Source organism: Acomys russatus, chromosome 19 (assembly GCF_903995435.1).
Source record: "Acomys russatus chromosome 19, mAcoRus1.1, whole genome shotgun sequence".
Lineage (NCBI taxonomy): Eukaryota > Metazoa > Chordata > Mammalia > Rodentia > Muridae > Acomys > Acomys russatus.
Genome location: NC_067155.1, coordinates 16,297,654 through 16,437,364, shown reverse-complemented (window position 1 = coordinate 16,437,364; position 139,711 = coordinate 16,297,654). Strand labels below are relative to the sequence as shown.

Genomic DNA, 139,711 nt, shown 5'->3' with positions numbered 1-139,711 from the left:
AACCATCAATAAAGCGCTGTTTAGCCAATCAGCTGGTCAGAAGGACAGGAAGTGGAAGGCGGGACTTCCTGGAAGAGAGGAGAAAAGTTTGACCGTTGGAGAGGGAAAGGTTTTTTGACAGTTGGAGGAGGACGGTGGGAACTGGATGCGGACCCGGCCTAAGGGGTCATGGTGGCAAGTGTTTGGAATCTATGTATGTTATGAGGTTTAGAGTAGTTTGTTTAGTTTATGAGTAGATTAAAATCAATTCAGACTCTGCCCAGCAAAGGCCTGGCAGCTTTAAAGTACATTTCGGTCTCCCTGTGTCAGTTATTTGCTTTGTAGGCCAAACGGATACAAAATACTGTAACAGACCTCTGACTTCCATATGTGTGTGTGGTACCCATCGACGCACACATAAATGTATGCATACACATGTAAACACAATGTAACTTTTCATTTGCTTTGGTGGTGATGGGAGTTGGACACAGGGCCTCAAGCTTGCTAGGCTCAGACCCCAGCCTTGTATTTTGAGGCAAAATCTCTTAGAATAGCCCAGGCAGCTTTGAACCTGAGCTCCTCCTGCCTCAGCCTCCCAGCTAGCCAGGCTTGCCTTCTTTTCTTTTGTGAATATCCAAAATAGTAATTGACATCTGTGTCCCGGTTAGGATTCTGTTACTGTGTCAAACATAATAACCAAAAGCATCTTGGGAGAAAAGGCCTTATTTCAGCTTACCCATCACAGAGGGACGCAGGGACAGGAGCTCAAGGCAGGAACCCGGGGGCAGGGACTGAAACAGAGCCATGGAACACTGCTTACTGACCTGCTTTCCAAGGCTTCTTAGCTGGCTTTTTTATATGATCCCAGACCATTACCCAGGGGTGGCCACATCCACAGTGGGCTGGGCCCTCCCAGGTGAACATTAATCAAGAAAATGACCCGGAAGCCTTGCCTACAGGCCACTTAAGGTTCCTTTTTCCCAAATGACTCTAGTTTTTGTCAAGCGGATCAAAACTAACCAGCACAGGTCCCTCCCGGTGGTGCAGGACTATAATACTTGGGAGGTGGAGGCAGGAGGATCAGGAGTTCAAAACCAAAAAATAAAATAATTTTTTAAAAAATTTTTTTAATAAAAGTAGTTCAAGATCATCCCCAGGTCTATAGCAAGTTGGAGGCTGGCTTGCCACCTGAGATGGTGACACACGCCTTATAATCCCAGCACTCAGGAGGCAGAGGCAGGTGAGTCTCTGTGAATTAGAAGCCATCATGATTAACATAGTTCCAGTACAGGCAGGAGAAAATAGACCCCATCTGAAGGGAAAAAAAAAAAGTGGGCTCCTTAACACCTAATAAAAAGGCCTCTGGAGTGCTCTTGAGTGTCATCCACGGACTTGGTCGCCGAGTTTTACAGCTGCCAGAATCTAGGTATGAAACTTTCCCAAGTGCTTCAAACACTAAACAAATGAAGACCACAGAAGTCGTTGGGAAAAATGAAATGTAATCACAGGCTACTTCCCGGCCCGGGTGAGGACTGCCTTAAATAAAAGTAACAGAGTAAACACGCAATATTGACTTCGTTAGGAACAGAGATAAGGCCGACTCGGGGACTGGCGGGAAGGGCGAGAGTGAGGCCTGAGGGGTTCTCCACCAGGCCTGGCAGGATTTGGTTTCTGGGGGAATCTATGGGAGGCTTGAGATGCTGGGCCTCCTCTGTCTGGTAAGTCAGACTAGAAACACCGAGCCAAAACCAGGCAGCAAAAGCAACGGAAGGAAGGAAGGAAGGATGGATGGAAGGAAGGCTGGCTCGCTCTCACTTCAGGGTACTGTTCGCCACGATGGAAATGTCATGGTGACTATAGGGCGGCCGGTCGCATTGTGTCCCCAGTTAGGGGAGATGGATGCTAGCATTTGCCCCATTTACCTGTTTCCGTTCAGCCCGTGTGGAAATGCCTCTTACACTCAGCCGTGTTTCTCCCGCCTCCCTGGAAACGCCCTCCCGTACACTCCGAGGTTTGGCTCCTTGCCGATTCTAAAGCCGGTGAAGTTGGTAAGATTAACCCGAAGGACCGCTCCCTGTGGCTCGGAATCTGTGGCTGGCAAAGGCGTCTGTCTGCGCAGAGGGTGAGATGCGGGATTCTCCTCGACCAGTGGTCTCAGCCTTCCTAACATTGTGACCTCTTACTACAGTCCCTCATGTCACCGCCCCCTCCCCGTCCCCGCAACCATACAGTTATTTTCATTGCTACTTAATCATTTTGCTCCTGTTGTGCATTTTAATGTAAATATCTATTTTTTTTCTGGTCGTCTTAGGCGACCCCTGTGAAAGGGGTCATCCGATAACCCCACACAGGCTGAGAGCTGCTGTCCTAGACTTTCCCTGGTAGCCGAATCTGATCGCAAAGTTCTAACACCGTGGAGGCAGAAACCAGGAATTGATGTGATTTTTTTTTTTTTTTTTTTTAAATCCCGGAGCCAGCAGCAGGAAATTAGCAACCTCCAGATGCCCATAGAGGCAAGGAGCAGATCCGCTCTCGGAGCCTCCAGGAGGAACCAACCCTGCGGCCACCCCATTCGAGCTTCTAGGATTCAGATCATAGTGACTTCCGGAAGCATGTGAGACCAAACTTGTGTTGACGTATACTCCCAAGGCTGGAGCAGAGAAGAGAAAGCAAATACAGTGGCGTACTGAGCCCCTTTAAAGTGGAAGAAAGAGGGGAGGCCCGCTGCGTGAATTTCCTAGGCGGGGCAGTGGGGAGGGGGCGCGGTCATAAAACAAACAGCGGCTTCCAGACAGCAATAACAGCTCAATAAATGACTCGTGAGAGTCTGGCTCTCCAGGACTGATGAGATGGCTCAGCAATTAGGAGTACTGGCTGATAGTCCAGAGGACCTGGTTCAATTACCAGGGCCCAAATGGCAGTGCAAAGTAACTCCGGTCCCAGAGGGATCAGACACCCTCTGCTGGCCTCCTTGGGACCAGGCACTCACATGCGTGCAGTCGCGCATGCAAGACAAGACACCCATACACACAAAATTTTTAATTGTTTTAAAATTGTTTTAAAGTTCATATATATATATATGTGTGCTTGCCAAGTAATTAAATTGCATTTGGGATCAATTACAGCATAGTAACTCTTGGGGCATAATTCCTAGGCAGACGCTCGCAGAGGGCCTGTGTGATGGTTTGAGTAGGAATGGCCCTCATGGGCTCATAGATTTCAATGCTTAGTCATTAGAGAATATGTCGCTTCTTGGAAGGATTAGGAGGTGTGGCTTTGTTGAAATAGGTGTGGCCTTGTTGGAGGAAATGTGTCACTAGGAGTGGACTTTGGGATTTCAAATGCTAAAGCCAGGCCCAGTCTCTCCCTCTCCCTCTCCCTCCCCCTCTCCTCTCCCTCCCCTCCCCCTTCCTCCTCCTCCTTCACTTCCCCCTCCCTCTCACTCTCCTCCTCTCCTTCCACCTACCTCTACCTCCCCCTCCCTCTCCTTCTCCCTCTCTCTCTTTCCCTGCTGCATGCTGATCCAGATGCAGAACTCTCAGCTTACCCCTCCAGTACCATCTCTGTTTATGTGCCACCATGTTTCCCACCATGATAATAATGGAATAAACCTCAAAAACTGTAAGCCAGCAGCAATTAAATGGTTTCCTTTATAAGACCTGCTGGGCAGGGGGTCGAGGGGGTAAAAAAAAATTGCTGTGGTCATGGTGTCTCTTCACAGCAATAGAACGGTGTGGTCGCTATCCCACTGCAGCTGTTATCATCCCACTGTAGTCTTTACCCAACTGTAGGCGCTATCTCACTGCAGTCATTATCCCACTGCAGTCGTTATCCCACTGCAGTCATTATCTCACTGCAGTCATTATCCCACTGCAGTCATTATCCCACTGCAGTCATTATCTCACTGCAGTCATTATCCCACTGCAGTCATTATCCCACTGCAGTCATTATCCCACTGCAGTCATTATCCCACTGCAGTCATTATCCCACTGCAGTCATTATCTCACTGCAGTCATTATCTCACTGCAGTCATTATCCCACTGCAGTCATTATCCCACTCAGTCATTATCCCACTGCGGTCATTATCCCACTGTGGTCATTATCCCACTGCGGTCATTATCCCACTGCAGTCATTATTCCACTCAGTCATTATCTCACTGCAGTCATTATCCCACTGCAGTCATTATCCCACTGCAGTCATTATCCCACTGCAGTCATTATCCCACTCGGTCATTATCCCACTGCAGTCATTATCTCACTGCAGTCATTATCCCACTCGGTCATTATCCCACTGCAGTCATTATCCCACTGCAGTCATTATCCCACTCAGTCATTATCCCACTGCAGTCATTATCTCACTGCGGTCATTATCCCACTGCGGTCACTATCTCACTGCGGTCATTATCCCACTGCGGTCATTATCCCACTGCGGTCATTATCCCACTGCGGTCATTATCCCACTGCGGTCATTATCCCACTGCGGTCATTATCCCGCTCAGTCATTATCCCACTGCAGTCGTTATCCCACTCAGTCGTTATCCCACTCAGTCATTATCTCACTGCAGTCATTATCCCACTGCAGTCATTATCCCACTCAGTCATTATCCCACTCAGTCATTATCCCACTGCAGTCATTATCCCACTGCAGTCTTTTATCCCACTGTAGTCGTTGTCCAATTGTAATCAATATCCCATTGTAGTCATTAGCTCACTCCAATCACTACTCCACTGTAGTCGTTATCCCAATAGTGTGAAGTTGTTTTCTTTATGTTCTTGTCTGGGCTATGGACATGAGGTCTCCACCAATCTGCCCCAAAATAATGATAGTACTGTCAAAGCCAGAGGACCAATTTTCCCATAAGGCCCGATGCCTGCATGTCCCGCTCACCTCGTCTTTATGCCCTTTGGTGCCCTTTCCCCCACCTGGTGACTACGATTTGGGGAGTCCCTCTAGCTAAAACTCATAGCCCTCTCTTCCAACACCTATTATCTCCCCATTGGTCTCTGCATGAGTTTGCTCTCCTCTTCTGTGGCTGGGTTTAGGGTTCACCAAGGTCAAAAATTAGGATTGGGCTATCAAGATAAATAAGCAGGAATAGGTGCCTGATGCCAAGCCTGAAAATCTGGGTTCAATGCCCAGGACTCATGCTGTGGATGAAAAGAACTGACTGCCTCCTGCAAATTGTCCCCATGGCACCTGAGTGCGCGCGCGCGTGCGCGCGCACACACACACACAGGAGTACACATGCATGCATGTACACACACACAAAAAAAAAATTTTTTTTTTAAACTTAGGATGAGTTTCCAAAGCCTGAGTGAGCATTCAGTCCGTATCCAGGAACGACATTCAGTTTGCTTTTTTTTTTTTTTAACTTGTTTTTTAATCCTACCCCCACCCATCCCCACCGATCCCCCATCCCCACTCTCCCTTCCCCACCCTACACTGTTTGTTTTGAGACAAGACCTGGGTTTCTAGCCAGGCTTGCCTGAAATTCATGATACCTAGCTTCAGCCACCCAATTCCTGGTATTACAAACAGGAGCCACCACACTCAGCCAGAATTCTTATTTTTCGTTCTCTTTCTTTATCTGCTAGTGCTGTGAGATTGCCCCAGTGTAGCTCAGTGAAGCCATGGCAGCGAGTCCAAGCTGTCATGCCACCTGGTTTGGGTTTCTCCAAGGTAATCTCAGCTGTGTCTTCTAGAAAATTCTGCAGCAGGGGTTGGTGGATCATGACTGTCATGGGAGGCTGAGACAGGAAGAGGTGATGCTCAGGACCAGCATAGGCCACCCTGGGCAACTTAGGGAGGCACTGACTCAAGAACATGGGGCCAAGCATGAGGGTTCAGCAAGTACAGGTGATTGCTACCAAGCCTGATGACTTGAGTTTGAGCCCCAGAACCCCCATGGTGGAGGCTGATTTCCCCGAAGCATGCTCCTGACTTGCACACATGCAGTGTGGCATGTGCACACCCACCCATCCACACACATGCACATAGACAAAAATATAATTTAAGATGTAAAATTTTAATAGTAAAAATTAAAAATGTGGCCAGGCGGTGGTGGCGCACACCTTTAATCCCAACACTCGGGAGGCAGAGGCAGGTGGATCACTGTGAGTTCGAGGCCAGCCTGGACTACAAAGTGAGTCCAGGACAGCCAGGGCTACACAGAGAAAACCTGTCTTGAAAAAAAAATTAAAAATGAAGAAAGAAGGCTAGAACTAGAGGCCGGTGGTAGAGTGCTTTGTCAAACACATGTGAAGCCAAAGAGAGGGAGTGTGGGGATGGGGTTCAGGGGAGCTCAGAAACTCACTCAGCTTGTTACCCTGAGCACTTGCTGGCTTCAAACGAACATGTGCCCAACTCAAGTATCAGAGTTCTTAGCCCCAGGTCCAGCTTCTCCCGTTCCCCCTATATCCCCAGCAGAAGTAGAAGATCTTGTTCAAGTGTTTCTTGACTCTAGCCAAGCACGATTCTTTGTAAAACCATGAGCAGAGGATGGGGGAATTCTCTGGATTAAGATTCCGTAGTTTTGCCAGAAAGTAATGGCACACACCGTTAATCCCAGCATTCAGGAAGCAGAAGCAGGTGGGTCTCAGAGTTCGAGGCCAGCCTGGTCTACAGAGTGAGTTCCAGGAAAGCCAGGGCTACACAGTGTCTTGTCTGTCTGTCTGTCTTTTCTCTCTCTCTCTCTCTCTCTCTCTCTCTCTCTCTCTCTCTCTCTCTCTCTCTCTCTCACACACACACACACACACACACACACACACACACACACACACACACACACCAAAACAAAGAAAAACAACAACAAAGAAAGATTCTGCGGTTCTGAGAGTCTCCAGTCTCCAGTCTGCAGGCAGTGTGCCATGTGTTCCTGTTCGAATGGGCCTGGGTTCAAGCCCCAGCCTGAGAGTTATTTATTGAAAAGCTTTGGGTGAGGCTTCCAACCCTCCGTTCCTTAGCCTGTAAAATGGGAATTAAATAAGGTCCTGAATTCAATTCCCAGCAACCACATGGTGGCTCACAACCATCTATAATGTGATCTGGCGCCCTCTTCTGGCCTGCAGGTGTCCATGCAGGCAGAGCACTGTATACATAATAAATAAATAAATAAATAATAAGGCAATGCTTCTCATGTTCTCAGCATGGTGCCTGGTGACACAAGCCATCTCTGTTGAACTGTAATGGTTATGAATCCTTAGGTAGGCCTGTGCTGACAATGGACATTAGAACTAAGCATCTGATAGGACACAAGCCTACACACACACGCACGCGCGCACACACGCGCAAACACACACACACGCACACACACACAAGAATGTGCAATGAAATACTATGAAGATATAAATGGATTATTTTGGGGCCATAACAGCAGAGAGTGAACAAAAGCAAGAACCATGACCCTTTCCAGGTCATGACTAGACATTAGTCCGGCACGTGTTTCCCAGAGATCTGTGAAGCTTTTCCTGGGGAGAGACAGATGCAGGAATGAACTAAGGGAGTGAACACCCGGGCCTTCGTTTCCAAGTGAGCTGTTCTGGTGTGTGTTTATTTTCTCCCGCTACTCGGGAGGATGAGGCAAAGGACCACAAGTCCAGAGTTGGGCGACATAGCTGGACCTCCCTCTCAATAGTAATAGTAGTGATGATGGTGATGATGACGACCATAATAATACACAGCAACATGAATGAGAATTCTCTGGAAAGAACTAATTGAGAATGGCTTGCTCTTTCTCTGTAGGGAGTGTGTGTGTGTGTGTGTGTGAGAGAGAGAGAGAGAGAGAGAGAGAGAGAGAGAGAGAGAGATATTTTGCTTTTGAAAAAAAAATAAACCAGGGATATATCCCAGTTGTAGAATCACAGCCTAATATATATGAGACCTTGGGTTTAATCCCTGGTACCACAGAAAGACCAGAAAGTCAACCTCACCACACTGCTGTCCTCAGCTTATGCTGTCATTGCAGAATACTGGTGAACAAAAAAAGAAATGGTTAGAACATTAATATTGCCCACGGCTGAGCTGGAGAGATGGTCAAGGCGTCACAGTGCTTGCTCTCTGGACCCATGTGGCTGACGTAGAGACCTAACTCCCACAAGTTGTCCTCTGGCCTTCCCACATACCCACGTATGGGTATACAAATTAAGTGATGGGATTTCTGAAGTGGCAGGTGTCCTCAGCATACTAAATTGATGGCTGGTGGCTGATGCCCCTAGGTAGCTTTGAGTGAAGGGTTTGTCCACTGCAGAGGCCAAGGAATGGTTAGAAGGTTGAGGCTTACATCCAATTCCCTGGCCAAGAGTGTGAACAGAGAGACAAAGGTTGCGTTCATCATTGTGGCCCACGATGTACTCAAACAGCCCTAAATAAACTAGGCGTCACCAAAATGAAAAGGGGACGAGGGCTGAGGATACAGTTGTGTTGGTAGAGGTCTTGCCTAGCGCACACACAGGTCCTGGCTCCACCCTCAACCACCACATAAACCGAACATGGTGCCACAAGCCTGTGGTCCCAGCACAAGGCAGGAGGATCGGTTCAAGATTGTCCTTGGCAATATAGTGGTTTCCAGAATTCCAGAACAGCCTGGGCTGCAAGAGGAAAAGAAAGTAAAAGAACGTGATCACCAGCTTGCTTCTTATACCAAGAAGAGACTTGATACCCTATGAGCTTATACAGGGGGAAGAGGTCCCCCTCAGTCACAGTCATAGGGGAGGGGAGTAAGGGGAAAATGGGAGGGAGGGAGGAATGGGAGGATACAAGGGATGGGCTAACAACTGAGATGTAATATGAATAAATCAATAAAATATATTTAAAAATGAACGTGATCAAAGAGCTTTCAGATAGCTGGATACATGGTAAAAGTGTCAGGAGTGGTAGGTATAGTGCCTAGGGCATGAGGGGCCATGCCAAACGTTCCAGAACTGGGCGCACTAAAGCTGGAGATAAAGAGCCCCTCCTCCCATACTTTAACACATCTCTTCCATCTGGCCTTTATAATAACTCAGAGACACGTGGAGGCACAAACACTAGGACAAGGGCTCACTGGCCAGACAGTTTAGTTTAATTGGTGAGCCCTGGACACCTGAGAGAGCCTGCCTTAACTGTGTGTGTGTGTGTGTGTGTGTGTGTGTGTATACAGTGTGTGGATGTCAACTGAGAAACACCACCTAAAATTGTCCTCTACATGCACTAGCCTGCATATTCTCTCCCTCTCTCTCTCTCTCTCTCTCTCTCTCTCACATACACACACATACACACACACACACACATACACACACACACACATACACACACACACATACACACACATACACATACACAAAGTCACACGCACAAAACTGAAGTCTGTAATTATTAAATGCCTACCCTCATGTCACTGACAACTCTTTTATTTTATTTTATTTTATTAATTTATTCAGATTACATCTCAATGGTTATCCCATCCTTTGTATCCTCCCATTCCTCCCTCCCTCCCATTTTCCCCTTACTCCCCTCCCCTATGACTGTGACTGAGGGGGACCTCCTCCCCCTGCATATGCTCACATGGTATGAAGTCTCTTCTTGGTGACCTGTTATCCTTCCTCTGAGTGCCACCAGGCCTCCCCAGCAAGGGGACGTGGTCAAAAATGGGGCACCAGGGTTTGTATGAAAGTCAGACCTCACTCTCCACTCAACGGTGGAGAATCCCTGTCCATCGGCTAGTCTGGGTAGGGGTTCGAAGTTTACTGCCTATATTTTCCTTGGCTGGTGCCATAGTTTGAGCAGGACCCCAGGACCCAGATCCGCCCATCATAATGTTCTTCTTGTGGGTTTCCAGGACCCTCACTGACAACTCTTTAAAGGAGAAATATAGCATTGTCATTATACAAATTCTCATGGGATGAGGAGGTCAAAGTACTCTGAGTTCTCCCCCCGCCCCACCCACTCCACCCCACCCCGCCGTTGATATATTTCAAACTGATCACCTAGACAAACTGTGGACTAATCTATCTCCCCTGGTCTCTGCTGGACTATGAGGCCGTGAGTCAAGACTGTCTGCTTCCAAGTCCTCAGGATACCCAGAGTGTGGCCTGAGCGTGGGGCTGACTCACTGAGGTGGGACCTCTTCAGACCTTTGATAGGAGGCATCTTCCGCATCCTCGCCTTCTGGATCCTCGTCAGCCACTCTTTATTCTGGAAGCCTGGGCATGCTGAAATCTTTGAAAAAGAGAAAGAGATGGCATTTTCTTTCTCTTTGGAGATGTGAGTGTGTCGGGAGAACCGTGACTCCCGGGAAGGAATGCTCAGAAGCTGGTGACCTTCTCCCTACTCTGTGAGGGTGGGTGTTTCTTTCTGGAAGGGTAGTAACAGGCGAGCCCAGGCTGGTTCGGGCAAAGAAAGTTAAACATTAGTAACTGCAAGAGTTGCCTAATTGCAAACGGGGTGTGGCCGAGATAGCCAGTAGCCTGGGAGGGAGTGTACAGGAGAAAAGAAATCCTTTTCATGTAGTCTTTTGTAATTTTAGCAAACCTGTTTTTACAAGTTACTGCAACTGGAGGAATGGACTTTCTGTGAAAAGCTATAGCGGAGTAAATCAAGAGAGCCACTCTTGGGTGACGGTGACACTTGGGGTCCACTCCCAGCACAAAACAAGCACCTGGAACTTTCTTTGCCTGACTGACCCAGGATTTGCCAAGATGTAATAGAGACATTAATCCTAGGATTCCTGTAATCTTCTGAGAGAGTTATTGATGCACTGCCTAGACTTGCTGGGTGAGGCGCATGAGGAAGGGCTCCCTGCCCAGCGTCACACACAAGGCCAGAGCGGGGGTTTGAACCCAACAAAGAAACAGGAAGGGAGGAAGGAAAAGATGATGCTCTTCCTTCAGTCTCTCCAGGGATCATCTTCCTCCTGGGCTGCTCCGGCCCCCCAAATGCAACACCTTCTAAAACCCAGCAGCTCAAGAGCATGCTCTGTCGGACGCTGTGCGCACGCAACGGAGTGAGCCAGCCAGGAGCACGCCAGCTCACAAGAGGAGCACAGTACCATTGGGCGGAGGGTCCCAGAAGGATCCAAACAGATGGGAAGTCAAAGTGGAAGTCACAGACCCCCCCTCACTTATTTCTTCATCGAGAGGTCCCCCCAAGGGTCCCCAAGGGGGACCACTCTGTACTGGACAAGGGGACACACAACAAAAAGAAGGGAGATGTGGGAAGACAGGTGGGGTACCCTAAAAACCAGACACTGGGGAAATAGCCTACCACCCTTCAGCTCCAAGTTCCTCAGCACAAGATGGAAAGGACAGACCAGTCCCCAGTGTAAAGAAGTCATGGGGAAGGGCTGGAGAGACGGCTCAGTGGCTAAAGAGCACTGTCTGCTCTTCCAGAGGACCCAGGTTCAATTCCCAGGACCTACGTGGTAGCTCACAACTATCTGGGAACTCCAGTTCTAGGGGATATGTCACCCACTGCTGTCCCCTGTGGATATTTCACACGTGACGCACGGACATACATGCAGGCAAAACACTCACGCACATGAAAATAAATTGCAAAAAAAAAAAATCTTCAAAGAGGAGTTAATGGAACCTGGGAGTTGAACAGCTTAGTCAAAGTCACACAAAGAGGCAGCAGCTGCGACTGGGTAAACTGCCAAAAGTTTTAAAAAAAAAAAAAAAAAAAACACACCAAAGTCCTGCCAGGCTTGGTGGCGCACACCTTTACTCCCAGCACTCAGAAGGCAGAGGCAGGTGGATCACTGTGAGTTTGAGGCCAGCCAGGTCTACATATCGAGTCCAGGACAGCCAAGGCTACACAGAGAAATCCTGTCTAGAAAAAAACAAAAATGAAAATATAATCCCCTCCTGGCTCCTCCCACTTACCCCATCCACTTGACCCAACCAGCGGATCACATGAGCATATCCCACTCAGAGAATCTCCACACCGTTGGTTTGCTTGAGGTTTTGTGGTCTGGCTGGTTGTTGAGTCTGATGTTGGTGTCGTTTTGGTTTTTTTGAGACAGGGTCTCACTGTGGAGCCCACACTGGCCTGGAACTTGCAAATCTTCCTTTCCCAGTCTCCCTGCTCAAGGATGGGGATTGCCGGCTCGAGCCACCGAGGCTCAGAAACCAGTTGTTGAAATTTGTAGGGTGCCCAGGAGTGAGACCCCTCTGGTCTAGGCAGAGATGTCAAAGCTTGACAGATAACCCAGTGCATCTGGCTGGGGGCTGGAGGGGGTTCAGGGGAGGCCTGGAAGCCAGCTCAGGAGGGAACTGTCCCCACGGAGAAGGGCTTAGAGGGCAGATCAAAAAGAAAGGCGCATGCAGAAGGAAACAGACTTCCTCTGACTCTGCCTGTCTGAAATTCAATTCTCAGCCAGAAAAAAGATGCAGAACCGATTTTAAAAGGAAAGGCCTGGAAACAATCAGAGATCAGCTATGTCTCTGGGGGCAACAGATGGAGACAGACGTCAAAGTCATTTTGTGAAATACCTCCCAGGAGTTGAAAATCAAACGAACCAGAGACAAGCGCATGGATAAAGACAAGTGGGGGGGGGGGGGAGGCAGGAAAGTAAGCCTGCAGTTGCAAAAGCATTTGGGTGTGGGAGCTGGGGAGGTGCCTCACTGGGCAAAGCCCCATGCCTTGCAAATGTAAGGTCAGAGGTCAAAACCACAGAAGCCGCATGGAGCTGTTGTAAGCGCATCCCTAATCCTGGCGCTGTGAGAAGACAGGAGAAGGAGACAGAAGGACAGAAGGACAGAAGGACAAAGCGAGAACAACAGAGACCCTGTCTCCAACCCTGTGGAAGGCACAGTACCTGAGGTTGTCCTTTGACTTCCATACATTTGCCATGGCAGCGTCACACACACACACACACACACACACACACACACACTTGAAAGCATAGGTGCAAAATGTTTGCCAAACTAATGAGTCTGCTCAGGCTAGCCTCCTTTGTCAGTTTTCCAAGTGCCTGTACTTTCACCCTAGGCTTTTTTTTGTAATGTATTTTATTTACGTGTGTGTGTGTGTGTGTGTGTGTGTGTGCCTGTGTGAATTTGTACCACGTGCATGTAGAGGCCAGAAGAGCCTCCCCTGGAGCTGGAATTAGATGCCGTTGTGAGCATCCCTGGAGGAACTGAGAACCAAACTTAGTTCCTCTGCACAAGCCCCACAGGTTTTTGTCTGCTGGGCAAGCACTCTTGTCACTCACGTACACTTCAAGGCTCATATATAAAGTTTTGTTTGTTTGTTTGTTTGTTTTTGTTTTTGTTTTGTTTATTTTGGGGGTGGTGTGAAGAGGGAAGTTAAAACACAAGTTATGAAAGAGTGAGGTGATGGAGTGAGGGACGAAGAAAGTTTTCGTGTTTAGAAGAGGAGTGGGCGGACCAAGGCAAAGTCCAAATGTCTCCGAGTCAATGCTAATCCAGAGCCACTGTTTCCGTCCCCCTCCTTCATTCTTTCACCCCATCTGCCCCCCTTTCCTCTTCCCCCTCTCCAAAGCTTCTATTTCTTTCTGTGTCTGCTGGATGGTAAAATAAACTCTATACAGGCTTTCTCGGTGGGGGGTCTCTTATTTTGTGTGTCTTTATATGCTCATGCATATAGCAAAAATGGGGTTTCTCCTGTTGATTCTCTTTGTCTCTGTGTGTGGCTGTAAGGAGGGGTGAACCCAAAGCTTCAAACACGCCAGGCAAGTGCGCTACCACTGCCTGTAGCCATAGTCCTCTTTGCACTCTGAGACAGAGACTCAGTAAATTGGTCAGGGTAGTCTTGCAGTCTGTAGCCAAGGCTATGACCCTTCTGCCGCAGCCTTCAGAATAGCTTGAATTCCAGGCCTGTTCCAAACAAATCTAGCCAGCCAGCTCGCTGTTTCTCTTTCTGTCTGCCTTCATTTTCCTCGCCCTTCCTTCCTTCCTGCTTCCTTCTTTCCCTTCCTCCTTCCTTTCTTCCTTCTGTCTTTCTTTCTTCCTTCCTCCTTGCTTCCTTCCTTGCCTGCTTCTTTCCTTCCTTCTTCCTTCCTTCCTTCCAGCCTTCCTTCCTTCCTCCTTGCTTGCTTCCTTGCTTCTTGAGAAAGAGTCTCCATATGTAGCCCAGGCTAGCTTAGAACTTACTATGTGACTCAGGCTGGCCATGAGCTCTTCCTGTCTTGGCCTCTGTAATGCTCAGATTACAGGTACAGGCCACAAAACGGTGCTAAGACAAGATCCATTTCTACAAAGCTAAGTGGGCCTGAGGGGGAAATCTCTACTTGCATCTGACAGTCCCCTTGGCCCCCAGTCAGTAGGCGAGAACGTCATACTGTAAAGTGTGCTGCTCTGAGTCCACCACACACCTGCATCCATCCCTCCTCCCATTGTGATGGCTAAAGTTATGTTTTAAGTTTAAATTACTGTGCTTTACGAGACCTGTAAAACAAAAATACCTCTAAACTGTAAGTCTCACTTGGCCAAGGACAGATGGCTTCCTGTAATGCTGCTGGGGACTGTTGTCCATGTACAATAACAAAGCATGTGTTTTCACTTCGGTAAACAAGTGTGGTTGCCCCAGCTGCACAGGATGGTGCTTGATCACATGTGGGGGGTGGGGGGAGCACAGGTGGGGGTGGGGGGAGCACGGGGGGGGGCAGGGGGAGCACGGGGGGGCAGGGGGAGCACGGGTGGGGGCGGGGGAGCACCGTGGGGGGGGTGGGGGGAGCACGGGTGGGGGGCGGGGGAGCACAGGTGGGGGTGGGGGGAGCACGGTGGGGGGCAGGGGGACCACGGGGGGGGGCAGGGGGAGCATGGGTGGGGGCGGGGGAGCACCGTGGGGGGCAGGGGGAGCACGGGTGGGGGGCGGGGGAGCACAGGTGGGGGTGGGGGGAGCACGGTGGGGGTGGGGGAGCACAGGTGGGGGTGGGGGAGCACAGGTGGGGGTGGGGGGAACACAGGTGGGGGTGGGGGGAGCACGGTGAGGGGCGGGGGGGATGTGCATAGGCAGGAAATATGTCAGGATGTATGCTTATTCCCAGTTGGAATAAGGCAGGAAGTAAATCGTCTTGTGAGTTCTGCTCTTCTAAACCTCTGACTAATGTAGTGGAATCCCAGGTACGGATCTGGCCTGCATCCATTGTTCTGCCTAGAGTTTAATAAAGCTTCCTCAAATGTGAGCTCACATTTGGCTCAAAAACTGTGTGATATTGGGCTTATGCTTATTGGGATTAAGACTGTGTTAAATTTCAACACACACACACACACACACACACACACACACACACACACACACACACACACACACACACACACACGCCCCTAAGGTGCCTATTTAACATTTCAAAGCAGACCTGGCCTCCAGGTTCTCCCAGCATCCCTCAGTCCTCACCTGTACCTGGGGTAAGGCTGGCACACCCCACCTTCTACCTTGAGCTTTCTAGGCTAGGGGCCAGCTGCCCTTCTCCCAGTGGCTAGTCCCTATATAATCCAGATATTTTGGTTACCTGCCTCTTTCTTCCTTTTTCTTTCTTTCTTCCTTCCTTCCTTCCTTTCTTTTTCTCCTTCTGTCCCTTTGGCCTCCTGGATGCTGTACTTGGTCCCCTCTCTCCCTTCCCCTCCCCCTCTCCCCACATGGGTCAGGGTCATGACGACTCCAGACTCTCCCAGGTGTGCCTGCCTCCGCCTCTGCTCTCCCACACATCTACAATAAATTTTCTCCTCCACCACTTAGCAACAGTCATGTCCTTCCTTTCCTTTTTATTTCTTCCCCCACCCCTCCCACCCTGTTCACACTGTCCCCGAATTACATAATTCCATCCTGTGTCCTTGTTTCTTCTAACACCCTGTAGGCACCCCTTCTTGTAGGTGGGTGAAGGTATGAGTTGGGGGGCGAGGGAAGCAACACAGTGTCTTTACCAACTCATCCCAGCCATAGGCTAAGGAAAATAAAACCGTAGTTCTTTCTTCTCAGGGAGGGCACTTGCTCCCCGATCCATTTCCAATCCATTTCTCTCAACCCTACTCTCATGAGGCTCCACTGTCAAACAGATTTTTAAAAAAAAAATATTTGACCAGGCATGGGCGGCATAACTGTAATCTCAGGACTCAGAAGGCATAAGTGTGAGAATCAAAGCAAGTTTAAAGCCCGCCAGCCTGGTTTGACAAAGGAGATCCAGGCTAGCCCAGGCTACATAGTGAGCCCCTGTCTCAAAAAGCCTTTAAAAAGCAGATAATATGAAGCGATAATAACTTTTCAAATGTTTCCTGAAATATGACGGACTGAGGGATGACTCAGTGGGTAAGTGTTTGAGTGAAAACCTGAGGACTGGCAAGCAAGTGAAAGCTTGAAATGGTGGTGCTTTCCTGACCCCAGAGCTGGGGAGGGGCCATCTGGGAGCAGAGACAAGTGGATTATGGGGTTTCAGGGCCAGTCAGTGTAGTTGAAACATAGGGCTCCAGGTTTAGTGAGAGACCTTGCCTCAAAAAATAAGGTAGGTGGTAGAGGTAGGCACGCGATGCTGTCTTCCAGTGTCTATATGTGTGTATGTGGGCAAGCAGATCTCTATACACAACACAACACACACACACACACACACACACACAGTAAAAATAAATAAATAACTGTTTCAGCCAGGCGGCGGCGGTGGTGGCGGCACATGGGTTTAATCCCAGCACTCTGGAGACAGAAGCAGGTGGATCTCTGAGTTCAAGGACAGCTTGGCTACACAGAGAAACCCTGTCTCAAAAAAAAAAAAACAAAAAAAAAAAAAAATTAAAAAAAAAAAAAAAAAAAAAAGCTGTGTCAAATATAGAAACAAGAACTAGAATGGACCATTACTTTGAACTCGTTTCCTGGACTGTGTCCTCTTAGACCAGACTAAAAATCACAAAACAGAGTCACTCGTGCTAAGTTCTGTTGCCAAACTGAAACTTAAGCTGTCATGTGACCCTTCCAGGAAACAGAGAGCTACAAGGCAACCTTCTTAGATAAGCTGGTGTCAGGTGTTGCAGTCAGGTTCTTCCTGCCTTTTTTTTTTTTTTTTTTTTTAACAGCTCTTACTAATTTTTTTTTCATTTATTTTATGTGTTTGGGTGGTTTTGTCTACATGCGCATACATGCCTGCTGCCCAAGGAGCCCAGTAGAGGATGTTGGCTCGTCTGGGACGGTATAAAGTGCTGGGATTAAAGGTGTGCACCACTACGTCTTACTTTTTTTTTTTTTAAAGACAAGGTTTCTCTGTGTGTATAGCCCTGGCTGCCCTGAGCCAATGGTTTTGTGGCTCTCATCTCTCAGATTCAGAGAAGGAAATTCATGGACCAAAGAGAATGAGTTTTAGAGAAAACTTTGTTATAGATTTGTAGGTGGGAACTTAAAAGGGAGGGAAGGAGAGAAGGAGGGAGAGAGCACAAAAAAACTAAAGCTGAGCTCCTGGATAGCAGGAGCGGTTCCAGGAAACAAAGAACCATCTAACTGTTTCTCTAGGGCCTTTTAAAAGGCCAGGCAGGACGTCGTACACCTTTAATCCTAGTTTTCATTAGGCAGAAGCAGAAGGATCTCTTAAGTTCAAGGTCTGCCTAGTCTTCGCGTAGTGAATTCTGGGACATCAAGGACTACCTAGGAAGCACCAACCGAGGCCCTTGCATAGACAGTACCTGTGCTCCCTACAAGATGTAGCTGATGGCCAGCTCAGGCTTCATGTGGGCCCCCTAGTAAGGGGAGTGGGGTCTCTCTCTGACATGGACTCTCTTACCAGCTTTTCAATCACTTTCCCCTGGCAGGACTGCCACTGGGCAAGAAGATACACTCAGTCCTGATATGACTTGAGGAGCTGGGGTGGATGAGAATTGGGGGGGGCCTCACCATTTCTGAGGAATAGGGGAGGGGGACGTGGAAAAGGGAGGAAGGGTGGGACTGAGAGATGAGGAGGGGATGGGACTACAACCAGGATGTAAAGTGCATACAAATTAATTTTTTAAAAAGGGTTATTTCTCAGTAAATAAATAAATAAATAAATTATGCCAGAAACTAGAGTGTAGTATGGGGGGGGCAGAGGGGTGAGTTGGTCAGCCCAGTTAACCCAAGCCTTCAGCCCTAAGTGCAGCCCAAAGTGGGGGAAAACAAAGAGGGAGTTAGAGCACAGAGAACTGGGCCTCTCATCTGGCTGCCCTGGCCTCATCCAGGACAGAGGAGGAACGGATGCCTCGGGGTCCCAGGCCTGTGTGAGCAGTTTCTGCTGCCTAAGTCCCAACACACCCCCCTTCTAAAGAAGTAGGCCCTAAAGTCTTTAGGAACCAGAGCACCAAACACTTTTATCCTCTAGCCAAGGCAGGGCCAGAGTCAAGCTTGGCTTACGGCTGAGGATATGAATGGAGAGAAAGATCCTTCCCCGGTCTGACCAGGTATCTATCTCCTGAGCTCCCTCATTCATTTCTGACACATCGACGACTTTGTCATTTCTTTTCTCAGCTGCTTCTAAATCCCAACTGATGTAGGCTCCCAGTTCATCATCTCTCCTTTGACTACCTAAGATTCTAGCTCAGATGCAGGCACACCAAATGTTCCGCCATCAAGGAAAGCACGAGGCCCAGTTATCTCTAGCTCAGTCTCCACATGCTCCCAAATGTTTACAAGTCATCCTAACCATCAAACAAAACCGTCTGGTAGACCAGATGGCAGTTTTTGTTCAATGTTTTCTCCTCCCTTTACACTTTGTGTTTTGTTTGGTTTGGGTTTTTGAGACAGGCTCTCAAGTAAAGCCCCAGACTGGCCCTGCACACACCGTTCATGAATGTCCTTGGACTCTGGTCGCCTTGTCTCCCAAGTGCTATATTGCAGTAGACATGTCATCCTCGGACTTTGTGTGCCCCACTTTGGTGGCCGTTTTCTCCTGAAAACTGGCAGCCTTCTGTGTTAACTGAAGGGTCAGGCTTTGGACGTATGGCCTCATGGGAGTTGTTCACTGAGGTTTTACCAGGGCCAGTTCTTCCCACTGGGTTTGGTATTCATGCTGCTGATTCATGGAAATGCAAGGAGACTCCAGGCACGGGGTAGTCACCCCTCATGTGTGCCTTTCTAGGTCAGCCAGGAAAGGAACTCCTGACCCGAGAACAAGGTATTTTGTTTCCGTTTTTAATTTTTCTTCACATTCATTTGTGTCAGGGGGATGAGATATACACATGCCCTGCCATTTGTTTGGAGCTCAGAGCATAAATTAGAGGAGTCAGTTTTCTCCTCCACTTCCCCAGGATTGAACTCAGGTCATCAGGCTTGGCGGCAAGAACCTTTACCTGCTGAGCCGTTTGCCAGCCCGAAGGTATGTTTTTTTTTTTGGGGGGGGGGGCCTCAGTAGGAGGCCACCACATGTTTCAGAGTGTTCTTTTTGTTTGTTTGTTTGTTTATTTGTTTGTTTTTCGTGACAGGGTTTCTCTGTGTAGCCTTGGATGTCCTGGACTCACTTTGTAGACTTGGCTGTCCTGGACTCACTTTGTAGACCAGGCTGGCCTCAAACTCACAGCGATACACCTGCCTCTGCCTCCCGAGTGCTGGGATTAAAGGCGTGCGCCACCACGCCTGGCTCAGGGTGTTCTTTCTGACACCTCTACCTGCTAAATTAATTAGAAGGAACTCACAAGCTTTTATCATCAGCCTCTTTGCAACGGTCCTAAACTAAATGGGACAAGGTGGCAATGAAAATGAGCAAGAGACAGGAAGACGAAGTTGAAGGAGAGATAAACCTGTTTTTTTATGATCCCAAGTGCAGGATCGGGCGGGTCTTGTGAGAACAGGTGAGGTTAATCCACTAGAAGACAAACCACCTCGTGCGGGAGCTTGATTGTTGTCAGCTGAAAAGATCCCGTGAGCAGACTCTGGGAGGAGATCTATAAATGAGCCCAGAACTGGAGGTGAGGCCTTTGGAGACTTGGGACCGTTTTTGGCTGTTGTTCATCGCTCCACTTTGGGACACTGCTAGAGAGAACCGCTTGAGGGAAGGCTTCGGGGCTCCGGCTCCTGCTGAGGTTCTGGGGTTCTGGTTACTCCAGGTTCCAGCAGAAGAAATCCTGCTGATTACGCCAGGAGAATCGTTCCTCGGAACTGGTATCTTTACGGTTTTGTTATTCTTTAATCCTCTTTTCCTATTGTTTCGGTTAGTCGGGTTATAAGTGGCGTACGCACGGTTAATAAGTTTGTAATAAAATATATTGGTTAACAACCAAGGGCAATACATGCAGTAAACATCGAACCCCTACCCAGATCTAGCCAATGGACAGGACATTCTCCACAGGTGAGTGGAGAGTGAGGTCTGACTTTTACATGAACTCTGGTGCCCCATATTTGACCACATCCCCTGGATGGGGAGGCCCGGTGGCACTCAGAGGAAGGATAGCAGGCTACCAAGAAGAGACTTGATACCCTATGAGCATATACAGGCGGAGGAGGTCCCCCTCAGTCACAGTCACAGGGGAGGGGAGTAGGGGGAAAATGGGAAGGAGGAAGGAATGGGAGGATAGAAGGGATGGGATAACAATTGAGCTGTAATATGGATAAATTAATAAATAAATTATATATATATATATATATATATATATATATATATATTGGTTAAGAAAACGGAACCTATACAAAGTCAGGTGTTGGAAGAGTGCTAGGAGAAGAAAGGCCAAATGTTAGCAACAAATGTCCTGGAAAAAAAATGTTTGGAAGCCATAATAGGATGCCCAATAGACCAACCAGCTTAGAATAAACCAGAAAGCTTTCAACCAAAACAAAAGACAGGGTGGGGGTGGAGCAGCAGTTTCCTGAAAGGACTAACCATTATCCGCTCTGAGAGGGCAGCAAGGATGATGCCAGCTGGTGCTGGTACCTGGTGCCAATCCTGATGACTCCTCAGGTGAAAACGAATCATCTCTGAGGTCTCACATCACCGTTCTTGGTCCACAGGGATTAAGAGACACTTCTGAGCCAACTATGAGTACCCGTGGCTGGGAGCAGTGATTCGAGCAGTCCCTAGTGGCATGTTCCACTGTGGAGGAGGAGGTGACATACATGTTTTATAGTCACAAAACAAAACCAAGCCCCCAAGTCACTGTATTTACGGAGTGCATCAGCGGGGACATGAGAAAGGAAGAGTTTTAAAGGTTTCAGATGTCATCTTTTGATCTTCTAGGCTTTGGGGTTTGGTGGGAGCGAGTGGCCCCCCCGCCAAGTTTAACGGCACATTCCCAGAGTTGTCCCTAAGAGTCACAAAGATACAAACTCAGATAGAGCTAGTTAAAGACTGTTAAAGGGAACTAAAGATAGCCCAGTGTCACACTGACTCACAATGTGCAACATTCGAATGTCCCTTCACGATGCAAAGTGGCAGTTCAGCCCTTGGCTAGCGGGATGTTCAACCCAGATAGGGCTTCTTCGGGGCACATCTAGAACAGAAAGACAGCACAGCATTTTTTTTTTTTTTCTTCCTGTAATGTAAAGTCTTGCCCCTACAAGAACCACCCCCACGCCCCCAGAGTCCTCACGGTCCTATCTTCTACTCAAACCTTGGTGCGGCAAATATTTACTGAGCGCTTGTATGTGCTGGGCGGGGCTAGGGACGCTGCAATAAACCAAGCTAGCTGCTGTCTGTCATCTGAGGCTGCCTTAACCCTCCCAGGCCTTTTCGACTTCCTGATTATCTGGTCTCACTCTCTTTTGCCTTCAGATGTGAAGAACCCAGTCCCCGGCTAGATTGCTCACACCAGCATCCTCGAATGGAGAAGCAAGTCATGTTTAAAGTGAGAGCTCTCTAACACGAAAGGGGCTTGGGGGGGTGGGGGGTCTGTTAGTTCAGTGGTAGAGCACTTGCCTAGCTCACACAAGACCCTGGATTTGATCCCTAGCGCCACAAACACTTGATAGATGTTAAACGCCCTGTTTCAGATTGTATACCAGTGGGTAGCCGTTAAATGCTGGCAAGTGGCTCGACTGAAGGCAGAGCAAAGGGCTGTGGAGTCAAGGAGGCTGGCGGCCGCTGACAGGTGCGCGAGAAGCCTCTCAGTCAGCAGTTCTCCACCGTCAGTATTTACAATTCACAACAGTAGCAAAATCGCACTTATAAAAGTAGCAACAAGGCCAGGGTATGGTGGCGCAGGCCTTTAATCCCAAGCAGAGGCAGGTGGATCGCTGTGAGTTCGAGGCCAGCCTGGTCCACAAAGTGAGTCCAGGACAGCCAAGGCTACACAGGGAAACCCTGTCTTGAAAAATCCAAAATACATACATGCATACATACATAGTAGCAACAAAATAGTTTTATGTTTGGGGGTCCACCACAACATAAGGAGTCATATTAAAGGGGTCACAGCATTAGGAAGGTTGAGAACCACTTTTCCAAGTGAATCAATGAAAGAGTAGACCCAGGAAAGAGGGGTTCATGAGCCCCCCCAAGTCTCCCTGAGACAATGATGGTCTCTGAAAGAGGCATTCTGTTCCGTGTGGTGGCCTCAGAGTAAGGGGTTAATGCTCCAGTAAACAGCCTCTCAACTGAAACCCTGTAAGCAACCCTAATGAAACTCATCTGGTCATCAAAATCCATTAACTAATTAATTAGTATGGGACAACAGAAGGGCTAGGTAGGAAGAGGAAAGGCCTCAGAGGGGGGAACAAGAGATAGCCACTGGTTGAATATGATAAAAAAAAAAAAAAAAAATACTCTGTGCACAAATGGAAATGCCAGGATGAGACTCATTATGTGTATAATTAACATATGCTAATAAGAAATAAGTGAGGTCTGTGAGGATGGCCCAGTGGAGGCGAACTTCCAGAAAGGACTGGAATTAGAGCCCCAGAACACTTGGAAGGAAGATAGGAGACCCCACCCCCGGGGGGGGGGGGCAAACTTGTCAGCTGGAGGAGGAACTCCAGAGAGAAGCTGCCTAATTAAATACACAGAGGAATTCAGGATGTCAGCCTCCCCTGACTGCCAACGTACATGTAGGAGCACCCGCATACACACGTGAACCCACGCACGGAATAACACGAACATGAAATCAAACACTTAATTTTTTTTTTTAATTTTAAAAGTATGAGTCAACAAACCAGGCTTGGTGAAGTTCGCCTTTAATCCCACCAGTGAGCAGTGGAGGAGGTGGAAGGATTAAGAAATTCAAGGTCATACTTAGCTACCCAGAGAATTCCAGGCCAGCCCAGGCTACTACCTGCGACCCCGTTTCAAAACAAAGCAAAAGAATGTTTCAACAGAAACAGACTGACCTAGGTCGGATAGCTATGTCACGGAGCCTTGTAATCTAGGCACAGAGAATGCCAAGTCCCTCCTAGATGGTGGAGGTAGGGTGCCAGAGGACACTGCCTCCAAGACACCCGCACAGGCACGCACGCACGCACACCAAGATAAGCCCCGGGAGGCAGGAGCCGGGGAGAGCCACGCAGGGTCACCGCCCCGCGAGGTGTGGCCGCTGCTGCTCCCAGGTTCCTCTGTTCGCTTATTACGCCCCACCTAGGGCCCAAGGTACTGTCTCCGCCCTCTGAACCCCGGGAAAACCTAGGTGACCTGGGAGATCCGTTCGTACGTTGGTGTGGGACTTGTGGAGACTGCGGGGCGGGAGACGTAGAAATTGAGGTGCGGGGAGTGACGCCTTGCAGGAGGCTGCCCCGCCCCCCTCCTCCTGATTTCGCTGAGGAGGGAGCCGCCCCGTTCCCGGCCCTAACTGGCCCCCAGGCCGCGAGGAGCTTCCAGGAGGTGGAGACGGAGCCGACCTGCAGAGATGGAGGCGACTAGTACCTGGGCGCTGCTGCTGGCGCTGTTGTCGCTGCTGCTGCTGCTGGCTCTGGCGCTGCCCAGGACACCGGCCAGAGGCCACCTGCCCCCGGGGCCCACGCCGCTGCCGCTGCTCGGGAACCTCCTGCAGCTGCGTCCCGGGGCTCTGTACTCCGGGCTCTTGCGGGTGAGGGGACGCGGGAACATCCTAACCAGGGGATAGGGACTTTGGAGTGGGGGGGGGGGGGCATCTTCTAAGTGCCAGGGCAGATGAGCCTTGGCTATCTTAGGGAGGAGGCAGAAGCAGGGGTTCTCAGGGGAAAAGGACTACGAATGTCTTAAGCCACAGACTCGAACAAGTTGATGTGGGCTGGGCAAGGGAGGGAGGGTACCCAGGTTGGGAAGGGCAGAGCTCACTCAGTCCTGGAAGCTGGACCCCAGGGGGAAGTGATCCTAGAGGGGCAGCGGGGGCAGGTAGTCCTTGGCTAAGAAAGAGAGGGAATGCCCTGGAAAGGGGACTAGAGCTGGTGGGGACACAGTTCACAAAGGTCTAGAAAGAAATGACAGGAGGACCCAGAGAGGAAGCCCCCCCGCCGCCCCCCCCCCCCCCCGTCGCAGGGACCCAGAGAATGCTGGAAAGTTAGTGAGCTGCGACCAGAGCTGCAAAGGACACACTCTCTAGAGGAGAGGTGGGTGAGCTTGTCGTCCCGCACTCCACCCTCGCACCCGTTAGAAAGGGAAGAAGCATCTGGAAGCTGCAGGGGGCTGAACAGAGAGCATCCTGGGCTGAAAGGATCTGCCTCAGAGACTCCCCGAGTGGGGGGGGGGTGTAGCTCAGCTAAGGAGGGAGCTAGGAGTTCTTGCCACCCCGTGGGAGGATGGGGAGGCAGTCCCAACCTGCCGGGTTGGTGGTGGGGGGTAGTGGGGAGTCAAGTTCTCCATTCAAAAATATTCTCGGGAACTTTAAGGACAGAAAAGGGAGGGTGGGCGGTTAAGGGAGAGATAGGAGACGTGCTCCTCAGGCAGCTGAAGTGAGGGTTAAGAGTTTAGCAGAGGTTGAAATGAACAGCCAGATAGTGGGAAGGGGGAGATTATGGGGAACCGAAGCTGTTTGTGGATGACCCCAACCAAGATCAGAGGTTAGAGCCTGGTAGGAAGTGAGAGGGAAGGCAAGAGCATGTATTTAAGACCCATACACTCAGCAGGAATGGTGATGGCGGACCGCCCTTAATCTCAGCGTTCACAGGAGGCAGAGAAATCTCTGTGACTTCCGGGCCAGCCTGGTCTACTGAATTCCAGGCCGGCCAGAGCAACACAGGGAAACCCTGTCTGGAAGGACAAAAACAAACAAAACAAAACAAAAAAGTGCAAAGTGGATCTCCTGCTCCCACGCCACACACTCGCATGCAAAAAGAAAACAGCTTCCCAAACAGATACTTTTGCTTGGGGGTTGGAAAGGGACCAATTCCTGGTATAGTGGGGGAGGGGGGTGCGGGGAGGGGGGGGAGGCCAAAAGAGAGACCACGTGACTTATCTGAGGCCAAGGTTTGGAACTAATAACAGCCAGGCTGGCAGAGGCAGCTCCTTGGGACCGGCCACTACCCTCTTCTCCCTCTCTGTCCCCAGCTAAGTAAGAAATATGGGCCCGTGTTCACCGTACACCTGGGCCCCTGGCGCCAAGTCGTGGTCCTGGTTGGGCACGATGCTGTTCGCGAGGCCTTGGGAGGTCAGGCTGAGGAATTCAGTGGGCGGGGATCGTTGGCAACGCTGGACAAGACTTTTGATGGTCATGGTGAGTCATGAGGGCAAATGGGGGCTGCTGGGTTCTGCCCTCGCTTACAGATACCGAAGAGGTTGGGTTTTTTTTTGTTGTTGTTTTTTTTTTTTTACAGGTGACTTACTTAATGATTCCCTTTCTATGAAATAGGGTGATATTGGCACCTGTTCACTTAGGGCTGTAATAAGGATCAAGTGGAAACTGGGCTGTGTCAAGTGAGTGCTAACTATAGTGATAATCATTACTACTCCCAGGGCTATTAATTGATAGACAGGCACTCACAGCATAGAAACTTGATCGCGTGTGGCGATCCATGTCTGCAACCCCAACATTTGATAGACTCAGGCCAACCTGGGCTGCATAGTGAGTTCAAGGCCAGTTTGGGTTATATATTTTAAGACAAATGTGACCCTGTCTTGAAAAAGCCAGGACGAGGGATACATAGTTTGCTGGTAGGGAATACATAGAACCCACCAGTGACGGTCACAAGTCTTACTCAGTGGAGAGTGCTTGCCTAGAGCCCCTGCCTAGAATCCCCCAGTGAGGGGCTGGGGGCGTGGCTCAGTGGTGGAGCCCCTGCCTAGAATCCCCCAGTGAGGGGCTGGGGGCGTGGCTCAGTGGTGGAGCCCCTGCCTAGAATCCCCCAGTGAGGGGCTGGGGGCGTGGCTCAGTGGTAGAGCCCCTGCCTAGAATCCCCTAGTGAGGAGCCAGGGCTGTGGCTCAGTGATAGAGCCCTGCCTAGAATCCCCTAATGAGGGGGCAGGGGATGAGGCTCAGCAGAGTAATTTCCTAAAATTCACCAATGAAAGGCTAAGGGGCATGTCCTCTACAGCCTGTGTAAGGCCATGGATTCCTTGTCCAAGCCAAAAAAAAAAAAAAAAGAGAGAGAGAGAAGAGGGTTAGGGGGCACAAAACAGCAAAATAATTCTTTATGTTAAAGCATGCACAGCATGTGTGGAGCCCTGGCTTCATTCTTCACCACCACAGAAAAGCCTGGCAGCGTAGTGGTGACTAAGGAGCACACTGCCTACTTCCCCTAGAGCACCCAGACAGACCTGTCATCAGACAGTGGCCTCTCAGAGGAATGGGCCACAGTGGGAGGGGCAAGCTAGCATGGGGGGTGGGGGTGGAGAACCTAGGATTCTAGGAATCCACAGGCTGTGCCTGACTCACCCAATTCGCTGAGGGATGCCCAGGAGGCCTCCAGAGAGAGAAGATGTCCGAGCTGAAGTTCCTCGGCTAGAAGGGAAGTTGTATCCAGGCGATAGGACTCCCAAGGGCAGGCGCATTGAGGAGGAAGGAGAAGAGCGCATTCCTTCAGCCCCCAGTTTCCCTGTGCCTGATGCTTTCTTAGCCACTAAGGACACAGAGGTGAGCGAGGCAGGTGCAGGGTCTTCTCATCGTGAGAGGCCTGTGACACAACGACATAGAGGGGGGTAGAATTCTCAAATAAGCAGTACAGCTTTGAGAACACACACACACACACAATGTGAGGGGAGGTGCTTTCCTGGAGTGTGGGGTAGGGCAGTAGGGCTAGCAGCAGGCTTCTCAGAGGAGGTGACATCTACGCTGATGGAGAGCCTCACGGATGGGGAAGCAGCCGAGAGTGGGTGAGTCAGGGGAATTGCTAGGCGTTCAGGCCAGCCTAGGCTGCATAGCAAGACCATCTCAAAAAAAAAAAAAAAAAAAAAAAGAATCCATGGGGCTGGAGAGATGGCTGAGTTTAAGAGCACCGTCTCCTCTTCCAAAGGCCCTGAGTTCAATTCCCAGCAACCACATGGTGACTCACAACCCATCTATAATGAGATCTGCTGCCCTCTTCTGGTGTGCATGTAGGAAAAACACTGTGTATGTGATAAATAAATAAAATATTTAATAATAATAATAATTCATAAATAATTAAAAATTAAAAGGATGGGGGCAGAAGAGATGGCTCAGCAGTTAAGAACACTTGCTGTTCTCACAGAAGCCCTGAGTTTTGTTCCCAGCACCCACACTAGGTGCCTCACAATAGCCTCTACTCCAGTTTCGAGGGATTTGACATCCTTTCCTGGCCTCTCCAGGTACCTGCACACGTATGAACATACAGAGACACAAACATACACGGAAATAAAAAAAAAAAATAGAGTAAATCTTTTAAAATAAGTAAAATGATGGGCTGCAGCTAAGGATGTACTTAAACATTGTTTTTCGAGACAGGGTTTCTCTGTATAGCCTTGGCTCTCGCTTTGTAGACCAGGCTGGCCTCAAACTCACAGAGATCCACCTGCCTCTGCTTTCCTGAGCACCGGGATTAAAGACGTGCACCACCACACCAGGCTTGGGATGTACTTAGGTAGTAGAGTCCTCACAGAATCCACCAGTGAGGGGCTGGGGGCGTGGCTCAGTGGTACAGTCCCTGCCTAGAATGCCCCAGTGAGGGGCTGGGGATGTGGCTCAGTGGTAGAGCCCCTGCCTAGAATCCCCCAGTGAGGGGCTGGGGGTGTGGCTCAGTGGTAGAGCCCCTTCCTAGGATCCCCCAGTGAGGGGCTGGGAGTGTGGCTCAGTGGTAGAGCCCCTGCCTAGGATCCCCGAGTGAGGGGCTGGGGGTGTGGCTCAGTGGTAGAGCCCCTGCCTAGAATCCCCCAGTGAGGGGCTGGGGGTGTGGCTCAGTGGTAGAGCCCCTGCCTAGAATCCCCCAGTGAGGGGCTGGGGGTGTGGCTCAGTGGTAGAGCCCCTGCCTAGAATCCCCCAGTGAGGGGCTGGGGGTGTGGCTCAGTGGTAGAGCCCCTGCCTAGAATCCCCCAGTGAGGGGCTGGGGATGTGGCTCAGTGGTAGAGCCCCTGCCTAGAATCCCCCAGTGAGGGGCTGGGGGTGTGGCTCAGTGGTAGAGCCCCTTCCTAGGATCCCCCAGTGAGGGGCTGGGGGTGTGGCTCAGTGGTAGAGCCCCTGCCTAGGATCCCCCAGTGAGGGGCTGGGGTTGTGGCTCAGTGGTAGAGCCCCTGCCTAGAATCTCCCAGTGAGGGGCTGGGGGTGTGGCTCAGTGGTAGAGCCCCTGCCTAGAATCCCCCAGTGAGGGGCTGGGGGTGTGGCTCAGTGGTAGAGCCCCTGCCTAGAATCCCCAGTGAGGGGCTGGGGGCGTGGCTCATTGGTAGAGAGCTTAACAAGTGCAAGGTGTAGGTTTATGTCCAACAACTCCTTAAAGAATGCAAGGAGGGCCGGCCGTGGTGGCACACACCTTTAACCCCAGCACTCAGGAAGCCGAGGCAGGCAGATCTCTGTGAGTTCAAGGCATACAAACAGAGGAAATAACAAGGGTGCAGGTGAGGATTGGGGAATCGTGACGCCTTTGAGGAAATGAGAGGAGTTACCGTAGATGGTTACTGTAGCTAAAGTCACTGTGGCTCTGGCATTCACTTAGCAGGCCTGTGAGTCACACCAGAGCAGCTGAGCTCTGGTTTTCTGAGATGTATGCATTTTCAACAGGGAAAAGGCTGTAAGGTGAGTAGACCTAAATGCTAGAAGCCCAGGGAAGGGACCAGCCGGACCAGGACAAGGGCTAAGGATCGAAAGAAATGGTATTTGGAAGAGACAAGACCATAAGACAGGCCTAGGCTTCTGATCTGGGTGGTGGGGCTGAGGTGGGGAGAAAAGCTAGCTTCAGACATGAGGAGGGCTGAGGGCAGCCTCCAACTGCTGAGATAAGCCAGCCTTCAACAAGGGCTGCAGCGCCGCGGAGCTCAGAGGGGGAGATGTGTGCAGAGCAGGGTCTTGGGCAAAGGAAAGGGCCATGTGACGTCAGCCTTCTTTCATTCTGCTCATATTCTCACTCACTGTGGCCTCATGGGGGCCCATGGTGCTCCAGACATGCTGGGATGGACAGACGGGACAAACAGGGATTCGAAGGTGATGACTGCCCCGGCTTAAGTTCAAAGGATAAAGAGCTAATTCAATTATGCACTTACGGAGCACTTACTGAGTTATTGCACACGCGTGCACCCAAGCACCCCGTCACACACATGTACAGGACTTCTGCCTGACTGGTAGAGATTCAGGACAGGGTCCTGGGGACATGTCACTGGGGAGGAAGGGACCGGTCCCTTCTTGAATCCAGCCTTCTACGCAGGGGTTTTCTTTGCCAATGGGGAGCGCTGGAAACAGCTGCGGAAATTCACCCTGCTTGCTCTACGGGACCTGGGCATGGGCAAGCGAGTAGGCGAGGAGCTGATCCAAGGGGAAGTGCAGAATCTGGTGGAGGCGTTCCAGAAGACGGAAGGTCAGTGGGGTGGGGCCAACAAATCCTTCCAAGAGGAAAGGAAACCATCTCCATAGTTCCTGGGTGGTGGTGAATCTGCTGGAGGGGAAACTGGGGTTGGGGTAGGGGATGGCTTTGCTCACCTCCTCACTGACTCAGTCCTCAGCCCTGACTGTCCCTAAGCATGTTTTCTCCCCTCCCCTGTCCTCCCTCTTTATCCCCTACCCCCCCCCCTTTTTCTTTCTTGTTTTGTTTGTAACAATGAAATTTCACTAGTTAAGCCAGGCTGGCCTAGAATGGCTGACGTGAGCTAGCACACCTGGCTCCTTTTGTTGTTGTTGTTGTTGTGTGTGTGTGTGTGTGTGTGTGTGTGTGTGTGTGTGTGAAGTACTGTTTATTTGATATCATACATAAACCACATAAGTGGCTTTATGTAGTAAAAGGCAGCATCCTTGACGCAGGGGATCGTAATTAAATCGGCATCGTCAAGAATAGACGGTTGCTTCCTGACATTTAACCATTGCCTGTAACAGGCCAATGAACACAAACTGAAACACAGGCCTTCTTGTTTCTGAGACTGTGATAGAATGTTCCTCCCCACTCCACCCCTGCCCCACCCCTCCCCCGTGTTTAAACATGCTTATTTTGCCCAATTAAATAAATCTCAAGTATAAAACAAACCAATAGTTCTAAGGGGACAGCCTCATCTTTGTGGAAAGCAGAGCATCACTCATTACGTCCAATCTTAAGAAAGGGAGAGCAGGGCTGCAGAGATGGCTCAGTGGTTTTAAGAGCACTGGCTGCTCTTCCAAAGGACCTGGGTTCAATTCCCAGCACCCACATGGCAGCTCACAACTGTCTGTAACTCCAAGATCTGACACCCTCACACTAATGCACACACTAACTAAAATTAAATAAAATATTTTTTTTTTAATGTCATATCCACTTTACCACAAATTAGTTCACCTAAACCAGGACGGTCCAACAAAAACATAGCTCGCCGTTCACGATCTGAATGTTGGCAAATGAACTGAGTCACGGTACATACTAAAAGCCACAAGCCCTTTGTTTTACAATAAACAAGGAAGTGGAACTGCTCAGTAGCGGCCTTTTTAAGACAAGCTATTAGGTCTGCCCTTTCTCCCTTCTTAATCCAGTAAAGATAGTTTTTGGCCCAGATGTGTACCTGTAGGAATTTTCCAAATACTCGATCTGGGTACCCTCTCCCTGGGTGACGACTTTGTTCTCGTTGGCATCTGTGTTAAGAGAATCCAGTGGCCTGGCCTGGCTTCTGCCCTAAAGGACCATGGTGATCTGGTCCAGCCTTATGCTTGGCCCCCTTCTCCACAGTGTGGCACTGGACACGCCTATTTCTAACTCACTCCCAGCTGGTCGACATCACAGACGCTACAGCCCAAAGACAGACATCCAGTGTGCTCTTCCCCCCCCCCACCCCCCACACCTCTCTCTCTCTCTCTCTCCTTTTGTTTTTGTTTGAGACATGGTCTCACTCCACAGCCCTGGCTGTCCTTGAACTCCCAGCAATTCTCCTGTCTCAGCTTCTCAAGGGTCGGTATGACAAGTGTTGAGCCACCACACCTAAACTCTAATTCTCTTTCTACACCTTTCTTTGTCTACTCCTGATTTCTCTCTCTCTCTCTCTCTCTCTCTCTCTCTCTCTCTCTCCCTCTCTCTCTCTCCCTCTCTCCTTCTCTCCCTCTCTCCCTCTCTCCTTCTCTCCTTCTGCCTTCCATGCCTCCCAGGATGCCCATTTGACCCGTCCCTGCTGCTGGCCCAGGCCACCTCAAATGTCATCTGTTCCCTCATGTTTGGCATCCGTTTGCCCTATGAAGATAAAGAGTTCCAGGCTGTGATCCGGGCAGCAAGTGGTACCTTGGTGGGGATCAGCTCCCCGTGGGGCCAGGTAAGTGGTGGGAGCCTTCTCCAGCCTCGGGGCTCCATGTCAGATGCTCTGGGAATGAGCTGCCTCTTCCTGCACCCACAGGCCTACGAGATGTTCTCCTCGCTGCTGCAGCCCCTCCCAGGCCCACACAGGCAGCTCCAACACCACCTGGGCACCCTGGCTGCCTTCGTTATGCAGCAGGTACAGCGACACCAGGGAAGCTTCCACGCCTCGGTTCCTGCACGTGACGTCGTCGATGCCTTCCTGCTGAAGATGGCACAGGTGTGGAAGCGCGGGAGAAAAAAGGGTCCTTCTTGTTCTTGAGTGTGACTACTGGCCTAGCTAATAGTCCGTCTACTTAGCATCTGCTGAGTCCTTGTCCCTGGGAGGAACTCAGGATGGGACTCTGGAAAGCAGCCTGCTATACGGAGCTTTCTTCAGGGACTCAGAGCTCCTGAGGGTCTCCATTAGTCCCCTCCCTTTTTATTTTTGGTGAGATAGCATCTTAATCTGTAGCTCAGGCTAGCTGGCTGGCCTGGAACTCACCCTGTAGCCTAGGCTGGCCTGAAACTCACCCTAGGACCTAGGCGCTAGCCTGGAACTCACCCTGTAGCCCAGGCTGGCCTGGAACTCACCCTGTAGCATAGGCTAGCCTGAAACTCATCCTGTGACCTAGGCTAGCCTGGAACTCACCCTGTAGTCCAGGCTGGCCTAGAACTCACCCTATAGCCTAGGCTGGCCTGAAACTCATCCTGTGACCTAGGCTAGCCTGGAACTCACCCTGTAGCCCAGGCTGGCCTAGAACTCACCCTATGGCCTAGGCTGGCCTAGAACTCACCCTATGGCCTAGGCTGGCCTGAAACTTACTCTGTAGCCCAGGCTGGCCTGGAACTCATTCTGTAGCCCAAGCTGGGCTGGAACGTGCAGAGATCCCCCTGCATCTGCCTCCCAAGAGCTAAACCACAAGACCTGGTTTTAACTCTTCCTTCTCTACCTACATGTCTCTGTGTGGGAAATGTAGCTTAGTTGGCAGAGTCCTGCCGAGCATGCAGGAAGCCCTGAGTTCCACCACTAGCACCACATGAGCTGGGTGTGGGAGCTCACACCTGTGATCCCAACACCTGGGAGACACATCTTCAGCTATATAGCAAGTTTGAGGCCAACCTGGGCTATAGGTGACCCTGTTTCAAAAAAGGGAGTAATGTCCCAGGGAGTAAAGATGCTTAGCACCAAGTCTGACTATCTGTGTCTAATCCCCGGGATCCACACAGCGGATGGAGAGAACCAACTCCTGCAAGTGCCCTCTGACCCTCACACGCGTGCCACAGCACAGACGTGCCCACACGTGAAATTTTTAAAAGAAGTTTGGTTTTGTTTTTCTTTCTTTCTTCCTTTCTTTCTTTTTTCTTTTTCTTTTCTTTTCTTTTTCTTTCTTTTTTTTTTTTTTAATCTTGAATCTCAGCTGGCGGTTGTGGCACACACCTTTAATCCCAGCACTGCAGAACAGAGGTAGACGGATCTCTGAGTTCCAGGCCAGCCTGGTCTACAGATCGAGTTCCAGGGCCGCCAGAGATACAGAGAGACCCTGTCTGGAAAAACCACACACACACACACACACACACACACACACACACACACACAGAGAAATCATCATCATCATCATTTGTTAATATTGTGAATATATTACATATTGATATATATTAATAATATGCTAATATATAAGTAACGTGTTGCTTATTATATAAATAATCTAGAATCTATACCCCACTTAATTAGCAGTTCCTAATTTCTCAACAATTATTTCAATACTCAGGAGAAACAAAACCCAGGTACAGAATTCACCGAGAAGAACTTGCTGATGACGGTCACGTATCTGCTGTTTGCTGGGACGATGACCGTTGGCGCCACCATCCGCTATGCCCTCCTGCTCCTGCTAAAACACCCTCAAGTCCAACGTAAGAAACTGTCCCTGCCAGGCGGGCCCCCCCCGCACCCCCACACCCCCCAGAACCAGAGTGATGGTGCCAGGGCACAGAAGGTGCAGGGAGATGGAAGTAAGCATGGATTCCCCATTAGGGTTCCCTGAACAACGTGGGCTTCTAGAACTACTGACCACAGTACAAGACATAGTGAGAGGCAAGGCAGGACATGTCACCTGTATACTATGCCTTGTCCCCAGTCATGGGGAGCCATAGAAGGACCTTGAGCAGGGAAGACATGATTCAGTTTGCATTCATTTATGTATTTTTTTTTTTTAATTTGAGATAGGGGCATACTCTTTAGCCCAGGCTAGCCTGCTACTCACTGTGTAGCCCAGGTTAGCCTCTTAACTCAGGGTCCTGGCTTGGCTTCCCAAGTGCTGCGTTTGCTTATGGATGTGAATTAACCCACACTCGGCTTTTTAAAAAAAAAAAAAAAAAAAAGTGCATCTTAGAAGATCTTTGAGCCACCATGAGGGGATGAATTGTAGGAGACCCAGTGGCTGGAGCTCCAGCCTAGAATCTCAGGAGAGGCGGGAGGGGGAGGCTCAGGAGCCACTGGCGAGAGGTGGGGGTGTGACTCAATGGTAGAGTGATGCCTAGCATCCATCAGGCTCTGGGCATCATTCCCAGTTCCCACACCCCAACATGCACACTGGATTGCTGGATTGTACATGATGGGAGGATGCTAAGACCTCAGGAAGGCTGACAAAGCTGAATAATTAAGAAGACAGGCCTAGGCCGGGCGGTGGTGGCACACCCCTTTAATCCCAGCACTCGGGAGGCAGAGGCAGGCGGATCTCTGTGAGTTCGAGGCCAGCCTGGTCTACAAAGTGAGTCCAGGACAACCAAGGCTACACAGAGAAACTCTGTGTCAAAAAAAAAAAAAAAAAAAAGACCGGCCTAGGTCAGGCTATGGAGACATGGTGGGGGTTGGGGGGCGTAGGGGTAGAAAAAGCAGGTTGTGGGGGGCAAGAAAGGGCTTGTCCAGGGGAGGGCTTGAGTTTCTAGCTGGGAAGCTGAGGGCAGTGGCCTCACCCTGAGCTAGGGACAGCAAGGATGAGGACGGAGTTGGTTTCAAAGGGCTGCTGAACAGGGATCGTGGGTGGCTCGTGCCTGTAATCCTAGCACTCAGAAGGCCTGACGCAGGGTGATTGCCACAGACCAGCCTTTTCTACATAGCGAGTGCCAGCCTTGGCTACATAGTAAGGCCCTGTCCCAAGAGAAAGGGGATGGGGGGACATGGAAGGGTGGGGGAGGGTATTAAAGTCACCCCCAGAAGGGCCTAGGCCTACAAAAGAAGAGAAGTCCAAACTCCACAAGGCACTGGATCAGGACCGGAGATTAGAAATGATAATCAGGCCTAGGAAGATGGCTCGGAGGGTAAGAGCACCTGCTGCGCAAGCATGGGGACCTGAGTTCAAATCCCTACCACACATGTAAAAAGCTTAGCATGCCTGTAACCCCAGAGCTAAGGGAGGAGGGGACCGAGATGGGAGAATCCCTGGGATTTGCTGGCTGCCAGCCTGTATAGCTCCAGGTTCAGCGAGGGGCCCTGTCTCAAAGGAATAAACTGGGGAGTGATAGAGCAGGGCACCAATATCCTCCTGGGGTGTGTGTGCAAACATCCCCACCCCCACCCCTACGCACACAAGTAGAGTCATCATCCAGGTGTGGGAGTGCACACCAGTAGCCCCAGCACTTGGCCTGTGAGGCAAGAGCATATAGTGAGTTTGAGTTACACTCGACGCTGTCTCAAAACAAACAAAACCACAGCAAAACCAGTGACAAAGAGTTAAGGGGTCATGGCCAGAGCAGAGGCTGGACCTGAGCCTGCAGCAGTGAAGGAGGAGGAAATGGGTAACAGACCAGGCTGGGAATGAACCGCCCACCTCCACCCCCACCCCCTAAGGAGTTCAATGTTTCCAGCTAAATGCTTGAAGACTAATGCAACAGCCCGGCCCAATAGGCAGCACTTAGAGACCTAGCGATGGTACTGAACTCCGCAATGACCCTGAGTGACTGCCTTGGCTCTAGGAGCCTCCGTGGAGATCATTAATGGTTCTCGGCATGTCGGGTGTGGTAATGCACGCCTTTATTCTCAGCACTTGAAAGGCAGAGAGGCAGATGGATTTCCGTGAGTTCTAAGCCATCCTGGTCTACTAGGTGATTTCCGGAGCAGCCAGGGCAACATAAAGAAATCCTGTCTCAGCCGGGCGCGGTGGTGCACGCCTGTAATCCCAGCGCTCAGGGTGGCAGATGCAGATGGGTCTCTGTGAGTTCGAGGCCAGGCTGATCTATCAAGGGAGTCCAGAACAGCCAAGGCTACACACACATTGCACTCACGCGCACAGAACAAACAGAAAAGCAACTCAATACCAGTTTTAGTTTCCTGGAGTTAAGACAAAGTAGATCCAATACCCCATAAAGGATGAACGAGACCCCAGGCCTACTTGCTCCTCGCCTGCTGCCAGCCCTTACCCCCAAACGACTGCTGCACAAGATGAGGCTCCCAGGAAAAGGGTCGCAGGATGTATCCCACGGTTGACCCGCATTCCTCCCCTTGCGTGCAGAGCGTGTTCGGGAGGAGCTGATCCAGGAGCTGGGTCCCGGCAGGGCTCCGAGTCTGAGCGAGCGCGCTCGGCTCCCTTACACGGATGCAGTTTTACACGAGGCACAGCGGCTCCTGGCATTGGTGCCCATGGGAATGCCTCACACCCTCACGAGGACCACTTGCTTCCGAGGATACACTCTGCCCCAGGTAGGTATATGGCACGGCCAGAGCAGTTATCTCTGAAATCTCTGCCTCTGCCTCTGTCTGCCTCCTCGCCCCAACCGCCACCCCTTTCTCTCTGGCCTCCAAGTGAAAAACAGTTCAGGCCTACAACCACGAGGGGGCGATATATTCCCAATCCTGAGAAAATATCCGCAGCGTGTACTCAAATACTTAGGTTAACTCTGCTGTTTTCTTAGCTGAAACTTGAACAAATCGCTTCATCCACTGAACCTCAACATATTTCTCTTATAAATTAGGAATAATAATAATAATAATAATAATAATAATAATAATAATAATAATAATAATAATAATAATACTCATTTGAACTTGTAAGTTCATGCTTGTAAACACCCACCTCTTAACAGCTTGTATGTAACAGGTGCACACAGGTGCCCTGTGTACGTACACACAAGGACAGCCACAATGTCATAACAACACCTTACGTTGGGCCAGCTATTGTTCCGGACGCTTTCTGTTAGTATTATTTTCTTTCATCTCCAAAACCGTCCTGTGTAATTATCCCACTCGTTTTTACAGAAACTAAGATCTGTATGTATGCACCCAGCCAGAGAGTGGAAAGACAGGATTTGAACCCAGAACCTAAGTATTCGGTTCAACCCAACAGTCCCAGGGTGCTTTGCCTGGAGCTCCTTCGCCTTCACAGCTCATACCCGATGGGCCAGACTCCCTAGCAAAGAACGTCATGCCCCTCTCCCCAGGCTCCCCTACCTGCCCTCACCATCTTAACATAGCAGCCACAAGAATACGCAAGCTCTGCTCTGGCCTGGTGTGGGGGGGGGGTGCAACCCTCCCGGCCTGAGGCCTTCAAGGACGGCCCTCCCACACACACCCTTGACTTGGCCTCCCTGAGACACTGCCCCCAGAGAGCTGGCTTCCTACAGCCACAGCTTACTCTGGATCACAGCATACTCCCAGAATTTCAAAACAGTGTAAAAATAGCCCGCTCTGCCAGCCTTCCCTGGGGACTTCCTTCGGCTATGGCTTGTGTTCTCCTGGCCTTAGTTTCCCCCTTCTCTTTTATAGTCCAATCTCCCCACCATGTGGTACCAAGGCCTCTCACACATTACGCAAGTGTTCTACCATGGACCTACATCCCTAAACATGCACCCTTTTTTTTTTTCCTTTTTGTTTTGTTTTTTGTTTTTCGAGACAGGGTTTCTCTGTGTAGCCTTGGCTGTCCTGGACTCACTCTGTAGACCAGGCTGGCCTCGAACACACAGCGATCCACCTGCCTCCGCCTCCCAAGTGCTGGAATTAAAGGTGTGCGCCACCACTGCCCTGCTTTTCTTTTTCTTTTGAAATAAGATCTTGTTAGGTAGCTTGGGCTCACCTTGAACTTGCTGTCTTGCTGTCTTCCTATCTCAGCCTCTGGGGTGCTGAGATTACAGGCATGTGTCACCACACTCAGGCTCTCTGTCTTTCAATCGGGCGAGCTATTATCTCCTTCCTGGCTTAATCCAGAGAGTCCCGGTAAAAAGGAGCAGCGAGGCCACTGTGTGCACCTGTTATATACAAGGCAGCGAGTGTGCATACCCTGTTAGTCCCAAGCGGTGGCCCGCACCAGCTATACCAGCACTCAGACACTGAGGTAGGAGGATTGCTGCAAGTTCAAGGCTAGCCTGGGCTACATAGTAAGACCCTGTCTTGAAAGAAAGTTGGAGCAAAAGAGAGAAAGGAGAGAGAGTCACAGGCACAGAAGCGTTCTTTTTTTTTTTTTTTTTTTTAAGATTTATTTATTATACATACAGTGTTCTGCTTGCATGTACACGTGCCCACCAGAAGAGGGCACCAAATCTCACTATAGATGGTTGTGAGCCACCATGTGGTTGCTGGGAACTGAACTCAGGGCCCCTGGAAAAGAGCGAACAGAGCTCTTAACCGCTCAGCCATCTCTCCAGACCCCAGAAGCGTTTAATTAAAGAGTGTATAGTGGGGCTGGAAAGATGGCTCAGCGGTTAGGAGCACTGGCTGCTCTTCCCGAGGTCCTGACTCCAGCTCCAGGGTGATCCGATGTTTTTAGCGTCTATGTGTATTTACATACTCGCGCGCACCGACACACACACACACACACACACACACACACACTTTTAAATACTAAAATTAAAAAATATCTAAATACAAATCTTTTTTAAAAGACCTTAAAATTGAATCAAGTTGTATTAACAGTATCAGCATAGGACACTCAGCTGTGTGAGCTTCCACCCTGTCCCCTCAGGGCACGGAGGTCTTCCCTCTGATCGGCTCCGTACTGCGTGACCCTGGGGTTTTCAAGGACCCAGAGGAGTTCCATCCGGGCCGCTTCCTAGACGCCGATGGCCGGCTGAGGAAACACGAAGCTTTCCTGCCCTACTCCTTAGGTATCTACTGGGCTTTGGGGAATAACGAGAGGCTGCGCGTGCCCATCGGGGAGGCATTTCCCTGCACCCCATGGCCTCTGTGGGCTCCCCCCTGTCCTGTGAGCACAGCTGACTCGACCCCTTCCTGCCAGGTAAGCGAGTGTGCCTGGGAGAAGGCCTCGCTCGGGCGGAGTTATGGCTCTTCTTCACCGCCATCTTGCAGGCCTTTTCTCTGGAGACCCCGTGCCCGCTGGGTGACTTGAGCCTGCAGCCAGCGGTCAGCGGACTTTTCAACATCCCCCCAGACTTCCAGCTGCAGGTCTGGCCCACAGGGGACCATTCCAGATGAAGGAAGGGATTTGGAAGGTGGGAGCCACCTGGGGCGGACGAAGTCTGAAGAGTGTGTGAAGCAGCCGTCTCAGAAGCTACACACACGCCATGTATCCAGGCAGCTCTGGAGACCGGGGACCACACCCTCTTATACAACCACAGGGCAACTGATGCAGATGCTTTTTTCTTTTCTTTTCTTTTCTTTTTTTTTTTTTTCTTTTTTCTTTTTTTGGAGAGGGCTGTCTGAACCAGGATCTTGCTAGGTAGCACAAGCTGGTCTCAAACTTGTGATTCTCCTGCCTCCGATTGCTGAGCGCTAGAAACACAGGTATGCACCACCACGAGCCGCGTAGGCTTTCAGCCTGCGTAAATGCAGTGTGGGCCGTCTGGAATCACAAGCACATAGCCACACACCCCACCATCCACCTCACAACCCCAGTCCAGTTACCACCCACACAGCCACACGAAACAGCCTAACCATGTTCAGGACTCTTCCTCCATCTCTGTCCCTCTCAGCACCACTGTTTGCTGGGTCCCCGCCGCCGCTGTAGAAAACAGCATGCCCCAGCTGGGGTCATGTCACAGCCAGAACCATGTTCCTGTCTACTCCCATGGATGACCTCAGCACCGTCCTGCCACATGAGTGCCTCCTTCGGTGGCCACCATCCAGTACCACACAGCCAGCGGGGCCATACGTGACAATGTTTCGTCGGCCCTTCCCAGTTTCTTCCCCGCTGAGACACACACCATGAAGGTAGAACCTCCCAGCCACCTCCACACCCTTGTCCCTCAAACACATTCTGCCCAACAAATTTCCCCCAAATACGGACGTTTCCTGGTCTGTAATTGAGCACACAGACCTTGTACACATGAAAACCATTAACCCAAAGGGGGGGGGGGGGAACTTCCCCGGCTGTGTTTATATAATCTCATTATTGGGACCCTGCTCTCAAACACATCCTGACCTAACTCTGCACATAAACCCCCCTTCCCCTGCCCCCCACCCCAAATCAGGGTAGGCTGGGTATGGAGCTCAGAGTGAGAGTCCTTGCCTAACATTTATGAATCCCAAGAGTTCAGTTCCCCAGCACTGCTCAAAGAAGAAAAATTTAAGCCGGCCGTGGTGGCGCACACCTGTAATCCCAGCACTCGGGAGGCAGAGGCAAGGCGGATCTCTGTGAGTTCGAGGCCAGCCTGGTCTACAAAGGCAGTCCGGCGTAGCCAAGGCTACACAAAGAAGCCCTGTCCCGAAATCCAAAGGGGGAAAAAATCCCCCCATTGAACCATTCCTCAGCTCTTCCCCTGAAAGAACGAGATGACCAAACAGGGGCGGGACTCTACCCCTCTGTATCAGGACAGAGGCCGTATCTGACCTCTTCGTGACTTTTAAAGTCCTTGTTTTGAAATAAAAGTTTGTTTCTGGCCCAGGACTGGACCCCCTCTGCTTGTGTGATGGAGTCCCAGTGACTAAGGGGTGGGTGGGGATGGGAGAGTCCGCCCCTCCCCTGAGGCTGGGAGGGAGCTGAAAAACACGGTCACCGCCCACCTCCCCGTTGACGTCAGTACCAGATGTGATGCAGAGGGGAAGGGACGGGGCTGAGGGGCTGGCTGCTGTCCCGCTTGGCGGGGTGGGGTGGGGGCCGGGAATGGGGGGCGGGTGGATTCGGGATCGCTGAAAAGACTTCAGCCAACAGCAGATCTGGCCCCTGGAAGGACTCCAACTCTGAACGCAGACACTGACACACAGGCGCTAAGGACACAGGCTATTGCCCAGCTCTTGCCTCTGGTACCATCCTTTCTCTCCTGTTTTCCCCCCATTACTCCGTTTTTGTTTTTGTTTTTGTTTTTTGTTTGTTTTTTTAAATAACCATCAACTCTGCTTGGAGGTGTAGCTCAGTGGCGGGCACCTGCTTAGCATGTATACGCGAGTTCCATTCTTCATCACTGACAGAATTAAAAATAAAATCACCACGAACTTTCCGCTGGGTCTAGTTCACTTATCACCCCTTTTAAAGGTTATTTTAAGGAAAATATTTAAAAATAATAATAATTGAGCGTGCGTGTCTTTTAATTTCTTTCAAGGCAGGGTCCTAGGGGAATGATGGTGGCTCATGCCTTTAACCCCAGCACTCTGTGTGAGTTTGAAGCCAGGCTGCTCTACATAGTGTGTTCCAGGAGAGCCAGGTCTAGACAGAGAAATCCTATCTGAAAAAAAAAAAAAAAAAACAAACAACAACACAAAGAATACGGTCTTCGTCGACCAGAATGACTCCTCTGTAAAGCCAACACCAGCCTTGACCTTTTTTTTTTTTTTTTAATATTTATTTATTATGTATACATTGTTTTGCCTGCATGTACCCCTGCATGCCAGAAGAGGGCGCCAGATCTCCTTATAGATGCTTGTGAGCCTCCATGTGGTTGCTGGGAATTGAACTCAAGACCTCGGGAAGAGCAGGTTGGTGCCCTTAACCTCTAAGCCATCTCTCCAGCCCCTAGCCTTGACCTTCTGATCTTCTTTTTTGTTGTTGTTTTTCGAGATAGGGTCTCTCTGTGTAGCCTTGGCTGTCCTGGACTCGCATGGTAGACCAGGCTGGCCTCGAACTCACAGAGATCCACCTGCCTCTGCCTCCCAAGTGCTGGGATTAAAGGCGTGCACTGCCACACCTGGCTCTCTTCTGATTTTCTTACCTTTACCTCCCAAGTTCCAGGATTACAGGTGTGTTCCACTATGCTCTTGTTCTGTTTTGTTTTGTTGAGGCAAGATTTCTCTGTGTAGCCCTGGCCGTCCTGGAACTCGCTCTGTAGAACAGGCTGGCCTCAATCTCAGAGACCCGCCTGCCTCTCCCTCCCAAGTGGCTGGAATTAAAAGAGAGCGCCACCACCACACTTGGCCTCACCATGTCCCACTTTATATGGCACTGGTAATGGAACTCCGGGCCTCCGTCACATCCTAGATGGGCACTCTACCTCTACCAACCAAGCTACGTCCCCAGACCTATATCATCTTTCTAAAAGCTGTCTGGGGGCTGGAGAGATGGCTCAGCAGTTAAAAGCCCTGACTGTCCTTCCAAAGGCCCCCAAGTCTAATCCAAAGCACCCATATGGCAACTCAAAACTCTCTATCAACTCCAATTCCAGGAGGTTGAATGCCCTCCTCTGTCTTCTGAGGACACCAGGCATGTATGTGGCACACACAGATATCCCTGCCTCTGCCTCTCAAGTGCTGGGATTAAAGGCGCCACCACCACCACCCAGCACTTAATAGGTTTCAAAAAAATAAATGTATGGGCTGATATATAGTTCAGTGGTATAGCATCTGCCTAGAATCCCCCAGTGAGGGGCTGGGGGTGTGGCTCAGTGGTAGAGCCCCTGCCTAGAATCCCCCAGTGAGGGGCTGGGGTGTGGCTCAGTGGTAGAGCCCCTGCCTAGAATCCCCCAGTGAGGGACTGGGGGCGTGGCTCAGTGGTAGAGCTCCTGCCTAGAATCCCTCAGTGAGGGGCTGGGGGTGTGGCTCAGTGGTAGAGCATCTGCCTAGAATCCCTCAGTGAGGGGCTGGGGGTGTGGCTCAGTGGTAGAGCATCTGCCTAGAATCCCCCAGTGAGGGGCTGGGGGTGTGGCTCAGTGGTAGAGCCCCTGCCTAGAATCCCCCAGTGAGGGACTGGGGGCGTGGCTCAGTGGTAGAGCTCCTGCCTAGAATCCCTCAGTGAGGGGCTGGGGGTGTGGCTCAGTGGTAGAGTCCCTGCCTAGAATCCCCCAGTGAGGGGCTGGGGATGTGGCTCAGTGGTAGAGCCCCTGCCTAGAATCCCCCAGTGAGGGGCTGGGGGTGTGGCTCAGTGGTAGAGCCCCTGCCTAGAATCCCCCAGTGAGAGGCTAGGGTGTAGCTCAGTGGTAGAGCCCCTGCCTAGAATCCCCCAGTGAGGGGCTGGGGTGTGGCTCAGTGGTAGAGCCCCTGCCTAGAATCCCCCAGTGAGGGGCTGGGGTGTGGCTCAGTGGTAGAGCCCCTGCCTAGAATCCCCCAGTGAGGGACTGGGGGCGTGGCTCAGTGGTAGAGCTCCTGCCTAGAATCCCCCAGTGAGGGGCTGGGGCGTGGCTCAGTGGTAGAGCCCCTGCCTAGAATCCCCCAGTGAGAGGCTAGGGTGTGGCTCAGTGGTAGAGCCCCTGCCTAGAATCCCCCTGTGAGGGGCTGGGGTGTGGCTCAGTGGTAGAGCCCCTGCCTAGAATCCCCCAGTGAGGGGCTGGGGGCGTGGCTCAGTGGTAGAGCTCCTGCCTAGAATCCCCCAGTGAGGGGCTTGGGCGAGGCTCAGTGGTAGAGTCCCTGCCTAGAATCCCTCAGTGAGGGGCTGGGGGTGTGGCTCAGTGGTAGAGCCCCTGCCTAGAATCCCTCAGTGAGGGGCTGGGGGTGTGGCTCAGTGGTAGAGTCCCTGCCTAGAATCCCCCAGTGAGGGGCTGGGGATGTGGCTCAGTGGTAGAGCCCCTGCCTAGAATCCCCCAGTGAGGGGCTGGGGGTGTGGCTCAGTGGTAGAGTCCCTGCCTAGAATCCCCAAGTGAGGGGCTGGGGGTGTGGCTCAGTGGTAGAGCCCCTGCCTAGAATCCCCCAGTGAGGGACTGGGGCGTGGCTCAGTAGTAGAGCCCCTGCCTAGAATCCCCCAGTGAGGGGCTGGGGGTGTGGCTCAGTGGTAGAGCCCCTGCCTAGAATCCCCCAGTGAGGGGCTGGGGCATGGCTCAGTAGTAGAGTGCTGGCTTAGCATGCAGGAGGCATTAGATTCCCCGCCCAAGAAGAGCTCCTCTTGCCTCTGCCTTCCAAATGCTGGGATTAAAGGCGTGCATCACCATGCCTGGCCTGCTTTGCATATTGTTATAACGCTTCAAATGATTTGAAAAGGGATGAGACTTAAGGTTTTTCTCTTTTTTATTTCTTTATTTTTTAAAATTCTGGATACCTGTGAATGGACATTTACACTCAGCACAAACAACACAGCTGCCTCGTTGAGAGTCGAAAAATACTCGCAGGAATTTGTTCTCTCCTTCAACCATGTGAGTCTCAGGGGTCACTCTCAAGTAATCAGATTTGTCCCCAAGTGCCTTTGCATTTTGAGGTGGTGTTGTTGTTGCTTTGGTTTGGTTTTTGTTTCAATCTTTTGGGTTTTTTGTTTGTTTGTTTGTTTGCTTGCTTGCTTGCTTTATTGGGGGGGGTGGTGTTGAGTTATTTTTATAAACCAATGTTTCTCCTAGCTTATGTCTTACCCCGGCTATCACACAAATAATTGAGACTATTCTATAACACAAGGCTTCCCAACACAATCTTGAGCGGTTTACGTCTGTTCTTAGCCCTCTATTCCATATTATCTTGCTTCCAGCAAACATCCCAGCCGTACTTGCTGGGCTCCAGCTCCTTTCTCCTGATCTTCCTTGGACCGCTACCCACAGCTGAATGCCCTGGCTCAATCCCCTGCCTTCCTCTGCTTCCTCTGCTAACGGTTCCTCCCCCCCCCCCCCCCCCCCCCCCCCCCCCGGCTGGCAGGAAGTCAAGCCCTATTTTCCCCCCTGCTGGTCAATTGGCTGTAAGCTGCTTCGTTGACATGTTGGGACAGTAGGAGAGCAGAGTGTACACAACATTTAGACAGTAAATTCTCAGAACAAAGCTTGCAACCAGACACGAGGGGTACAGAAATCAGCACTTAAACTACACAATAACCTTATGCCTACAGGGTTGTTGTTGGTTGGTTGGCTGGGGTGTTGTTGTTGTTTTGTTTTGTTCTGTTCTGTTTTTGGTTTGGTTTGGTTTGGTTTGGTTTTTGGATTTTTGAGACAGGGTTGCTCTGTGTCCTGGAACTCATTCTGTAGGACAGTCTGGCCTTGAACTCAGAGATCTGCCTGCCTCTGCCAGTGCTGTCATTAAAGGCAGTGTGCCTTTACCATCACCACCTGGCTACCCTTTGTGCCATCTTGATGGTCCTTAAAAAATTAGTCAATGACTTGTCTTTGCTTTGCACTCAAAATCACATTCAAGGAAATCTGGAATCTTCCAAATAATGTATTTACAGAGTTGTGGAGCCAACTATGGTGACACATGCCTCTAATCACAGCACCCAAGAGGCTGAGGCAGGAGGATTACCAAGACTCTGAGGCTAGCATCGAGTACGCAGTCAATCTGAGGTAGCCTACGCTATACCTGGAGGCCGCCTCAAAGATAAGTAGCTCAATAACCCTGGACCCTGTACTATGTCAACATAAAAGTTGACAGTACAATGATTTCAAGAATTCCTGGGCATCAAGATAAAACCTATGTAATTAGTGACTGTGGTCAGTGAGCACTGAGTGGGAGACATAGTTCATTGCCAGAGGGTTTGCCTAATTAACACCGTAGAAACACTGAGACAGGCTGGAGAGATGGCTCAGAGGGGAAGAGCACCGTCTGTTCTTCCAGAGGTCCTGTCAATTCCCAGCAACCACATCGACCTGTAATGAGAGCTGGTGCCTTCTTGTGGCGGGCAGGCGCACATGTGGGCAGAATAGAGTATAAATAATAAATAAACCTTTAAAAAGAAAAAAGAAAGGAAGGAAACACTGATACAGCTCAATTGGTCTAGTGCTTGCCTTGCAAACAAGTTCTGTGGTCAAAAGCCCAAAACACACACTCACTCACACTCACACACACTCACACTCACACACCTATACACTCACACACTCACTCACACAAACACACTCACATTCACACATTCACACTCTCACTCAAACACACACATAGTCACACACTCACACACACTCACTCACACTCACACATACACACACTCACACACCTATACACTCACACAAACACACTCACTCACATTCACACATTCACACTCTCACTCACACACACATAGTCACACACTCACACACACACATACTCTCATACACACACACGCTCACACTCCTTTCACACACATTCACACTCACTCACACTCACACACAAACACACACACTCATATACACTACATATTCTTTCCTTTTACCATATGGGTTTCAGGGATCAAAACCTATCAACTCTTTTAGCCAAACGTATATAAACATAATGGCATTAAATAGGTTCTTATTTATTTATTTATTTATTTATTTATTTATTTATTTATTTATTCATTTTGGGTTTTTTGAGACAGGGTTTCTCCGTGTAGCCTTGGCCGTCCTGGACTCACTTTGTAGACCAGGCTGGCCTCGAACTCACAGCGATCCGCCTGCCTCTGCCTCCCGAGTGCTGGGATTAAAGGCATGCGCCACCACGCCCGGCTAGGTTCATATTTATTATTACTACTACTATTATTGTTGCACATGTGTCTGGGTGTGTGTGCACATGTGCGCAGGTGCCTGCTAAGGCAGAACAGGAGGTCGGATCCTTTGAAGCTGGCATTAGTGGGAGTTTGTGAGTCCCCCAACTTGGGTGCTTGGAATTGAGCTCCTGTCTTCCTCAAGAAGAGCAAGCGATCTTAACCACTGAACCATCTCTCTAGCCCCTAATTTATTTTGTTCTGAAACAGAGTCTTACTCTGCAGCCCAGGCTAACCTGGGACTTCCTATGTAGCCCAGGCTACCTTTGACTACAGTCAATGTCCTACATCTATTTCCTGTATGTTAGAACTACAAGCCTGAGCCGCTCCACACAGCTAAAGTTTACTTTTGAAAAGTCAAAAACTATATGACTCACTTTGAAACTCTCATGACCAACAGATTAGTGTTTACATTTCCCTGGTGGCCTCATAAAAAGGATTTTGTTTTGCTCTTTTACATTTATTTGTTTGGTTTTGGTTTTGTTATTGGTTGGTTGGTTGGTTGGTTTTGGTCTTGGTTTTCTCAAGAGTTTCTCTGTGTGGCCTTGGCTGTCCTGGACTCACTTTGTAGACCTGACTGGCTTCGAACTCACAGAGATCCGCCTGCCTCTGCCTCTGCCTCTGCCTCTGCCTCTGCCTCTGCCTCTGCCTCTGCCTCTGCCTCTGCCTCTGCCTCTGCCTCCCTAAGTGCTGGGCTTAAAGGTGTGCACCGTGTCACAGGCCTTATAAATGTTCATACCCCTGTGTGTGTGGTAAAGACTTAACTTTTTTTTTTTTAAAGATTTATTTATTTATTATGTATACAGTGCTCTGCCTGCATGTACCCCATAGGCCAGAAGAGGGCGCCAGATCCCATTATAGACGATTGTGAGCCACCGTGTGGTTACTGGGAATTGAACTCAGGACCTCTGGAAGAGCAGCCAGTGCTCTTAACCTCTGAGCCATCTCTCCAGCCCCAAGATTTAACATCTTCATGCGTATGTGTTTGCCGTATGTGTGTCTGGTGCTAGTGGGGTCCAGAAGAGAGCACTGGATACCCCTGAAACGGAAGATAAGGGTGGTAAGTGCTGAGAACTCAACCCTAGTCTTCTGTAAGAACAGCAAGTGCTCTTAGCCGCTAAGAGATTGCTCTCTCCCAGTGTTTCTCAACCTGTGGGCCACAACTCCTTTGGGGGTCCAGCAACCTTTTCACAGGGGGTCAAATCTTACAGCTACCTTACATATCAAATATTTGCATTACCATCCACAACAGTAGCAAAATTACAGTTATGAAGTAGCAACAACAACAAAAAAATCATTTTACGGCCGGGCGTGGTGGCGCACGCCTTTAATCCCAGCATTCCGAGGGGCAGAGGCTGATGGGTCACTGTGAGTTCGAGGCCAGCCTGGGTCTATAAAGTGAGTCCAGGACAGCTAAGGCTACACAGAGAAACCCTGTCTCCAAAAAAAAATTATTTTATGGTTGAGTGCCATCACAACATGAGGAGTTGGTATTAAAGGGCCGCAACATTAGGAAGGCTGAGAAGCACTGCTCCAGCCTCAGGTAGCTCAGGCTGGCCTCAAACTTACCATGTAGCTGGAGCTGGCCTTGAACCCCTGATCTTCCTGCTTCCGCATCCCAAGTGCTGTGTCACTAGGATTCACTTAGAGTTGTTGAAAGTCAAACTCAGCTGCTTGAGAGAGACCACTCAGCCCTTAAGTGCACTTGCTGCTCTTCCGGAGGACCCAAGTTCGAGTCCCAAAACCCAGCATACAACCATCTCTAATTCTAGACACCCTCTTCTGGTTTCTGTGGGTGCCGCACACACATGACGCACAGACATATATGCGGGCAAAACACCCATACACATAAAAACTGCAAGTAAATAAAGAAAATAGAATTCCAACCTCATTTGATATGTTTCTTAGGCTTTTGAAATCTGTAACCGTCCTTTCATGTATTTTATTCCACTTCATTAAATTTTTTTCTTTATTTTTTTAATTACATTTATTTATTTATTTATTTTTGGGTTTTCCAGACAGGGTCTCTCTGTGTAGCCTTGGCTGTCCTGGACTCGCTTTGTAGACCAGGCTGGCCTCGAACTCACAGAGAGATCTGCCCGCCTCTGCCTCCCGAGTGCTGGGATTAAAGGCGTGTGTGCCGCCGCTGCCGCCGCCCGGAGCTAATTACATTTATTGATTTCCATATGTGGGCATCAGAGTTAGCATTCTCTTTCCACCATGTGAGTCCTGAGGGTAGAACTCCGGCCGCCACTTTAGAGCAGCCTTTACACACTGAGCCGTTTTGCTGGCCCTATTTTCAGTTTTATATTTAATGGCATCTTGCTATGAACCCCAAGCTGGCCCCAGACTCCCCAGATTCCTGTCTCAGCCTTCTGAGTGTTGAGGCCATAGGCATGGGCCACCACATACCACATGTCATTTATATTTTAAACAAACTGGGTCATTTGCCCTGTCCAATTGTTTGTCTTCTGGTTTAGACTGGTGGCTTCTTTGTGGTGTCACTCCATGTCCTTCTCTCCCAAGAGCTGGAAGCTGGACTAGATGCCTGCTTACTCCTCATTCCAGCAAAGAAGGCCTGGCTGGAGAGGCTACACCTGTGGCAGGCCTCCAGGCCTTAGCACAACCGACTCCATGATGGAAGTGCCACTCAGGCTGTAAAACCGAGCGCCACACAGATGGCACCACCTGCCAAAATGAAAACAAAGGCCTAATCCATCGAAGGCCACGGTTCTTGGAAAATCTCTAAACATACTAACCTTGATTTTTATTTTTTATTATTATTTATTTTGCCTCTGTAGTTCTATTTCTGAATAAACGGTCTTGTTAACTGAAGTAAGTCAAGCCAGGACGTGGTTTTTGGGCTCACCCTGAGAAAGAAAGCGGTGGTGGCGCACACACCTTTTAATCCCAGCACTCGGGAAGGCAGAGGCAGGTGGCTCTCTGTGAGTTCGAGGCCAGCCTGGTCTACAGATCGAGTTCCAGGACAGCCAAGGCTACACAGAGAGATGGCTCAGTGGTTAAGAGCATGTCTGGTCTTCCCGAAGGTCCTAAGTTCAATTCCCAGCAGCCACATGGTGGCTCACAACCCTCTCTATACTGGGATCTGATGCCGTCTTCTGGCGTGCAGGTGTTCATGCACACAAAGCACTCATCTCTGTTAAATAAATAAATAAATATTTTTTTTTAAAGAAAGAAAAAGAAAACCAAACCAACAAAAAGAGAAAGGCTCAGGGCCACACTAGGCTCCTGAACACCCATCGTAGTCGCACCGGCCAGCTAATATTGGCCTAAGCCTGTGTTCAAGCAGTCTTCCCTGGTGGATACCCCACAACATCCCCTTCCTTGTCACATCACGTCACAAAAACACATCCCGTGCTTCATATCAGTTAAATCAGGTATGTGTGGGTCCTGGTGTCTGTAAGGAAGTACCCCCATCAACTCTGACTTAATGGCCTTAGCAGATGGATCCTTAAAGCCCAGTGGAGGATCAGGGAAACAGATCATCACATGAAAGGTCCTGCTGCCAAACCTGAAAGCCTGAGATGTCCAATCCTAAGGACCCACATGGTGGGAAGAAGAGAAACTACTCCTGAAAACTGTCCTCTGACTTCCACACAAGTGCAGTGGCATGCCTCATACAAACAAATAAATAAACTACCCAAAATAAGAAATAACCAAAATATAACCCAGGGGAGGGATGGGGGCACAGGTCAGTGATAGAGCACTCACGTGGGATGCATGAGACCCTTCATTCTATTTATTTATTGATAAATTTATCAGCTAGGGTTGGTGCCCCCAACCCTGTAATCCCAACACCCAGGAGTCTAAACAGAAAGATCAATAATAGTTCAAGGCCCTGAGCTATAAAGTTAAATACTGTCTCAGAAACTCCAGGGTTTGGGCTGTGACTCAGTAGTAGAGCCCCTGCCTAGAATCCCCCAGTGAGGGGCTGGGGTGTGGCTCAGTGGTAGAGCCCCTGCCTAGAATCCCCCAGTGAGGGGCTGGGGGCGTGGCTCAGTGGTAGAGCCCCTGCCTAGAATCCCCCAGTGAGGGGCTGGGGTGTGGCTCAGTGGTAGAGCCCCTGCCTAGAATCCCCCAGTGAGGGGCTGGGGGCGTGGCTCAGTGGTAGAGCCCCTGCCTAGAATCCCCCAATGAGGGGCTGGGGTGTGGCTCAGTGGTAGAGCTCCTGCCTAGAATCCCCCAGTGAAGGGTTGGGGGCGTGGCTCAGTGGTAGAGCCCCTGCCTAGAATCCCCCAGTGAGAGGCTGGGGGTGTGGCTCAGTGGTAGAGCCCCTGCCTAGAATCCCCCAGTGAGGGGCTGGGGGCGTGGCTCAGTGGTAGAGCCCCTGCCTAGAATCCCCCAGTGAGGGGCTGGGGGCGTGGCTCAGCCACTCAGCTCATGCCCAATATGGACTTATTAGCATGGCTCCATAAGGCCCCAGGTTCACTTCCCAGCATGAAAGAAACATTAATCAATAAATAAAACCAGATGAAATCCTATCTTTCCAGCCCAAAGCCAACTATGGCCTTCAGAATAAGGAGCAGGGTCTCCACTGGGCCAAGCCTGCCCCTGTCTGCATTTATCCCAGTCACAGATGTGTCTCCCTGAAGCTTTTCATGCCTGCCTCTGAGTCTTTGCAGCGCCTGTTTTCCCTACCTGGACACATGGCTTCCTGGACTCCCCACCTTAACCCTAGAGAGGACTTAGCCTTACTGTTCCCTCCTCTGTGTTGTTCCCTCAAGACCTACTTCCTCATAAATACTTTCATAATTGCTTTTCTGTCTCTTAAGAATGGGAGGTCTCGGGCAGAAGAGACAGCACAGTGGTTAAGGACACTTGCTGCTCTTCCAGAGGACCTGGGTTCGATTCTCAGCAGCCACATGGGGGCTCACGGATTAGCTGGAATCCAGTCCCAGGGAATGCGATGCTCTCCTCTGACCTCAGCAGGCTCCTGCATTCACATGGTACATAGAGATTCTGAAGTCAGGCGCGCACATGCGCGCACGCACACACACACGCACACACAGGCACACACGCACACACACACGCACACACGCACACACACACGCACACACGCACACACACACGCACACACAAATAAGTGAATAAACATTTTTACTAAGAGCAAGAATTGGAGCTCCTTAAAAAACAAAAAAACAAAACAAAACAAACAAAACAAAACAAAACAAAAAAACTGCCTCATGTTTTCAACTCCTGGTGTGTAAGAGCGTTTTTGTCCATCTGTCTTCATTTTTTTTTTTTTTTTAAGGTTTTGGGTTTTTTTGTTTTCCTAAGACAGTGTTCTTCTCTGTGTAGGCTGGGCTGTCCTATACTCACTTTTTAGATCAGGCTGGCTTCGAACTCACAGTGATCCTCCTGCCTCTGCCTACCAGTGCTGGGATTAAAGGTGTGCGCCACTACTCCTGGCTCAGGTTTGTTTTTGTTTCGAACAAATGTATATTGTTATTTCATAAATGTAAGTGTTTTGTTTGCAAGCATTTAAGTACCATGCCTGGTGCCTTGGGAGGTCAAAAGAAGATGTCAGATTTTCCTGGGTCTAGGATTACAGGTGGTTGTCATCACCATGTGGGTGCTGGGAGCTGAGCCTGGGTCCTCTGTAGTCAGTCACCATGTGGGCGCTGGGAGCTGAGCCTGGGTCCTCTGCAGTCAGTCACCATGTGGGCGCTGGGAGCTGAGCCTGGGTCCTCTGCAGTCAGTCACCATGTGGGCGCTGGGAGCTGAGCCTGGGTCCTCTGTAGTCAGTCACCATGTGGGCGCTGGGAGCTGAGCCTGGGTCCTCTGTAGTCAGTCACCATGTGGGCGCTGGGAGCTGAGCCTGGGTCCTCTGTAGTCAGTCACCATGTGGGCGCTGGGAGCTGAGCCTGGGTCCTCTGTAGTCAGTCACCATGTGGGCGCTGGGAGCTGAGCCTGGGTACCTCTGTAGTCAGTCACCAATGTGGGCGCTGGGAGCTGAGCCTGGGTCTCTGTAGTCAGTCACCATGTGGGCGCTGGAGCTGAGCTGGGGTCCTCTGTAGTCAGTCAACCATGTGGCTGCTGTAGCTTAGCGTGGGGTCCTCTGTAGTCCAGTCACATGTGGGCGCTGGGAGCTGAGCCTGGGTCCTCTGTAGTCAGTCCACCATGTGGGTGCTGGGAGCTGAGCCTGGGTCCTCTGTAGTCAGTCACCATGTGGGCGCTGGGAGCTGAGCCTGGGTCCTCTGTAAGAGCAACAAGTGCTCTTAACTGCTGGGCCAACTCTCCAGCCCTGTCTTCATTTTCTAAAATGCAATTCAAGGGATATTAAAGACACATCCTGGGTGGAATTATTTTGTCTGCCTGCATGCGGTACCTGCAGAGGCCAGAAGAGGGCATCTGATTCCCAAACAGGCCGCTGTCATCCACCTTGTGTGGGCTGGGAATTGAACCCAGGTGTCTTCTGCAACAGCAGCCAGTGATCTCAACTGCAAAGCCATCTCCTCGGCCCCTCTGCTTTCGTCCTTGAGATAGGATCTCTCACTAAACCCGAGGCTCACAGTTTCGGCTAGACTGGCTTGCCAGCAAGCCCCAGGGATCCACCCATAGCCGGCTTCTCGAGGGTTACAGGCGCTTACAGCCACACCTGGCTTTTACGTGGGTAAAGAATTGCTCCTCAAAAAACAAAAAAAAAAAACAAAACAAAAAGAACTGCTCCTCCTGAGTGACATTCCCTAACCCTGGGATGGACCTCTTTACTCTAGAGATGCCATTTTTATTTTATTTTATCTATTTTATTTATTTATTTATTTATTTATTTATTTACTTATTGGTTTTTCAAGACAGGATTTCTCCATGTAGCCTTAGCTGTCCTGGACTCACTTTGTAGACCAGGCTGGCCTCGGACTCACAGCAAGCCACCTGTCTCTCTGCCTTCGGAGTGCTGGGATTAAAGGCGTGGGCTGCCACGACCAGCCGAGATGCCCTTTTTATTAACAGTCCACCGCGTGGCAGGCTTTTTCCATGGGTTGCAGCAGTATCTTCGATGTCCCCAGTCCATCTTCCCAGAGCCCCACAGGTCAGAGAGAGGAGACAGGCAGGGAGCATAGAACCATGTGATAAATCCATGGCATTAAGTGGGAAGTGCTGCTGAGGAGGAGCACAGGGGTAAGCTGGTGTGGTGGTGCCTGCCTGTCACCCAGCAGGCAGGATTAGGAGTTCGAGATCAACCTTGGCACTATGGGGAGGCCATCTCAAAACAAAACAAAACAAAACAAAAAAACCAGAAAGAAAGGTGATGAGGGTAAACAACACATGACGGGAGTGGAAGGTGCTAGAAACGATGGCGTAGGGAAGGGAGGAAACTGATGGGCTCGGGACAAAGCGCTTTAGAAGGATGCTACAAAGCCTGTGAGGGAGGTTCTTTGCCTGCGAAAGGAAAGCTGCCCAGGGAGGTGAGGATCGGACCAACTGGATTTGAGTGGGTACTGGTAAGAAGCCAGTGGCTTTATCCTATGGGCTGAGGCAGACGATGGGGGAACAGCTGGCTGGCAAAGGGGAGGGGAGACGGGAGAAGGAAAAGGTCAGAAATGGGATTAGGAAACATGTTGGGAGAACTGGTAGACTCCAGCCAACCAGGAGGAAACCACAGCTGGGATCCAGGTGGCAAAGGACAAGACTAGACCAGGGTGAGGAGGCCGAGAGGGAGCCAGGTAGGAGAGACGTTTGTAAGCTTGAGATCGCCCTGGGGCTTTATAACGCCAACCCCATGGAGCCCACATTGGTTGAGTGTTCAGGAGGAGGACCCCAAGGCCCAGACTGCTTGACCATCGCTCAAGTGAGACACAAATGGACTTGTGGGTCAGAATGAGCAGCTGAGGAACTTGGAGTTCGGTCCCCAGGGAAGTGGGGAGTTGGTTAGAGGGCAGACCGGGTTAAAGTAGGGACAGTGCGAAGGGGGGAGGGTGGCGGGGGGGGGGGCGGATTGAGGAAGCTGTCTCAGAGACGTCCTCCTAGATCCTAACCAAGAGAACGGCCGGAGGAAGGGCGAGTAGAAGTAGAAGGAAACGGGTGTGGAGGCGGGTAAAGGGAGAGAGAGAGATCAGGAGGCAACACAGAGGTAATCAAAGCCAGTTCAATGGGCTGCACACGCCTTTAATCCCAGAACTCAGGATCCCCCGAGTTCGAGGCCAGCCTGGTCTACAGAGCAAATCCCAGGACAGCCAGGGCTACACAGAGAAACCCTGTCTGGAAAAAACAAACTAAATAATAATAATAATAATAATAATAATAATAATAATAATAATAATAATAATAATAATAATAATGGAACAGTGATGGTCTGATCGAGAAGAAAGCTGGGTGCTGGGTGGCCTTCTGGTCACACCCTCTCTAAGGCAAATACCTAGAGGCACCAAAGTAGATGTGCATCAGAGCCCAGAATACTGGCCCCAGCTCTGTAAAGGCTGGGTAGAGAATCCTTCCCCTCCCCCCCTCCCCCCCACCTCCACATCCTCACCCCCGCCAAGGCTGAGGGAGCAAACAGTGCAAGTGCAGACAGACAACAGCGAGATGCCAAGAACGAACGCTGGGCGCCTTGTCAGCTGGGCTACCACGCGCAAGGAACTGCACCGCACTTTGACCTGCATGGTTCTCGCACCAGCCCGCTACATTAGCAGGAGCTGCCCTCATGCCCATCTCGCAGCTAGACACACTGAGGCACACAGGGAGACAGCCATGTGCCCCCCACTGACTGTAGTCTCATGGTTGGGCTAAAGCTGGAATTCTCACTCCAGTCTGTGGGCCACCTCTGGATTCCTGCTCCTGTGTTCAAGTGGGCTTTGGTGGGTGCAAGAGGAGAGTCTCCTCAAATGAGGGCGCCACCCCCCCCCCCAGGCCCAATCTGCCCTTTCTGCAGTGACCTTCTGTTTGTAAGACTTCTTCAGCCAGGTTCCTGGCCCAGCTCATCTGAGGGTATCTGTGGGCAGGCAGCCTGCCACTGCGTGTCTCTACCTGTCCCAACTTCTGTGTCAATGCAGAGAGGGAGGGAGAGAGAGGGAGAGAGAGAGAGAGAGAGAGAGAGAGAGAGAGAGAGAGAGAGAGAGAGAGAGAGAGAGAGAGAATGAATATGTGTATGTCCTTGTTCAAGCTGCGGGTGACTGTGAGGGGAGTTAAGGGAGGCCTGGGAGGCTGATCTGAGGGTGGAGGCCCAGAAAGGGGCGGGGGGGGGGGCAGAGGGGGGATTACGCCTTGGGCTGAGAGGAGTGGAAACTACAGGAATGTTTACCAGACCCTGAGAGACTCCAGGGGGACAGCGCCCATCCTCCTAACTCACCAGCCCAGGATCGGCCTCAGAAACCATCAACCACCAAGGGCTCCCGCCTGCCCCCACCCCCCACCCCAGCCTCTCTCCAAGGCGCCCAGGCCCCTTTAAGACGAGGCTGATCCAGTACTCTTCTCTCCAAGTTAACCCCTCCAAGTCCCAGTGGCCCCTGGGCTGGGGCCCTTGTGGGCGGAGGCAGAGGGGGAGCTAGGGGCGGGGAAAGAAGTCTTGGAGTTCGAGATTGAGACAGGGTAGCCGGGAAGGCGGCTAGCTGCGGAGGAGTTGGGCCAGCCGAGGGGCTCCCGCTGTGCCAGGCGGGCAGTGCCAAATCCCAGGAGCCCAGACGTGGGGGGAGGGCCGGGGACCAACCCGGCCCTGCCCCCTTCCCGAGCCGAGGTGCCCATCAACTTCGGAAGAAAGTTTGGCATCGATTGCCCTGGTGGTGTCTTGAGGATGGGCAGGGTCCCGCTGGCCTGGTGCTTGGCGCTCTGCTGCTGTTGGCGGTATGCCGCTCCTAAGGGTGAGTGATGGGGACTCCACTGAGGGAGAGACAACCGCTGAGGGGGACCCCAGGGCACGGGGGGGGGGGAGGGAGTGAGGAGGTGGGAACTGGCTGGCAGGTGTTGGGGTGCTGGGTTGGTGTAGGGAGTTTCCTTGGGACGACAGAGTGCAGGCTTTGGGGGGACAGAAAAAGCCTCATAGAGGCAGGGGTTGGGGCGCGGCGGGGGGGGGGGGTGGTTAGGGGAAAGCAACTCGCAGAGGAATAGAACAAGAAACGGAAACTAGGAGGGCCCGAGACAGAAGATGGACTGGGCAGAAAGACACACAGAAGAGCCTGAGGGAGGGCTGATGAATCTGGGTCTTGAGAAGAGAAAGAACGAGGAGGGAGGGGGGTCCAGATGACAAGAAGGGATCTCCCCCCCCCCCCAGTAAGCACAGAGGGAGACTGGAAAAGGAGGGTTTGGGAGTCCTGGGCCCCCCTGTCACTGCTGTCCCCCTCTGCTTGGTTCTTGCCTTGCTAGAGTGTTCTCCTCTCTCTGTCCCCCTCTGCTTGGTTCTTGCCTTGCTAGAGTGTTCTCCTCTCTCTCTCTCTCTCTCTCTCTCTCTCTCTCTCTCTGTCTCTCTCTCTCTCCCTCCCACTCTCTCTCCCTCCCTCCCCTCCCCTCCCCTCTCCTCCTTCCCTTCCTTTTCCTTCTCTGCTCCGTTTTCTTTCCCTCTATCTCCCATCCCAGACTGTCCAGTCCCTAGAGACTAGAATGGCAGGGACCGGCCCTGCCAGGCAGTCCAGGGCGTGGGAGGCTGCCAGATCCCAGGCCTTCTTCCTAACAGACTGAACATGGGATGGAAGCCGGACCTCGGTCCCCTGGGAAGACTCCCATCCTCCCCCCCCCCCCCACACCATGCCTCCACCCTCACCCCCTCCTGAGATCACTCTACAACTATGTGGGGGTCCTGGCAGCGGTGGGCAGACAGGGAAGGTAGAACCGAGGAGCAGGGAACTGTGGGCTTCCTAAACACGCTCCTTACCCTCTGCCCTGACAGACACACAGACCGAGGTGGATAGCCCGTTCGTGGGGAACCCAGGGAACATCACCGGTGCCAGAGGACTCACAGGGACCCTGCGTTGTGAGCTCCAGGTTCAGGGGGAGCCCCCTGAGGTGATGTGGCTTCAAGACGGACAAATCCTAGACCTGGCTGATAACACCCAGACCCAGGTGCCTCTGGGCGAAGACTGGCAAGATGAGTGGAAAGTTATCAGTCAGCTCAGGTGTGGCACCTGTTGCTGACCAGTGAGCTCCATACCCACAGCCCTTCCCCCACGCAAAGCCACTGGGCAGCCTCGGCTCCACGTGGCTTTGGAACCTCCACCTGACTGCTTACTGGGCATGGAGCTTGTGAACCGACCTCTGGGTTTCATTTTCCTCTTCCGTAAAATAAATGAGTTAAAGACAGCACCCCCTTCAGCCTTCTATGACTTTCCTGCCCAGACCCCTTCTTTCAGTTCTGCTGCCCCTCCTGGTGCCCAGCCCTCACCCCAGCCTCTCTGCCCCCTCCTCTTTCCTTCTAGAATCTCAGCCCTGCAACTCACAGATGCAGGAAAGTACCAGTGTGTGGTGCACCTGGCAGGACGAACCTTCGTGTCTCAGCCTGGCTTTGTAAAGCTGGAAGGTGAGTTCTGAGGTCGGAGCTTCGGCAGGGATGACGCGACTGATGGAGAGCTTGGTTTTCCCTTGGGATGTAAAGCCTAGAAATGAAGGGAATCTTAGAAGTTGGGGAGGCCTGAGGGAACATATGTTATGGGGGGGCAGGTCCAAGGAAGATTCTGTGTCACAGAAGGGGAGAGATTTGGGGAGCTTTTGGAGGTTCTGAGGAGATGAGATTTGCTTGGAGTGGGACCTTCTAGGAGTCAGAGACACATGACTTAATTCTCCCACCACTCCAAGTGCCTTATTTCTTCATTAGGAAAATGATAACACGGAAAGGCAAGCATGGTGGTGCGTACGTATAAATCTCCACACTCGGGAGGCTGAGGCGGGAAGATCTGCAGTTTGAGGCCAGTCTGGGGTACACAGCAAGACCCTGTCTCAAAAAAGAGAAGAGCTGGGCATGGCAGCACACGCATTTAATCCCAGCATTGAGTAGACAGAGAATGTTCGAGGCCAGCCTGGTGTACATAGTGAGTTCCAGGACAGCCAGGGCTATGTAGAGAGACTCTATCTCGAAAAAACAAAAACAAAAACAAACGGGGGTTGAGGGGAAAAGAAGAGCAAGAAAAAAGGGCAAAATTCCTACATGTTTTGGAAAACAGCCAACGTGGTCAGGCATAGGCTGAACCATGTTTTGGGAGCATGGTCCTAGGCATAAACGCACAACAGATCTGACATCTAAAGGTGACTCCGGTGTCCTGAGGGACCAGATATAAGGGTTGAGTCAAAAACCTTGCAGAAGCATTCCGGGAGGCAGAGGCAGGCAGATCGCTGTGAGTTCGAGGCCAGCCTGGTCTACAAAGTGAGTCTAGGACAGCCAAGGCTGCACAGAGAAACCTTGTCTCGAAAAACCGAAAGAAGAAAAAAAACCACCTTGCAGAATGGATCTAGTGTTTAGCACCTCCAACATCCTAATGATAATCTGGGGGCCCTGAGAGGTTCAGAGGGAACCCAGCTTCTACCACCCGTACTGCCCAGGTCTCCCATACTTCCTGGAGGAGCCTGAAGACAAAGCTGTGCCTGCCAACACCCCCTTCAACCTGAGCTGCCAGGCACAGGGACCCCCGGAACCTGTAAACCTACTCTGGCTTCAAGATGCTGTTCCCCTGGTCCCAGTCCCAGGACACAGCTCTCAGCACAGTCTGCAAGTCCCAGGTGAGCGACAGCATGGACCAAGGCTGGGGCGGGGCGGGGGGGGGGGGGCGGGCAGCCAGGGTTCTTTATTCCCTGTGTCTGTCCGTTTGTCTCCATCTTCTGTCTGTGATTTTTTTTCATCCCTTTCTGTTCTCCATCACTTTTTCACTGCGTGTGTGTGTGTGTGTGTGTGTGTGTGTGTGTGTGTGTGTCTGTTCATGCCAGACTCCCTCTGTTCAATAGCATTCTTTGTCCCAAGTTCCCTCTAAAGCTGGTCAGTGGCCCAAGTGAGTAGACCTGGTGCCCCTCTGTCAGCCCTTGGCCCAAGCAGGGCACCACAGCTAACCAATACCCTCCTCCATCCACCACTTCCTCCTCCTCCTCCTCCGACCTTCCCACCTCTTACCCTGAAGTGTCCCCTGGGCCTCAGCCAAGGGGAGGAGGTCTCTGATCAGCTGAGGCTTCCTGGGAAAACAGAGCTCAGAGGAGGAAGAAAGAGGAGAGAGAAAGAGAAAGAGAGAGACAGACAATTAGAGAAAGCAAGAGTGAAGACTCTTCTTGCTGAGGCAGAAGGATGGTCACCAGTTTGAGGTCTGCTTAGATGACATAGTGACTTCAAGGCCAGCTTGGGTTACAGTGTGAGACCCTGTCAACAAAGAAAAGCAAAGGGGCTGAGGGCCGAGCTGCTGCTGGTCGAGTGCCTGCCGAGCATGCATGGAGCCCCAGGACCATTCTGAGGACCACACAAACCACGCTTGCAATCACAGCACGAGGGTGGCGGGATCAGGACTACTGGAAGTTCAAGGTCATCCTCAACAATCAAGTTCAAAGCTAGCCCTAGCTACAGAGAGAGTTAGAGGCTAGCCTGGGCTGTAAAAGACCTTGTCTCAAGGAGGCGGGGAAAAAGTGAGAGTGGGCATGAAGGAAAACTAAAAGAGGAGCCGGGTGGTGGTGGCGCACGCCTTTAATCCCAGCACTCGGGAGGCAGAGGCAGGTGGATATCGCTGTGAGTTCGAGGCCAGCCTGGTCTACAAAGTGAGACCAGGACAGCCAAGGCTACACAGAGAAACTCTGTCTCGAAAAAAGAAAAAAAGAAAGAAAGAAAGAAGAGAAAAAGAGGACAGGCCACTGAAGTGATCTGAGTGATGAGACCCCTATTTCAGAATGACCGTCCCTTTCTGCGCTATGCAGATTGAGCGATTTGCTTAGGGTTCCGTGGTAGTCAAGAGACAGGGCTGGGGGACCTTGACTGTCCCTCGTCAAGGAAGAGATGGAGGCACCCACACAGCCAAACCCTAAAGAGTTACAGCTTCCAAAAACAGTACCTGCTGCCTCTGAGGGTGAGTGGGGGATGGGGGTGGGGTGGGGTGAGCTTGGTGATGAAGGGATTTTCAGTGTGGCGGAAGGGCTAACATTCTCCGCATTCTGGGAGGCCTGAGTGTGCAAGGGAGTGTGATGAGTGTGATGGCCCCCAGAGGGGTGACTCAGGCCTGTGGCTTGAGTGGTCTGGTAGGGACAGGAGTGGGGTCTGAGTCAGCCTGGCTGGACCAGAAGTGGGGGGAGGGGGGAGAAACGGGGCACTCAGGTGTGAGAGGGTCTCCTGGGTCTGTCAGTGCGTTATGAGAGGAGCAGAGGCACCTGCCAAGAGGTGTCATCTACACACGTAGCCTTGTCCTCCTGCATCAGCGGACCCGTCAGCCGTAGGAGAGAATGTCTAAGTGGGGGCCAGCCTCTGTGGCGCTCACGGCTGCTGATGCTGAGGGAAACCAGAGCTACTGACTCTGTGGGGCTGGCTCAAACACCTCTGCATGTTAAGGTAACAGCAGCGGCTCACAGGAGCACCCTGTTGGAGAGGTTCTGTTCCCTTGCAGTCAAGACGTCACACGGGCATGGCCATGGCCGTTTGTGCCTGTCATCCCAGCACTCAAGGAGAGTCACAAGTTTGAGGCCAGCCTGGGCTACACATGATGCCACTGGCTGTCTCCAAAGGGAGAGGGACAATGCCTGTGTGACCAAGTTGCTGTGTTTCTTAATGATTGTTAAAGGAAAAGTTTGAGCGAAGGCAGTGGTGGCGCACGCCTTTAATCCCAGCACTCAGGAGGCAGAGGCGGGCGGATCGCTGTGAGTTCGAGGCCGGCCTGGTCTACAAAGTGAGTCCAGGACAGCCAGGGCTACACAGAGAAACCCTGTCTCAAAAAACCAAAAACCAAAAGGGAAACCTATGGCTGTCAGCATGAATTTCACTGTCTTGGTACCACAGAGAGAGACAGAGGCAGGCAGATTCCCAGCAGAATATGAAGAAGCTTCTGCTTGCTCTGGGGTCTGTTACGGACTCCCACTGATTCTTGGGTGACTGAACCTTGGGTACTCACCTGTTACCCACGTGTCTGTGCCAACCCACACGTATGTGGCAGTGTCCCCACTGGTCTCTACAGAGGCCTTTCGTGGCTGCACAATAGCTGTGTTTTCCTATCCGTCTGCCTGTTTTGGCGCAGATACAGGCTTGGCTCTCTCTCTCTCTCTCTCCCTCTCTCTCTCTCTCTGTGTTTGTGTGAGTGTGTGCATGTGTGTGTGTGTTTGTGTATGTGTGCGCGTTCACTATGTAGAGGTTTGTAGAGGTTTGTGTGTGTCACTATTGACATCCATGTATACTGTGTGGCCAGGTGTTTGCACTGATGTGTACCTATGTGTTCATCCCCACACTGACTCGTGTGTGTGTGTGTGTGTGTGTGTGTGTGTGTTTGTGTGTGTGTGTGTGTCTGGGGTTATGCCTCATTGTCAGCCTCCATGTGTTTACCAGTAAGTCCCAGGGCATTTATGTCACCGTGTTTGGGACAGCATCCGCCCTGTGAATAGTGTATAGCCTAGCCAGTACTTCGTTTCTGTGTTTATATTTGTGCTAATAACGGTCCCTGTGTATTTAAGAGTGATTCACTGTCGGGGGAGGGGAGCGTGCTTTGTGAAGGAATTTTGTCCGTTTGTGCGTGTGTGTGTGTGTGTGTGTGTGTGTGTGTGCCTCTCTGTCCCTCTCTATCTGAGACAGGGCGTGTCCTCTTCTCCCTCCATCTCTCTTACTCCCTCAGAAAAGCCAAGGGTGTGGGTGAGCTGATGGGGTGGGGGCGGGGCAGTACATCTGGAAAGCACATCTGGAGGCCACAGGCTCTTGTGGAGTAGTGGAGCGCAGAAGGAGAAAGGGGTTTACAGACCCCTTGCTTCATCTCAGTCTCATTCGAGATGTAGCCTCTGGGGCACGAGAATGGGAAATCCCGGGCTATGCCCACCACGACAGACCGGAAATGGAAGGTGGGGGGCGCCCCGGTGACTCAGGCGGGGGCAGGAATGCTGCGGTCGGAACAGAACCCAGCTCCAGAACCAACCCCCCCAACCTTGCCCTGGGGCTGCTCCGGCTGGCCCGTGGCGCCAGCTCCCGCGTGGTGGCCCCCACGTGCCAGGTGGCTGGACGTGACCCAGCGCTCGCCCCCCCCCCCCGCCCTCCCAGGGCCACACATCCCTTCTCGGGCTGTGCCGCGGAGGCTGCGGCGCAGGCACCTGACCTTGGCTGGGAACCGCAGCCAGTTTGGGCAGCTGAGGCTAGAGCGCTTCCCTACCCACCCCCTTCCGGCCTTCGAGACGGAGTTTCCCCGGCTCCACTCCCTCTGCTGACTGAGAAAAGGAAACTTTGTGTCGGCCTGGCCCCTGCCGAGCGAGGCCGCCCTCCAGCATACCAGGTGGAGGGAACGCGGCGCTAGCACAAACGCAGATGCCACAGTCACACAAGTACACGATGTCCCCAGACTTACACGAGTCATGAAACACAGATGGGTGAACGCACGCACATCCACACTCACTACGGTCAGAATTGCACACCCAACTCTTAAGACCTTCATACATACTTCACACTCACACATGAGTGTGTTGGGAACCCTGCACATGTGTGTGGGTATTGCGTATCTGTGTATTTGCGTGCTCGTGTCTGGGGTGTTTGTGTTTGTACACACTTTTGTGTGTGTGCATGGTGGTGACACAGATATCCACACGGAAGGGGTGGGTCCACAAACAAGAGACTCAGACAAACCCCTTGACCCACAAACCTCTCCCAGACACACCAAGACATTTATTCAAAAACACATTAACTTGGCGTGCTTGCCTGTTACATAATCAGGCTGCCCTTTCTTTCTTACCCACCCAAACACCGATGCACACACATGTGTCCATTTGCTGGAAAGAAAGGCTTGGTTTTGCCGGCCTGTCATCCCAGCTGCTCCAGTGGCTGAGGCAGAGAAGATAGTATGTTCCCAGTCCTTCTGGGCCGCGGGGTCTGTTCAAGGCCAGCCTGGGCAATTTAGTGAGAGCCTATCCAGAGAAGGAGCTAAAAGGAAGGCTGGAGATACAGGTTAGCAGCCTAGAATCCAAGAGGGAGGAGCTGGGGGTGTGGCTCACCTGTAGAGTGTTGAGCTAGCATCAGTGGGGCCCTGGGCTTCATCAGAAAGAGTCAGTAGGGCTGGAGAGACAGCTGAGCAGACAGGAGTACCTGCTCCACTTGTGGACCTGAGTTTAGTTCCCAGCACTTAACATCCGCCAACCCATAACCTCCCACACCTCCAGCTCCTGGGAACCCCATGCCATCTTCTGCCCTCTGAGGCCACCTGAACACATGTGGTAGACACACACACACACACATACAGTAATAATATATATATATATATATATATATATATATATATATATATATATATATATATATATATTTTTTTTTTTTTTTTTTTTTTTTAAATCAAGCACAGCCAGGCAGTGGTGGCACACGCCTTTCATCCCAGCACTCAGGAGGCAGAGGCAGCTGGATCTCTGAGTTCAAGGCCAGCCTGGTCTACAAAGTGAGTTCCAGGACAGCCAAGGCTACACAGAGAGACCCTGTCTCGGGGGCTGGGGGGGGGGGACCATTCACTCATTCTACAGACATTTGTCCAATACCTACTATGTGCCAGGCCATGCTGCCACCATGGGATTAAACTGGCAAGCCCTGCTCCCCTACAGTGGACATTCTCCTGCGGGAGAGCCCTGAGGAACGTGACTCTTGGGCAACATGTGAAAGCATGCTGGCAGTGAGGAGAAAAAGCAGAGCCAGTTTCCAATTCTACAGAGATTAGTCAGGGACAGAGTCACTTAGGTGTGTCATCTGAGAAGCCAGCATGAAGGAAGGAGGGAGAATTCACATAGACGTCTGTGGGAAGACGGAGTGTTTTGTGTGTGTGTGTGTGTGTGAGAGAGAGAGAGAGAGAGAGAGAGAGAGAGAGAGAGAGAGAGAGCGCAGACGGCCATGGTGTCAGTAGCAGACTGAGCCAAGAGAGCAGTTGCAGGAGACAGATTTATCAACGGGCAAACTTCCGCCATTAAGCATGTGTTTATTGGGTAGCTCTGTAAATCTGTCGTATGATGGCCCCAGCCCCCTTTCTGCTCCCTTTCCCTGTAGTAACGGGCATCGAACCCAGGGCCCTCTCCACACTATAGGAATGTGCTCTACCACTGAGCTACATCCACAGCCTTGCTTTTTCAATATTTACTTACTGGACACGTGTGTGTGTGTGTGTGTGTGTGCCTGACTGTACATATGTGGGCCGTATATATATGCATGTTGTGCTAGCTGAGATCAGAGAGGGGACTGGATCCCCTGAACTCATAGGCAGAAAGTGCTCTTAACTGCTGAGCCACCTCCCCCCCCGCCCCCCCACCAGCATCCTTTTCGTTAGATTTGCCAGCCTGGGCCAAATGGCAAAGGGCCGAGGTGCCTATTTAAGGTATGGAAGCGGGCCTGGCCAACAGGTTCTCTCTATGGCTTTCAGTAGCTGCCTGGTCCTCCTGCCTGGCTTACCCCGACCCCAGCCCAAGCTTCTCCAGCAGCGGGGGGCCTGGGCTGCTCTTCCCTGTTTAATCCAACCATTTTTGGTCATTCTCACTTTTTGTGTTTGGGCCTCTCTGCTGCTGCGCCTTGTTTCCCCTCCCTCCTCTTCCCCTCCCTCCTCTCTGCCCTCCCCTCCCTTCCCTCTCTCCACATGGCACAGCTCAGTCTGGTCCTGTCCTCTCTGGACTCTCCCGAATGTCCTTGCCTCTGGCTACGCTCTCCCTTAATGTCTGTAATAGACTTTCTCCTCCACCACACCCAGGAATATTCCTGTTTCCTTTGCTTTTCCTTTTTTTTTTTTTTTTTTTTTTCCTTTTACTCATTCACTTTCTACTGTCTAAAATTGAGACAATCTTGAACTTATTCTGCCGGGCAGGCTTGAACTTGCGATCCTCCTGCCTCAGCCTGCCCGTTATCTGGGATGCCAGGTGTGGGCTGTCTAGCTCTGTAGAGGTGAACACTTCATGTGTCTGAACAAGTCTGAGTATGTATGTCTGTGTGTATATGTGTGTGAGCGTGCGTGTTTCTGGATGCGCGCGCACGCACGTGTGTGTGTGTGTGTGTGTGTGTGTGTGTGTGTGTGTGTGTATCAAGGTGTGGGATCTCAGACCAGTCTGGGAGTCCCCCCTCCTCTCATGTGACACCAGACTACTTTCTCATATCCTTCCTTCCCCAGGCCTGAACAAGACATCTTCTTTCTCGTGTGAAGCCCACAATGCCAAGGGCGTCACCACCTCCCGCACAGCCACTATCACAGGTGACACAGCAAGAGGATTCGGGGATCTTGGTGGAAGGGGTGCGGGAGTGCTGGACCAGAGGTCAGAGTAAAAGGCAGAGGGAAAGGGGGTGGGTGGACAACACCTCTAATCCCAGCACTCAGGAGGCAGAGGCAGGTGGATCTCTGTGAGTTCGAGGCCAGCCTGGTCTACAAAGCGAGTCTAGGACAGCCAAGGCTGTTACACAGAGAAACCCTGTCTGGAAAAGCAAAATGAAGAAAGAAAGAAAGGAAAGAGAGAGAGAAGGGAAGATGGAAAGCTCTGGGTAGAAGTTTCTAAGATTCAGCTTTACCTCATCTGTTCACAGTGCTCCCCCAGAGGCCTCACAATCTCCACGTGGTTTCGAGACAGCCCACGGAGCTAGAGGTAGCTTGGACCCCTGGCCTGAGTGGCATCTACCCACTTACCCACTGCAACCTGCAGGTGAGACGCCCTGACATTGATCACTTCAGGCTCAGTTCTCCTTCCACCGACACCCTCAAGCCCACATCTTCCCTGTGAAAACCCAGCCCTCCCACACTACTGATTGTTGAGAGAGCAACAGAATCTCCAGTTGATCCAAGCATCCTGGATTGTAATCCCTACTTCACCTATTGCCTGTGTGAACTTGAGCAACTCTTTTTTTTTTTTTTTTCCTCTGAGACAGGGTCTCTCTGTGTTAGCCTGGGCTGTCCTGGACTTGCTTTGGAGACCAGGCTGGCCTCGAACTCACAGCGATCCACCTGCCCCTGCCTCCCAAGCGCTGGGATTAAAGGTGTGTGCTGAGCTAATTTGAGCAACTCTTATAACTATTCTGGGCCTTGATTCTCCCATCTAAAAGATGAGTCTAGTGCTAAATATTACAAGATAAGAATGAAATTTCAGCAAATGGAGGCAGTGGCCAACGTAAAACCGTGTCTGGAGATCCGTTATGGACTATTAGCTGACTTTATTGTTTTTAACATTAGTGATATTAACTTTAGTGGGATTGGGAACTCTGAGCCAGCAGGACTTGTCGCTGTTCCTATCACAGCATTATGCTTACTGTCTTCGCCCTGACCACTCTGGGCTGTCACAGTCTACAGTAGGTCTGTCCCCTTTGGTGTTTGGGCTCTCTGAGGACAGTTCCATTAGTCACAAGGTCACCTCGGTGTTGCCTAGCATAGATCAGACAGACGGGGCTGTTTGATGGAATTTGTAATAGCATGGTTACAGGTACAGGCCTGTAATGCCAGCATTTGGGAGCAAGAGCATGGAGAGGTCCAAGCTACCCTGGACAACATAGCAAGACGGTCTCAAAATAAAAGACTTTAAAAGCTTAAAGTATAGCTTAGTGGTAGAGCCCCTGCCTAGAATCCCCCAGTGAGGGGCTGGGGGCGTGGCTCAGTGGTAGAGCCCCTGCCTAGAATCCCCCAGTGAGGAGCTGAGGGTGTGGCTCAGTGGTAGAGCCCCTGCCTAGAATCACCAAGTGAGGGGCTGGGGGCGTGGCTCAGTGGTAGAGCCCCTGCCTAGAATCCCCCAGTGAGGGGCTGGAGGTGTGGTTCAGTGATAGAGCCCCTGCCTAGGATCCTCCCAGTGAGGGGCTGGGGGCGTGGCTCAGTGGTAGAGCCCCTGCCTAGAATCCCCAAGTGAGGGGCTGGGGGTGTGGCTCAGTGGTAGAGCCCCTGCCTAGAATCCCCAAGTGAGGGGCTGGGGGTGTGGCTCAGTGGTAGAGCCCCTGCCTAGAATCCCCCAGTGAGGGCCTGGGGGTGTGGTTCAGTGGTAGAGCCCCTGCCTAGAATCCCCCAGTGAGGGGCTGGGGTGCGTGGCTTGAAGGAGAACACCTGTCTAGAATTAACCAGGATGTGGAATTGAGAGATCCTAAAAGGAAAGTTGCCTCTCCACCCCCTGTTGCCCCCACCCCCCCCCCCCAAACCCCAAGCTAGAAGTCCAAAACTGAGGTTGAATCCTGGAGATCCGCCAGCTTGAAAAAAAATCTCCAATGTCAGGTCAGGCAGGCCACAGTTGCACTCCTACCCACATCCATGCAGTGTGCAGAGGAAAGCAGAAGTGTGTGTTCTTCCCTGTCCAGGTCTCACTTCCTGCTGCCCACAGCCTCCGGCTGGACAGTTCCTGAGGGAGGGTCATGGCCGTCCCAGGGAAAAGAGAAGTGGGAATGCGTTTGAGCCCGCTGTCTGCACCCTTCTCCGCTTTGTCCTGGCAGAGCTTCCTCTTCCTGTCTGTTACTGTAGGTCAGAGAGCAGACTCGTCCCCTCCTGCCTCCTCCTTGGATCTTGTAAGGCCACTGTCACCCTCTCTGGGAACTGTGTGACTCTGGAAAAGCTACTGAACCTCTGGGCCTCAGGCTCCCTGGCTGTAAAATTGGAATGAGAGAAAGAACGAAACCTAGCACTGGAAAAGAGGGATTTGTGCATTTATCTGGATTCAGACTTAGCGAGGGACTCAGCACATAGTAGGCACTTGAAAAATACTGACTCCAGCCGGGCGGTGGTGGCGCACGCCTGTAATCCCAGCACTCGGGAGGCAGAGGCAGGTGGACCGCCGTGAGTTTGAGGCCAGCCTGGTCTACAAAGTGAGCCCAGGACAGTCGGCTACACAGAGAGACCCTGTCTTGAAAAACCAAAAAAAGAAAAAAAGAAAGAAAAGGAAAAAAAAAGAAAAAGAAAACAAACAAAAAAAAAAAACAAAAAAAGAAAAATACTGACTCCTAGGGCTAAGGGATAGTTTAGTGGTAAAATATTTCCTTGACAGCTGGGTATGGTGGCACACGCCTTTAATCCTAGCACTCGGCAGGCAGAGGCAGGCGGATCTCTGTGAGTTCGAGGCCAGCCCAGTCTACAAAATGGAGGCCAGGACAGCCAAGGCTACACAGAGAAACCTTGTCTCGAAAAAAAAAATTATTTGGTTGACATGGATGAGACCTTTGGGTTCACCCCTAGTTGTGCCAGAAAGTGGGGTTGAGGATTTACATGGTACACAGCGCTTACCATGCAGATGTGAGGACCGGGGCTTCATGCCCAGAACGCACACAATAGAGCTGAGCCAATAGTGGAACACATCTGTAATCCCAGTGCTGGGAAGATGGAGACGGGGAAATCCGTGGAACTCACTGGCTGGCTAGCCTAGCTGGCTCCGTGAAGTCCTGAGTCCTGTTGAGAGACCCTGTCTCAAAAAAACCAAGATGGCGGCCCGGCAAGACGGCTCAGCAGGTAAAGGTGCTTGCTGCTGAGCCTGGATTCAACTCCCAGGGCCCAAATAGCAGAAAGAGAAAACTGACTCACACACGCGGTCCTATAACACACATACACACACACACACACACACACACACACACACAAACACACACACACATACTCACAAAAAATAACTATAATAATAATAATAATAATAATAATAATAATAATAAACAGACAGTGCGGGCACTCTCAGCCCTGGGGAGGCAGAGGCAGGTGTCTCTCTTGAATCTGAGGCTACATTGGTCTATGTAGCAAGTCAAGGTCAGCCAGGGATACATTGTAACAACCTGTCTCGGAAAGAGAGAAGTCAGGGAGGCGACAAATTGATACTATTTTGTACTATTTTGTGTAAACAAACTAATCCACGTGCTATTAAATTTTGACATGTGACAAGTCATTGTCATTCAACAGGGGGAAAGATCTGGAGATTGGCTTTTTTTTTTCCCCCCCTCAAGACAAGATCTCACTATGTAGCTCAGACTAGTGGGCCACCTGGTGATAATCCTGCCTCACTGACAGCTGGGATTATAGGTGTGTGTCACCACGCCAGCTGCAAGTCTGTATTTAATCTTTTTTATTCTTTCGTTGGTTTGGTCCATCATGCCCGGCACCATTTAAAGGGATCCAGTTGTGTGTGCGAGGCAAGTGCTTAACCCCTGAGCCACTCGTCAGCTTGTACGGCTTGAAACAACCTTTCAAGGCATCTCTAGTCCTCTAAATGAGGAAACTGAGGCTCAAAAAGAGGGGGAAAAGTGTCTTGACAGAGGTGACTTTTGCAAGGGGGCGAGACACAGTGTGGGCATATGGTTTCTTTGCAAATCTTGTGTGCCCCTTGTGGTCCTCCTGTGGTACTACAACACACAGGGTTGCTCCCACACTCAGAGACACACGCACACTCAGACACACACACACTCAGAGACCTACACATCCCCACAAAGTCGTATAGTCACACTAGGACCACAATTAAGAGTGGTGTGTGATAAGCCGGGTGTGGTGGCGCACACCTGTAATCCCAGCACTCGGGAGGCAGAGGCAGGCAGATTGCTGTAAGTTCAAGGCCAGCCTGGTCTACAAAAGCAGTCCAGGACAGCCAGGGCTACAGGGAGAAACCTTGTCTAAAAAAAAAAAAAAAAAAAAAAAAAAAAAAAGTGGTGTGTAACTGCGCTCTGGTCCTCATGTCTTTCCCCATCCTCAGGCTGTGCTGTCAGACAACAGGGTGGGCCTCTGGCTGGGAGAGCCAGATCCTCCGGAAGAGCCCATCACGTTGCAAGTATCTGTGCCCCCCCACCAGCTTCGGCTGGAAAAGCTCCTTCCTCATACCCCATACCACATCCGGGTATCCTGCACCAGCAGCCAGGGCCCTTCGCCCTGGACCCACTGGCTTCCGGTGGAGACCACAGAGGGAGGTAAGATGGTCTTGGGAGGAAGATAGCTTTGGGCTTTGCTTTCATTGGTGCCACCCTGAACCTCTCCTCTCACCCCCTTTACCCCACATGGCGTTAGGCTCCTTGTCCAGCCTGTGACCCCTGAGCTCTGCCCACTGGCCTCTCTCCAGATCTCTTCCCTCTACCCTCACCCCCCATGCTTCCGCTCACGGAAGGCCTGCACGAATTGCGCACGCGTGTGCTCTTTGCAACCTGCCCCCAACTTCCTGGGAACAGGGGACCGGGTCAGGAAGAGGCGGTGGTACCAGCTTCCCTCTTCCATGTCCTCCAGTGCCCTTGGGCCCCCCCGAGAACGTTAGCGCCATGCGGAATGGGAGCCAGGCCCTCGTGCGTTGGCAGGAGCCAAGGGTGCCCCTGCAGGGCATCCTGTTAGGGTACCGGCTGGCTTATCGAGGCCAGGACACCCCCGAGGTGGGTGATGCTGGCTGGGTGAGGGGGGAACGGTTGTGGGACGGGAGATGCAGGAGAGAAGTAGACAAAGTAGACCCAGGCAGTTGTGGAAGGCGGGTACTGTACCTGTGGCACCATGCCTATGGAGGCGAATTCCAGGGATCCTAAGTGCGCTTGTGTAGGAGGGGCTGAGGATTGCCTGTGTTGGAGCAGTGTAAAAGCACCTCCTTGGGCTCGGGTAGTGTAACTTTCACAGCCTCTTAGGGAGAGGGTGCTTCCCTGATTTAGACAAATGTTTTAGCTGGGCCCCCAAGGTGGAGAAAGGGGATGGGAGTGAAAAAAAAAAAAAAAGATGAGAATTCAATTATTAAAACAAATTCCGAGCTGTGCGTGGCGCCTGGGTGCCAAGCGCTGCTCTGAGTGGTTGAGGCAGAGCCCCTCCCTGCATTATGCAGCTGACGTCCCAGGGTGCATGGGGCTAGACATGTGGAGACAAATGTGGCGACTGAGGGGCTGGGATGAACCAAAGGAGTTGAGTCTTAGGAGTTCTGGACCTAGCCATCTGTCCTGATGTCACCTCTGGACTTCCTAGGTACTTATGGATATAGGGCTAAAGCGAGAGGTGACCCTGGAACTGCGGGGGGACAGGCCCGTGGCTAACCTGACTGTGTCTGTGGCTGCCTACACCTCTGCTGGGGATGGGCCATGGAGCTTTCCTGTGCCCCTGGAGCCTTGGCGCCCAGGTAACTCTAAAGCCATACCGAGCCCCCTTCCAAGTACCGTCAGGATTGCCTCTTCCTGGCACCCTTGACTTGCTCCCCGACACCTCCGAGTGCTCCCCCAGCTTAGATGCTGTTCCTATCTGAGGCTGACACAGAACCTCCCTCCTCCACACCCGCTTCCTGTGCCCCCCCTCCCATCCCCACTTGTGACATGTCAGTCTCACCTTCTCTGAGCACATCTCCCCTGTCTGTCCTTTCTCCTCACAGGGCAAGGACAGCCACTCCATCATCTGGGTAAGGGCTTTTGCGCCCCTTCCTGTCCCACCCCTTCCTGTCCCGCCCCACCATCCTGCTGCCCCGTGATCACACATGTCGTTTTTACACACCCCCTTCGTGCTTTCCAAGGACATTGCTCTAACCCTTCACTTGTTGCGTTTGTGTGGTCCTTGGGGGAGATGCCGAGAACGGGCCAGTAAATGGGATGAGTGAGTGGATGGGTTCACAGACACACAGATGTGCAGGGAATACATTAAAACACACTGGATGGACGGACGGATGGATGGACGGACAGATGGATGGATGGATGGAAAGATTAACGGATGGGTGCATGAACGGATGAGTATACGGAGACCGTGTTAACAGACGCATGCATGTGTGGGGGAAAAAAGACTCAAGGACTGATAGCCAGGCATGGTGGCATGTGCGTTTGATCACAACACTTAGGAGACGGAGGCGGGCAGATCTCTGTAAGTTCAAGGCCAGCCTGGTTATGTAGTGAGTTCCAGGACAGCCACATAGTGAGAGCCTTTCTCAAAAAAAATAAAATAAAATAAAAATGAAAAAAAGAAAGAAAGAAAAGATATGTATAAATGGATGAATATATGGGTGGGCATATGGAGAATGAATTGTTTTATATATAGAGATGAACATATATGTAAACCAGCCAATGGAAGGATGGAAGGATGGATGGATGGATGAGAAGTGTACTGATGAACAGATACCCACCTAGCACTGTTATAGCCGCTACTTTCAGACCTCAACTTTCTTTAAAATCTTTTCACATATCTTCTCATAGTTATAGCTTACTCACCTGCCTCTCGTGCCCCGTGATGCCCATCTTTCCTCACACATGCCCATTGCACACTCAACTTCTCATTTTCTGACACAAGCACTCACTATATGGCCGCTGGCTGGCCTGGGAATCTCTATGGTAGACCAGGATGGCCTGAAACTCACGGAGATATGCCAGACTCTGCCTCCAGAACACTGGGCTTAAAGGCATGCACTGTTACGCCCAGCTCTATCTAATTTCTGTATGTGTGCCTTATAGCCAGCACACATGACACAATCGCAACCACTGAAAAACGTTCAGTCCACAACTGCCTGGTGGCTTATCTCTGCTTTTCTAGGAATTTTACACTCCTTAGCTGAAATGCCATTACCCTTAATAGACCTTTCTCTATGCCTCTCTGTCGGTGTCCTCACTCTGTCTTCCTCTTCCTCCTCTTCCTCTTCCTCCTCTCCTCCTACACACACACACACACACACACACACACACACACTCCTACCTCTTGGTACTCTTTTTATTTATTTATTTATTTTTATTTATTTATGTATTTATTTATTTATTTTGGTTTTTCGAGACAGGGTTTCTCTGTGTAGCCTTGGCTGTCCTGGACTCTCTTTGTAGACCAGGCTGGCCTCGAACTCACAGCGATCCGCCCGCCTCTGCCTCCCGAGTGCTGGGATTAAAGGCGTGCGCCACCACACCCGGCTTGGTGCTCTTTTTATTTTTAAGATTTATTTAGTTTCTGTCCATGAGTACACTGTGTTCATGCGCACCAGAAAAGAGCATCAGATCCCATTACAGATGGTTACGAGCCACCAATGTGGTTGCTGGGAATTGAACTCAGGACCTCTAGGAAGAGCAGCCAGTGTGTGCTCTTAACCCCTGAGCCATCTCCCCAGCTCCCACTCTTGCTACTCTCAGCACATGACCATGCTCCAGTTCCCTCCATGCTCTACACCTGTCTTTGTCCCTCCTCCCCTCCAGCATCCTCTTCCTCTCACATACCTCGCATGCTCACCGCACACGCATCTCATGTTGAGTCGCATTCCCAGAGATCACTGCCCACAGCCTGCCGTGGTGGCGCACACCTGCCGCCCCAGCACTTGGGAAAGCTATGGAGGCAGACGAATTAGGAGGTCACACCCTCCTGAGTGACCACAAACCTTGACTTTACGAAGGAGGGAAAAAAAAAAGCGGCTGGGATTAGGAAAGGGCTCTCCCAGCATGCACGAGGAGGCCCTGAGTCCCATCTCCAGTGCTGCATAAAGCAGTCATCAGGATCTATGCCTGTCATCCCAGCACTCAGGAGGTGGGATCAGGAGGATCAGAAGTTCAAGGTCAGCTTTGGCTGCGTACCAATTCTGAGGCTAGCCTGGTCTTCATTTGAGCCTTCCTAAAGCAAAACAAAGTGAAAACTGGACATTCCCCATGGCTTGGGCCCCCAAACTCCTCCAACAGCCAGCCCATTCTTTGCACATGCACTTCCTCTACGCGCGGGTGTTTCTCCCTCATTTCCCGTCTCATTCTTTGTTCCCCATATGCGTGTGCCCACTTGCGCGTGCTCCGTACACCGGCCTGCACGGCATGAATTCTCCCTCTCGCTCACCTATCTTTGCACACCCAGGCCGCTTCCTCGTACAATTGTCTGGCCGCTCTCACCCCTGGACTGTTTGAGACTTCCTCCCATGTTCATCTGCCCCTCCTTGCACACTCACCCACCACATACACATCTCGCCTCCCTTTTCCGTCCATCTCACACTCCTGCCTCCATCCCATGTCACTCCCTCTTGGGCCCCAGGGAGCTGGATCCAGGGACCTTAGCCATGATCTGTCCCCCATACCCCCTGACAGTGAGTGAACCCCCATCTCCTGCCTTCTCGTGGCCCTGGTGGTATGTACTGCTGGGAGCAGTTGTGGCCGCTGCCTGTGTCCTCATCCTGGCCCTGTTCCTTGTCCATCGGAGGAAAAAGGAGACCCGCTACGGGTGAGTTACAACTCCATACGGGGAGGTTCTGTGAACCTGCATGGAGAGGCTGGAGTCATGGGAGACCAACAAGGAGTGTGTGTGTGTGTGTGTGTGTGTGTGTGTGTGTGTGTGTGTGTGTGTGGTTATGGGTGTATGTGCGCACATGTGTGTGTGGTTATGGGTATGTGTGTGTCTGCATATGTGTGTGTGGGTTATGGGTGTGTGTGTGTGTGTGTGTGTGTGTGGTTATGGGTGTATGTGTGTCTGCATGTGTGCGTGGGGGCGTTATGGATGTGTGTGGTTATGGGTGTGTGTGTGTCTGCATGTGTGTGTGGGGGTTATAGGTGTGTGTGTGGTTATGAGTGTGTGTGTGTGCGTGTGTGTATATGTGTGTGTGGTTATGGGTATATGTGTGTCTGCACGTGTGTGTGGGGGTTATGGGTGTGTGTGTGTATGTGTGTGTGTGGTTATGGGGGTGTGTGTGTGCTGCATGTGGGGGGGGTTATGGGTGTGTGTGTGTGGTTATGGGTGTGTGTGTCTATGTGTGTGTGTGCACGTGTGTGTCTACATGTGTGTGTGTGGTTATGGGTGTGTGTGTGTGCGCCTGCTTGTGTGTGTCTGCGTGTGTGTGTGTGTTTGTGTGTGTGTAGTTATGGGGGCGTGGTCCAAATGAGGATGAGGAGACCTGAGGAGAAGCTGGCAGGTAGAGGGTGGTGATCCAAGATGTGTTTAGCAAGCACTAGAGGGACAAGCAACAGCAACACAGGTGGGAGTGCAGTGCTGCCTGCTCTTGGCCGCACTAGAAGGACAGGTTGCCGAGCGGTTCTTGCCCATCCCTCACCCGCTCCCTTCTCCCCCTAGGGAGGTGTTCGAGCCAACAGTGGAAAGAGGTGAACTGGTAGTCAGGTACCGCGTCCGAAAGTCCTACAGTCGGCGGACCACCGAAGCCACCTGTGAGTGATCTCTGTGTAGGGAAGTGGGTGCCCACAGGCTTGTAGGGGGTGCATCTGCAAACGCAGGGCGCAAGCTTCTGAAAGTCTATAGATCACAGGGTGTTAAAACCTCCGGCCCTAGGGAGGGTGAAGCTTGGACCACACACGGCTTGATAACAGTAGAAGACAGGGTGTCATGCATTCTCTCTGCTGTGACAACAAAGAACAGCTTCAAGGGCCAGGCGTGATGGCGCACGCCTTTAATCCCAGCACTCGGGAGGCAGAGGCAGGCTGTGAGTTCGAGGCCAGCCTGGTCTACAAAGTGAGACCAGGACAGCCAAGGCTACGCAGAGAAACCCTGTCTCAAAAAACAAAACAAAACAAAAAACAAACGAAAGAAAAAAGAAACAGCTTTAAGGAAAAGGATTAATTGGGTGCAGAGTTTGAGAGTGACCAGTGCATCCCGTTGAAGAGAGGCCCCGGGCAGCTGGAGCATTAGGTGGCTGGTCAATTTCAGTTTGCAGGGAGGTGAATGCTTGTGCTCGGCTCCATTTCTCCTCTCCACTCAGTCCAGAACCCCGGCCTGTGGAATTGGGCAGCCCGAATCTAAGGTGGGTCTTGCCACCTCGGTTCCTACTTCGGAAACTCCGTGCCGTGCCCAGAGGCTTGTCGCCTATGTAATGCTAGATACTGTCATGTTGACACTAGCCATGGCAAATACTGAATCTCAGGCACGTCTTAGGACACACCAAGATGTCGGGATATTGTGTAATGGTGAAGATGATGGACGATAGATGCTGATGAGAGATGAAGGTGGCGATGTCACAGCCGCCGCCACAACCCACGAGCTCTGTTCTAAGCATCCTGTACACATCACTCCATTTGGTCCCCACACCCTCCCTCCACAGAGGAGGGCTCTGTAGCAGACGGCCGCTAAGCCACGTCCTTTAATGCCACACAGCTGGCAAGACGGCTAAGTGAGATTTAAGTCCAGCCAGTTTTCCCCTGAGCTCTTTTTTGTTTGGTTTCCTTTGGCTTTGTGTATTTATGATACAAGGGCTCAGGCTACTCTTGACCTTCCCATGTAGCCGAGGTCCCCTTAAAGTCCTGATCGCACCCCTCAGCCAGCTTCCTCTGAAGCATTTTCTCTCCCCTCCTGTCTGTCTTTCTCTCTGTCTCTCTTTCTTCCCTTCCTCTCCCTCTTTCCTGAGGTTGGAACTCAGGGCCTTGCATATGCTGGGCAAGTGGGGTACCGCAAGGTCGTATTGTCAACCCTTGGTTTCTTTTCTTTTCTTTTTTTTTTTTTAATATTTTATTTAATTTATGTATGCTGGTGTGAGGGAGTCAGATCTTGGAGTCAAAGACAGTTGTGAGCTGCCATGCGGGTGCTGTGAATTGAACCCGAGTCCTTCGGAAGAGCAAGCAGTGCTCTTAACCACTGAGCCATCTCTCCAGCCCCCAACCCTTGGTGTCTTAAGGCACGGTCTCACTGTGTAGCGCAGGCTAGCCTTGAACTCTCTACCCTCCTGCCTCAGATCCCTATGTTCTGGGATTGCGTGAGCGTGCCACCCTACACAACCTGAAGTCAACACTCCTGACTGCCACACTCAGACGCGGCCTCCTGGAATTATAAAATGTTAGAAACAATGAACAGAATTGTATATAGATCCAGTCTTGGCCTGAAAAAAAAAATTATATGCTCAGCATGACTGTCTCTCATAGTTTTGAAACTCCAAAGTGTCCTAGAATTGTAGACCCATAAGACTGTAGAGTCATGGAAGGTTCCCGCTGAGGTCGCCCTCAGAAGCCACCACCCATGAAAGCACCTCAGTTTTCCAGATGAGGAAACTGACATCCAGAGGTCAAAGGGACAGAGCTAAGTCTAGATCTAGCACATAGAACGCAGACTGCCAGGGCCCCAGGGGAGGCTGGGGAGGGCTGGGAAAGACATTCATTTAAGAAGAGAAGGGAGAAGAAGAGGAGGAGGAGCAAGAGGAGGTAGAGGAGGAGGAGGAGGAGGAGGAGGAGGAGGAAATAGCAGCAGAGTGGCCGGGGACTTGATGGTGTAATACAAAGCCACAGCTCTTGCAGTGTGATCCTGGTCCCAAGACGTTCCTGAGACCTGGGCTGGACATCCATGAGGTCAAAATGATTTTCACAGTGCTACTTGCTCTTTTGCACCCTCGCTCTTCATAAACTCTTCCCCGGCTTCCCGATCTGCGATGGTGTTCATCAGCAATCTGCAGCCGAAGGAACAGATGCTTGTGTGCTGTTGTGTTTTTAAAAACTATTTTTTTTCAGGACCTAGAGAAATGGCTCAGTGGTTAAGAGCGTTTGCTGCTGTTTTAGAAAACGCGCGTTCTAGTCCCAGCACCCACATGGTGGCTCACAAAAATCAAATAATCCCTGTGCCAGGGTATCTGGTGCCCTCTTCTGGCTTCTATGGGTACTGCATGCACATGGTGCACAGCTGCACATGCAGGCAAAATACCCCTGCGTACATACATACATACTACATACAAAACAATTTTTTAAATAAAATAAACTGTTATCTTAAACTGGACAGGGTGGTATACCATGGGAAGCCAAAACAGGAAGACTGAGAGTTTTTTTGTTTGGTTTGTTTGCTTGTTTGTTTGTTTGTTTGTTTTTGAGACAGGGTTTCTCTGTGTAGCCTTGGCTGTCCTGGACTCACAGAGATATGCCTGCCTCTGCTTCCTGAGTGCTAAGGATACATAGTTTTTGTATCCTTAAGTAGCCCAGGCTAGCTTCAAGATTGTAACAGTCTGCCTAGTTTTCCTCCCTGAGGTGGGGGGGGGGGGGGATTAGAGAAATGTGGTGCAGTGCTTGACCTTACTTATTTTGCAATTACATAATTATAATATTTATGGGATATGGTTTCTGAACTGCAGGGTGATAATTAGATACTTGCATGTAGTAGTGTGCGGTTATCAAGTCTATGTGATGAGCTAATTAGGCTTTCCCATCTCCTTTAAGCCCGTGTCGTTTCTTTGTGCTGGTAAACTTCAAGCTCTGAAGAGCTGTGTTTAGGAACTGGTACGGAGGGCACTAGCCAATTAAGGGTGCCCTCTGGAGCAAAACAGTGGCCAGGTTTTTTATCTTGTAAAATCTTGGTGCCGATTTGGAGACGACAGGTGCTGGGGTAGGTTGAGTGCTGAGGACAGTAGCTAATTTTGAACCACTGTGTAAGGTGGGAGGTTTGTGGACCCGCCAGCAGTGTAAATAAGACACCGAGACTTTTACACAGTTTAAGCTTTAGGCCTTTAGCTGGGCAGATGACCAGATACCATCTAGACATGACCCGGCTATTCTACCTACACCCCAGCATGTGCCTAATTCTTTTATGTCTCAGACCTTTCCCCATTCTTCTGTCTCCTCTTGTGCCAGCCTCCAAAAAACTCCCACCATTGTGTTCTTCCTCCAGCATCCCTTTACACACACACGCACACACACACACACACACACACACACACAAACAAACACACCTCCCCGCCCCCTTTCTCTCTCTCTCTCTTCGGAAGTTCTGCTCTCCACTTCCTGTCCCAGATATTTGGCCATCAGATCTTTTTTTTTTTTTCTTTTTTTCTTTTTTTTTAACAACCAATCCGTGACCTTCAAGTATCTGAGCAGGTGTGGAAGGGCAAATATTTACAAATATACAGCCGGTGATGGGCCATACAAATGACAGTATCAGTAACCCCACCAGCCCTTAGATCTCCGCCAGTAGAGAATTAACAATTGAGAATACACGGATGCTTCCTCACGTCACACGACACGGAAAAAAAAAAGGTTACCTCAGCAAATGGGGAAGAAGTTCAGTGATTCAACAATGGGTAGGTCCTCTCGGCACACAGTGCCTGAGCGTCAACCCTGCCATACGGCCCTGTCCACCTCTTTTCAGTGAACAGCCTGGGCATCAGCGAAGAGCTGAAGGAGAAACTACGAGACGTCATGGTAGATCGGCACAAGGTGGCCTTGGGCAAGACCCTTGGAGAAGGTGAGTACCTCCAGAACGAACACACACAGCGCGCGCGTGCGCGCGCACACACACACACACACACACACACACACACACACCATCCACTGAGATTCCTCTCTTGCCCCAGTTCTCAGCCACCTGCAGGAAATACCTTCTTCCCCAGGGGGCTCCCCCTGAGGTCAATGCCTTTCTTCTTCCTGCCACAGGAGAGTTTGGTGCTGTGATGGAGGGCCAGCTCAACCAGGATGATTCCATCCTCAAGGTCGCTGTGAAGACGATGAAAAGTGAGTAGCGGGCACGTGCGTGCCCGTAAGCAGCCCCCGGTCCCTAACGCAGGCCTCTTCCCTACACCAGTGTTCCCAGCCTATGTCAGACAGTTGAATAGAAGGGTTTGAATTTAGGGGCATGGCTAGCACACTGGATGAAGGCTGGAGCGACACAAGAACTACTGAGGCATCAAAGCAACCACATTAGCAGCGACAGGAAGTCACTCCCACCTCTAGGCTGAAGGGCAGAGGGAGGAAGCTGGTGCCAGAGCCCATTGGCCAGTGAGAAGTTGAGAACACAGAGTCAAGGGCTTCCCCTGGGGGAGCTAGAGACCTGATGGACACAGCAGCCCTGAGGCACTCTTGGAAGGAGAAGGCGGGTGAGATATCCGGGCTTCTCCCTCTCCGCTCTCTTCCACCTGCCACCCTCCCACCACTGGTTTGTCGGCCACTGACAAACTCCAGCAGGAAGGGAAACTTGGAAATGAAGTTTTCAGGGAGGACGGGACAGAAGGATGCACAGTTTGGTCACTTCGTTTATCAGCTGTGACTCTACCTCCCCAAGCCTTCCTTGGAAACTTCATTCATGATGTCGCTATTTTTTTAAGATTTATTTATTTATTTATTTATTTATTTATTGCATATGAGTGCTTTATCTGCAGAAGAGGGCATCAGATCACATTATAGATGGTTTTGAGCCACCATGTGGTTGCTGGGAATTGAACTCAGGACCTCTGGAAGAGCAGGCGGCGCTCTTAACCACTGAGCCATCTCTCCAGCCCCTTGATGTCACTATTTCTTAGGGCTGTTATGAAGCCAAGCGCTAAATGCCAGAGGTGGCATATAATACAATACTGTTGATGTAGGCGGCTATATCATCAGAGAGGGAACCAGCCAGCCCAGACTCAAATAGTGCAAGAAATCAAAGGGAAGTGCTTTCTGTACAGGAAGAAAAGTCTAGAAGGGTCAGGCTAGGGATGGAGGTGGGAAAGGAATGATCTTTTGTGAATTTAAAGTTTAGGGGCTTGAGCTAAGGCATCGTCGGCTCATTTACTAATTCATTACTAAGCATCTCTTGTGTACTAGATTAAGCTGGTGTGTGTGTCTGTGTGTGTGTGTCTGTGTGTGTGTGTAGGGGGAGTGTGTAAGGGGTTGGTACTGAAGACTCCAGAGCCTTGCACATGCCAGACAAATACCTCACCTCCAAGCTACTTTCCACTGCTTGCTGTCCTTTCTTTTCCTTTCTTTCTTTCTTTCTTTTCTTTCTTTCTTTCTTTCTTTCTTTCTTTCTTTCTTTTTTTCTTCTTTCTTTCTTTTTTTTTTCTTCTTTTTTTTCTTATTTCTTTGACTGCTCCCAACTACAACCTTGCTTCCTCTGCTGCCTTGGCAACTGTACACTACCACGCCCTACCTTCTCATCTTTAAAATTGGCCGTTAAGGTGGCATAAGACTATAACCCCAACATTTGAGAGGCTGAGGCAGAAGGATCATGAATTCCAAGCCAGCCTGAGCTACAGACTGAGACCTTATTTTAAAAAAACAAAAACCAAAAAACCCAAGAGGCTGAGTGGGAGAATGCTTGGCTAGAATTCATCAGTGATGGGCAAGGATGTGGCTCAGTGGTAGAGCCCCTGCCTAGAATCCCCCAGGGAGGGGCTGGGGGCGTGGCTCAGTGGTAGAGCCCCTGCCTAGAATCCCCCAGTGAGGGGCTGGGGGTGTGGCTCAGTGGTAGAGTCCCTGCCTAGAATCCCCCAGTGAGGGGCTGGGGGTGTGCCTCAGTGGTAGAGCCCCTGCCTAGAATACCCAGTGAGGGCTGGGGGTTGGCTCAGTGGTAGAGCCCCTGCCTAGAAATCCCCCAGTGAGGGGCTGGGGGTGTGGCTCAGTGGTAGAGCCCCTGCCTAGAATCCCCCAGTGAGGGGCTGGGGTTGTGCCTCAGTGGTAGAGCCCCTGCCTAGAATCCCCCAGTGAGGGGCTAGGGGTGTGGCTCAGTGGTAGAGCCCCTGCCTAGAATCCCCCGGTGAGGGGCTAGGGGTGTGGCTCAGTGGTAGAGTCCCTGCCTAGAATCCCCCAGTGAGGGGCTGGGGGCGTGGCTGAGTGGTAGAGCCCCTGCCTAGAATCCCCCAGTGAAGGGCTGGGGTGTGGCTCAGTGGTAGAGTCCCTGCCTAGAATCCCCAGTGAGGGGCTGGGGGTGTGCCTCAGTGGTAGAGCCCCTGCCTAGAATCCCCAAGTGAGGGGCTGGGGGCGTGGCTCAGTGGTAGAGCCCCTGCCTAGAATCCCCCAGTGAGGGGCTGGGGTGTGGCTCAGTGGTAAGCCCTGCCTAGAATCCCCCGGTGAGGGGCTGGGGCGTGGCTCAGTGGTAGAGCCCCTGCCTAGAATCCCCGGTGAGGGGCTGGGGTGTGGCCTCAGTGGTAGAGCCTCTGCCTAGAATCCCCAGTGGGGGCTGGGGCGTGGCTCAGTGGTAGAGCCCCTGCCTAGAATCCCCAGTGAGGGGCCTGGGGGCGTGGCTCAGTGGTAGAGCCCCCTGCCTAGAATCCCCCAGTGAGGGCTGGGGGCTTGGCTCAGTGGTAGAGCCCCTGCCTAGAATCCCCCAGGGAGGGGCTAGGGGTGTGGCTCAGTGGTAGAGCCCCTGCCTAGAATCCCCCAGTGAGGGGCTGGGGTGTGGCTCAGTGGTAGAATGTTTGGCTAGAACTTGCCATTGTGGGACTGAGAACATGGCTCACCAATAGAGCTCTTGCCTAGACTCTCTCAGTGAGGGGATTGATTGCCTTGCATTTGCAAGACCCTGGCCTCTACTCTCAGCATTGCATAAACAAGCTAACACTCTGTAGACCTGTTGAGGATGAAGTAATTTAATGTAACCAAAACAGTGAGTATGTCATCTCACAATTCCTAATAACATTTGATGAAGATGAATGATGATGGTGCTGGTAACTGGAAGTGAAAAAATCATTTCCGTCATCCCTCCCTCCCTCTCTCCCTCCCTCCTACCCTCCCTCTCTCCCTCCCTCTCTTCCTCTCTCCCTCCTTCCCTTCCTCCTTCTCTCTCTCTCCCTCACTTCTTCTATTCTCTCCCTTTCTCTCTCTCCTTCCATCCTTCCCTCCTTCTCTTCTCCCTCCTTCGCTCCCTCCTTCCCTCTTTCCCCTCTTTCCCTCCCTCCTTTTCTCTCTCTCCTTCCCTCCTCTCCCTCCCTCCCTCCCTCCCTCCTCTCCCTCCTTCCTTCTCTCCCTCCCTCCCTCCTCTCCCTCCTTCTCTCCCTCCTTCTCTCCCTCCCTCCTTCCTCTCCCTCCCTCCTTCTCTCCTTCCCTCCTCTCCCTCCCTCCCTCCCTCCTTCTCTCTCTCTCCTTCCCTCCTCTCCCTTCCCTCCCTCCCTCCTTCTCTACTCTCTCTCCTTCCCTCCTCTCCTCCCTCCCTACCTCCCTCCTCTCGTTCTCTCCCTCCCTCCTTTCCTTCCTCTCCCTCTCATCCTCCTCCCTCCTCTCCCTCCTTCCTTCTCATCCCTCCCTCCCTCCCTCCTCTCCCTCCTTCGCTCCATCCTTCTCTCCCTCCCTCCTTCCTCTCCCTCCCTCCTTCTCTTCTTCCCTCCCTCCCTCCCTCCCTCCCTCCTCTCCCTCCTTCTCTCCCTCCCTCCTTCCTCTCCCTCCCCGCCTTCTCTTCTTCCCTCCCTCCCCTCCCTCCCTCCTCTCCTCTCCTTCTCTCCCTCCCTCCTTCCTCTCCCTCCCTCCTTCTCTCCTTCCCTCCCTCCCTCCTTCTCTCGCTCCCTTCTCCTTCTCTCCCTCCCTCCCTTGTCACTCATCTCCTTTTCTCCCCTAAGTTGCCATCTGCACAAGATCAGAGCTGGAGGATTTCCTGAGCGAAGCTGTCTGCATGAAGGAATTTGACCACCCCAATGTCATGAGGCTCATTGGTGAGGGAGGGGCGTGTTCTCCCCAACCCTGGCCGCCCCAGAGCACAGACCCCTCCTTCTGCACAGGAAGCCTCAAACTTCCCGGCTCCCCACCCCACCCCCTTTCAACATCAGCAAGCTCCCCTTCTTTTGCTCCCTCAACTTGGAATGTGACCTCTGACCTGTTCCCAGAAATAGCTGAGGTCCCCAGGAGGGCTCCGGAAACATCCCTGGGAAATGGCTTCTCTGAAGCCTTATGTGCACCATCCACCTCCCAAACAATGTGGAGATTAGATTTCGGGGGGGGGGGGTTGGTGGGAAAAGGGGAGGCTGAGTCCGTCTGGGTGTGGGGCTGGGTTCCCCTCTTCTGCCTAGCCAGAGTGACCTGACCTGATCTTCCTGCGGGGTGGGGCGGGTGGGGTTCAGGCGTCTGTTTCCAGGGTTCTGACAGAGAAGGTTTCCCAGAGCCTGTGGTCATCTTGCCCTTCATGAAACACGGAGACCTACACAGTTTCCTCCTGTATTCCCGGCTCGGGGACCAGCCAGTGGTGAGGGCCATTGACTCTTCCAGTTCCTAAGCACTCACGGGACACTGACCAGCGACCAGGCGCTGAGAAGGCAGGCCACTGCAGGGGTGGCCAAGGAAATGCAGAAGGAAGGCTGATAAGGCAGCCTTGGAATTAATCTGGCTGCAGGGAAGGCCTGACTGAGGGGGTGACCTTGAAGGAGGCGCTGACTGAGGAGATAGTGGTAGAGCCCAGCAGGAACCAGTTCTGCTTAGCATAGGCCATGGTCTCAAGACCAGGAAGGGGGCTCCTGTCTCAAGTGGGTGTTAAAAGATAGAACAGTAGCCCAAGTCAGTCAGAGAGCAGTGAATTTTCCAGGTCCCTGTAGCTAGGAAAAAGGATTGATGCTCTCAAAGCCATGGAAAAACCACAGCAGATCCTGGCGCCCGCCTGCACACACACAGGGAGGGAAGGAGGGTTGAGGAGTGAGGCCCCTTTTAAAACTCTCTGACCACCCTTTCTCCTGGCCTTGCCCCCCACCCTCACCCCCCCCCCCCAGTTCCTGCCCACTCAGATGCTAGTGAAATTCATGGCCGACATTGCCAGTGGTATGGAATACCTCAGCACCAAGCGATTCATACACCGGGACTTGGCTGCCAGGAACTGCATGTGAGTCATAAAACCACTAGAAGCCCCCCTCCCTCCAGGAGCTTCCTCCCTCTTCCCCAGGGCGAAAAGGGAAAGGGGAACCGGCTGGAGCCATCAGGGGAAGGTTGAACCTCTCAGACAAGGTTAGAAAGGCGAGGTAGTCAACTTTTCCCTGGCTGTGACAAAACACCTGAGGGAAAAACAAGTGGAAAGGCAAGATCGATTTGGGCTCAGGGCTTTGGCGTTTCCAGGCCTCGCTCACCTGGCTCCATCACTGTTGGGCCCTTGGGAATTGCTTACCGTGTGGGAGCCAGAAAGCAGAGGCAGACAGAGACACCCAGCAGAGGGGGCTCCCCAGTGGGCTACTTCCCCCAGCTAGACACCACCTCACACCACCACTCATTTGTAAACTTGTTACTGAATAGCATCCATTGGGGATTCCCTGTCATGAATGTCTTAGACTTTTTTTTTTTAACGCTAGGTTGCATTTTTTTTTTTTTTTTAAAATATGGATGTATTTGTTTAGTTATTATTTGTGCCCATCCTGATCACCGTTTCTTTATTGGGTTGTTTTTTGGCTGATTTTTCCCCTTCCTTTGTTTGGTTGCCTTTTAATTTTTATTTATTTATTTATTTATTTATTTATTTATTTATTTTGTGGAGGTGGGTTTGAAGACAGGGTTTCTCTGTGTAAGCGTTGGCTGTCTGGATGGTTATGAGTCACTATGTGGGTGCTGAGAATCAAACCCAAGTCCTCTGCAAGAGTAACAAGTACTCTTAACTGCTGAGTTTTGTCTCTGCAGCCTCTGTTGTTTGCTTTGTATTTTAAACATTCTTTTCTTTTGTTGTTGATGATGATGATGATGTTTTTTGAGACAGGGTTTCTCTTGTAGTTCTGGCTGTCTTGGACTCACTTTGTAGACCAGGCTGGCCTTGACCTCACAAAGATCCACTTGCCTCTCCCTTCCAGGTGCTGGGATTAAAGGCATACATCACCACACCCGACTTAAATCTTATTTTCAATTTATTTTTATTTCATGTTCATTGGTTTTTTGCCTGCATGTATGTATTATGTCTGTGGGTGGTTGTTGGACCCTTTGAAACTGTAACTACAGACAGTTGTGAGCTGCCAGATGGGTGCTGGAAATTGAACTCAGGACCTCTGGAAGAGCAGCCAGTGCTCTTAACCACTGAGCCATCTCTCCAGCCCTATAGTTTGCTTCATAAAGCCCAGGCTGGCCTTGAACTTATTATGCAGCCAAAGAAGAGTCCTGATTCTTTTTTCTCGACCTTCTAAGTGCTAAGATTACAGATAGACACCGTCATTCCTGACTTGCTTTTTGTGTTTTGTTTGTTTGTTTTGGGGTGTGTGTGCGTGTGTGTGCATGTGTGTGTGTGCCTTTTAAAACTACACAACACATGGTTGCCTTGGACTCATGACGTAATGCAGGCTGACCTTGAACGCATAATCTTCCTGCCTCAGCCTTTCAAGTGCTGACATTATGAGAATGTGAAATCACAACTAATGGTGTGCAAATTTCTGTATATTTCATATACAGTAAGAGAACTAAAAAAGGGGAGGGTACTATACTGGAGCTGTGGCTCAGTGGTTAAGTGTGTGGACTGGTCTTTCAAAGGACTCCAGTTCATTTCCCAGTACCCACATCATTGGCTCACAACCGTCTCCTCTGACTCCAGCCCCAAGGAGCTCCTACACTTTCTGCATCCATGGGCGCCTGCCCTCGCATGCACTTACCTACATGCACATAATTGAAATAATAATAAAAAAAATTAAATTCAAGAAAACAGAATCTGGAGTTTCAAAAAAGCACTCAAGACTCTGATTTAAAAAAAAAAAAAAAAAAAAAAAAAGCCAAAGCCGGAAGCCCTTTTGGTCCAGACTCATTTTAACAGGAACAGGAAGGAAAGCACTTCTTCTGGCACTCCGGGGTAAGGGTTTAGGAGTCAGGTCCCCACCCTCAGCAGGACCATGGGAGGTCGGGCAGGAGGTGGAGGCATTTCTGAGACCCAGCAGGCTTCCGGGTGGAGATGCCCCGCGTGCTGACCTTATTGCTCTCCCCAACCTGTGCAGGCTGAACGAGAACATGTCCGTGTGCGTGGCCGACTTCGGCCTCTCCAAGAAGATCTACAACGGGGACTATTACCGCCAAGGGCGCATTGCCAAGATGCCAGTGAAGTGGATTGCCATCGAGAGTTTGGCAGATCGGGTCTACACCACCAAGAGTGACGTGGTACGTGCGCCCTGGCCGTGGTGGGTGACAAGACCTGAGAAGCTGCAGGGCTCACAGGGACCTGTGGCCTTCCCTGCACAGGAACTTGTCTATAGGGCTGGGATGTGTTTGGAGAGTGTATGGAGAATGCACTGTGTGTGTAGGCACCTATGGAATCTATAGGCTCACCTCCACACGGTGGCGGGCTTGGTGATCTATGTTAGGAAGCAGTGGTGACCAAGCGTGCCGTACAATACGTACAACAGTGTGGACGTGAAGGGTGACGTGTGGCAAATGTGTGCACGGGCGTGCCTGTCTCTGCAGCCTCCAAAGTCAGAGTGTGTGTGTGTGCGTGTGTGTGTGGTGTGTGTGTGTGTGTGTGAGAGAGAGAGAGAGAAAGACAGACAGACAGACAGAAATGAACCTGTCCTAAAATCTTTCTGTGCATACTGTGATGCCCCCACAGTTAGCGCTGTTGAGTGCTTGCCTTAACTTATGTGTTGGAGGTGTCTCTGTGTAGGAGAGAGCCTCTCACTCCCCTTCCTCTACTCTGACAGTGGTCCTTCGGTGTGACAATGTGGGAGATCGCCACCCGAGGCCAAACCCCCTACCCAGGAGTGGAGAACAGTGAGATTTATGACTACCTACGCCAGGGAAATCGCCTGAAACAGCCTGTGGACTGTCTGGATGGCCTGTGAGGACCTTTAGGACTCTCCCTAACCCCACCTCAAGATTTACTGCAACCCTTGAGTACCCACACAGACACCCCCTCCCCAACATCTCCAGGGCTGGCTAAACGTTCATAGAACCCCTCAGGATCCTGAGAAACCCATTTGCTCCTCACCAGTGCTCTGAGCATGCCAGTGGGGTGCCAGTTCACAAAAGGTACCTTTTTCAACTCTGTTGTTGCAAAGGCTAGCTGGGTCGACCCCTTCCCGCCTCAGCCAGGTATTCCTAAGCAATGACCGATTGCATACACCCTTCCTGGGCAGCCCTGGCCCTGGGACCCCCACCTCCTATGGTCCCTCACCTTCAATGTGACTCAACACCCAGAGCCCTTTGCAGAACCCTCCACTCGGTTTTATTGACCTTCTCAGACCCTCAGATCTCAGAGCTGCTAGCAGGATCCTTCAAGATATGCGTCCAACCTTTGCAGCATCAGAGTGTGCAGAGAAGGACGCGACATTTAGCCCTAACTTTGATGTTAAAAAAAAGGATGCTGCTTGGGTCAGGAGGAGACAGCCCGGGAGTCGGACTCCCCCCCCCCCTATGCTTCCTTTAGGCACCCCTAGAGTTGAAGAGGATGAGATTAATAGCTAATCTTTTACAGAACTTACTGGAAGGCAATGATACAAGTGCTTTGCTTCTCCTGACTTTTCTGAGCCCGACCAAAGTAACAGGAAGTAGATAGGCTCAGTTGTTATCCACGTTTTGCAGATGAGAACACTGAAGTCTGCAGGAAGGGCACAGCCGTTTGCGGTTGTATAAAGTGCTACACTGCAAAATCTAATCCTTTAAGCCCAACATTTGTTTCACGGTGTAGCTCAGTAGGATGGTTCCGCGGCAGGCCTGTAACAAGGCTATCAGTATGGCAGCTGAGACTCGGGGGGAGGGGAGGGAGTCGGAGAAGCAGGCAGATCTGTGTGAGTTCGAGGCCAGCCTGGTCTACAGAGTGAGTTCCAGGGCAGCCAGGGCTACACAGAGAAACCCTGTCTTGAAGAACAAACTAACTAACGAAAGAGGGTACGCTTAGCCAGGCGTGGCGATACATGCCTTTAATCCCAGCACTCCAAAGGAAGAGGCGGGCAGATCGCTGAGTTCGAGGCCAACCTCATCCACAGAGTGAGTTTCAGGACAGCCAGGGCTACACAAACAAACGGTACACTCACACGGGGGCAAGAAGCCTTAGTTGCTTGCCGTGGGGACCCCTTCATAGGACGTATTCAAGACAAGCAAAGGGGTAGCTGCACCGCTAAGTGACCCAGGCTTAGAAGTCACGTGTGCAACCATGCCTTCGGCTGAGCCTGAAGCAAATCTCTACACTCAAGAGGAGAGAGGGGGGCCCGAGTCTCAGCGTTTGAACTGGGGGCTGTCAAAGAACGGGAGGACAAACGGACCCCCCTCCCGAAGACTTCTCATTTCATCCTAGGCTCCCATTAGGCCTCCTCCTCTTCCCATGATGCACTTGGTAAATGGCGGGCCAGGCCTTTCTAGGAGAGTCTGTCTGGTCTCATTGGTCAGCCTTGCCCTAGCAAACTCTCGCTAAAAACCACCGGAGACGCAGAGAGGTTTCCTAAGATCCCTTCCAGTTCTGGAATCTTTCTGACCACCCCCAACCCCCCCCCCGAAACTTTGGAATTCTCAAATCCGTATAGACAGTCCAAAGTTGCTGAGGGTGTCTCTAGTCCCCAGGTTCTCACCTGAGTGCCCTAAAGCCTCCCCTTAACTCCCCGAAAGCTCCCCTCTGAGCTCCTGCTCAGTCAACCATCTTTTCCTCATCCTTAGGTACGCCTTGATGTCTCAGTGCTGGGAGCTGAACCCTCGGGACCGGCCGAGTTTTGCAGAGCTTCGGGAAGAGCTGGAGAACACGCTGAAGGCTCTGCCCCCAGCTCAGGAGCCTGAGGAAATTCTCTACGTTAACATGGATGAGGGCAGAAGCCACCTCGAACCCCGTGGTGCTGCTGGGGGAGCTGACCCCCCAGACCAACCGGATTCAAAGGATTCCTGTAGCTGTCTCACTGCGGCCGAAGTCCACTCGGCTGGACGCTATGTCCTTTGTCCTTCGACGGCCCCAGGACCCACTCTGTCTGCTGACAGAGGCTTCCCAGCACCCCCAGGGCAGGAGGATGGAGCCTGAGGCAATCTTCCACCTGGGACACTCGCTCAGGATCCAAGCTAGGCACTGCTGGGCCTCCTCCCCAGCTACAGCAACCATCTTCCCTCCCTTCTCAGATTCAGTCCGGGGAGGCGTGCCCTGATTTCTGGGTCCTAAACATCCTGCCCATAAAAAGAAGGGTTGCACTGCAACCCCAAAGGATCTTCTCAGATCCTGTGTCCCGACATTCTAGATTCTGATTCTAGACTCTGAGCTTTGGATTGAGAGTTCAAGGTTCTGAAAGATGATGAGTCTTCGAGTCTCAGGAATGGAGACGTCGGTTCCTAGGTCCAGAGTGCTGTTGCTGTACACCTGGCCCGCTCTTTGAAGGCTCCGAGATTCTGTGGCTCTAGATTTTTCTGGTTCTAAAATTCTTAGCAATGCCTCCCCGCCCCAACCCCCCCCCCCCAACCTTTCCCCCCTCCCCCTGTGGTGGTTTTAAGTTGCATGGCTCTGGGAGTCAAGGATCTAAGCCCTGTGGTTCTAGACTCTATTCTTCTGGAACGCCAGAGTCCCATCAGTGGAAAACTCTATGTTTTTAAATTGTAGAGACTGCAGACATGAAAGCTCTGAGGTTAATGCTGTCCTCGAGTTTAACAGTCTAAGGCTCTTGTTGGAACACCCCAGATGGCAAGGTTTCACACTTTTATCCTTCTTCATTTTTACGTCTCCAGTGACGGTCAACTACAGTTTCTAAGGCATTAATGATCATGGATTCTTTTTATACAAAAATCCCGCATCTCAAGGGATTAAGATCCTAGAATCTGAAATTCAAAAGCTTTAAGAGTCTCCAGATGGAATTTCTAAGCTGGGATGTGATTAATAATCTAAAATGTGGCCCAAGGGTCTAGATTCTTTTAAGCTTCCACCTCATATGCTCCAAGATCACAGAATTATAAAGCTCTAAAACTCTAATGTTCGCCTGCTCTTGATCTCAGGCACTGTAAGATGCTGTGGGTCCAAGACTCTGGGTCCTCAGCATTTAAGTCATAAGAGGCTCATAGTTAATTATGGCTAACTAAACACCAAAGTTCTAACCGTTTCTAATGCTGGACACCTTAGCTTCTGTGCTACCTTCTGCCTTTCTAGCACTTCATTAAATGTCCAAGGATGCATTTTCCTAAAAATCTTAAGGCTCTAAGCACTGTAATTTAAGAATCCAATATTTCTAAGTGTCTAAGATTCTTAAGGTCCACAGGTCTAGAATATTCGGTACGATTCCAAGGATGGAAGCTTGTAGCTTTCATCTCTTAAGCCCTTCCCCCCTTTAGCCACCTGTGATGCTTCCTCCTCTCCTCAAGGGGGAGGAGAGTGCACCCCACATTAAGCCTGTGCAATGTATTGGGAATGTCTCCTTCCTTCCAAGGGATGGGTCATCTTCCCTCCTTTGGGGCCATGTTGGCACCTTGAGCCAGTCCCTCATCCCTGTCTAAAGTGTGGACTCTGGTGCCTCCAGAGAGGCTCAGATCACATAAAAAAAAAAAACTTTTGTCAATCACTAGTCTGTCTCCTGTCTCCATTCGGCTGTGTAACGGCCCCTCTCCCTGGGGATCCTGTTTCCCCATTGGTAAAAAAGAAGGGCTGCTGTATGTACCTATAATTCCAACACCTGAGAGGCAAGAGGATGGAGAGTTAGTTTGCAGGCCATCATGGCTTACATAGAGGGACCCTACCAGGAAGGAGGAGGAGGAGGAGGAGGAGGAGGAGGGGATGATGGATCTGGGAGTGTTTTCTTCGTTAGTGATGGCAGACACGAACCATGTACACAGACAAATATATACAAGTGAGGAAAGGCAGACTCTCAGAAAGCCCTGAGGGAATATATGTGTATGTATGGATACGTATACACACATATATATGTATATATACACGTATATATATATATACATGGATAAACATCCATATATACATGTCTCCGTATATATAGAGACAGAGATTGAGATCCCCACAAGGTCTTACACACACACTCCAAAGTAACAAGACACGTGAATACTGCACATGCTCAGGCGCACCTAGTCGCATATACAAAGGCACAGTTATTCACAGTAAAAGAAACATAAACCCACACTGGTAAACCCGCAAACATCAGTAGGCAGGTTCTCACTGTCGGTAGGAAGAATTTTTACTGAGACATGGGACAGCGTTACACAACTCTCGAGAATGAGATGCGGTGCCTGTAACCCCAGCACTTGAGAAACGTAAGCAGAAAGGTCAAGAATTCAAGGTTATCCCTGATTATATAGAGAAGCCAGGCCAGCCTGGCCTACATGAGACTGTCTCGACAAAGAAAACAAATTAAAAACATGCCCAGACCTATAGAGTACCAGCGCAACAGATTGCCACACAGCAAACATTCAAGGACAAGGAAAAATAGACCAGAACATCTTGATCCACAGATGTACAAAAGAACTCCCCGCCAAGGCCAGCCCTCTGACGCCTCACTTGTTCCTGGGTCGACTAGTGCGTGTGTAAGATTCCTAGGTGGGGCCCGGTCGCCCCCCGGTGGTGGCTTTCGAAAATCCGGTACAGTTCAATCCGGGCCACAAAGTTGTTTTTTTTTGGATTTTTTTTTTTTTTTTTTTTTTTTTTAAACAAATCATTGTTGGGAGCTGGAAGGAGAGAGGAAGTCTGACGTGGGCGAGGGGGCGGGGTGTCTGGACTGGAACCTCCGGGCCCACGTGAGTGTCTGTCCCGCTTTCTGTGTGGGTGCTGTGTGTCTAGATTGCTGTGGCGTAATCTTGTAGCGCAAACCATCCCAGCGGATCCTTGTCGTGGGATGCTGCGTGCTTGTGCCACACCTACACTGCTGTGAGAGAGAGGTCTTATCCAGAATTGGTGAATTTGCCCTGTCACGCCTATTATCTATTGTGTGGTGCTTGCCTTTTAAAAAAAAAAAAATAATTTATTATTATTATTTTTTTAAAGACAGGGTCTCTCTGTGTAGCCCTGGCTGTCCTGGACTCACGCTGTAGACCAGGCCGGCCTCGAACTCACAGCGATCCACCTGCCTCTGCCTCCCGAGTGCTGGGGTTAAAGGCGTGCGCCACCACCGCCCAGCCTTGCCTTTTTCTAAGTAGTTCGTGGCTTTCGTTGGGCGTTGAGGCTATGGATTGGTGTCAGTTGGGCGTTTGCATTGTGTGTCTAGCTGGTGGTGTTTCGCTAAATGTTTGCCTTCTGAGCTAGGGGCGACAGGTGTGCGGATCAACACCTGTCCTAAGTACGGATTCTCGGGTCAGTATAGACACCGAACAGCACGACTGAGTGATGGAGACCGCGCGAATTTCTGCGGCTTAGGTCCAGAGCGGGAAGGCTCCATGGTAGCGTGCAGAGAGGCTCGTCCAGTGCAAACCTAGAGAAAGCGCCCTGGGGTGGGGGAAATGTACTACCAAAGGGAGGGGCGCGGTTTGCCGCACAGCGTTTCCCCCGTTGTTAGCCTAACCCCTGCTTCCGACCCTTCGGCGCTCCTCCAGAACCAATTCCGCTTGTCTGTTTGTATCTCGTAAGGGCAGCTGCGTCCCTAACAAACCGACGAGTAACAATAATACATCCGCTTAATGTCTGTTCCGTATTACACCATCCGGGGACGGAGAACTTTGCGAGGCAAGCCTCTCCGGAACGACCAATCCAGTTAGCTCTTCCTAAAGCGCTCAAGCAGTGGCTGGGATGAGATAGAACAGTAACTGCGATTGGCGGACAGGTTGTTTTGAAACCGCCCTAACGGCAAGGGGCGGGCCCTCCGCGAATCAACCTCCTTCCGGTTTCCGGAAAGGGCAACCGGGAAAAAAACAAAACAAAAACAAAAAACGAGGGTTGGCCGATCTCCTTCCCCTCCGCGTTTGATTGGCCGTAGTTGATTTTTTGGTTTTTGCCCGCTTGGACTGTGTGTGGGGCGCGGAGATCAAGACCGGGTTAGAGTCGTGTTTTACGGAGAGCCCGAGAGGAGGACGGCTCGGAGAGAGCGGGCGGCCGTCCTGAGATCCCATTGCCGATGGCTCCGAAACGTCACTCCCTTCCCTTCGCTTGACCGTACGCTGCGGGCGCGCGGGCGCCGCCCAATCAGTGCTTGCTCCGCCTCTTGCCTTTTCCCGCCCTCCGCTTTGGCCGCGGCTTCAACGTAGGCTTAACGCTTCCTCTCCGGCAGCCCCGGAGCCCTCCATTGCGGCCGTCCTTTTTTTTTTTTTTTTTTTTTTTGGTTTTGAAAGCCGCGCTGTGATTGGCTTAGCCCCACCGGGCCCCACGCCCGTTGCCCCCCCAAGCGCTGACCAATCGTGACTCGCCTTACAGCGTACGGTACGGGCGAGGGGGAGGAGGCGGCGGCGGCGGCCATTTTGAGCCGCCGCCGCCATTGGAGTGGCCCCCCCCTTCTCCCCCTTCGCCTCCTGACAGGCAAGGTTTAGTGGGGACAGAGCCCCGGGAGGCCGGGCCGGGCTCGGGGGCCGCCCCGGGGGCCCGGGCCATGGATGTGCGCCGTCTGAAGGTGAACGAGCTGCGCGAGGAGCTGCAGCGCCGCGGCCTGGACACCCGCGGCCTGAAGGCCGAGCTTGCTGAGCGACTGCTGGCGGCGCTGGAGGCCGAGGAGCCCGAAGACGAACGGGAGCTCGAGGCTGACGACGACGATCCGGGGTTACCTGGGCGCAGCAACGAGGAGGTCGAGACCGAGGGGGGCTCCGAGCTGGAGGGGACCGCGCAGCCACCGCCTCCCGGGCTGCAGCCGCACCCGGAGCCCGGCGGCTACTCGGGGCCGGACGGACATTGTGAGAGTGCGCGGGGCGGGGGGTCCCCGGGGAGCCTGGAGTCCGGGCTGAGGACGGGCAGTGGGGACGCAGGAGCTCGACTCCACGGAGCTGCGGCGAGCATCCAGGGATTCCCCGCCACCTGCCGCTATAAAGGATCTGCGGACAGGGCCTCGGGGCAGCCTGAGGGCGGATCCTGGCCTTCCGGGCAGGGAAAACCCTGGGGGGCTGGCGCTGGGGGCCGTAGATTTATTTATTTACTTATTTTTAGGCGACCAGGGTAACGAGCGAGCGAATGGGGAGGGTTTTATATTCTGGGGCTTGGAGCTCGGAAACTGTTTTGTAGTCCGTGTGTGTCCGTGTGTCGTCTCCCCCCCCCCCCCTTGGAGCTGTAGAAAGTCGGGAAAACAAGACGCTTTAGGGGGGAAAGGGGTGTCAGGGGTAGTAGAGTCTTGGAAACGGTGATTCTAGCTGAGTTTTTTGAGCTGACAGTTTGGGAGGCCGTGCTAGTCCGCCGTTTGGGCTGGACCTCAGAAGCCCGATTTCCAGGTAGGGGATAGAATGACCGAAGGTCCCGGGCTGGAAGAATTTTAAGGGTAGAGGATCTTCCGGTTTCCTTCCTGGATGGGATACTGGGAGATCTGCCTAGTAGTGGAGCTGCGGGGATCCGAGGCTGGGAAGAGTTTCCCCAAACATGGACTGAATGCCCCAGTGTTTGCGGGTGAGCTTTTAGGGGATAATGAGAGACCAACAGAAGATTGGACCCTGGTCGGCCCCCTCCCCCCAACTTCAACTCCTGCATTCCAGCTACAGGGCCATCCTTGAAGATGGGGCGATAATAACTTGGGTATTTGGTGCCAGGAGGTCCAGGCTATCTAGTAGGCTTCTAGAGGAGGCGCAAGAACTTTGGGGACTAAACAGTGACAAGGAAGGACAGTATTTTCTAATGGATAAAGGAGCTTGGGGGGGGGGCGTCTAGAATTGGGACGGCTCTGAGAACAATACCCCCTGGTTTCTGCTGAGTGGCCTTGCACAGTTTGCTATGGATAGTTCTCAAAAGAGGGCGAGCTGGAGTTGGGAGTAAGTTGGTAGCAAGTGGATGAAGTGTGTGGTTGGGGGGGGGGGAGACATGGAGGTCATGAAGAAGAAAGGAAATGTGTTGATTTGCCTGGGGGCCTCCTGGCGGAGCTGAGGGAGGATTCCTTTCCAAGAGCAGGCTCCTGAGTCCCCAGAAGCAGCTCCTTGTGTGCCCAGGGAGATGGTTGTCAAGGGGATATAGGGGAACTTGATCAGCCCGGAAGTGTGTAAGAGTTAGGATTCGCGTGCTGCAGCAGCCCCCTGAGTAAAGGAGACCCTGGTGGAAGAGGGAACTAGACACTGTGCCATCCAAGGCTGAGAGTGTTTTTCTGAGAAGAAGGCGCTGTGGGGCCTGGGACTAAACAATAAGTGGGGTGGGGGGGATGTCTCAAAAGAGGCTTGGGATTGGCATCTGGCCCTCTCTTGTTCCTGAGAAATGGGGTCCTGTGGGGGCGCCATCCTGGGTGTAGAATGGTCTAGGGATTGCCTGTGTGCTGGCAAGTCTTCCGTGGTCAGTTCCCTCCAAGAAGGGAGGAGTAGCCTGTGACTGTGGAGCTGAGGAACCCTGGCAAGAAAGGCTTACAAAGGAGCCTCCTGCTGCAGCCTTGACCTTGCTCTGGCAGAAGGGTACTGAGAAAGTCAGTGGGATGCTCCAGGATAGACAGTGGGCTCCAGCCTTTTTGAGCCAAGCAAATCATTTCCCCTCTGAGCCTGGTCTCCTTATAAAATGGGAATAGTAAGAGTGTCCGAGCGTTGTTAGTCATGAGAGCGTGTGTCTAAAGGGCTTCACACCAGGGTGGCCTGTTAAGGGGATGTCGCAGAGAGTCCAAAAGGACCCTAGCACCGTGTCCTCTCTAGGCCAGCCTACTGCCTGTAAGGGAGAGAGCATGGGCTTTCTGGGGTAAACACTGTCCTGAGGCTCAGAAGGAAGCAGAATGGTTTGAGCGGATTTTGTGTTTCAATTAAGGAGATACTCTGTCCCCTCTTGTTGTTGCTACCCCCCCCCCCCCCCCCAATTCCTCTAAGCCCCCTTCAGGTCCCTCTCCAGTAAGCTCTTCTTACATCCTTGGTAAACACGCCACAGCCAGCCACATGACTTCTAGCTTTCCTCCCTTAGGGCTGCACCTGGTTTGTGCCCAGATGTATTTGCTCTTTGAGAAAGAATCCAGTTAACAGTGGCAGAGTAGCCTCCTTCCCTGTGGTTCTGCCTCGCTCCTCCTGGCACAGCTATGGCTGGCCGCTGGAGGCACCTATCAGCACGCTTGTCCCAGGGGCAGAGAGCTGCATGCTACCCATCTTAAGTACAGTTTGTTCTCTGTTTCCTGTGTAATCCTGCTGCTAAGCTTTTCACGTGAGATGTTCTTCTCCAGGATGTTCTCACCAGCGAGCCTCTGACGCCAAGTGATGTGTCCTTTGAGCTGAGGCTTATCTGCTCCTTACTGGATCCTTTCTCAGCTCTTTGAGCTCCATATACAGTCATACATGCACAGTTTGTAGTGCACGTGTCTGTCAATGTGTATCTGTCTCCCTAAACTGGATGCTTTAGTGGGACAAGTTTATATCACCTGCGTCCCGGGGTCTGATGTAGGGGATGCATTCCATAAGCATTGGCCCTCTTCATCACCTCCTGGGCCAACAGAGCATTGTCCTGACCACTCCCTAGTTCCAGCTGTTGGGGCCCTACTCCTCATGAGCTTGGAAGCTATTGTGATTCCAGAGGTCTGTACACTGTGTTGGCTCTGCTGGAGATACATGCAGGAAGCCCTAGATTTAATCATGAGCACAGCAGAAGGCAGGGGGCAGGCGGAAGTGTTCGCTAGCAGATGACTAGGACCTGTCAGAGGGCTGCTTTGTGCTCCAAGTAGAGACTGGCAGTTAACTGCTCAGTGAAGTGCCCAGTACATCCTTAGAGCCTAAACTTGGAGAAATCAAACTGGACTTAGATTCTTTGACTCTACCATTTCATTTTAGCCAAAGAACTTCTTCCTCTGTTGGTTTTAATGTATTCAGTTCCTATAAAACTCCATTAGGGATCTGATCACACACTTTTGAGGCACAGAGGATGTACCCACGGGCAACTGGAGTCACCCCCTGCTCAAATAGGTTTCCATGTGAAGGTGTTACTCTTTGCCTTCTGAGTCTGTTCACCTCAGTGAGGAGGATGTCTTGGTTTACAGAAGCCTTTTCAATGCATTCATCTAACTTGATTTTTTTCCCCAATCTTAAGATGTCATGGACAATATTACCAGACAGAACCAATTCTACGAAGCACCAGTCATCAAGCAAGAAAATGAGTCAGGCTATGACAGGAGAGCACTAGACATGGAGCCGCAGCAGCAGGCCTACCGCCCAGGTAGGAAGGCTCCCACGCTCGCTGTCCTGATGGAAACAGAATGTCAATAAGACTACATTTCCCTCTTGGGCAGGTCTCTGGCCTTTGTCCTTCTGGTAAGGGTTTTCAGGCTGGGATACTGTTTTTCTTCTGCTTGGAGTTCAGTGTTTTATTCTTGGTTCTGGTTTGGGAGCTGGGACTGGCTTTGCACTCCTGGTCCCTCTGCCTCAATTTCCCTCCCAGTTCTGTTTGGCTTTGAAGAAAATAACTCAGTCTGGCTTCCTGGTATCTTTCTAGGTGTTAGTGCCAGCACCCTGGAAGGTTTAGACCTGGGTGCTGATGCTTGAGCCTTAGGGTCTTGCACTGTGGGAGCCAGGAAGAGCTTTCTGAATGCAGTGTGGTGCTCCATTAGACTACTTGTTGGAAAAGAATCCTTAGCCAGCTGCAGCTGGAAAAATGCAGCATAGCTGTACTGCCTCTTGGGAATTTATTGTTCATTAAAGGCACTAGGAAATCCTCAATTGAAATAAACCTCATATTTTGTTTTTAAACTCTAGATTTCTAAAACATGTACCTATAATATTGCATACCAGTGTTTTCTATAGTAAACAGGGAGGCGTAGCTTTTCCCCGTTTTATGTGAGATGACTTGTCTGGTGGCAAAACTGAGGCTAAAACCCAAGAAACTGGCCCAGACCAATGTTCTTGATACATGACTGCGTGTGTGTGTGTGTGTGTGTGTGTGTGTGTGTGTGTGTGTGTAAGTAAGTAAGTAAGACTGACTGTATAGAAGAAAAAAGTCCTACTGTTGAAATGGCTAAACCAGAACTGTGACCGCTCTACTCCTGGTATTGCAGTATTTTAAAAGAAAAGTTGGTTTGTTTTGTGGCAGGGGTTCACAGTAGAGCTCAGCTGGTCTGGAATTCGGACCCTCCTGCTTGAGTCTCCAAACGCCTGGGTTACTGATGTGCTCCACTAGACACGGCCCCACCCACTCCTGGGTTACTGGTGTGCTCCACTAGACACGGCCCCACCCATGCCTGGGTTACTGGTGTGCTCCACTAGACCCAGCCCCACCCACGTCGTTTCACGTGAATCTAGTTGATCATACCTAATTCCATTCTGCCTCATCCAAAAGTTAAAGCCTTTGCTGGGTTTTTGTGGTTTTGTTTTCTGTTTTGTGGGGAAGCTAGGGACATAAAGACACTGAAGATCTGTGTCAGACGATGAGGCTTGCTGGGGTCATGTGGCCTGGAAGTGGTTTTCTGTGCTGTTAACCAGCACCAGTGGGCTCCTCTGAGTCTGGCCTATGCTTAAGCCATGGAGGTAGCCACCTCTGTCCTGGAGAGCCAGGTATTTTGACTGGGTCCATGGGCCAAAGTTAGGAAGTGGCTTAAAGCAAGCACTGGAAGTCGGTCGAGAAAGTAAGGCAGCATGAGTCCAGAGCTTGCTCTTTGTTGGTCATCCATTTGTGGGATCTGTCTGAGAGCTGGGGCTTTCTCAGGTCCCAAATGTTATCCCCCCTCGGCATCTTGTTTGGTGTGATTTAATGAGGCAGCTGCAAGAGCAGCTGGACAGCTGGCCCTCCCAGTTGGCTGATGGGGCTTTGTAGGGAGTGACTGAGGCTGCTAGAGTTTGCTCTAGATCACAGGACTCTGCCGAGTGCACTTTCTTCCCTGCCTTTGTCAGAGAGAAGCTCCGTACAAGTTCTGTGGGAGGAGACAATGTGACTCTTGCTTCTCAGCGTTTATGGGATCTTTGCATTCCCTTAGGGCTCACTCCCTCCTGGTGTAGGCCAAGGTTACCCACAGCACTCATGAACCTTCAGAACATTAGCCGGAAACTGTTGTTCTACTACCTTGAAGTCATTTGAGGGGTCTTGTTCTTATTTAGTGTTGAGGCCCCATTTCCAGAATGTCACCCATCTAGCCGCATACCCTGGCCTCCTTGGCTCACTCAGTAGGCCTCTGGAGCTCAGCCCTTGACTAGAGTCACAAGCCTGGCAGCATCACCAGGAGTAAAAGGGGTTAGAGAAGTTGTAATCTGAGGGTTTTCCAAGTGTCTTGACCACTCTGATTGGTCCAACAGTAGAACTAAAAACAGAAATGAAGCAAGAAGCACCACCCAGCTTCCTCCCCCATGAGGCCACGCAGCTCAAGCCAGACAGACAATTCCAGAGTCGAAAGAGGCCTTTTGAAGAGAATCGGGGCCGTGGGTACTTCGAGCACCGAGAGGACCGAAGGTGGGTACATAAGACTGCGGTCACTCTGTTCTTGGTCATCTCCACGCCTGGAGGGGGCGGGGGCGGGGGCGGGTTACTCCCTCCCTGGTTCTCCTTCCTTCACTCTTCACTGCCCGCCAGGCTGAGCTTTCTTAAGCTTTGATCCTTCCTCCTAGTCCTCCTTCCTTACTACTTGCAAAGCAAATTCTAGACACCTTAGATTTTTACTTGTAAGATGCCAGTCTGCCTCTTCAGCCCTTCTCCTTACTTCTTCTGCAGCTATACAGTGTCTGTTCTCCCCACCCACCCACCATTTAACACAAGGTCTCTCTAACCCTGACTGGCCTGAACTTACTGGGTCGAGCAGGCTAGCCTCAGACTCACAAAGACTCTCTTGCTTCAGCCCTGGCTGGCCTGCACTCAGTTTGTAGACCAGGCTGGCCTCGAACTCACGACGATCCGCCTGCCTCTGCCTCCCGAGTGCTGGGATTAAAGACATGCGCCACCACACCTGGCTTTTTTTTGGTTTTGTTTTAATACTAATAATTATGATGATGATGATGATGATGATGATCTGTCTTCACATATACCCAGAAGAGGGAATCAGTCTCATTATAGATGGTTGTGAGCTACCATGTGGTTGCTGGGAATTGAACTCAGGACTCTGGAAGGGCAGTCAGGACTCTTAACAGCTGAGCCATCGCTCCAGCCCCTACTGTCTATTCTTATTGGCCACTCTGTAACCCTTAATTTGAACACTTATTTGCTGACCTTGTTCCCCAGCACAATCCCCACCCCCACCGCATCCCCACCCCCATCCCCCATCCTCTAGTTTATTCACCTGACACATTTCCTACCTGGTGAAGTCTATCTCTAACTAGCTTATAACTGTTTAAGAAAAGGCCTAGAGGCCTGGGTGTAACTCAGTGGTGGAGCCCTTGCCTAACTGAGCACATGTTAGGCTCTGGGTTCTACCTCCATCATAGCAGAAGAAAAGAAAGATGTGCATCTCATGGATAGGAACTGAAATTAGGACAAGAAACCTACATATGGATTTCTTCCTCCTCCCCCCACAAAACAAAGGCCAGGAGCTACTTGGTGACAAAGAGCAGAGGAGGGATATTAGCTCTTACTTTGGAGAATTTAAGAGCTGCGGAAAGTTCATTGGGATAGACTTAGGGTGACATAAGCCTGGACTAGCAGGGCTGGAGGGCAACTTCCCTAATGGCTCCTGCAGCCAGGAGTCTGCAACATCCAAGCAGAGTGCCGGGTGCTGGCCTCAGTCTTCTCCTGACTGTTAGGCGTGTATAGCTGAAATGACCAAAGAGTTAACAACGTGTCCTTTTTTGTTTTTAAGTGTTGCAGAAAGATACCTAGCTCATAATTAAGAACGCTGTAAAGAGAGCATGAAGCTGAAAAAGTGGGTCATGTGTCTTTCAGATGTGGGTTTTAAGAAGCCTGATACAAGGTCCATTGGCAGTTACTGTCCAGGCCCTTGCCCTTCTTTGCCCTGACCGTCCCCACCTGAGGACTGTGGCTTCCCCTCAGCAGTCACCGAGGGAGGGCAGCAGGTCACAGTGTGCAGAGTCTGGGTTAGACCTTAGAGTGGAAAGGCTCCTGAATGCTCATGGTGCCCTGTAGCAGAGCAGCCCATCTGTCCTTTTCATACGCTGGGAGTGAACGCTCACCGCCCTCGGCAAGTGTTTGATAACCCCGGGCGGAAGTGGCAAGCCACTTGTAAATCTCAGTAGAAACCCTCTTCATTCCCACCCCTCCGTTACATCACTGGTGCCTCTTTCCCACACAGGGGCCGTTCTCCACAGCCTCCCGCTGAAGACGATGAAGACGACTTTGATGACACTCTTGTTGCCATCGACACATGTGAGTCCTGAAAGCGCCCCGTCTGTTTTGCCCTCTTCTGTGCCCTGGCCCCGTCGTTCCTTCCTGGTACCATCAGAGCCATTGGCTCATCCAGGAGCCCTAGCTACAGCTTTGGATGCAGGGCCATGCTGTAGAGACAGGCCTGTCCCTGAGTGTGGCTGCGGGGCCCTAGGAAGCTCTTCTGCTTCTCCTTGCTTCTCATCAGGAGGAGGAATGCTGGCTTCCTACCTCCAGATGTCCAGTGACGTTCCAGAGACAAGGTCAGAAAGGGAATATGAAAACCCAAGGGTTGTCTGTTATCATGGCGATCTGAGTGCTGCTGGGGAAACTTAACTCTTTGACACCCAGCTTGCCAGTTTCCATCCGCTGCTCATTTTTCTAGTGAAAGCAATGCTACTTTGTCCTTTGAGACACTGGCCTGTTCTTTATCCTCTAGGCTTTTGCCTAGGCTGTATGTCTTAACCACTCAGGAATGATTATGGAGGGCCCAGACCACTGAAGTCAAGTCTATGTGTAGAGCCAGTGAGTCTGTTTTCACATAGACCCAGAAGCATGCTTGGCTCTTACAGTGTAGTTTCTCGGCACATCAGCTCTTTTTTGTGTTCATAGAGCACTGGCTGCATGTTTTGGTGAGGGATAAAGTCATAGACGTTCTCTCACAAGCTGTCAAAGACAGCTAAACATTTGTGCCAGTGATCCACAGGGCAGCACTAAATGCTGACGTATTGACAGTGGTCTTCAGCCTGCCAAGAAATGTGGGCAAGATGGTCAAGGAAGCATTTCCTAGCCAGTTGCGGTGGCGCACACCTGTAATCCCAGCACTTTGGGAGGCAGAGGCAAGCAGATCTCTGTGAGTTTGAGGCCAGCCTGGTCTACAAAGTGAGTCAGGACAGTCACGGCTACATAGAGAAACCCTGTCTCAAAAAAGAAAGTGAGGGGGGCGGGAGGGGATTCCCTGGAGATGAGACTGACTTTTTTCTTACAGAATTGGCACCATGCATGAGCCATGAGGTGACTGTCTGTGGTGCACCTGGGTGGCAGGTGTGGTTCGGGTCAGATATTCATACCAGAGCTGGCAGCAGAAATCTGCTCTTAAGCAGTCAGCACTGGGAGGTGGTTAACGTGTAAAGCACTTGGAGTATCCTCAGTATCCTGAGACTCAGCTTGAACCTGTAAGGCCCTCTCCCTAGTTTGTGACCATTACTGTCAAAAGTATTTACTACAATTTCTGAGGGACTTCCTGAAGCCTATCCTTGAACCCCAAACAGCAGCCAATTGTTCGGGTTTTTCCTCCACAGATAACTGTGACCTGCACTTCAAAGTAGCCCGAGACCGGAGTAGTGGCTATCCATTGACGATTGAGGGCTTCGCATACCTGTGGTCAGGAGCCCGTGCCAGTTACGGGGTCAGAAGGGGTCGTGTGTGTTTTGAAATGAAGGTGAGTGGGAGCAGTAGACAAGACAAAAAGCAAGTCTGTCCTTTGGAGTAGCCTGTCACCGGTCACCTTGATCAGAGCAAGAGACTGTTTTGAGCTTAGACAGTGCACAAGCAAACAAAGGTCTGATGAGCAGCCGTGGCCTGACTGTCTCAGAAGAGTAGGGCAGCCGTGTTGTTCTCTGTGGTGGGATTCGCGTCAGGTGGTGCAGAGCCAAGCAGTGTGGCGGTGATGTCTGTAGAGTGGGCGCAGGGGCTGTCTCGGAAGAAAGAACGGGTCCCGGGGCCAGGGAGACGGCTCAGCAGGCAAGGGCACTGCAGCCACACCTGACAGCCAGCAGCCAGTCTCCCAACCGCATGGTGGAAGGAGAAGACAATCCCTGAGCGTTGTCCTCTTCACTACAAGCACACGCTGGCACAAGTGAGTGGACTCAGGTACCGCCACTCTCAGGAAGCTAGGGGGACAGTGGGGCCAAGAGCTGGGCATTGGCCATTACCAAAGTTCCATGTCAGGTTTATGTCAGCAGTGCGTGTTGGTTTGGAACAGGAGCTTGGCTTGCGGAGTGTAGACTTGAGAGACAGAAGTTATTAGCATGTCCTTTCCCCAAGGCCACGTCTCTGTTAGCAGTCTTTCGGGCAGGCACAACGCTAAGGGGAAGTACATGTTCAAGGCAGTGAGCTCGGTGCCGGCATCAGGGAGAGAAATCTTGTGTGTTCTTTGCACACGTGTAGCATAGCGTCACACGCAGCGTCAGCGCTGAGCTCTGTGTGGGTTATCTCCATTAGTCCTCACAGTGGCAACACCGCAGCCTGGAGCTGCCCTGACACAGGGCTGTCTTACTGACTGACACACCATCGCTTGCAGACCCAGGGTTTAATGCACCTGTTAAAGAGATACTGTCAAACTCCATGGCTTTTTTCTGTCTATAATAAGACAGAGTGGTACTTCACAGATACAGATAATATGAAAACTGTCTGGTAGTCAGTGGAATGTGCTTATCTTTCTAAGGCTGCAAACCAGTTCCAGTACAGGGATATCAGGTAGCTGTCGTGGTGTAATTAGATAGCACAGAATATGAAATTAAAAAGCCAGCACTGTCCTGTGCTCCATCCCTATCCTTTCTGTTTAGAGGGAGAGCACAGGGCAGGCAACACAGGTGTCAAAGGAACTTTCTATTTCTGCTGCTAGCTACTGTGTCTTGCACATTTTTCCCTACTCTTACTTTAGTCCTGCCTTGTCTTTTAAATTTGTTTTGTGGCTTGATTGTACCATAATGGGCCTGGTTTTTTATTGATGGTTTTCTTCCTGGCTTTTCTGAAAAGAATGTTGCACCCAGTGTCCTTGCAAACCCACATTTCCATATTTGGACAGCTAGGGATGATGTAGAGCTGCTTGGTTACAAAGCATGTGCACCACTTGCTGTCTGTTTTGATGATGCAAGGGTTCCAGTGCACAGCCTCTTGCTGCTGAGCAGGTGCTTTCCCCAGTGACAGTTCACTCCCCCTCTAGCAGTGTTCACACTGACAAGGGGAGGTGTATTTGGGGGCACTCTGTGGCCTCTTAGAGCAGCAGGCTCGTGGGAGCTGCTTGAGCTCCTCTCGTATCTGTTTATCTTTGATTTGTGTCTGTCTGTCTAGACAGGATCTCACTGGTCCAGGCTGGCCTCAGCCTCACTGTGTAACTCAAGCTGGCCTTGAATTTGTGGCTGTCCTCCTGCTTCTGCCTCCTGAGTGTGAGATTACAGGCATGAACCACCATTCCAGCCCTGTCACTGCTAATGGCCTAAAACACCCCCTCCATCGCCTCATAACCCAGCAGCTTTGAGAATCCATCCTGAGCCTTCTTGTGTTCTGTCCTCAGATCAATGAGGAAATCTCCGTGAAGCACCTTCCATCTACAGAGCCCGACCCCCACGTTGTCCGTATTGGCTGGTCCTTGGACTCTTGCAGCACTCAGCTAGGTAAGAAGAGGTCAGCCAGGCAGTCCTTAGTAGAGAGTGATAGCCCCTGCTCCTAGATTCTCAAGGCCTCTAAGCTGCTCTTCCCAGTGTCAGACTCAAAGCACACCTACCTTGGGGTGGAAGCAGGTGCAGCTGCCAATCTTGTGTCACTGCCTGACATGAGGCATACTAGGTTCAGCTGAAACCTGTCTCAAAAGGACCCTTTTTCAGAGCTAATTCTTGCACTTGTCTTTCAGGAGAGGGGCCAAAGTTCTCTTTACTTGAAACCATTTCTGCCCTCACACCATACCAGAACAAATTCTTACACCCTGCCGAGTTCTTGGTGGATTTTCTGTCCAGAGTAGAACCTAGAGCAGAAGCGAAGCAGCAGAGGCAGCCAGGGTCTATTAGCTGAAGATGAGTTTTCATAAGGCGCAGCCCAGGGACCGCCTACAATCTCCTGGACATACGTACTCACACTGGGTCATGCTATGAACCTTTATGTAGTCTGTTTTCTTTTAATATATAATGGGCCAAATTTTGGAAATAAGTATGGTTTCTTGGCCAATGGATAATTTTCCATTATATAGCAATTTCTTTTTTTCCCCTGTGGTGGGTGCTGGGAGTTGAGCCCAGGGCCTTGCAAAAGCTAGGCTACTGGGCTACATCCCAACCCTACTGTTTTTTGTGTCTTGTTTTTTTGCTTATTTAAATTAATTGGGTGTTTTTGCTTAAGTTCCTATTCTTGTAATTACTTGTCAACTTTAGAGAAATCCTTGAAGGTAGATATGTGAGGTTAGCCCTCAGCACCACATACCCACAGAAAGAAAGCCGGTTAGGGCTCAGCCAGTAAGAGCACTTGGTATATAGGTCTGAGGATGACCTGTGTTCAGAAAAATGGAGGAAGAGAAACTGACTCTTCAAGGTTGTCATCTAACCCCTCTACACATGCCCATCCGCACAAAATAACTGCTGCTTCCTAGATCCAACAGCGTTCTTTATTTAAGAATCATAGGTCAAGGGACTAGAGAAGTGACTTAGCAGTTAAGAGCACTGGCTGCTCTTCCAAAGGACCCAGGTTCAATTCCCAGCACCCTCATGACAGCTCACAACCATCTCTAAATCTAGTTCCAGGGGAATCTGGCACCTTCACACAGACATACACATAGGCAAAGCATCAACGTACATAAAAAGAAATCTCTCTTTTTTTTAAAAAGAATTATTTGCATCCTTTAAAAAATAAAAGAGTCCTTGCTGCTTTTGTAGGGGACCCAGGTTTGGTTCCCAGCCCCTGCATCAGGCAGCTTACAGCCACAGTGCCAGAGGATCCAGTGCCTTCCAGCCTTGCAAGGTGCATGTAAATTCAGGCAGGCACACCTACACATAGGTAAAAATGTTTAAAAGTCTTTAAAGAGAAATAATTAGTCCAGGAGTTGTGGCACACTTGGAGGTGAAAGGATCAGAGTTTGGGGACAGACCTGACTCTAATGAGTGTGAGGTTACCTAGGGCTGCATGAGACCCAACCTCATCAAAAAAGAATCCCAGGCCAGAGCAGGCACAGTGATGAGACACCCGAGCTCCGGCTGTTGAGGGCGGAGAGTGGGAGGCCAGTCTGGGCATCTGTAAGACCTAGTCTAAAAAGCACACATCATCTCATTTTATCTTGCTCTTCGTTTTGAAATGTTGGTGGTGGCCATGCACCTTTAATCCCAGTACTTGGAAAGCAGAGGCAGGTGGACTTCAGTGAGTTTGAGGCCAGCCTGGTCTACAAAGTGAGTTCCAGGCTAACAAGAGCTACACAGTGAGGCTGTCTCAAAACAGTAAAGAAAATGGCTTTGTCTTGAAATTAGAAATGTGTAGCAGCTGTGAAGGTGTTGAGTCAGGTCCATCTAAGCTTTAACCTGCCTGTGCCTTCCTTCAGGTGAAGAGCCTTTTTCCTATGGTTATGGAGGCACAGGGAAGAAGTCTACCAATAGTCGCTTTGAAAACTACGGAGACAAATTTGCAGAGAACGATGTGATTGGCTGCTTTGCGGTGAGTGCTGGCAGCCTGTGGGAGCTGGCAGGGCCCTGGTGCCTGACTAGATCTTTAGGCTACGGTATCCATTGTCTGTGCGTATTGAGCCACCCTCTTCACATGCTGTTGTCTCCTTCACTATCTGATATCGTCTCCTCCAGAATAGGTATTACTGATTCGTGTGAGACTCAGCCACCCTTGTCTTTATGCAGAGCTCACTGATAGTATCATGAAGATTTGGAGACCCCAAGTCTACACAGCTCCCTCTGCCTGTGGAATTGCTTCCCTCTATTAGAAAATAGCCAGGGTACTTGGAAACGCGTTATGTTAGGTTCTGGCCCCCGTTGACGTCCCTCATCTTCCAGACTTGCTTGACCAGACCTTAGTTGAGCTGACATCCCATCATGCACTGCCTTCCAGAGAAGCAGAAGCAGAAGGTGGACGGTGCCCATGTTGCTTCATTAGCCCTGAGAGCAGTGAGCAGCAGGCACGGCTGCACGGTAGCTTTCAGCTTTGGCGCCTCCTTAAATTTTCCCACTTACCTCCTTTGTGTTGAGTTTTAACCCATTAGCACTTAGACTAATAGGTGGCACATAGTAGCACCTCTTCAGACTGTCATGAGGCCCCCGAGGAAGGGACTGCCGAGAGGATTTGTCCTCAGGATTTCTCTTCTGCCCTAATTTGTTCACATAACTCCTTTTTTTAAAAAAAGAGTTCCTCAGCTGGGTGGTGGTGTCACACGCTCAGGAGGCAGGGACAGGCAGATCGTTGAGTTCCAGGGCAGCCAGGGATGTACACAGAGAAACCTATCTCAAGAAAACAAAAGGGAAAAAAAAAACCAAAAAACTTCAGAAGGTGATTTCAAACTTAGAGACACTAGGAGGCTGTTGAGTTGATAGAGTGCTTGCTGCGTATGCAGAACCCTGGGTTCAGTTTGCATTGTCACATGGAACTGCAGAGATGCATCTACAATCCTAGTTCTCAGAAGGTAGAGACAAAAACAAATCAATAAAAATCTTTAAAAAGAAAGCAAAACGACAAAGACCCCAGCACCTCCAAAACAAACTGTAGAAGAATAGAAATCAAAAATCTCCCAGACCTTTACCATTTACCACATTTGCTTTAATCGCGTGCATGCGTGTGCGCATGTTTCTGTTTCTTTTTTGTATTTGAGAGGAGGCTGCATAGTTCCTATCCTTAATAATAGTTCACGTGTATTTAAATCTACCATCTTAAACTGTATACTTATTAGACATGAGATTGATATGCTCCTGCCATATGTGCAGCTGCTATCAGCCCATATTTAAATGATGTCACTTGTCCCATTGACTTGCTTTAGTGACTTGAGTTTTGATTGGGAGCTGGCCAGGAATGTGTTGTTTTCTCTTGTCCTGTCTCAGTTTCTTTAGTCTGGAACAGATCTCTAGCCTTTCTGTGAATTTTATGACCTTTGTTAGAGTAGGATGGGGACAGGTTGAGACAGGGTCTCTCTGTGTAGCCCTGGCTGTCCTGGACTCACTTTGTAGACCAGGCTGCCCTCGAACCCACAGAGATCCGCCTGCCTCTGCCTCCTGGGATTAAAGGTGTGTGCCACCAGCAACAGGCTTTAGTCTTGAAATCTTAACAGTTTTCCCATTTAATAGTATATCCTGACAGATTTTCAGTGTCTACACAAGTGAGGCGGAGCTAACTCAGAAGCATTTTTAAATTTTTGGGTGATTTAAAGAGAGAAACAAGGATCCTAAAGAGTGTAATAGCTCTTACCTCCACCCATTGTTTCCTATGGCCCAGCTGCACACAGGAGGCACCTGCTTGAGGGCTTCTGTATCCAAATACAAGAGAGAGGACACTTTGTTTCTTTAACACAAAAGGCAGCAGTTCATTCCATCTTTTGTTTAACTCTGTACCTTAAGATCTTTTTCATAGGACAACAGAAGCCTAAAGGCCCTCTTTTTGCTTTTTTTTTGCGACAGGGTTTCTCTGTGTAGCCTTGGCTGTCCTGGACTCCCTTTGTAGACCAGGCTGGCCTTGAACTTACAGCGATCCGCCTGCCTCTGCCTCCTGAGTGCTAGGGTTAAAGGCGTGCGCCACCACCGCCCAGCCTTTTAGGCCTTCTTTGTGTTTTGAATGTTTGGGGCTTTTTGTGTGTTTGTGTTTTCTGTGGTCACTGTTTTTTACCACCGTAGTTGATGGACCAGTTCTCTTCCTTAGTGGTCACTTGGTGAATACTGTGTCTTACGATTTATCAGCTATGACGCAGGTGCCAGAGGACCCTCCTGTAGAAGCTGGTCTAACTGTAAATTAAGACAAAGTTTCACTAGGTAGTCCAAGTTGGCCTCAAACTAAGATGCCCCTGTGTCAGTCTCCCAAATACTGGAATTAAAAGCAGATGGCACCAAATCTGGTAGTCTACCTTTTCTGCAAGAAGGTTGATCTCTCATTGAACCTGGAGCTCATCACTCTGGGGAGGCTAGCTGGTCAGCAAGCTGCAGGGGTCTTCCTGTCTGCTCCCTGGCTCTCACAGGTCACAAGCGCATGCACCACAGTCGCTTTTCCCCTGAGCCTGAGCGTCCAAGCCTGGGTCCTCCAGCTTTGTTAGTAGGACTCTCCTTGCCAAGTCATCAGCCCTGTGTTTGCAAGTACTGAAGGCTAGCTGCCGCCAGCAACGCACGTCCAACAAATTGTGACTATCTGTGGCCATGGTTTCCAAACCCTTGTATCAGCATGACCTTCTGCAGGCAGATGGCAGTGAAAACTCCAGGCTTTATCCTGGGCCAGCCAGATCATCTCTATGTAGTTGAAAGACTTCAAGGGAGGTCTTTTCTTTTCTTTTCTTTTCTTTTCTTTTTTTTTTTTTAGGTTTGTTTTTATTTTATGAGTTTATGTTATGAGTGTTTGCATGAATGTATGTATGTATACTGTGTGTGTGTGTGTTTGGCACCCCTAGAGGCCAGAAGAGAGTCACTTGGAAGGAAGTTGCAGGTGTTTGTGAGGTGCTGTGTGGGTGCTGGAGATAGACTGTGTTCTCTGTAAGAGCCGCAAGTATTCTTAGCCCCTGAGCCACCTTTCTGGGCCCAGATTGATTTTATCTCATGGATATGGGTGTTTTGCCTTTTGTAGTCGTGTGTGCAGAGCATGTAGTGCCTGAGGGGGCCAGAAGAGGGCATCGGGTCCCCTGGAACTGGAGGTAGAGCCAGTTTGTAGTTGCCATGTAGGCACAGGGGACGGAAACCAGCTCAGTGTAGGTCACCCAGGTCCTCTTCTTCTGAAACAGCATCTCACTCTGTAGCCCTCGGCTGCCCTGGAACTCGCTATAGAGAGAGGGCTGGCCTCAAACTCACAGAGACCCTCCAGCCTCTGCCTTTCAAGGGCTGGGATTAAAAGCGTACACTACCACGCCCAGGCTGGTTTTTGAGACAGAATCTCAAACTCACTTTGTAGTTGAAGATGATCTTGAATTCCTGATCCTCACTGTACCTCCCAGGTACTGGAATTGCAGGTGTGAGCCACTGTGCCAGCAAGGATTCTTCTTTTGAAAGTTCACACCCACTCCTGGGTGTGAGTATCTATCGTGTCTTCACCATCTTTCTCTCAGTAGCTGGGAAACAGCGCGTGTTTGTATAAGAGCTCACGTCCTCAATTGACAAGGAGAAAAGGACCAAGCAGCTTTCCAACTGCAGAGTAGATGGTGCATTTCAACAGGAAGAAGTAGAGTTACTGCAGCCTAGAGGGCAGCATAGAGCCGACCCAGCAGCCCTGCCTTGGACAGATGACTCTGGGTATACTTGTTAGCAGCAGCCTCTGGTTGAGTAGAGTTGCTGCCCAAGTCAGGTGACACGTGCAAGCCCAAGCAAAGGTGACTGGAACCACTTGTCTCCACGTGGGAAGAGAACAGCAGACACTCTGCTACACGCAGAATTTCGCTGGGCTTGTGTTAGCGTGCCCGCCTAATGTGGTCGTTAGCTGTGACGTGTAAGGAGTTACAGGCGTGAAGGTTCCTGATAGAGGAACACTGCTCCTTGAAGGACAGACTTGGGTAGTCTCCTAGTCTCAGAGTACGGCATTCTGACCCGTGGTCAGAAACTAGAACTTGTACTCTGTTGAGTCTGCTGTCTCATCCTGGTTTGAAGCTTAACTATGTCCCCCACCAGCAGCCCCACAGCGGTCTTCCTGGAGCAGCGTTGGCCATCCACAATGGTTTTAAACTTTAGGGGTAACTTGGAGAGCCTTTTACACCCTAGGGAGGGGCCAGGCTTCTACCCCACCATTCCAGGCCCAGCCCCTGACATCTGCAGTTTGTAGTGAGAGCTCAAATCCAACATAGTCCCTTGTGTGTTAAATGCCCTGTCATGCTTACAGTGATCCTGTGTGTAGTATGAAATATCAACGACACCTTGTTTTGTTTTGTTCAGAGAGAGGGTTTCTCTGTGTAGCCCTGGCTGTCTTGATCTTGTAGACCAGGCTGACCTCGAACTCACAGAGATCTGCCTACCTCCACCTCCTGAATGCTGGGGTTAAAGGCATGCACCACCACTGCCTGCCCTTTTTGCAGAGGGGGTTGTCTCGAGACATGGTTTCTCTGTGCAGTCTTAGCTGTCCTGGACTTGCTTTGTTGACCAGGCTGGCCTCGAACTTAGAGCAATCCACTTGCTTCTGCCTCCCTGAGTGCTGGGATTAAAGGCGTGTGCCACCAAACCTAGCTCAGCTCTGTGCACCCCCCTGCCCCCTTTTCCATAGAGAAACAAAATAATTTGCTGAAGGCCACAAAATAGGATCCACTAAACTTGAGTAGCTCAGTAAACAATGTAATGAATGAATCCTTCCCAGCATGTCTGAGGTTACTTTTCTTTTGCCTTTTGTGTATTAGGGCACCTAACCTGTATTCTCTTACCTCAAGGTTTTGTGCGCATGGCTTACTTTCATTTACTGGGCAAGACCTAACTTACAAATTCCCTCCAAGAAACCCCTGGTGTTTTCACTGATTACACTACCGAGACTCCTTGTTTGGTTCTCTACTGGCCCCTGAGTTCCATGGGGTCCAGATCAACAGGCTTGTACCAAGGAGCATGTGGGATCTGTAGAACTGGACTCAGGAGTCTCACCTCTGTCTGTACCCTGTCAGTCTGCAGGACAAGGCAAGATTTCCTTTGCCTTCATCTTTATCTCAGCCTAAGCGCAAGATTCAAATATGTTATCAGCCTCTTGGTATTGGGCAGAGTGTCTCTGAACTTTTCCTGCTGCTGCCTCACTCGTGTGTATGCCAAGGGAGAATACACTGGTGTCCAGAAAAATGGTTGTCTTGTTAATGCCTGCGTGACTCTCAGGCTTGTGGCTCCTGGTGCTTGAGTTTACAGTTAGTGTTTCTTAAGACAAGATCTCATATAAGCCAGACTGCTCTGAAATTCCTGTTCCCCCTGCCTCAGCCTTCCAGGTACTGGGTTATGGTGTCCACAGCACGCCAGCTTACCCCCGGCTTTCTCTCCTAGGACTTTGAATGTGGAAATGATGTGGAGCTCTCTTTCACCAAGAACGGCAAGTGGATGGGCATTGCCTTCCGAATCCAGAAGGAAGCCTTAGCGGGTCAGGCCCTCTACCCACATGTCCTAGTGAAGAATTGTGCTGTGGAGTTTAACTTTGGGCAGAGGGCAGAGCCCTACTGTTCTGTCCTGCCAGGGTTTACATTCATCCAGCACCTTCCCCTCAGTGAGCGGATCCGGGGCACCATTGGACCAAAGAGCAAAGCAGACTGTGAGGTAAGTGGGACCAGAGGACTAAATTGGTGGCTCCTTCTCCAGAGCCACCAAGGCAGAGGAGGGACAGACACTAAGTAGCTTGTGTGTGATGAAAGGGACAAAAACTTGAGTAAAGTTGGGTACAGGACTTCTTTTTCCCGGCTCTTTGGGGTTGAGCTTGGAGTTGAAAAGCTGCTTTGATTTGAGGGTGAAGTTCCAAAGACCCGTGAGCACGCTGCTGTTCGTGGAGCCCTGAGTCTGGGGGAAGAGGCCGCCTCCCAGCAGCACAGGAGAGCAGTGCGCCCTGCCAGCCAGGGCTTTTGGTGACGGCTGAGCAGTTCTACCTTCCCACTCTCTCAGGGCTAAGAGCGTGACAAGTGGCCTTTGGCTCCTATTAGCTCTACTGCCAGTTTTTGTTTCTTTTGTTTGTAATGCTCCATGGTCTCTACCCCAACCTGCCTTGAATTCATGGCATCCCACCCTGGCCTTCCAGGTGATGTAAATTGTGACAACCTCCTCCTCCTTCTTCCTTCCTTCCTTCCCTCCTCCTAAGATTTATTTATTTATTTATCTATCTATTTATTTATTTATTTATTATGAGCACAGTATTCTTCCTGCATCTCCTTACAGATGGTTGTGAGCCACCATGTGATTACTGGGAATTGAACTCAGGACCCCTGGAAGAGCCAGGGTGGTGCTATGCCACCATGCCACATGCTGCTGCTGTTTCACAGCACCCCTTCCCTGTCCTGTTCTTGTAGATTCTGATGATGGTAGGCCTGCCTGCTGCCGGCAAGACCACATGGGCCATCAAACACGCAGCCTCCAACCCTTCCAAGAAGTACAACATTCTGGGTACCAATGCCATCATGGATAAGATGAGGGTAAGGATGACCTGTGAGTTTGCCTTACTCGCCTCCCAGCTTTTGGGTGCTGACCTATACCTAGGCTCCACTCGCCTTTCTGCCTCTTGTCCACAGGTGATGGGCCTGCGTCGGCAGCGGAACTATGCTGGCCGCTGGGATGTCCTGATCCAGCAGGCCACTCAGTGCCTCAACCGCCTCATTCAGATTGCTGCCCGCAAGAAGCGCAACTACATCCTAGATCAGGTACTTGTGACCCTTGTGACCCTGTGACCGCTGGTTCTTGGCAGAGGGGAGGAGACCTAGTCGCTGCGTGGGAATTTCCATCCACCCTTTTCTCATTCCTCCACTGTGCCCTGTAGTGGCTGTGCTGCCCAGGGATACGCCACACGTGAGGGTAGCTATAGTCTGTTCACACCACTTTCTAAGCCCTGTCTGGTGGACTTTGGGGCCATGACCAAGACCTTCTATCTCATTCACTCATTCTGAGGCAGGAGTCACAGAGCCAGATGAAAGCGGCATAGATTTCTTCTTGTATTTGTGTGTGCGGGTGTTCTGCCTGCGTCTTGTTGAGCATGCTACGTGTGTGCCTGGGTCACAGAGGCCACAAGGGGGCATCAAATCTTTGGAAATGGATTACAGACAGTTGTGTGAGCCGCCATGTGGGTGCTGGGAGTCAAACCCAGGTTTTCTGGGAAAGCAGCCAGTGCTTCTAACCACTGAACCATTTTTCTAGCCCCAAGAAGCAAAGATTTCTGACTTCACAGGCTAAGCTTGAGCCCCAAAGCTGCTACTTGGTAGCTATGCATTTGTGGGTAGCCAACTTTATCCTGTGAATCTCAGCGTCCTAGTTTGCAGACCGAGAGCCTAAGGCCTCACACAGCTCCATATTTCAGAGCAGCTGCTGTGTGTGTCATTACGTACTCTGCAGAGTAAAGTGCTCAAGCGTCTCTGGGCACATTCTTATGCGTGGGAGCACATGTTTAACACTGCTTCTACCTACATCTCAGGTAGGGGTGGGGTTTGATCAGTTCGCATTGGAACAGAAACATTCAGCAGGTTGTCAAAAGAGTGGGTGGCCTCAATGTAGCTTAGAGTCCCTGTGTCTAATGAGTGCCACATGTTTGTTGCCTGCACAGCGTTGTACTTGACATTTGTCATGCAGGTTTTATTACATAGCAGCAAAGGGTGTTTACTTACTGTTGTTAAACTATATCGTCGTGCTTTCTTAAGTAAGCTGGGTGTGGTGGCGCACGCCTTTAATCCCAGCACTCAGGAGGCAGAGGCAGACGGATCTCTGTAAGTTGAAGGCCAGCCTGGTCTACAGAGCAAGTCCAGAATAGTCAAGGCTACACAGAGAAACCCTGTCTGGCGGGGGCTTGGGGGTGGGGGTGGGTGGAAAGACCCTGTAAGGAAACAAATAGGTCACCTTGTAAAGCCTCATTGCGTAACATGGCTGAAGTGCCTCCTATGTGTGGCACTGACTACTTGGTGCCATGACTTTAAAGGCGTGATGAAAAAGGAGCTGGTAGCTAGCATCAGGGGTTGGCATACTGAGAAGATTGAAGATCCTACACAGACCAGCTGAGGACTGTATATAAGTTATCTCTGGTTTTCCTTTAGCTTAGCCCTGTCAGTAAGGAGGTACCACTCAGCTTCTCTCTGGAGATGCTTGGCTTCGATTCTTCGTACTGGGAATTGAACCTAGGACCTTACAAATGCCGGACAAGCACTCTCCCAGTCAGCCTGTATCTTCGCTGCTCCCCGACTCACTTTGCCTCTTAGACCATTTTGGAATGCGTGTCTTGTCTCTGTGCCCGGGGTGGACTTACTGTTCTGAGAGGTCGGTGTTAATGGGGTTAATGCCCTAAGGTTCCTCTTTTGGAGTCATCAGAAGAATTCCCTGCCTGTCCTTTCCTCGTTTCTCTGGTCAGATTAGCCCAACTGTGTGCCATTTCTGTCCCGCAGTTCAGCCAGGCACAAAGAAGAACTGATACCAGCCTTAACTGGTGCTTCCTTGTTTGGTACTGGGGTCGAGACTGGGGCTGCACCAGATTGCCTATGGTCTGTGCAGATCAGGCCATAAGGTCCAGGCCAACCTAAAGCAAAGGATCCTGCCCTCCAAAGCAAAGAGCTAGAGCCAGCGGCTGAAGCTCTGGGTCAGTGAAGCCAAGAAAGGGTTTTAAGCCAGTGGTTTTTCCTGTTTTAGCCTAAACCCCAAAAATGTGTTCCAGAAAACTCAGATTATGAGAAAGGGGAAGTGATATGAATGTAAGCAAAGGTTTTGAGCAATTCCTGGCGCTACCCACATGTGAGGATTACATTGATAATGCATAGCTGTCTCCTCGCTAGGATAGAACTTTAAAGAGACCCGTGCTGTGTGCTGAGTCCCTTTACTCAGAGACTCTAAGCCTAGGTCGCACTCTGTGCAGCTCTTTTGTACCTGTGTCAACTTCAGAGGTGCCCGTCCTCGGGAGATAATTCACCTGTACAAGCCTGCTGAGACTGAGCAGCCAGGATTCTACCTTTGCCAGGTCCCCAGCCCTTGTACTAGACTGTATCTCATGACAGACACAGCTCTCATCCCAAAATGACCTCAGCAGCTTCTTCAGTTATGTGGCTGTCAGACAGAAGCTTCTAGAATATCAAAAATAGAGGTCAACTAGAGGAGAAACAAGGAGTCTGCCTTTAGTCAGGCAAGCTTGTGTATTGTGACTTCCCAGGCAGCAGGTGGGTGGGTCTGCAGCAGAAACCAGGGAGACCATTCAGAAGGGAGACCTGCGCAAAGAGAAGGGAAGAGGCCAGGCCAGGCCACAGAGGAAGAGGATGCAGGCAGTCCAGGTGAGGCTTGGCAGGCTGGGGTCAGGTGGTAGGGGAGGACAGGGGGAGAATGAGGGGGGGACAGGAGGCAACGAGGGAGGGGCTACAGTCGCGATGTAAGTGAGCAGATGAGAGAGAAGGAAGGAGCCGAGCCATGTCCTCAGAGCGGTGTGGACCATGTCATATGTGCAGGAAGGTGGGGGTGGGAAACATGACTAAAATTTCCTGGCTACTGAAAGCTCCAAGGGGAGCAGGGATCCTTGTGGCTCTAGGTGGCTTTGTTATGGGTGGGAAGCCGCTAGAACGAGGTTTCTGGCCTTGAAACAATACACAGTAGGAGCTGTGTGTTCTAAGATACAACAAAGTTGTCCAAACTACCTGGATCTGGGTACAGTCTGTAGGGCCTAGACCAGGCTGGGCGTTAGTCAGGACTGGAGACGAGTTTGCTGACTTAGCCTCACATTCAGAGCTTTGGTTCTAGCTGAGTGTGATGGTGCGTATCATAATCCCAGCAGTCAGGAGACGGGCGGGTCAGCCAGTGCCACACTGTGAGCCCCTGACTGGCTTTTGATTTTAGTCCCACTCTAGTCCCTTCTGGCTGATGCCACTTCCTCTTTTTTTTTTTTTTTTTTTTTAAACCTGAAAGGAACCTAGGTCTAGAGTAGAGCCCCAAAGCAAACTTTGTTGTTAGCAGGCGCTGGAGGGGATTTTTCCCCTCTACCCCACTGTCCCCAGAGCCTCAAGCCGGCTCCGTCCCTGGCATTCCGACCAGTTCTCGTCTGCGTGTGTACTTCCTTCCACGGGGATGCATCTCACTGAGCCAGAGCAAACTGTCCTTGCCAGATGTGCTCCCTGGGGCCCAGCCAATTTCTCTGCTGCCAGACTGGCCCTGTTGCATATGACAAGAAAAGAAGTCCCCATCTGTGTCTGCTGTGTCCTTGTGTGCTCAGTCTGTCCCACAGCAGAACTTACCAAGCACCATGTCTAAGAACCCAGCCTTCCCGGCTCACTTTCTGGGGTTGGAGGTGGTCTGGAGCCTGAGAGCACAGAGGCATCCTCAGGCACTGTGGGCTGAAGGAGCGGGAGCTGGGCAGCAGGTCCACGTGCCTGGAAAAGCTGACTGCTGTTGTCCTTATCTCCTAGCAACAGCCATAGAGCCCCCAGAGACCACGAAGAGCAGGGCTCGCCCCAGGGCTCTGACCTCATTGTGTTTGCTGTGGTAACAGCCACCAGCAGTTCATCCCCCTTCCTCCAGGAAAACCCAGCACTTGCACCGCTCCTCTTTCCTTTCCCAAGCCCACGAAACAGCAGGGGAGATAGACTTTTAGATCTGGCTTCTCAGCGTCCAAGGAGATTCCTTAGGTTGACATCTCATCCCAGACAAAGGTCAGCCACTTGCGAGTCCAGTCTAGTCGGCCCTCATCTTGTAAAGCTGCAGAGATTGGTCCTTTGGCCAGCTTACTTCTTTCTGTATCCCTCATTGGAACTTCGGCAGGACAAGGACACTGTAGCAGGTGACCAGATGGTGTTTCTCTATGCCCTCCCAGGTTAGAGCAGGGTCACTGTGGGCACCAGACAGAATGGACCCGGCTAGCAGCAAATAGTCAGGGCTACATTCACCCGGATGCCCACCGCCCACACTGGCTTTTGTGTCAGGAGGAAACTTAACAGTTCGCTGAAGGGAGCCCAATGCCTCACTCTCAGGAAAGGTGCTGGGGAGGAGACGTGCAATCGCAAGGACCTGCGTCCTGAGGTCATGTGATAGTCAAGGAAGTAGAGATAAGTGTTCAGCCTGACGTGTGGCCTGGGCCAGGGAGCTAGTTGGGTTGGGACCAGAACAGCTGCTCCCACAGCTTGGATCTCCCACCAGTCTGTGATGGTGCCTCAGCAATCCTGGAAAGGATCCCTTATGTCATCTCTTCCTCAGGCTGAGTTTATCCTGGTGTTTGCATTGGGAAGCCTCTCTCATACACCACAGTATAAATACCCACAGCACCCCGCCCAGTGACAGTCATTGCCGATGGAGGCTTGTGTCGTCGGTTGAGTGCTGGAGGTGAGCCAGGGCCCAGAGCTTTAGGTCACGTTAACAGGATCTTCACAGTGGTGGACATGAGGCTCTAATACTCTTTGCCCTTACAGGGCTTGAGATGGGTAGTTAAAGCCACGGTAAGTTGATGTTACAGAGGAAGCTGCTACTCTTTTCAAGGTGCTCCCTGCAGGAGAGCAGCCGCTCGAACTCTGTCGTGCTTTGTTCCTCCTCCCATCTAACCCTACACAGCCTGGCAAAGGGCTGGACACTGGATGGTGTTATTGCCACTCTGGGTCATTACATGTATTCTACCCAGGAGGCAGCTGCCTACTGCCGCGGGGAAGAAAAACAAAGCAGCAGCCAGCTGCACTTTGGAAAAGCACAGGCCGGCACACTGTCAGTCTCCCTGGGTAGACTTGTGGGTAAGGCTAGTGTTTTGAGGACCAGGAGAGAAGATGTAAGGTATTGATGGAAGCAATCTGCACAATTGTCAGGGCTAGTGGGTTATGGTCTTTCCATTGATTGACTATTTAAGAGAAAAAAACACTAGGTAGGGCATGGTGGCACACACTTTTAATCCCAGCACTCACGAGGCAGAGGCAAGCAGATCGCTGTGAATTCAAGGCTAGCTTGGTCTAGTTTCAAGACAGCCAGAGCTACATGATAGACCTTGTCTCAAAAAGTTTAGAACTGTAATCTTGGCACTCATGCTGAGGCAGGAGGATGAGTCAGAGGAATACATGCTGTAGGAATCCTGTTGATATTAAGCAAAACCTAAGTACTTCTAGAAGTGCCTATGTCAAGTACAGTGCATTGTCTCTGGGAAGGACGGCTGGCGCTGGACGGCTGGCGAGGCTCTTTCTTTAAGCTTTAGACCTCATGTGGTGAATGTGGTGCTGCAGACACATAATCCTTAAAGAGCAGGGAAAGGCTTTGTTGAACTGCAGTGCCAGTGCAGATAGGATAACAAGGAAAGCCCAGGTATTGGAAGCCGAACTCTGTGTGTTTCCTAAGTCCCTTCATTTGCTGGGGTGGACCCCGGTCTAGAAAGAGAAGACTTACTTCCTGCGTCTCCTGGGAGGATCCCTTTTACACCTTTCTTATCGCTCCCCTACGTCATGCCCTGCAAGAGAGACAGCTCTGATTGTTCACCCTCTCGCCTTTTGACTGCCCTCAGACGAATGTTTACGGGTCAGCCCAGAGACGGAAAATGAGACCATTTGAAGGCTTCCAGCGGAAAGCTATTGTAATCTGTCCAACTGATGAGGACCTCAAAGACCGCACAATAAAGCGAACTGATGAAGAAGGGAAAGATGTCCCAGATCATGCAGTCTTAGAAATGAAAGGTAGGAGACAGCGGCTATTGGGCGTTGTCTCAGCAGCGTCCTCAAGAGAAAGGATGCTTTCCTCTTGTCCCTCCCAGCTCCTGACGATGATCCCTTCTGTGCTCTCCGCTTTCTTCTGTTTTGTCTCTCCATCTCCCACATACGAGAGAACAGCTCCAGCCTCAGTCCGGGGAAGAACTTTCAGGCTGGACGGGGAGGAGTGTTATAAGGGAAAGTGTGTGTAGAGCCCAAGATGGAAGGCCTGCACCATCTCCCACATCTGGCAGTTGGGCAAGCTTCAGTTTGCGTGTTTAACAAGGTGTGTGGCTTCACTTGCCACCAAAGCTCCCTGAACCAAGGCTGAGGGGCCCGAATTCCTTTCTGGGAAAAAGTCTTGGTTAGCCCCTGCCAGTGATGGCCGCAAGCAGTGGGATCCCACCTTAGCCTCTGTCCTGTCATCTGCCTCGTTCCTTCAGCCTTCCTGCTCGGGTGAACCAGTGTTCTGAGGATGGAGGGCACCGGGTCAGACGTGCTGACCTGCTCTCCCTGTTCTCCTCCTAGCCAATTTCACCTTGCCTGACGTGGGGGACTTCTTGGACGAGGTTCTGTTCATCGAGCTCCAGCGGGAGGAGGCAGACAAGCTGGTGAGGCAGTACAATGAGGAAGGCCGCAAGGCCGGCCCTCCCCCTGACAAGCGCTTTGACAACAGAGGCGGTGGCTTCCGAGGCCGTGGGGGTGGCGGCAGTTTCCAGCGATACGACAACCGAGGCCCTCCTCCTGGAGGCAACAGAGGAGGCTTTCAGAACCGGGGAGGAGGTGGCGGCGGCAGCGGTGGCGGAGGAGGCAACTACCGAGGAGGTGAGACGTTTACCTCCTCCAGCCTTTCCTTCCAAGGCCAGGCTGTGAGGAAGGGCAGGCAGGAGGCAGCGCTCTGCAGCCCCCAGGCTGCCCACTGCCTTCTCCCAGCCTGACGCATGGAAGCAGGGGTCCCTTTGCACATGACAGTGCTGTCTCTTTGTTGCTCATCCCTTATCTGAACACACGTTTCTTTGAGGAATCTTGGGACCTATCTGTCGCTCTAACAAGGCAAATATTAGGACTGCCTTTTGGTTCAAAAATATGTGAAGAAGAAAGCTTAGAGAAATTAATGTGCCCACCATTACACAGCTAAGTTGACCTAGGAATCCAGTTTCTCAGTAAGTGCTCTGGTGTCTGCAGCAGCGTGTGATCATAAGGTAGCAGACAAGGGCCTTGGGGCTGGCCCAGCAGCCCAGAGCATTCAAGTTTGGTTCTTAGCAACCACAGTGAGCTGCTTACAACAGCCTGTGACTCCAGGGTACCCAGTCCCCTCTTAACACACACAAACTAAAAAAATATGTCTTTGAAACAAATCTTTAAATATAAATATATAAATTAAACATGTCATAGACCTTACTTCAGTGGCCAAGGATGTTATAACCTCATGACAGCAAATTAACCTTCATATAAACAAGGAAGCAGCTGGAGAAGGCCCCCGTGGAGCCTGTTTTTGCTGTGCTGGGGGGTTCAGGTTCAAGAAACGGCGGTACAAAGGCTCAGGAGAGGCCGCTTGGCCCAACTTAGTGGCTGCATCCGACTGGCTTGTAGCTGCCTGCTGGGGCTCACCATTGTTCCCAGACATCCTACCAGTGTGTTACCAGCTGGGGAGAGCCACACGCACACTGACCTGGCTGCACATAGTGACTCTAGGTGTTAGGTCAGAGACAAGCGAGTGTGCCAAGGGTCTGGGGGAAGCTCACATAGAGCACCTGCATTTCTTTGGTTTGTTGAGCTCAATCTTGGGCATTTCCAGCCGTGCTGAGGTGTCTTATACATGAATTTTCCAATGCAGGTTTCAACCGCAGTGGAGGCGGTGGCTACAACCAAAACCGCTGGGGTAACAACAACAGAGATAACAACAACTCCAACAACCGAGGCAGCTATAACCGGGCTCCCCAGCAACAGCCACCGCCGCAACAGCCACCGCCACCACAACCACCGCCACAGCAGCCACCACCACCACCTAGCTACAGCCCTGCTCGGAACCCCCCAGGGGCCAGCAGCTACAACAAAAGTAGCAACATCCCTGGCTCCAGCGCCAATACCAGCACCCCTACAGTGAGCAGCTACAGCCCTCCACAGGTCAGGGTGCGTGCGTGCGTGCGTGCATGCGCCCGCATACTTGAGGAGAAGGGGACAGGCCACGGGTCTGCGCTCTTCCCTGCAGCCTATCCGTTCTCCCTTGCAGCTGTTCATCTGTGTCAAAGGGTAGCCATGACAAATCCCTCCAATGCTGCAAGCACTGGCCCCACCAGCATGGTTGTGTCTCTTAGCTCTGTCATTGGCCTCACTTGGTCCTTAAGAAAGCACACAGTGGAGTCGCCTCCTGCACGTCATGGGAGGCCAGGGTCCCAAGGTGGATGGTGACCTTTATTGGCTCCAGGCCTTGTTCCGGGTCTTAGAAAGCCAGTGCTTGGGCTCTGCTGTGCACAAGTGCCTTGGGGCTGGAGCAATCTCTTACTTCACAGCCATTTCCTGAGCACCTTTTACATGCCGGGGAGCAGCACAGATGAGTGCTTCCTCCATGCCATCTAGCCAGAGCATTTCCCAGAGGAGGAGCTTGGCCCTGTAGGCACCTGGCTCTGACCTTGAACATTCAGCCTGACCCCCTCTGCTCCTTGTTTCCCCGTAAAGGACCAGAAACATTACTAGAACTTACTTATGAGGTTCCTGTGAGGTGATGATCTCTGTAGCTTGGTGAAGGCTCTGGGACAAGGCAGGCCTGCATAGTCATTTTTAGTAGCATGACTTTAGCCCGACAACCTTACTTAGGTTTTCTTTTTAAGATTTTTTATTTTTAAATTTTCCTTTATGTAATTGTTGGCTTATATGTATGTATGTATGTGCACCACAAACGTCAAGAGAGGGTGTTGTGTTCCTTGAAGCCAGAGTTACAACAGTGGTAAGTCACTGTGGGTGCTGAGAACCAAGCCTGGGTCCTCTGCAAGAGCAGCCAATGTTCTTAACCACTGACCCTCCTCTGTAAGTAGTGTTAATGGGAATGATGTCAGTATTGCTGGGGAGAGGCCCTGCACAGCTGCAGCTCTCCTAGGGTCTACTGCCACCGTTTACTGCGTGCTCAGCACTTGGTGCAGGCAAGCTAATTGAATGAGCAAGACAGGTCAAGCGGGTGGCTCTGCTGAGATTGTTTCATAGATGGTGAAGCAGGTCTTAGAAATGCCACATGCGCCGGCCACGCCTTTAATCCCAGCACTTGGGGGGCGGAGGCAGGCGGATCGCTGTGAGTTCAAGGCCAGCCTGGTCTATAAAGCGAGTCTGGGATAGCCGAGGCTACACAGAGAAACCCTGTCTCGAAAAAACAAAAAAGAAAGGCCACATGCCCTTGCTGCCCTCAGGTCTTAGAGCACAGGCCTAGGGTCTGTCTGCTGCTTCTCAGACCTGTCCTGGCACATTAGAGCAGACTTGCCTTCATGCTAGTGTTGCGCTGTCTGTCTCATGGAGCTTTTGTGTTTTTCTCTACTCAGCCGAGTTACAGCCAGCCGCCGTACAACCAAGGAGGCTACACCCAGGGCTATACAGCTCCACCGCCTCCGCCTCCACCACCACCTGCCTACAACTATGGGAGCTATGGCCCCTATAATCCTGCCCCATATACCCCACCACCACCACCCACTGCCCAGACCTACCCTCAACCCAGCTATAACCAGTATCAACAGGTACGTGCAAGATGAAGTCTGGGGAGCAGTCTCGGGTGTGTATTGACTTGTGGCTTCAGACTTGGGTTCCTGCCTATTCCTGAAACATGGGCTTTTGGTAAATTGGTCTTTACTGGCTGATTTAAAAACGGGTGTGGACCGGGCATGGTGGTGCGTGCCTTTTCGTCCTAGTTCTTGGGAGGCAGTCAGGCAGATCTCTCGGTCTACAAAACCAGTTCCAGGACAGCCAGGGCTGCACAGAGAAACCCTTTCTCAAAAAGACAAACATGAGGTGTATTGCCACTGGCCCCTAATGCAGCAAGCCTACCTGGCTCAGCTGGGCCTTAGTGCAGCCAGGGGCTTCCAGCTTCTATTCCATGTTGGTTCTGGGGCTACCATACCTGAAAAGGACAGCCAGCAAGCCACAGACTGGGACTGCACTTCCTGCCTTCCCATTTATGACATCAGGTCAGCACTTACCTTTCCACAGCACTTTGGTTTCTGTGAAAGGACCAGTGCGCTGAGCGCAGGAGGAGAGAAGGGGCAGAGAGGGGTGAGGAGGTGACCGCCATCCTTGCCTCCTTGTCTCTGCAGTATGCCCAGCAGTGGAGCCAGTACTATCAGAGCCAGAGCCAGTGGCCGCCGTACTACGGGAACTACGACTATGGAGGCTACTCCGGCAGCACGCAGGGGGGCGCCAGCACACAGTAGCAGGCCGGGCCAGCGGCACTGCCAGCGCTTGCCTCGGCCCGTCCATCCCCTCTTGAGTCCTGTGGTGCTGGGGACAGAGCTATCCCAGGGCTGCCTCTCTAGCCCACTTCTCCCAGAGGGCCTTCTCCCTTCATACAGGCCAGGCATTTTTTTCCTCTGGATTCAAACAGGCAACAGTGACCTTCTGTTTTCTCTTTGTCCCTCCACTTCCTCCTCTCCCTGCCTTTTTAACTGAAGAATCCTCCTCTCCTTTGGTTACCTAGTGAGCCACAGTGACTGGGGAGGCCCTGCCTGTCTGCCCATCCCCACCCAGCTTACCCCTGGCTTCCCAGACTCATGCAGTTGGTTGTAAATTCTTCCAGGAGCTGTTTTACTGTCTACTTTTCAGGATTTAAAAAAAAAAAAATCAAAAACTTAAAAAAAAAAGTTTAAAAAGCAAAATGCAGAGGGAGGAAGCAGTGACTTTTTTTGGTAATTATGCTTTTTTTTTTTTTTTTTTTTTTTTTTTTTTAGAATTTGTCTGTTTTTAATGTGGGTCAGCCGTTGATACTTTATCAAATAACCATTTCTTTGCTGAGTTCAGGTAACCGAGGAAGAGCCACACCCTCGAAACAAAACAACAAAATCACCTTTAACCTAACTTTTTATATGATGTCTCAGTCCCCTGTAACTTTGCACACAAGCATCTGTGTTCAGTTGGATTGTAACTGCTTTTTGTACTTGGAGAGAGTGTGACTATTGAACTTGAAACCTTTTACTCCAGGAGTCTTGGTAGTTTCTGGTGGGTTTAAGTGGGTGAGGGGGTGAAGGGAAGGGTGGGGCAGCTTCCCTTTAGACCCTGAAGTTCCTCTACTACCCCTGCATTGCTTTTCCAGGTGCCAGACCCCCAAAGTTTTACAGTGGTCCCTTTGATTACTCTCACTGCCCCTCTACCCAGGTATTCTAACCAGACTTTTAAAACTGCACTTAGAGATGTTTTCCCCTGTTTTGTTTTGTTTTCTTTCAATAAATGACATGGCACCTCCTGTCAGGAAGGAAGCAGGGTTGAAACCCTGAAGTGTTGTTGCAGTTGACCTTGAATTGGGATGGGAGGCCTTCAGAGGGGAATGCTTAACTCCTTCATATAAACAAGACGGCTCTGTACCTCGCACCGCCCAGATGCTGCTCAGGCAGGGGACGGGCAAGCGGGACCTCTAAGAAAGAGACCAGGCTGGTTCAGGGCCATCCCTGGGTGTATTGGGGATAGTCCTACCCCTAAGGCCTGTCCTGGATGCTGCTTTCAGGAAAGCCCTGCGCTGCCTCCCATTTGTTCCTCCATCCTGGACAGTGCTGGGGACCCTGAGCGCTGCAGAGGTGGCCCTAGCCCCCACCCCCCACCCCACTTTCCGGGTCTCCAAGGAGTACAAAATGGAATGAGTGACAGCTCTTAAGTGTTTAAAGAGACCCTGGAGTAATGGAAAGCCTTTTCTGGAGAAGACGAAAATGGAGGTTGAGCTTTGGGGTTGGACTCTGTAGTCCTCTCGTTTCTCTCCTGTGCAAGCCCACCTTGTAGGAACTGGGGGTCCTTTGAAGGGATACAACCTATCAAAAGACACAGGCCTGTATCCCAGTTCCCTCAAGGCAAAAGCAACAAGAGGGCTATGCATACAGTGCACCAAGCCCTGGGTGCAACAACACAGTCCACACCAGGAAGGAGGCTGAGTAGTTTCAGGGCTTGAGGAGGGAACTTGTTGGCACCTGTCAACTTGCTCTGGGAGCTGCCAGGGAGTGGGGGTCCTCGCTGGCCCTAGACTGGGCAGGCATGTGCTGGGCAGGAGTGCCCTCTGCTGGCCATTCCTGGTAATGCCACAGTAACAGTCGCTAGGCCTTTCCATATCTCGGGGGTACAAACCTACTCTCGCAAGCCTGTTTCTACAGTAATGCACCAGCTTCCATAAAGCGTTCCCCAGTTCCTTTCCTTGGTCCCCCTCCCCAGATACTGCCTGCACTGATGACTAGCCTCACACATATCTTGCTTTCCGAGACAAAGCCTTGCTGTGAAACCCTGGCTAGTTGGAACTCGCAGAAGACCAGGCTGGGCCAAAACCTCAGTGATTTCTCTGCTGCTGCCTCTTGAGTGCTGTTTGCCCTGGCCATAGTAAAGCATTACAGCGCCGGGATTTATCCATGCCAGCCAAACTGCCTGAATACTTTTTGTTTTCCAAGACGGGGTTTCTCTGTGTGACAGAGCCCTGGCTGTCTTGAACTTGCTTTGTAGACCAGGCTGACCTCGAGCTCAGAGATCCCACCTGCCTCTGCCTCCCAAGTGCTGGGATTGTAAGCCTGCGCCGCCAGGCCTGGCCCTGAGATGCTTAACTCCTGCCCATCTCTTCAGGTCTCAGCTGTGGCTGTATCCCCACCCGAAAGCCTCCGACCCAGCCTGTGGTGGGCTGGTCCCCCGTACCCCCTTCTCCACAGCGAATTCCCTCAGCTCGTTCTTCACATCTGCAGCTTTTCTCCTTGTTTGAAAACACAAATATATTCTCCCTGACTTCGTCTCACGCTAGCCACAGGCTGGGTGCGATGACAGGGGAAAGTCAAACCTACAAAGAGCGCATTGGTGGGTGAGACGGCCCTGCAGTTAGAGATGCTTGCTGCCCATCGAGTGCATTCTAGCCCCACTCCCATAAACTGTCCTCTAGTCAACATAAACAGTTTTTAGCTAAAGAGCACAGTCGAGCTGCAGTTCCTGGACGATGCTCAAACAAGCACCATCCCAAACCCTAGCCACCTGAGCACCTGGCGCGTCAACAGAGGACACGCCGCTGATTTTCCAGTTTGATAGGCTGAGGAGACCCTGGTTGCTGGGGGCGGTGCTACGCATGCGCACAAAGAAGGACCAGCTTTGATCCGGAACTTTGGTGCCTGGGTGCAGCTGAAGTACTCGGCCGGATGCACTAGCCGGAAGTGACTACAGGTGCCTAGGGTCCAGACTGGCTTCCGCAGCGCGCTGCGGCGGTTAGTGAACCGGAGAGAAGTGTTATGGAGGCCCTGGCGGCGGAGAGGAAGCCCGATGATGGTGAGGCCCTGGGCAGGCGCAGGCGACGGGAGGGTGCTCGTGCAGGTGTGACCGGGATAGGGCTCCGGTAGGCGCAGAGGACTCTCTAGGAAGCCTGACCCCAGCTTACCGGCACTTTCAGCCCTTGTTCCACTTTGGGGGTCAGATTCCTCGGCCGTGTGGCTGGTGGACGTTTCCCCCCGTTTTCTTCGAGACGAACCCCTTTCCGTATCCTAAACTACCCCATTTCTTAACCATGCCAACGCCTCAAAGCAGAAATAAACCCTATTGCAAATTCTTCCAGTCTCAGATAGCGTTTCAAAGCACGTTACCTTTCCCGGCCAGGCGGAGCGTTCCTGCGCCCCCAAGCGCGCTCTCTTGCCCCGTGCAAGCTCACTTCTGTCAAACCAACAGCTGCCATTGCATTCGGACCCCGTCCTCCGTGCCCCGCAAGGTCTGCGGCCCGTTCTCCATGGCACCTTCAGTGCCTTTCACTTGCCTCCTGCCTTCCCACAGCTGTTGCCTTGGTGGCGGTGGTGTTTTTTCAGTCAATCTTTTCCTATAGTTAGGCTGGCCTCCAAATTGCCTTCCTCCTGACTCAGCCTCCAAGGTGCTGGGCGTGCAGCCCTGCGCCACCATAACCTGTCTGGTAGTCTGATGTGGGGTGAGGTAGAGTTGAAGCCACCTGGCAGCTAAGAATTGGGAGTTCCCGAAGCGGAACAGCAAGTTACACGCTCTACTTCTGTGTGTTCCCGTCTTTGATAATTTCCAGTTATGGTGGCTCGCACCTGTAATCCCAGCACTTGGGAGAATGAGGCAGGAGATCAGCCTTCTTTTGTTTGTTTGTTTGGTTGGTTTTGGTTTTTTCAAGACAGGGTTTCTCTGTGTAACCTGGCTGTCCTAGAACTAACTCTGTAGACCAGGCTGGCCTCGAACTCACAGAGAGCCACCTGCCTCTGCCTCCCAAGTACTGGGATTAAAGGTGTGCGCCACCACTGCCCAGCTTTTGGTGGGGGGAGGGATGGAACAGGGTTCAGCCTTGAGTTTGAAGCCAGCCTGGACTACACAGTGAGTTCGGTCATAAAATGAGACGCTGTAGAGTGAGGTCCTGCCTCAAAAATAAAACATTTTCCATAATAAAATTGTATATATCTTTTAAATTTTTTAGGGCTCAATCCTGGGTCTGATGAATGCTAATTATACTTGCTCCCACTAAGCCATACCTCCAAGACGCAGGGAGACAGGCCTATAACCAGGAGCCTGAGGCAGGAGGATGGGAAGCCTGGGTCCTGAGGAGATTACTAGTAGAATCCTTGCCTAGCATACCCGAAGCCCGGGTTCAATCCCCAGCAGCCCTGTATACACTGCTTGTGATGGAGCAGGCCTGCAGCCTGTAGTCCTAGCACTCCAATGTATTTTATCAAAAGAAAACGAAAGAAAAAAAAAAAAAAAAAAAAAAAAACGGGCGTGGTGGCACACACCTTTAATCCCGGCAGAGGCAGGTGGATCTCTGTGAGTTCGAGGCCAGCCTGGTCTACAAAGCGAGTCCAGGACAGCCAAGGCTACACAGAGAAACTCTGTCTCACAAAAAGAAAAACCAAAAGAAAAAAAAAATGTGCCCTTTGGCCCATATGATGCCTTCCAAACATTTGACTTCTCCAGAAAGTCTTACACACTGCGCCCTATTTTCTTACCCATCACCCACCACAACCGGATCTTTATTCTGCATGTGTCCCAGTGTGACCAGAAGCTGGGTGTGTTAAATGAACAGAAATGAAATCTGATCTTAGTATTACCAGACAGAAACCAACCACAAGGCCTGGCTCCCTCACAGGCTGTTTCTTGTCCCTTCCAGTCAGAGATGGCTTCTGGCACTTGTTGGCTTGTAGCCACTGCACTCTGGTCTCTGCTTCCACCCTCATAGCACCTATGTGTGTGTCTGATCTCCTGCAGTCTCTCTTAGTTTTGTTTTGTTTACCGTATGTGTGCCTGATGCCCAAGAGACCAGAAGAGGGCGTCAGGTCCCCCGGAACTGGAGTTACAGATGGTTGTGAGCTGCTGTGTGGGTGCTGGGATCGAGCCTGAGACCTCTGGACGCGCAAGCCAGTGCTCTTAACCACTGAGCCCTCTCTCTTCAGCCCGTCTTCAGTGTGTCTTATTACGTTTAGGACAGTTAACCTAGAGTAATCTCTTATTTTCTTGTTTTTCGAGACAGGGTCTCTCTGTGTAGCCCTGGCTGTCCTGGACTCACATTGCAGACCAGACTGGCCTAGAACTCACAGGGATCCACCTGCCTCTGCCTCCCGAGCGCTGGGATTAAAGGCGTGCGCCACCACGCCCGGCTGTCTTTGTTTTTCTGCATAGCCAGGGAAGCACCTACCACATTACATGGTCCTGTTGATTAATTAGGCTCTTGGCTGTGCACAGCATCACCGTGGAACTTCTTGCTCCCCAGGATCTGTCTAGGACCTAGAACATTGCCCAGAACACAGTGGGTGCTCAGTAATGTGAGCTGTGAGTGTGCCGGCATCCAGCCGCCTCCTGCCTGAGCCCCTTCCCCTGATGCCCGGCCAGCCCTTAACTAAAGACTCCTCTTGACTCGCAGACTCTGTGGGGCCCAGATGTGTGCACTGGGGGGAGATGAGCCAGACCTCCTTTCCATCTGGATCCCAGGACAAGGAGGCAGCCGAGAGCACGCCGGGTGTCCCCAACAGTGACACTACGCCAGGCGTCCCCAACGGTGACACCTCGCAGGCTGAGAGCCCAGCCGTGAATGCCATGTTGCATGCCATCGCTGCCAGTGCCCTGCCAGTGTGCAGCCAACAGCAGGGTGAGCCTGACCTGACCCAGCGGGAGAAGGTGGCCATCCTGGGCCAGCTGTATCATGAGAAGCCACTGGTGTTCCTGGAGCGCTTCCGCACAGGCCTGCGGGAAGAGCACCTGGCCTGCTTCAGCCACCTGCGCGGAGACCACCGTGCTGACTTCTACTGCGCGGAGGTGGCCCGGCAGGGCACTGCCCGACCCCGAACCCTGCGCACCCGCCTGCGGAACCGGCGATACGCTGCCCTGCGTGAGCTTATCCAAGGTGTGGGGGGATGGTGGGTGAGAGGACAGAGAGGAGGAGGAGGAGCAAGATAGACATGGCCCAAGTGCAGGAACTGAGGGAAAACCCTGGAGCTAAGTTTTGAGACAAGAGACACAGAGTGACAGCGAAGCAAGGGAGAGAAAGGTCAGCGGACAGGAAGCAGGAGAAGGAAGCAGGCACAGCATGAGACGGGGTCAGAGTTCAACAGGTGACAGAGTGGCACTTGACGCACTAAATAGTGCCAGGCTGTGCTTGAACCCGAATTCCCCTGCCTCAGCCTTTCCAGCACTGGCAGAAGTGGCATTTCAGATGGTTCTGGACGACACCACGACACACAGCTTTGTGGTGCTCGTTTGCCACTGAGGAGCGGGCATTCCCATCTTCCTTCGTGCACAGGAAGCGCTGTGGGAACCAGGGTGGGGGTATATGTATGGCCAGGGGGACACAAGGCTGCCTTGAAAAAAAAAACCACACACACAGGGAAGGCTGGGTGTGGTGGCGCGCGCCTTTAATCCCAGCATTTCGGGAGGTAGAGGCCAGCCTGGTCTACAAAGAGTTCCAGGGCAGCCAGGGCTGTTACACAGAGAAACCCTGTCTCCAAAAAGAAAAAAAAGAAAAGAAAGAAAAAAGTAAAGAAACGAGCACAGGTGAAAAGCCTGGAGGAAGAAGAGCCTGGTGTGGTGCTTTACACTGTAACATTCAGGAGGCGGAGGCAGAATCATCTCTGAGTCTGAGGCCAGTCTGGTCTACATAGTGGCGCGGCCCAGGCTGTATACTCCACGCCCCCTCAGGGACTTGTAGGCGCCTTTGTCGTGTCACGTACCTGAATCGCATACAAACGTATATATCTTACGAGCAGGTCACACGCATGCATGCCTGGACACGCGTGCTCACACACACCCCACCTTGCCTTTTCCGTACAGGGGGCGAGTACTTCAGCGACGAGCAGATGCGGATCCGAGCCCCACTGCTGTACGAGCAGTGCATAGGACAGTACCTCACACAGGAAGAGCTCAATGCCCGGACACCAGCCCCCCAGGTCCCCCAAGTCCCCAGGCCCGGCTCCCCCAGCACACCTGCCTATCCTCTCTCCGACCTGCTCTTTCAGTCCTACCAGGAACGGGAGCTGCAGCAGCAGCTGCTCCGGCAGCAAGAGGAGGAGGCCTGCTTTGAGGAGGACAGTGATGAGGAAGGTGAGGACCCCAGCAGGGCACCCTGCCCCAGGCCTGCTCCCCTGTGTTGTGTCACCCAGCAGGGCCCCAACCTGTGAGAACAGACCTGCTGTCTGGCCTCGCCCTGCTGTCTGCCATCTCTTTCAGTCTGCAGAGCACGGCATCGCCATTGCTCCAATGTGTGTCCCAGGAGGGCAGGGGCTGGACACAGAGGACGGTAGCCTGGCAGACTCCTGCAGTCCACACTCCTGCCTGTCTCCACAGACCAGAGCTCAGACAAAGACTCGGAGGCCTGGGTGCCTGACTCGGAAGAGAGGCTGATCCTGCGGGAGGAGTTTACCAGCCACATGCATCAGCAATTCCTGGATGGCAAAGATGGAGGCTTTGACTACAGGTGCCTCCCATTCCCAGCCCAGCACCCATGGCCCTGAGCCACAAGCAGGGCCCCACCTATCTATCCCCAGAGTGCCCTGGAATAGTTCCCCACTGCAGGTCCTGGTCAGTCACTCTGGAGGGTTCAGATCAGTGGAGGGGATTGGCTGTGGTCTTGGCCTAGCCTTGCCCGTCTCTGAGCCTTTAGCCTCTTTGCCTATAAGCAAAAGGGCAAACCGAGGTTTGGTTGTTGTTGTTGTTTTGTTTTGAGAAAGGCCTCTGTGTAATAGCCCCAGCTGTCCTGGAACTCTCTTTGTAGACCAGGCTGGCCTCAAACTCAGATCTGTGGGCCTCTGCATCCTGAGTGCTGGGATTAAAGGCGTGCTGCCACGCCCGCTGGGACAAACCGTGTTGATAAAGCACTGAAATGAAGCTCGGGGGTGCACACCTTCGTCCCAACACTTGGGAGGCGGAGGCAGTTGGATCTCCGAGTTCCAGCCCGGAAGACATGATGAGACCCTGTCTCAGAGAAAAGAAAGGATGAAAGATAAATGACAGATTGCTGTCACTCGAGCTGTCTCTCCCTGTGATTCCACCTGTGGCCTGGCAGCTCCGGACCCAGCCTGTGACCTGTGTCCACAAATAGCTTCAGTGGGACAGGGATCCTGAATACCATGCCACAGGGTCGGGTCCATGTGGGATCCTGCATCCACTAAAGCTGGGGCCACCCAGGCTGTGCGGTGGGCCAGCCCTGCTGCTACACTACGTAGCCCCAAGGACATTAGAAGTCCCGGGAGCCCAAACCTGTGCCTTCCTTCAGGAGGGCAGCCGAGACGCAAATGTGTGCCACAATCAATGTGTGCTTTTGTACATCCACTATGTTCAGACCGTAGGGTTAAAGCAAAGGACAGGTGTAGGTAGCCAAGGATTCCTTGCCTGAAGGAGACCCTCTCCTCTGTGGGGAGACAACATCCACTGGTGGTAGAGCTGAAGACAGTGCAGGGGACGGGGGCAGTGTATGGTCAGGGCCTCGGTGGGGTGGCATCTGAGCAGTCTGCAGAGAGCAAGGGCAAGGGGGGGTGCATGCTCCTGAGGCACAGAGGAGCCCAGTGCTGGGGCCTCAGTGACTCAGGTCCACAGTAGTGCAACTGGGGCTGGGGTGGCCATGGGGACGATCAGTGGCTCATTGCCCTTAGAGGCAAAACCTGAGAAGCCAGCAGGCTTTTTAGTTACCACACCTTCAGTCTGTCAGAAATGCCAGCCTTTCTTTTTTTTTTTTTTTTTTTTTTTTTGGTTTTCCGAGACAGGGTCTCTCTGTGTAGCCTTGGCTGTCCTAGACTCACTTTGTAGACCAGGCTGGCCTCGAACTCACAGCGATCTGAAGCCAGCCCTTTTTTATGTAGACTGGTTGGGAAAGCACCTCTTGGATCCAAAAGGCCCAAGTGCACCAAGGGGATCAGCTTCCCAGACCTGGTCCTCCCGTGAGCACTGACAGCTTTCCTCCCTGCAGCACGGTGGATAACAACCCTGACTTTGACAACCTGGACATCGTGGCACGGGACGAGGAGGAGCGCTACTTTGATGAAGAGGAGCCTGAGGACGTGCCCAGCCCAGAACCAGATGGGGACTGACGCCTCCTCCCCTTCCAGCCAGTGACACGCCCTGCCTGCCCCCCAATAGGCAGTGATCATAGGCTGGCTCAGTGACTCAAGGGCTATCAGGGAAAGCCCTCTGGGCTTGGCCCACCTCAGACAACGACCCCACTTCTGTTTATGGGTTCCCATCGTCTCCCTGAGCCTACCTGTCACCCCCCACTTTTTTTTTCTTTCTTTTTTTCTTTTGTTTTGTTTTGTTTTGTTTCCAGACAAGGTTTCTCTGTGTAGCCTTGGCTGTCCTGGACTCGATATGTAGACCAGGCTGGCCTTGAACCCACAGAGATCCACCTGCCTCTGCCTCCCGAGCGCTGGGATTAAAGGCGTGCGCCACCGTGCCCGGCCCTTTCTTTTCTCTCTGAGATAGGATCTTGCTGTATAGTGCTAGCTAGCCTGTTATTTGCTTTGTAGCCGAGTCCTTCTGCCTCAGCCTGCCATGTGCTGTGCTTGTAGGCGAATCACCATGTCTGGCCTGCCTGTCTTGTTCTTACCCCTTCCCCCCATCACTGCTCCCTCCTTTTACTTCCTAGATCTCTTAACTTCTGTACATCCACCCTTACTCCTTTCTCTAGTGCTGTGGGTGCTGTGCCCTCAGCAGGGCCCTGACAGTTACCTGGTGTCACATAGACACTGGCATGTAGCTCAGGGTGTCACATGGACGCTGGCATGTAGCTCAGAGTGTCACACGGATGCTGGCATGTAGCTCAGGCTGCACCTGGTCCCTAGCACAGCTCCGGGCTTCTTCACCTCTCTGTGCCCATGTCCTACTCTGGGCACCTCTTCACGTCCCCTGGGGTCCCCCCTCACTCTCCTGGCCGCCTCCTCATTCATTCCCCTTTCTCTCTGGCCCTTGCCATCTGTTCCTGCCTCGGCCTTTAGGACTCTGGTTCTCTGTGTCTCCTCCCCCAGGCCTGGTAGCCAAGGGCAGTAGAAGCTTTCCCTGTGGGTGGGGGTCAGGGGAACCCAGGTGGCACAAGCCTCCGCTGCTCTTTTTAGACGCTGGCTGGAAAATGGTGGCAGAGGCAGAGCTAAGTACCACAGGGCCAGCCTGACTGTAAGAAGGGGACTCCCCTGCCAGCCCCCCTTCCCAGCCACAATTTTCCTTTTCTTCACTTCCTCCACCTCCCTCTCTTGTTTACACTCCCCAAATACACGCAGGCTGTTATCATGGGTCTTGAGTCATCACACACACAGACACACAGCCTGCCCCAGTGTGTGTCCCCCCCCCCCCCCAGCCGGCCACAGGGCCCGCCCTACAGAGCCCCCTGCTGCCCTGGGCTAATGAGAGCCAGATGGCTGCTTGTGACTCAGCCCTGGCCTGTGGGAACCCAGCTGGCCTACCTTCCCATGCCCCACACCCAGCCCCTGTGGCCCCAGCAGACAGAAGGGACCTGGCACTGGGAGGAGAGGGGCTAGCATGTCAGCCTGGGGATCCACGCTACTCGGAGAGAGAATAGTGGCGGTCTGCTCTGGCCGCACTTGAAAGGACCTTCAGAACTGCTGCTTTGAGCCAAGGTCCTGACCTCCCGGTCAACTACACTCACCCAGAGAGCTACTGGGGGCACAAGGTTGTCCACATGAAGACACTTAAAAGTACTGAAAGATCCTCAGCAGCTCAGCCTGGGCCAGACCCTGGGTGACACCTCCTGACAACCCTGGAACCACACTGTCAACTGCCACTTGTCACAAACGATGGATGGAAAGGGCCCAGAAGTAACCATGTGCATCTTGAGACCACCTGGCCTCCCAGGCAGAGCCAAGACTGGAACACAGCCTGCACAGCACGTGGGCCACCCGATCTGGACAGTGGTGGAGATAGGGAGACAGATTTCCTTGTGTTTGGGAGACTTGAAGGTCCAAGTATTGTGGCACGTGATATGGTGGCAGGTGATAAATGCTGTCACAGCCTCTACCCTTGTCCCTGCCAGAGGACAGCAGTGAATCCTGGACTCTTGGTCCCACCCCCCCCCCCCAGGAGTGCTCTTTTGGGGCCTTGTGTAGGCTTAAGTGTTTTCACAGTCCCATCATTAAATGTATTTAAGATAGAAATTGTCATCCATAAATCTGTTATGTAACTTTTTAAGAGAGCTGAGCCGCACAGCCATTGAGTCAGGAACTGGGGTTAGTCAGATGGTTCAGTCTGCAAATGAGAGACAGAGGTGGGGCCCGGCCACAGGGACAGGGATTAGATGAGGAGACAGGAAGAAAAGGTGGAGACAGAGGAGGGGGCAGAGACAGCAAAGGCACACCCTGCCTGAGCAGCCCCCATGGTCGCTGGCGCCTCCGATCTGGGTCCTGAGGATGGGGTGGGCGGAAAGGCTGAGTCAGAGAGGGAGAGCCCCTCTGTGGGCATCCGGCCCCCACCTCCATGTCTCCTGTCTGTCCTGCCCTGGCCAGGTCAATGTTGGCACCTACCCCCACCTCTCTGACTCTGCCCCCAGCCTCAGCTCCTTTCTGGGGAGGGAAGTTCCTGCCTGCCCACACTGTCCTCATTTTGTTCCTCTCCCATCTGTAACACCCCCCCTCCCCCTGCTCCCCCTTCTCCCTACCCCCGACCCTCACCTCATGATTCCCATCCTCCTCTCCTTTTTCTCCTGGGCTTCAGTCCCCAACCACTTGTCTATCCCTTGTCACTGCTGTCAGTAGCCTGCCCCCCACCCCACCCCTCCCAGCCTTCACCCTCATTTTTTCCTGTCCCTCTCTGCCGCCTCCTGGTCCATCTCCTTCCCTGTCTGTCTCCCAGACCCTGGGAGATCCAGGTCAGAGCTCCACTGGTGGCCTCTAGGAACCTAAAACGAGGGGTCACCACCTCTCCCCCACCCACGAGAGGGCAGCGACGGATGCTGCTGGCCCGTCGGAGCAGAAGGAAACGTCTGTGCTGTAGCCTGGTCACCCCCACCCCACCCCCGGACCTGCTGGGCTGCTGCCGCCCCCCAGGACTGGGGCCCGAGTAAACAGCAGCGGGTAGCCCGGGGATATTTATACCGAGGCTGGGCGTTAGGCCAGTGCCCACCACAGCCCCTGCCCTGCCCTGCCCGCTGCCACAGCCAGCTCTGAGCCAGCGTGGCACCCGCCAGCAAAGGGACACCGCAGACGGGCTCCACTCAGCACAAAGGCCAAGCAGCACTGGTCATACAACAGCCAATGGCTTCACAAGATACAAAGTTTGAAAACACCAGCACAGTGCAGGGTCCCCCAACCACCCAATCCTAATGCTGACACCCCCAAACACCCTCAAGAGTGACCCATACAACTAACACACTAAAGCCACCAGCCCCACAGGTGGGTGCACCAGCACTGGCTCCACCTGCTATACATAAAAATTAAAGATTAAGGCAGACGATAGAATTGCAAGGTAGCAAACAGACACTATGAGCATGGGGGGGGGGGGGGAGAAGGAAAGGGGGAAGGGGTACCTGAGAGAGAGAGAGAAGAGAGGAGAAGAGATAAAGAGGGAGAGCAGAGAGAGAGGGAGAGCCAGGTGGAGGGTCTGTCTTTTACATAGCCCTGAGCAGGGCCACGCCCCCATGGCAGGTAAGCGATGACATCACAGGTAGGCAGCCGGAAGCAGAATCCTAACATTACCTGCTTACAGATGCCCACCCTCACTGTAACCAATCTCAAAGGACACGCACACCTCAAGGCCCAGGACAGCCTCTCACACAAGAGCCACACAACAGATACAAACTGTGAACTACGTTTTAGATTATAAACAAAAGGCAGCAATCACAGAATGCAGCCCACTGGGATGGGGTTGTGGCTTGGTTGGTACAGTGGGCTTCCTTTTCTTTTTCTTCTTCTTCTTTTTTTCTTTTCTATTTATTTATTTATTTATTTATTTATTTATTTATTTATTTTTGAGACAGGGTCTCTCTGTGTAGCCTTGGCTGTCCTGGACTCACTTTGTAGACCAGGCTGGCCTCGAACTCACAGCGATCCTCCTGCCTCTGCCTCCCAAGTGCTGGGATTAAAGGTGTGCATCACCACCGCCCGGCTAGTAGTAAATGCCTTTAATCCCAATTAAAGGTAAGGTTCGTTTGTAGAAGGAAGCAGCCATGTTTGAAAATGCTGTCTAATTGAGTGGCAGAAAAGGTGACGAATCAGAGAAGATTTGACAGAATATGATACGCCCAACTCTCATGAGAAGAGAGAGAAAAGGGGAGCTACTTAAGGGCAATGCAGAGGGAGAGAGAAGAGAGAGGGAGGAGAGGGGGGAGGGAGGGAGAGAAAGGGAGAGAGAGGGAAGGGGGCAGTCAGACACAGGGAGGGACGGCGGGGGGGTTGATTCACCGGGACAGTAATAGAGAGACAGGTTGCAGAGAGAGAACTCAGATGAAGACTGAATGAGGAGCCAGAAGATTAGAGCAGATCACTGAGTTAGTTTTGAGGCCAAGTAGAGCAATTAAGGGGCCAACAGAGAAGCCAGATTGAATACGCCAGCTGGGAGAGGAGTTTGAGCCAGAACAGCTGAGCTGAACCAGCCAGCCCAGAGCTCAGAAAGAACAAGAAAGGGTGAGCTTAGTCAGCAGTAAGTCTCAGAGGCTGAGAACACTCTAGGCCTAGGTTAGATTACACTGAGGCTAAAGCCTAGAAGCTTCCAGGACTAGGCCTAGGCCAACAGGAGGAGGTAAGCTTCCGAGATGACAACAATTGAGCCAGGAAAATGAGTTACTTCTACACCGGCCTGTGCTACATGTGACTCTGGGAGGCAAGGACGTGACTAAAGCATAAAAGCTTCTTCCCTAGCATACTTGAGGCCCTTGTTCCAACTTTAGCGCTCTTCAGGCAGAGAGATGGCTCCGCAGTTGACAGCACTTGGGGCTCTTCCGGAAGACCAGAGTTCAGTTCTCAGCAAGCTCCCTATCACCTGTCACTGTGGCCCCAGGGGACTCTGCCGCCTCTGACCTCCACTGGAACCAGCACTCACACTCTCTCATATAATTAAAAGTATTGGCCAAATGTGGTGGCGCAGGCTTTTAATCCCAGCACTCGGGAGGCAGAAGTAGGTGGATCTCTATGAGTTCGAGGCCAGCCTGGTCTACAAAGCCAGACTAGGACAGCCAAGACTACACCGGAGGGGGGGGGGGGATATATATTAAGCTAAATGTTTAAAACACATATAATTTTAACTCACAAACCACACACCCACAAGACACACAAACACTGGTGACATGTACATCAAAGACAGCTCATGTAAGAAACGAAACCACACAACACCTTTCCAAAAAAAAACCCTTCTCACAGACCCACAAACATAAAAAGCAAAAATAAAAATAACACCTCAGTTTCAAGTAGAACCGACACTGTAACTGCAAAAATTGACACCCACAGAGAACTGTGAAGACACTAAAGGGGAAGGAAAAAAAAAAAAGATAGCATCAGACTCAAAACTGGTCCCAGATACACACAACCCATTGGTAGACTCTCTCTCTTACCAGCAAACAGCGCCAACAGGGAACCCACAGAAAGAACCCCAGCTTGCCCAGCCAAAAGTGTGAAGCACTCAGCAGAAATGTGGTTCTCACTAGCCACAAACAGGGAGCTGAAAACACACCCCACATTGACAATACCATGCAGGCTAACTGCCCTCGGGCACCAGAGAAATGGGGTGGAATGGATGGAGGGGGAGCACCCCTGAACACCTATAAAACTCACACTATAAACAAAACACATTGGTACTACGTATGGGGGGGTGGGGAGGATTAGGCTTCAAGGGGAAATCTTGTTACTGTCTCCCGTCCCCTCCC

The 139,711-nt window shown here is 51.4% G+C and overlaps 4 protein-coding genes across 6 annotated transcripts; all 4 read left to right on the top strand.

Annotated features, from left to right (window-relative positions):
• The first annotated feature begins 23,207 nt into the window (after nucleotides 1-23,207).
• On the top strand, nucleotides 23,208-39,129 carry LOC127203774 (cytochrome P450 2S1). Its single transcript, XM_051162640.1, has 9 exons — nucleotides 23,208-23,862; nucleotides 25,302-25,467; nucleotides 29,558-29,707; nucleotides 31,450-31,610; nucleotides 31,692-31,871; nucleotides 33,403-33,544; nucleotides 36,142-36,329; nucleotides 38,584-38,725; nucleotides 38,857-39,129. The coding sequence occupies exons 1-9, from the start codon at nucleotides 23,683-23,685 to the stop codon at nucleotides 39,051-39,053; spliced, it is 1,506 nt and encodes a 501-aa protein (XP_051018597.1). The 5' UTR covers nucleotides 23,208-23,682; the 3' UTR covers nucleotides 39,054-39,129.
• A 16,650-nt stretch (nucleotides 39,130-55,779) lies between these two features.
• Nucleotides 55,780-89,827, top strand: Axl (AXL receptor tyrosine kinase). 3 transcript variants are annotated; one of them, XM_051162636.1, is made up of 20 exons: nucleotides 55,782-56,153; nucleotides 57,176-57,401; nucleotides 57,702-57,802; nucleotides 58,819-58,995; nucleotides 65,550-65,630; nucleotides 65,957-66,072; nucleotides 70,060-70,270; nucleotides 70,581-70,720; nucleotides 71,292-71,442; nucleotides 71,689-71,715; nucleotides 74,342-74,474; nucleotides 75,318-75,409; nucleotides 79,311-79,406; nucleotides 79,595-79,672; nucleotides 83,467-83,559; nucleotides 83,965-84,086; nucleotides 84,604-84,713; nucleotides 86,785-86,944; nucleotides 87,481-87,617; nucleotides 89,429-89,827. In XM_051162636.1, exons 1-20 carry the CDS (start codon nucleotides 56,087-56,089, stop codon nucleotides 89,778-89,780), a joined length of 2,670 nt encoding a protein of 889 aa, XP_051018593.1. In that variant the 5' UTR covers nucleotides 55,782-56,086; the 3' UTR covers nucleotides 89,781-89,827. The 3 variants fall into 3 exon arrangements, with proteins under 3 accessions (XP_051018594.1, XP_051018593.1, XP_051018592.1); XM_051162637.1 differs by lacking the exon at nucleotides 71,689-71,715 and having other exon boundaries at nucleotides 55,780-56,153; XM_051162635.1 differs by lacking the exon at nucleotides 55,782-56,153 and having other exon boundaries at nucleotides 57,146-57,401.
• Nucleotides 89,828-94,122: 4,295 nt separating this feature from the next.
• Nucleotides 94,123-124,663, top strand: Hnrnpul1 (heterogeneous nuclear ribonucleoprotein U like 1). The gene is made up of 15 exons (XM_051162634.1): nucleotides 94,123-94,552; nucleotides 97,836-97,961; nucleotides 100,031-100,181; nucleotides 101,968-102,041; nucleotides 103,340-103,479; nucleotides 105,337-105,436; nucleotides 107,338-107,450; nucleotides 112,919-113,185; nucleotides 113,926-114,048; nucleotides 114,145-114,273; nucleotides 120,054-120,222; nucleotides 120,763-121,059; nucleotides 122,072-122,361; nucleotides 123,765-123,956; nucleotides 124,530-124,663. Exons 1-15 carry the CDS (start codon nucleotides 94,255-94,257, stop codon nucleotides 124,644-124,646), a joined length of 2,586 nt encoding a protein of 861 aa, XP_051018591.1. The 5' UTR covers nucleotides 94,123-94,254; the 3' UTR covers nucleotides 124,647-124,663.
• A 5,624-nt stretch (nucleotides 124,664-130,287) lies between these two features.
• On the top strand, nucleotides 130,288-134,090 carry Ccdc97 (coiled-coil domain containing 97). Its single transcript, XM_051162641.1, has 4 exons — nucleotides 130,288-130,768; nucleotides 131,692-131,961; nucleotides 132,205-132,334; nucleotides 133,823-134,090. The coding sequence occupies exons 1-4, from the start codon at nucleotides 130,324-130,326 to the stop codon at nucleotides 133,941-133,943; spliced, it is 966 nt and encodes a 321-aa protein (XP_051018598.1). The 5' UTR covers nucleotides 130,288-130,323; the 3' UTR covers nucleotides 133,944-134,090.
• Nucleotides 134,091-139,711: the final 5,621 nt, after the last annotated feature.

What these genes read in the sequence shown, in the direction of transcription:
- LOC127203774 (XM_051162640.1), top strand. Translation starts at nt 23,683, where the DNA reads ATGGAGGCGACTAGTACCTGGGCGCTGCTGCTGGCGCTGTTGTCGCTG. An exon ending in CAAGACTTTTGATGGTCATG is followed by an intron (nt 25,468 to 29,557) that starts GTGAGTCATGAG and finishes CCTTCTACGCAG; the next exon opens with GGGTTTTCTTTGCCAATGGG. An exon ending in AAAACACCCTCAAGTCCAAC is followed by an intron (nt 33,545 to 36,141) that starts GTAAGAAACTGT and finishes CCTTGCGTGCAG; the next exon opens with AGCGTGTTCGGGAGGAGCTG.
- Axl (XM_051162636.1), top strand. Translation starts at nt 56,087, where the DNA reads ATGGGCAGGGTCCCGCTGGCCTGGTGCTTGGCGCTCTGCTGCTGTTGG. An exon ending in GCACAGTCTGCAAGTCCCAG is followed by an intron (nt 58,996 to 65,549) that starts GTGAGCGACAGC and finishes TTCCTTCCCCAG; the next exon opens with GCCTGAACAAGACATCTTCT. An exon ending in CCGCACAGCCACTATCACAG is followed by an intron (nt 65,631 to 65,956) that starts GTGACACAGCAA and finishes ATCTGTTCACAG; the next exon opens with TGCTCCCCCAGAGGCCTCAC.
- Hnrnpul1 (XM_051162634.1), top strand. Translation starts at nt 94,255, where the DNA reads ATGGATGTGCGCCGTCTGAAGGTGAACGAGCTGCGCGAGGAGCTGCAG. An exon ending in CCATCATGGATAAGATGAGG is followed by an intron (nt 114,049 to 114,144) that starts GTAAGGATGACC and finishes TCTTGTCCACAG; the next exon opens with GTGATGGGCCTGCGTCGGCA. An exon ending in GCAACTACATCCTAGATCAG is followed by an intron (nt 114,274 to 120,053) that starts GTACTTGTGACC and finishes GACTGCCCTCAG; the next exon opens with ACGAATGTTTACGGGTCAGC.
- Ccdc97 (XM_051162641.1), top strand. Translation starts at nt 130,324, where the DNA reads ATGAGCCAGACCTCCTTTCCATCTGGATCCCAGGACAAGGAGGCAGCC. An exon ending in CCTGCGTGAGCTTATCCAAG is followed by an intron (nt 130,769 to 131,691) that starts GTGTGGGGGGAT and finishes TTTTCCGTACAG; the next exon opens with GGGGCGAGTACTTCAGCGAC. An exon ending in GATGGAGGCTTTGACTACAG is followed by an intron (nt 132,335 to 133,822) that starts GTGCCTCCCATT and finishes TCCTCCCTGCAG; the next exon opens with CACGGTGGATAACAACCCTG.